Source organism: Mustela putorius, unplaced genomic scaffold (assembly GCF_011764305.1).
Source record: "Mustela putorius furo isolate JIRA1106 unplaced genomic scaffold, ASM1176430v1.1 tig00003923_pilon_pilon_pilon, whole genome shotgun sequence".
NCBI lineage: Eukaryota > Metazoa > Chordata > Mammalia > Carnivora > Mustelidae > Mustela > Mustela putorius.
In genome coordinates this window covers 11,450,212-11,589,953 of record NW_025422068.1, presented here as the reverse complement: position 1 = coordinate 11,589,953, position 139,742 = coordinate 11,450,212, and the positions used below count along the sequence as shown (strand labels likewise).

The window sequence follows — 139,742 nt, the reverse complement described above, 5'->3', positions numbered from 1 at the left end:
GAGCCTGCTTCCTCCTCTCTCTGCCCGCCTCTCTGCCTACTTGTGATCTCTGTCAGATAAATAAAGAAAAAAAATCTTTAAAATAAATAAATAAAATTTCAGGGAAATTAAAATGTAAATACAACTGTTCAAAAACCGTTGGGATGCAGCACACATGGTCCTATGATGGATGTATATAGGAATACAAGCCTTTCTCAAGAAACAAGAAAGGTCTCAAATACACAAGTTAAACTTACACCAAATGAAGCTGGAGAAATAACAGCAATAAAGCTTAAACCCAGCAGGAGAAGAGAATTAATAAAAATTAGAGCAGAAATCAATGAAATAGAAACCAAAATAACAGTAGAACAGATCAATGAAGTGAGAAGTTGGTTCTTGGAAAGAATTAATAAGATTGACAAAGTTCTGGCCAGACTTATCAAAAATGAAAGAGAAAGGACCCAAATTAATAAAATCATGAATGAAAGGGGAGATATCATGACCAACACCAAGGAAATACAAACAATCTTCAGAACATATTATGAGCCAACAAATTAGGCAATCTGGAAGAAGTGGATGCATTCCTAGAAACATATAAACTACCAAAACTGAAATAGGAAGAAAGAGAAAACCTGAACAGACCCAATGCCAGCAAGGAAATTGAAGCAATAATCAAAACCCTGCCAACAAAGAGTCCAGGGCTGAGTAGCTTCCCAGGGGAGTTTTAACAAACATTTAAAGAAGAACTTAAAACTATTCTCCTGAAACTGTTCAAAAAAAATAGAAATGTAGGAAAAATTCCAAACTTGTTCTATGAAGCCAGAATTAACTTGATACCAAAACCAAAGATCCCACCAAAAAGGAGAATTATGGAACAATATCCCTCATGAACATGGATGCCAAAATTCTCACCAAGATCCTAGCCAAGAGGATCCAACAATACATTAAAAGGATTATTCACCAGGACCAAGTTGGATTTATTCCTGGGATGCAAGGGTGGTTCAACATATGCAAATCAATCAATGTGATGTACCACATTGAAAAAAGAAAGGATGAGAACTATTTGATCCTCCCAATTGCTACAGAAAAAGCATTTGACAAAATACAGCATCAATTTTATGAAAACTCTACAAAGTGTAGGGATAGAGGGAACATACATCAATCTTATAAAAGCTGTATATGAAAAGCCCACAGTAAATATTATTATCAGTGGGATAAACCTGAGAGCTTTTCCCTTAAGGTCAGGAATGTGACGGGGATGTCCACTCTCCCCACTGTTGTTCAACATTATATTAGAAGTCTTAGCCTCAGCAATCAGAAAACAAAAAGAAATAAAAGACATTGGAATCAGCAAAGAAGTCAAACTCTCACTCTTCCCAGATGCCTTGATACTCTATGTGGAAAACCCAAAAGACTTCACCCCAAAATTGCTAAAACTCATACAGGAACTCAGCAAAGTAGCGGGATATAAAATCAATGCACAGAAACCAGTTGCATTTCTATACATTATCAATGAGACAGAAGAAAGAGAATTAAGGAGTCAATCCTTAGGAGGAAACTAACCAAAGAGGCAAAGGATCTGTATTTATAAAAACATAGAACACTTACTAAAGAAGTTGAGGAAAACACAAGGAAATGGATAAACATTCCATAGTTTATGGATTGGAAGAACAAATATTGTTAAAATATCTATGCTATCCTGAGCACTCTTTACATTCAATGCAATCCCTATCAAAATACCATCAATATTTTTCAGAGATGGAACAAATAATCTTATTTTTTTCAATTCTAAGTTTTATTTTCATTATCATCATCATCATCATCAGTTTTTGATTAGTGTTCAATTATTCATTAGTTGCTTGTAACATTAGTGTTCAATGATTCATTAGTTGCTTGTAACACCTGATGCTCATCAGGACACATGTCCTCCTTAATACCCATCACCCAGTTACCCCAACCTCTGACCCCCTTCCCTTCTGTAACTCTCAGTTTTGTTCCCAGAGTCCAGAGTCTCTCGTGGTTTTTCTCCCTCTCTGATGACTTCCCATTCAGTCTTCCCTCCCTTCCTCTACGGTTCTCAGTGCTATTCTTTATACTCCACATATGAGTGAAACATATGATAGTTGTCTTTCTTGCTTTACTTATTTCGCTTAGCATAATCCCTTCCAGTTCTATCCATGTTGATGCAAATGGTAGGTATTCATCTTTTCTGGTGGCTGAGTAATATTACATTGTAAAAATGAACCACATCTTCTTTATGAGAGGAAGGACCTCTCAGCTCCTTCCACAGTTTGGCTATCATGAACATTGCTACTACAAACACTGAGGTGCATCTGCCCCTTCTTTTCACTACATCTGTGCCTTTGTGGTAAATACCCAGTAGTTCAATTACTGAGTTGTAGAGTAGCTCTATTTTTAATGTCTTTTGGAACCTCCATCCTGTTTTCCAGAGTGACTCTACCAGCTTATATTCCCACCCACAGTGTAAGAGGGTTCCCCTTTCTCCACACCCTCACCAACATTTGTTGTTTTCTGTCTTGTTAATTTTAGCCATTCTAGCTGGTGTAAGGGGGTATCTTGTTGTGGTTTTGATTTGTATTTCCCTGATTACTAGTGATATTGAACATTTTTTCATGTGTTTGTTGGTCATTTGTATGTCTTCTTAGGAGAAGTGTCTGTTTCTGCCCATTTTTTTACTTGATTCTTTGTTTTTTGGAGGTTGAGTTTGAGTTCTTTATAGATCATGGATATCAGCCCTTTATTGATATGTCCTTTGCAAATATCTTCTTCCATTCCATAGGTTGCCTTTTAGTTTTGTTCACTATTTCCTTTTCTGTGCAGAAGTTTGTTTGTTTGTTTTTAATCGTGATGAAGTCCCAAAAGTTCATTTTTGCTTTGGTTTCCCTTGCCTTTTGAGATGTGTTTTACAAGAAGTTGCTGCAGCTGAGGTCACAGAAATTGCTTCTTGTGTTTTGCTCTAGGCTTTTGATGGGTTCCTGTCTCACATTGAGGTTTTACATCTATTTTGAGTTTATCTTTGTGTATGTTGTAAGAGAATGGTCCAGCTTCATTCTTCTGCATGTGGCTGTCCAATTTTCTCAGCACCATTTATGGAAGAGACTGTCCTTTTTCCATTGGATATTTTTTCCTGCTTTGTCAAAGATTGATTGACCACAGAGTTGAGGGTTCATTTCTGGCTTTTCTATTCTGTTCCATTGATCTATGTGTCTGTTTTTGTGCCAATACCATGCTGTCTTTTTGATCACAGCTTTGTAATATAACTTGAAGTCCGGCATTGTGATGCCCCAGTTTTGGTTTGCTTTTCAAAATTTCCCTGACAATTTGGGTCTTTTCTGGTTCTATGAAAATTTTAAGATTGTTTGTTCCTGCTCTGTGAAAAATGTCATTGGTATTTTGATAAGGGTTGCATTGGAAGTGTAGATTGCTCTGGGAAGTATAGTAATCCTAAAATCAGGAATAAACTCCCCAAAACAAAAGTCCAGGGGGCACCTGGGTGGCTCAGTTGATTAAGCTCCCAACTCTTGATCTCAGGGTCATGAATTGAAGCTCTGAATTAGGCTTCACACTGGCCATGAAACCTACTTTTAAAAAAAAAAATCCAAGAATAAAATGGCTTCAGTGGTAAATTCTACCAAAATTTAAAGAAGAGTTAATGCCTATTATTCTCAAACTATTCAAGAAATAGAAGAGGAGGAAAAGCTTCTAAATTCATTCTATGAGACCAACATTATCCCAATTCCAGAACCAGATACTCAACAAAAGAGAGAGAGAGAGAACTTTAGGCCAATATCTTTAATGAACATAGATGCAAAAAAATCTTCAAGAAAATATTAGCAAACCAAATTCAACAATAAAGAAATCATTCATTGGGTGGGTGCCTGGGTGGCTCAGTTAAGAGTCTGCCTCTCATTCAGGTCATGATCCTATGGTCCTGGGATCAAGTCCCACATTGGGCTCCCTGATCGGAGGAGATTCTGGTTCTCCCTTTACCCCTCCCCTCTGCTTGTGCGCTCTCTCTCTCTCTGGCATGGTCTCTCTCTCTCTGTCTCTCTCAAACAAATAAAGTATTCTTAAAAAATGAAAAAAAAATCATTCACTGGGTATTGTATGGAAGTCGTGAATCACTATATTGTATCATGAAATTAATATAACATTGTACATTAACTATAGTGGAATTAAATAAAATTAAATAAAAACAAAAGCATGTTTTGGTAAGATTTTAAGGTATAAAAGTGTTTAATGTCCTACCAGACAATAAAACCATGGTCTGCAATTGTGTTTTTTACTGGATATAAATCCACAAATTAACAATGAACTTCCCAGTATTTGGGCTCAAACCAGGTAGTAAATTGCAAACTCAATTTTAAAAAGACTACCTTTTTTTTCCTCATCATCTATCTGACAGATATCATCATCCAACAGACCCTGAAACCAGTTTCTCAATAATAATTCTCAATTTTCCACCGAAATGGAATAAATGTCTGCTATGTCTGCACAGAGGCTGAACCAAACTTGACCAATAACCAGAAATAAAAACAAGGGCACAAACGAAAAACACTGAAAAAGAAAAAGAGAGACTCAACAAAATAAAGTTCTGGGTGTCCACAAAATACATACTTGGGTTTAGGCAGTCCATGAGGTGTACTTCTGCAGCAAAGTCTATTTGTTCTCAAGCAGGAAAAAATGTCCAGTGGGAAAAAGACAGTCTCTTCAATAAACGGTGCTGGGGAAATTAGACAGCTATGTGTAGAAGAAAGAAATTTGACCATTCTTTTATACAATACACAAAGGTAAACTCAAAATGGATGAAAGACCTCAACATGAGGCAGGAATCTATCAAAATCCTAGAGAAGAACATAAGCAGTAACCTCTTCGACATTGACCACAGCAAATTCTTTCAAAACATGTCTCCAAAAGCAAAGGAAACAAAAGCAAAAATGAACTTTTGGGACTTCATCAAGATTCAAACTTCTGCATAGCAAAGGAAACAGTCAACAAAACAAAGAGGCAACCCACGGAATGGGAGAAGATATTCACAAATGACAGTACAGACAAAGGGTTGATATCCAAGATCTATAAAGAACACCTGAAACTCAACATACTCAAATCAGATAATCATGTCAAAAAATAGGCAGAAGACATGAACAGACACTTCTCCAAAGAAGACATACAAATGGCTAACAGCCACATGAAAAAATGTTCATCATCACCAGCCATCAGGGATATTCAAATAAAAAATACATTGAGATACCATCTTACACCAGTTAGAATGGCCAAAATTAACAAGGCAGGAAACAACAAATGCTGACAAGGATGTGGAGAAAAGGGAACCCCCTTACACTGTAGGTGGGAATGCAAGTTGGTGCAACCACTTTGGAAAACAGTGTGGAGATTCCTCAAGAAATTAAAAATAGAGCTTCCCTATGACCCTGCTATTGCACTACTGGGTATTTACCCCAAAGATACAGATGTAGTGAAAAGAAGGGCCATCTGTACCCCAATGTTCATAACAGCAATGTCCACAATAACCAAACTGTGGAAAGAGCTGAGACGCCCTTCAAGAGACAAAAGAATAAAGAAGATGTGGTCCAATGAAATATTACTCAGACAACAGAAAGGATGAATACCCAACTTTTCTATCAACATGGATGGGACTGAAGGAGATTATGCTGAGTGAACTAAGTCAAGCAGAGAAAGTCAATTATCTTTGGTTTCACTTACTTGTGGAGCATAAGGAATAGCATGGAGGACATTAGGAAAAGGAATTGAAAAGTGAATTGGTGAAAATCAGAGGGGGAGACGAACCATGAGAGACTGTGAACTCTGAGAAACAAACTGAGTGTTTTAGAAGGGAGGGGGATGGGGGGATGGATGACCTTAGTTGTTGGTATTAAGGAGAGCATGTATTGCATGGAGCACTGGGTATGTATATAAACAATGAATCTTGGAACACTGCATCAAAAACTAATGATGTATTTTATGGTGACTAACACAACATGATAAAAAATAAATAAAAAATAAACAGTTTAAAAGGCTCATAGGCCACTGGGTTCTACCTTACCAATGCGTTTCCAGTTCAGTTCACTGGGGGACTTTTGTGAGCATGTATAATAAATAATCAGCTAGGTCAAGAAAAAAGCAAAAACAACAACAAAAAAAAATCCACAGATCAGCACCCATCCTTTATTGTCTGAACTGGCTGGGTTCTTTAATGAACTTGCTTTACACATGCAGTTGCAAAGACTGTGTTTATTTTAGTTTTTTCAATTAGTTTATTAGAAAACATGGATTGTATCTATCATATTCACACTCCATCCAGTAGCCTGACCCTTCAAAACCCACATCTGCCCTTGTGCATTATAGTTGGGATAGACTGCCCCTCCCAACCCAGGAAAGCAAGTAGCCAACAGAGCGCAGCAGAGAGCAGAGAACCCAACGGAGGCCAGGCAGTAAAGAGTGGTTGCTTGTTTGTGGATTTTGTTGTTTTTTTCTTGAAGAAATTCAAGTCCTGAGCCATTTCATCAAAAAGTAAAGGTGAACATAGATCCCAGAAATAGGGTTTGGGGTTTTCCTTAAAAGAGTTATTATTAAAATGCAACATTATGTTCTCACACTGGTCTGAACCAGCAAGGAAAGATTTCATAGTGATTTGAGCTGGGCCTAGAAAAATAAATCTACTGGGGAGTCTAGACTATTCCATCTTTCCTGTCTTCTGACCTTAACAAGCTTCCTAGCATGTCTATGAATCAGTAATATGATCTGTAAAATGGGGATAGTAGCACCTATTTCTGAAGGTTGCTGTAGCAGTAAACTGAGTGAAGTCTATGAAAGTAAGCACAGGGCCCAGTATGTAGCAAGAACAGATGCTAGTTCTTGCCTGTTATTATTCATCTTAGCAAAGGCATGCTGATGAAGATGGGTGTGATGGGACTTGGTGGAATGGGCCCTTTGGAGGGTAGTAGGAAACATGCAGGCAGAGAGGATGAGTCATGATTGTTGGAATTTCAAAAGCCAAACCAAGGAGCATGGACAGGGTAAGTTGGAGAGGAAGCAGGGGATGGAGAAACTGCCAAATGCTGCTGAGAGTTCCTGATGGAATGAGCTTCTCCTCTCTCCACTCAACAGCCACCACTATTTCTGAGTTTCCTGGAACTGGCGTATGTCCATGTACTTTCTAAAGGCCTACTGTGGTCACTGTCAAAAGGTCCACAGGACTGGAGACCTACAATTGCAATCTGGTGGGACAATTCTGGGCCCCTTTATGGAGCAGGCACAGATCCTCCCAACAGTCCCCACATCCAGGGCCATCCAGAAAAGTCCAGTTTATTTGGTTCTTTTTGTGTGGCTGAGCTGAAAGACACAGACCAGGAAAAGGGAAGAAATGGAAAAAGATGGAAGGCACATGCCATTTGCACATGTTACAAATCCAGGCATCCCGGACTAGCATACAAACCTCCTAACACTTCAGAAATGTCATGGTAGGGAAGTGAGTAGGCCAAGGGTAAAACAGAGAATAAACAATTGAATTTGATGAAATGAATAAATTTTAAAGCTGGAGGAGGGAGTCACACAGACCAATCATGAACAGAAATGAACTATGAAGTCTGATCAGCTCTAGGCATGAAATCCCAAACTGATATTTTTTTTAAAGATTTTATTTGTTTACTTGACAGACAGAGATCACAAGTAGGCAGGAGAGGCAGGCAGAGAGAGGAGGAAGCAGGCTCCCCGCTGAGCAGAGAGCCCGAAGTAGGGCTCAATCCCAGGCCCCTGGGATCATGACCTGAGCCGAAGGCAGAGGCTTAACCCACTGAGCCACCCAGGTGCCCCTATTTTTATTTTTTAAAAAATATTTTATTTATTTATCTGACAGAGAGAGGCACAGTGAGGGAAGGAACACAAGCACGGGCAATGGGAGAGGTAGAAACAGGCATGAAGGCAGGTTATCAGGAAGGAAATAAGTCAGTTATGACAAGATAAGGAACATTCCCACCACTTTGTCCTCACAGAGGCTGGAAGAGAGAAATGGTCTGTGGTCAGCCTAGCATTCATTCTACTCCTGGTCTCTTCACTATTGAAAACTGGAAGCAGGACACTTGAATAAATAACCTCTACAGTACCTCCCTGTTAACCATCCTACTTTATACCATTCATTTTGCTTCCTTGAATTCTTGTCTTTGAGGACTGGCTGATGAGGACTTTTTGGGCAAACTCACCCCGACTCTATCATAATGGGAGTAGGCACAGACTGCTAGAGGGAATCTCCTCATGTTCTCCCCATCTTTAAAGATGCCCCATGGGTCCTTCTGAGACAATGGCCAGCTTAGTCCCAACCCAGGGCAAGGGTGCCAATAGAGAGCTCTGATGACAAACAGCTCCATCTCTGAACTCTGGCTATGTCCCAGGCCCAGACCAAGGGCTTCAGAGATCAACTAGGTAGGAAGAACAATGTCAGGAAGGGGTACATGGGAAGCATTTGGGGGTGGGTGCCTCTTCACATGTCACATGGGCCACCTTCTCCAACTGTACTAAAAGCAGTCCAGAAAATACACTCTATCTTGACCTTAACTCTCCCTGATGATGGGCAGGATATTCAATAAAGACGTTAGAAACAAACAAATCTGAATGTCATGAAAGCAGCTTATATCAAAGTCAGAAGAGACCACTTGAGATCACCCCATTCTACCTTCTCATCTTAGGATGTAAAAAACCGTCTCAGATGGGTGTGACTAGCTCAAGTCACAGAGCAGGTCCCCACTCTGCTCAGGGCTTTGCCTGTGGTCTCTTAGAACCATGCAGCCCTAGAACTGAATCCTCATGAATTTCCTAATGCTCAGTGACCAATCTTATCTGGCTTCCCTTAGGATGCTTGACTTATGATGGGCCTCTCCAAGTTTGGGCTCTGCCTCTGTGCTGAGCTAGAGCACTGGTGAACCAAAGTCACTTTCTCAAGAGACCGTGGCACTCCCAGGTCCATTCTTAGAGTAGCCCAAGGTCAAGAGAAACCTTGTGGGATCTGAACCCAGCACCAACCTCCAGGTCAGATGAAGTGGGGAGCTGGTCTGAGACCTTCGCCAGAAAGCTGCCTGGAGTCCCCAGGTGGAAGACGCCATTCCCCCCCCACACACACATACACACTCCTTCAATATCTTCTCTGTCCCTCTTTTGGCATCTGCTTCATTCTATCCTTTCTGGGACAGAGTGCTTAAACATTCATTGGGAACCAACGAACACACCAAGCTCTCTTCCATTCCTAGACCAACCCTGGGATTGGAAGGCCAAGGTCATGTCCCCATCAAACTACCCATCCAGGAGAGAAGTAGGGCTGTGGGGTATGGGCCATTGAAGGAATGCTGGAGGATCTTTCGGGCCCGCAGAGGAAGGGTCCAGCGGAAAAGGGAAGTTCCTGCTCCTGCAATGGGAACAACAATGCTGTGCTTGCCCTAGAGCCCTGGTAGGTCTCCCTGCAGCTGTTGCCAAGAACATCTGGCTTCAGGCCAGCTGGAGGCTCGGGGACCTCACCCACTGGGAGCACCCAACAAGCTCATCTTACAGCTGCTCCTTCCAGCAGACTTGCAGGCTCAGTAAGCTTCTTGGTGCGACCAAGGGCCTTGTTATGGTTCCTGAGGGATGTTTGCTTCCCTGGCAGGGCACTTGTTAGAAACTTTGGCATTAATGAGCCCTGGAGGGAGGCAGGGTACAGAATGGGCTGGGGCCAGAGGAGGGGGTATACGGGGTCTGAGGCCTGAAGAACAGGTTTCAGAGGGAACGTAGGGTAACTTAAAACTTCCCTGGGCATCACATCCCACCTGGGAAGCTCCTAAAAGAGCTTCAAGAGTGCCAGGCTCTGGTCCACTGGCTTAACATCGCTCTATCAGTTAAGAGAAAAATAGAAGTTTAGGCTGCAAGAAACGGGCCAACTCCTAACACTTTTTGTTTTCTTAGTATCTTTATTGTTGTTGATAATCACACGGACTTCAACCCAGCATCTCCAGCCTCTTCACCTTTTGTCTTCTACTACCCTTCTGATAGGGTCAGACCCCAGATGTCTGCTCCCACCCCTGCTCCATCACTGAGCACTCATTATTGTTTTGGGGCTGCATATTTTGCCTTCTAATGTTCCTCCTCCCACCCTATAAGTGCGGGAGAGCAGGGTCCTTCTGTCTCCTTTGTTCCCTGCTGTATCCCCTGAGCCTAAAATAGAGCCTCCTTCCCTGACACTCCTGCTGATTCAGTAAGCAGTTCTCAGTCCTGACTGGAGCTTTGCCCATACTGTTCCTTTAACGCTCCCCACCACCCTATAAGGAAGACACTACTACTATCATCTTTTCTTTGGATAAGGAGCCCAGAACCTCCAGAAGAAGCCTTACTTGCGCTGGACCACCTTGACAATGACAGGCCACACACTCTCAGCACCATAGCTCTTCTGCAACTCTGAGCACTCACAAAGAAAAGTTTTTTTCTCTCTGATTTAAAAAGACAGATACAGGAAGTAAAAGGTGATATCATGCCCTCCCCACTCTACCCTCCCAACCCGCACCTCATGCAGACACACCATGGGGTGGACATACTTATCTTCACCATAAATTCGATCATTTTATGCCTCTATATTTCATTTCCGTGACATGCACCTTTCACTTCTGAAATTTATCCCATGGCAAGTTTTCTATTTGGGCAACTTTGGACTGGATGGCTTCCATCCCCACATCCAACTTCTCCAATCTTGCAATTGCCACGTGATTTCTCTAAATTTACTCAGATCTTTATTTCCTATACAACTAATACAACCAAGAAGTTCAATTTTCAAATGCAGGGTACGTGTGTCCAAAGCTCCATTAAAGCATTATGTAAACAGTAAAGATGTCTCTGGGTCGCTGAAATTATTTTGCATACCAGAGCTGACCCTGTACCATTCCCTAGGAAGCAACTGCTTCCTTGTATTTGGGTTTTTCTGTTTTGTTCTTTCTTAGTGCTTCATAACAGTTGTTTGTTTGTTTGTTTTAAGATTTTATTTATTTCTTTGACAGACAGAGATCATAAGTAGGCAGAGGCAGGCAGAGAGAGAGAAGCAGGCTCCCTGCTGAGCAGAGAGCCCAATGCGGGGCTCCAATTCCAGGACGTTGGGATCATGACCTGAGCCAAAGGCAGAGGCTTTAACCCACTGAGCCACCCAGGTGCCCCTCATAACAGTTTTATTGAGGTATAATTTATATACTGTAAATTTCACTCATTATTAAGCATACAGTTCAATGATTTTTTTAGTTAATGTTTAGAGTTAGGCAACCATTACTTGAATCCACTTTCAGAACAGTTCCATTACCGCAAATAAACATTCCCTGCATGCCCATTTGCAGTCAATCCTGGCTTTCTTCCTCAGGCCCAGACACTGCTTATCTACTGTCTTTACATATGTGACTTTTCTGGAAATTCCACATAAATAAATGGTAGGAGTGGAATTGCTAGGTGGTAAGTTTAACTTTGTTATACCAAATTGTCAAACATAGAGTTTATATTTTACTATACTATACTATACTATAACCAGCAATTCCCAGGTATATACCCCCCAAAATAGAAAACATATGTTCACCTAAAAACTTGTACACAAAGGTTTATAGTAATGTTATTCGTAATAGTAAAAAGTGAATGGGTGAACGAAATGTGCTATATCCTACAATGAACCATTATTGTTCAGCCATGAAAAGGACTGAACTGATATATAGTATAGTAAGAATAATCCTCAAAAACATTACACGAAGTGAAACAAGCCAGACACAAAGAATTATATGATTCTATTTATATGAAATATCCAAAATAGGCAAATACACACAAACAGAAATAGATCAGTGGTTGCCAGGGATTGGAGATGAAGGGAGTGGGGAATGACTGCTAATGGAGAAAGCAACTATCTTTTTGGAGTGATGAAAATGTCCTGGAATGTAATAGTGGTGACGGCTGCACAATTTTATGAATATACTAAAAAACATACTATACATCAAATATACTAAAAACAACTGAACTGTACACTTTTAAAAGGTGAATTTTATGATTCATTAATTTTATCTCAATTTTCAAAATGCAGCAAAGAAAACACACTCCTGCATGTGACAACATGAATAAATATAAAAAATATAATATTAAGGAAAGTAATTCAGACACCAAAGAATATATACTAGGTGATTCTATGTCAGTAAAGCTCAAAAACTATTCTAGCTGTTAGAAACCAGGATTGTGACATTTGAGGACCGTGGGTATTGACTGGGAGGGAACACAAGGGGGCGCCACTGGGCTGCTGGTAATGTTCTATTTGTTGATCTGGAAGGTGATTTCATGAATTAAAAAGTATATGAAAATATGAAGAGAAAAAAAGTCAATTAACCCTAATGTAAGATCTGTTTCTGCAGTATTATATGTCGGTCTTTATACCGCCCATCTTGATTCCTATTGCTTTATGAGAAGTATTGAGGGGCACCTGGGTTGCTTAGTGGGTTAAGCCTCTGCCTTTGGCTCAGCTCATGAGCCCAGGATCCTGGAATGGAGCCCTCCATCAGGCTCTCTGCTCAGTGGAGATCATGCTTCCCCTCTCTCTCTCTGCCTACTTATGATCTCTCTCTCTCTGTCAAATAATTAAATAAAGTCTTTTTCAAAAATGTTAAAATCAAGTAGTTCTTTAACTTTCTTCTTTTTCAAAATTGTTCTGGCTAATCTAGGTCTATTGCATTTCTATACCATTTTTCAGATGAGCTGATCAATTTCTACACAAAAAAAAAGTCTGCTGGAATATGATAGCAGTTGTGATGAATCTCTAGGACAATTTGGGCAGAACTGCCTTTATAAAAAATAGACTCTTCCACTCTATGAACATGGACTGTCTCTCTGTGTTATAGAACTTTATCTCAATAATGCTTTGCAGTTTTCAGAGCACAGGATTGCGCTTCTTTTATTGTATTTATTAAGTAATTTCTTCTTCTTGATGCTGTTATGAGCTGGATTGATCCCCCAACTTCATTCTTGAATTGTTTATTGTTAGTATAAAGAAATACAATTGATTTTGTGTTTTCATCTTATATTCTGCAATCTTGCCAAACTCATTTATTAGTTCTAATACAGGTTTGTGTGTGCATCTTTTTAAAAAGAGCATGTATTCAGTTAATAAAGACTGTTTTATAAACATCCAGTTGCATGCATCCCTTTGAATTAGTATTTTTGTATTCTTTGGGTAAATACCTACAATTGTTGATCATAGAGTAGTTGATAGCAACATTATCAACAGTAGCCAAGTTATGGAAACAGCCCAAGTGCCCATGACTGATGAATGGATAAAGAAGAAGGATATAAATGGAGAGAGAACTATATATATAGAGAGAAGAGTAAATATATATATATATATATATATATATATATATATTACTCAACTATAAAAAAAGAATGAAATCTTTCCATTTGCAAAGACAGATGGAGCTGGAGAGTATTATGTCAAGCAAAATAAGTCAGAGAAAGACAAAGTCATATGATTTCACTCACTGGAATTTAAGAAACAAAATAAATGAGCAAAGGGGGGGAAAGAGAGAGAGAGAGAGAGAGAGAGAGAGGCAAACCAAGAAAGAGACTCTTAACTATAGAGAACGAACTGATGGCTATCAGAAGGGAGGTTGGTCAGGGATGGGTTAGATAGGTGATAGGGATTAAAAAAGGGTCCTGGTGAAGAACACCAGGTGTTGTAGGAAAGTGTTAAATCACTAGATTTTACACCTGAAACTAATGTTATTCTCTATGTTAACTGAAATATAAATAAAGTCTTTAAAAAAAAAAAAAGACTGTTTTACTTCTTCCATTCCAGTCTGATGCCTTTAACCATTTTTCTCACTTCCAGTACTGTGTTGAAATGAAATGTTGAAGATACCATAGTCTTATTCCAAAACATTGAGTCTTTCACTGTATGCATGAAGTTTGCTGTAGTCTTTTGTACACTCATTTCATCAGCCTGAGGAATTTCCCTTCTATTTCTACTTTGTTGAGGGGCCTCTTTTTTTCTTTTCTTTTCTTTTCTTTTTTTTTTTTTTAATGTGAGCTGCACACCCCTCTTGCCCAGAATGGGGCTTGAACTCACAACACTGAAATGGAGATCAGGGCAGAGATGGAGCTGGGAACTCAGATCAAGAGCCGACACTTAACGGAATGAGCCTCCCAGGCACCCCCAGGGCTCATCTTTCATAGGTAGAGGTAGGCAGAACTAGATAGAACTGGGAATGAGGTAGGGGATGGGGAAGGATGAGTAGACGCAGTAGGACCGCTCGTCAGGGGATGCTTGTTCTGGGGAAGAGCAATTTCAAAGTTTGCTTAAGAGTGGTCAGGGTCTGGGGGGCCTGTGGGGAGGGGCAAAGCTGACTGAAGTTTAGTCATCTCATGTTAACAGGCATTTTGTCCAACTGGTCAGTTCATCTAGTCTTTCTGAGTGGGCCTAGTTCACAAATACATAAGAAAGTCATCTCAGGTCACATGGGAAAGGCTGGTTCCTTGTGATGAAGGATAGTTGGAAAGCAGGCAGGCAGGGACAAGCACACCCTCCACCAAGAGGAAGACACCCTTAAAAGGATTTTACCTACCCTGGAAAGAGCCCTCCACCATTTCCCATGTGACCAAACCTGACTGGATGACAGGCACAGGGAGGATTAATCAGATTAAAACAGCCAGCCAACAAACCCATAAAAACCCCTAGACTTAGAAGTTCCCATGGTGGGGCACCTGGGTGGCTCAGTTGGTTACACGCCTGGGTCATGATCCTGGGGTCCTGGGATCAGCCCTGCATCGGGCTCCCTGCAGGGCTAGAAGCCTGCTTCTCCCTCTCCCACTCCTCCTGCTTGTGTTCCCTCTCTTGCTGTGTCTCTCTCTGTCAAATAAATAAATAAATATCTTTTTCTTAAAAAAAGGGAGAAATTCCCGTGGCAACCCTCTCGGGTCCCCTCCCTCCTCAGGAACTTTTCTAACGCTCGATAAACCTCGCTTTGCTGCCCATCACTCTGTCTATTCTACCTCTTCATTCTCCAAAGTCGTGTGACCAAGAACTGCAGGCACCCTTGAAGAAAAAAATGCCTGTAACACTTGAAGCAAGCCACTTCCTAGAACAGGGGAGGGTAGGAGACTCCTGTTTTCCAGGACCACTCCATCAGGTAAAGTTCAGTGTCAGAGACACAGAACAAAAACAGAGACACACTCTTTTTGGGCCCCCTGCCACCAGCCAGGCCCGCAGTCCTATGGAGGTCTCCCTGCAACCCAAAACATATTCGAGGATGGTTTTTCTACCTCCCTGGGCCACCACCTGTCCTGCTTTCCCCTACTTTCTCTTCAGAAATGCTTCCTACTATCCTGCCCTCCTTGGTCCCACCTCAGGGGATGGTTCAGTCCCTCTGGGAACTGAGATCACCAGCTTTAATCTCTTCCTTCCATAAGAGAAACGATAAATCCAAAGGGATTCAGAACCCTGCAGTGACAAGGTGCAAACCCAGCCTTTTCCACAGGAAGGGGTCTCTTCACCCTCCCACCTCTTGCACTTGAGTCTCTCAGATGACATGAGCTTCCCCCAGTCATGGCCAAACGCACTTCTTCTCACCCTCTCCCAGAGGACGGTTGCACAGAACAGCTCTCTCTCTCCCAGTTCTGCGACGCAAGGTCAAGGCCTGACTATCAGTGCGCTTAGCATGGTGGATTAGGTCATTTGTCTTTTTCGTCTGTTGTTTGCAAACTTGTTTACTGAAACCTAACACAAAGGAAAGTACACAAATCCTAAGAATACAGCTCAATGGATTTTCACAAAGGGAACATATCATGTAACCAAAACCCTGGAGAAGTAACATATTACCAACAGCACAGAAGATCCCTCTTGCTTGCCCAGTCCCCCGGGGCTACACCCAAATATAACCCCAGCCTGAATTTCCAAATTTCCTTGCCATTGTTGAGTTTTGCCTGTCTTAGCGCTAGGTGAACGGACTCCTGTAGTATGTGGCATTTTCATGGCACTGAGGTCTTTCAACATGGTGCCTGTGAGATCCGTCCATGTCACTGTGTGCAGTTTGTACGAGTTTTTCACTGTTGGCGCTGTGTCATACGACTCTGTACAAACTCTGCCGAATAAAAAAGCATCTTGATTTAGGTAAGGAGAGGCTTTCTTCCAAAGGACCATTGCAACAAGGGGAGGAGCTATTGCAGAAGAGGGAAGGCTCAGACCTGTGAGATCTTAGAGTACCTCAAAGATTAGGTGGAAGTGATTAGGAAAGCTCAAACGAGCTCCCTGTGGGAGGGTGGGGTGAGAGGCTGGAGTGATCAAGCCACAGAACACAACATGTTTTTGTTTGTTTTTATTGTGTTATGTCAGTCACCATGCAGTCCATCATTAGTTTTTTGTTTGTTTGTTTGTTTGTTTTTAGATTTTATTTATTTATTTGACAAAGTGAGAGATCACAAGTAGGTAGAGAGGCAGGCAGAGAGAGTGGGGGAGGGGGGAGGTAGGCTCCCTCCTGAGATCATGACCTGAGCCGAAGGCAGAGGATTAACCCACTGAGCCACCCAGGTGCCCCCATCATTAGTTTTTGATGCGGTGTTCCATGATTCCTTGTTTGCGTAGAATACCAGTGCTCCATGCAATACATGCCCTCCTTAATACCCACTACCGGGCTACCCCCATCCCCTCACTCACCTCCCCTCTACAACCTTCAGTTTGTATCCCAGATTCCATACTCTCTCATGGTTTGTCTCCCCCTCCAAGTACCTCCCCATCAGTTCCCGCTTCCTTCTCCTAATGTCCTCTGTGTTATTCCTTATGCTCCACAAATAAGTGAAACCATATGATAATTGACTCTCTCTGCTTGACTTATTTCACTCAACATAATCTCCTCCAGTTCCATCCACGTTGATGCAAAAGTTGGGCATTCATCCTTTCTGATGACTGAATAATATTCCATTGTCTATATGGGCCACATTTTTTTATCCATTTGTCCGTTGAAGGGTATCTTGGTTCTTTCCACAGTTTGACTATTGGGGTCATTGCTGCTATGAACATTGAGGTCCATGTGGCTCTTCTTTTCATACATCTGTATCTTTGGGGTAAATACCCAGTAGTGCAATTGCAGGGTTATAGGGAAGCTCTATTTTTAATTTTTTGAGGAACCTCCACTCTGTTTTCCAAAGTGGCTGCACCAACTTGCATTCCCACCAAGAGTGGAAGAAGGTTCCCCTTTCTCCACATCCTTTCCATTTGTTGTTTCTTGCCTTGTCAATTCTTTGTTGGTCAGCCATTGCCCGCAGTGGAGGCCCTTGGCAGGACTTGCCTGAGGGAAAGGGAGCTGCCTCGCCCACAAAGAGTGACTGATGCCTGGCCCACCCACCTCAGCGGCCCCTCAAATGGGACTTTTCTGCACGCTCCTTCCAGTTCCACAGCTTCGCTTGGAACAGCTGAGGCCTCAGTCATGACTGCCTTGCAGCTCAGGTTCTCCCGCTGCCCATTTCTGCCAGCTGTCTTTCCAGGTCTTGATCCCAGGAGCACTTGCCAACAAATCTCCTGCATGCAAATCTTTGCCTTGTGACCTGTGTGCTTGGGATGCAACCTATGAGCCAAGTGAGCTTCCATGGGCGTACGCTAGGTGTGACATTCAGGTGTCAGCCTGACATCAGGAGCAGCCTGAGCAGAATCACACACCTGCTCTGAACCTGGGCATCTTCCCGGTAAAACAGAGGAGAACCTCCCGCGTCATGACTGATGATTGCACTACTGACACCTGAGAAGTCCTACTGTGGACGGTGTTGTTAAAACAGTTAACACAGCTGTCCAGAGTGCGTGCTGGTGAGGGGCTCTGGGGCCTGGCATCTGCTGGTCGGATCATCTGACCACTTGCTATGTGACCCTAACCTCTTGCTGGCACAGTTTCCTTATCTATAAATTTACTTTCTAGGGCTGTGACAATATTTAAGTGGGTTTGATGCCTGCAGGCCAGGTTCAGGGACCAAGAGAGAGGAAGTCCCACAGGACTAGCCAAGCGGGTCCTTGGTTTCCCGTAGGATGAAAATTGAACATGAGCCAGGAGGAGGTGAAAACAGTTTACTGATGATACATATATAGAGAGAGAGTTATGGATAGAGCATCCAGGAGACTCAGAAAGGAAAAGAGCATGGGTCTCATTTGCTTCGGGGCTGGGGTTTTTATTGGCAATTATGTTCTGGTGCACATGTCCTTTTAGGCATCTGGGAACTGGTCAGAAAAGGACAGCGTCCAGGTGTCTTCAAAAACCACTCATTTCCTGAAGCTGGGGGTCTCGGCGTCAAGGCATTTGGAGTCAGGGGTCTCGGAGAACCTTCATTTATGGTGACCCCGCCCCCTCACTGCTTGGATGTTATCTGTTGTGCTGGAAGACTCTGAAGACAACATAAACTCTTCCTCCCTTACCAGGAGGATACCATACATTTGCTCCTTACAAGGCATGTGTAGAGCGTGGTGGGGATACAGGTCCTGGCAAGAAGAAAAGCAGGGAAAAGAGCAAAGGGAGAAAACGGCTTTTTCTTTTTCATGGGGTCCCTTCAGTTTCCTTGTCTCAGGTTGATCCAAGTCAATGGGTGAGAAGAAAACAGATGAGCTATCTAGTGCTTAGTAAAGGGTGGCCTTTATCAAGGGTGATTAAAAAAAAAAAAAGACAAAACAGAATTCAACTGAATAAATCTTAAAAATTTCACTGGCTTTATTCAAAAATTCATGAATTAGGTAGCATTCAACCTAGTGGATAGCAGGAGCTCTGAGGTGCCCTATAAAATGGAAAACATTTGTAAGCAAAGGAGCGGAAGCAAGGGAGTTCCACTAAGCAAAAAAGTGAATTGGTTATGGCAAGGTCATGTTTCTTTAGAAGGCCAGGGGTCTATCAGGCAGATTACCTAACGAGAGCTAATCAGGCTATTCCTGGCTGGCTGGTTTAAGATTCCATTTCTGGGGGGCGCCTGGGTGGCTCAGTCCTTAATCATTGCCTTCGGTTCAGGTCATGATCCCAGGGTCCTGGGATCAAGCCCCACATCAGGCCCCCTGCTCAGCGGGAAGCCTGCTTCTCCCTCTCCCACTCCTACTTTTGCTCCCTCTCTCACTGTCTCTCTCAGTGTCCAATAAATAAATTCTTTAAAAAAAAAAAAAAAAGGAAAAGATCCCATTTCTGGGAGAGCCAAAGCTATAATTCTCAGACCAGTGATGTGTGGCTTAGCATAAGTGACTCTTTTTGGGGCCCCTTATCTTGGCAACAAGGGCAAGGGTGTCTCCCAGGATTGGGAGGGCCTCAGAAGGGCAGGCCACTCACTTAAATCAGGCTGACTCTGGAGATTCATATTCACCCTAGATCTACAAGGACACAGGTGACAGGGGTTGGTAGGACCCCATCTGGCAGTTGAGAAAAATTTCTGGTATATCAGGGTAAACTAGGTCTTTGGGTCTCAGATTCTCAGAAGAGCTAATGGTGAAAACTTGTTTAGTTTTGCAGTCAGAATGATGTAGTTTTTGGAATGTTGGTGTGGTCCAGAGCTGATGGCCAAGAAAGAATTCTTGAGATATCTGAGATACAAAAAGGTGGTTTTGGGGGCACCTGGGTGGCTCAGTATATTAAGTGTCTGTCTTCAGCTCAGGTCCTGCTCCCAGGGTCCTGGTGTTGAGCCCCACATGGGGCTCTCTGCTCAGTGGAGAGCCTACTTCTCCCTCTCCCACTCCCCCTGCTTGTGCTTGCTCTATCTCTCTCTGTCAAATAAATAAAAATCATTTTAAAAAAAGGAATCAGGGGCGCCTGGGTGGCTCAGTGGGTTAAGCCTCTGCCTTCAGCTCAGGTCATGATCTCAGGGTCCTGGGATCAAGACCCGCATCTGGCTTTCTGCTCAGCAGGGAGCCTGCTTTCCCCCTCTCTCTGCCTGCCTCTCTGCCCTCTTGTGATCTCTGTCTGTCAAATAAGTAAATAAAACCTTAAAAAAAAAAAAGTGATCAATTTGCAATATAGAGGGGCGCCTGGGTGGCTCAGTCAATTAAGCATCTGTCTTTGCTCAGGTCATGATCCCAGGGTCCTGGGACTTAGCCCTGCCTCCTCAGGTCTCACTCGTGGGGCTCCCTGCTCAGCTCAGCGGGGAGTCCGCTTCTCCATCTCTCTTTGCCCCTCCACCTCTGCGCATGCTCTGTCTCTCACTTTCTCTCTCTCAAATAAGTAAATGAAATCTTTTTTTAAAATCTATAATATAGAAATAAATGTGCTGCAGGATGCATGGGTGGCTTAGTCATTTGAGCATCCAATCCTTGGTTTGGCTTAGGTCCTAATCCCGGGGTGCTGGGTTGGAGCCCCCATGTTAGGCTCTGTGCTCAAGGCAGAGTCTGCTTGTCCCTCTCCCTCCACCTATGCTCCTCCCCTGGTGCATGCCCACTGGCACACACTCTCTCTCTCCCCCTCAAATAAACAAAACCTTTTTAAAAAGAAAGAAAGAAATGTGCTGTTTTATTGACCTAAAAATAAGATATAGAAGCTTATCTAATAATTACAGTAATTTTCTAAATCCCAAAGAGCATAAATGGTAACTCAAGGTATCTGTCTCAACTACGATGTAATATGAAAACATCTGAGGTTTCTACTGGCAATGAAGTTACAAACCCTATTAATCTTGGGGTGCCTGGGTGGTTCAGTTGGTTAAGCATCTGCCTTGGGCTCAGGTCATGATCCTGGGGGTTCCTGGGATCGAGCCCCATCTCAGGGCTCTCTGCTCAGCGGGGAGCCTGCTTCTCTCTTTGCCTGCTGCTCCACCTGCTTGTACTCTCTCTCTCTGTGTCAAATAAATAAATAAAATCTTAGAAAACAAAAAACAAAAAAGTCTCGTTAATCTTACTGGGATCCAGGGACACCTGGGTGGCTTGATGGGTTAAGTGTCTGTCTTCAGCTCAGGTCATGATCTTAGGGTCGCAGTCCCACGATCAAGTCCCACATCAGGATCAAGTCCCACATCAGGCTCCCTACTCAGCAGGCAGTCTGCTTCTCCCTCTGCCCCGCCTTCCCCCCTGGCCCCCAGTTTGTGCTCACTCTCTGTTTCTCTCTCTCTCTCTCTGACAAATAAATGGATAAAATCTTTTTTAAAAATCTTACTGGTGTCTGTAGTCTGCATTCATAATAAAAGGAAAGACTTGATTTCAGTTAGTGATTAAGAAAAATATGAGCACTGATGTGAGAAACAAAGGTAGAAGAAAAACTATTAAACGTCCTTACTACCTACAGCCAGCCCACAAACAAGCCCTTAAAATAGGCAGAGTGACATTCCTCTAGGGACCCAACAGACTCAATGCTAATATTTTGCTAAGGGCAAAAGGCAACCTTAATCCAATCCCCAGGATCCTGTAAGCCTACTTTAACATATAAAAGTTCTTTTGGAAACTCCCTTTATCTCCACTCCTCAAGATACATGTTGGCAATCATCCCCCAAGCATAGGACCCACCGTTGTAGGGTCTCATGACTCCGGTTTTACGAGACAGTAATAAATGGCCTTTTCCAAGACCCCTCCAGGTCCTGGAAACCTTGCTTCCAAATTCCTTGGAGACCTATACTATCCCTCCTCCCAGCCTGACCGTGTATAATGGACCATTTCTCGGGACCAGGGGGCAGCTCTTTCTGTCCACCGGTCCTATCCCTTTTTAAAACCACACTTTTCACTGAAGACGTCTCAAGAATTCTCTTTTCGCTGTCAGCTTTGAGCCCTAACGTCTTTCCTACATCAGATGTGTTCCCATCCAGGTTCACAGGCCCTTACTGTTAGTGGCTACCCCCAGAGTCAGCAAACCTCTTTTCTGTGACTTAGGTTGAGTCCCTCACTTCCAAAGTTCCAACTACCGCCTGTCCACAGTAAAGGGCGCCCACAGCAAGGCACTCTGGCCCCGTGTGGGGCTAGAGTCCAAAAGACCTGCAAAATGAGAGGCTGCAAACTGTGTTTGAGCAGCTTGTGTGATTGGGAATGTCATTATGAGCATAACAAAGAAGGTTTTCTCTGGAAGACTGGTTGTGTTTCACGAAATATGTGCCTTGAGGTAGGAAATGATTCACAAGTTTGGTAGGAATTAAGTCTGTCCACACACCTGCCCCCTGCTCTGTCCAGGCAAGAGGGTGAGCAGTGCCTGGTCTTTGCTCTCTCATTACTAGAGGTAGTAAGTCTGGTCTCCCCCTCATCACGAGTGTCTCTTCTGTTTTGTTTCTCACTGCAAATTCTGGGCTTTGTTCATGCATCCCTTTGAGCTTGGTTAATGCAGTGAACACAGAAGAAATGATCCTTTTCTGATGCTCTGGTGGTAAAGGCGTGTGAGAGTCCTAACTCGAGGGTGTGCCCATGATTCTGGAGAGAGAGGATGGCAGCAATGGAGTTGCTTGGTGGGCATATGAGTTGGACAGCGAGAAGCATTTCCAGAGAGGATGGGGGTGGGAAGGAAGAGGTGATTGGACCATAGAGAGGGCATACATTTGTTCTGGTGTGGAGCTAGAGCTTCTGGCCTGCAGAGACTTGGAGTAGAAATGAAAGAGGAAGCCAGGTGACAGAGCCGGGCTGGAGGTACAAAATCAGGAGGACTTTATCCTGCTGGCAACCGTGGCAGTGGGCATGAGAAGAGCAGAGGCCCAGGCCCGTGTCCTGCAGAATCCCAACACTGAGGGCAGATGGAGGAGGAGAGTCAGACCCTGAGTCCCAGGAGCTGGGATGAAATATGTATATTTCATGTAATATGATGTGGTATCATATTACAAGCTCAGTGTGTTGATGTTCCAGAAAACTGAAAACGATGGTGACTGTAGAGTGCTGGTGACTTTTACATGCTTGGAGGTCACCCACCACCATTGTGAAAACTGCGTTGGGTCATTCGCTCACCATCCAGCACGGATACTACTGCTTCCACCCTGCCTGAACTTGGGTTTACAAGATGATCCAGAGATCCCACTCCTAGATATGTATCCAAAGGAAATATAATCAGTATTTTGGGAGATGTCTGCACACCCAAGTTCATTGTAGCATTATTCACAATACCTAATGTGTAAACGACCTAAGTGTCCACTGATAGACCAATGAATAAAGAAAATGTGATCTATTTATAATGGAATATTATTTAGCCTTAAAATATAAGGAAATCCTGCCATTTGTGACAACATGGGTGAACCAGGAGGACATTGTACTAAGGAAAATAAGCCGGACACCAAAACACAAGGACCGCATGAGCTCACATATATGTGGAATCTAAAAATGTCAAACTCAAAGAAACAGACAGTAGAATGGTGATCATCAGGGACTGAGAAGCAGGGAAATGGGAAATGTTGTTGAAGGGTACAAACTTTCAGTTATAAGATGAATAAGTTCTTGAGACCTAATGTACAGCATAATGACTATAATTAATAATAATATATTGTACACTTAAAACTTGCTGAGAGTAGATCTTATGTATTCTTACCGCACACATAAAAAATTAATTATGTGAGATGGTGGAGGTGTTAATTAGCTTAATTAAGTTAATTAGTTAATTATGATGATTATTTCACAATGTATATGTACATCAAACAACACATTGTACACCTTAAATATGTACAATTTTTAATTGTCAATCCTACCTTGATAAAGCTGGGTGAAAATCTAGAATATGGAACAGCACTCTTGTCTGGGGATACAGGAGCTTACACACAGGCGAGAGCCAGACAATAAAAAAGAAAACCAGCAAGTGACACATGATTTTAGCTCTTGATCGAGGCCTGGGTCAATGTTTGAAAACTCGATCAATGTAATTCAACATATTAACAAACTAAAAAAAAAAAAAAATCTGATTACCCCAGTAAATGTAGAAGAAGCATTTGATAAAATCCAATATCCTTTTTTTAGGAACATTTAGTAACAGGCTTTACTTACTCTCCAATAGAAACTTACATAATGTTTATAGTTATACAGTGAGATATAAAGATAACACAAAACATTTTCTGGATTCGTAACTTTTTTATTGAGGCATAATTGACATATAACATATTTCAGGTGCATGACATAATGATTTGTTATTTGTATAGTTGATAATTAATACCTGTTTACACTAACTGAAAGAAATTCAAATATTTTGCTTTTAAGGAAAAAGCCATGACCATGAAAATGCAGGTCTTTGTTTATGTTTTGTTTCTTAAATTCCACATACGAGAGATGCCTGGGTGGCTCAGTCAGCTGGGCGCCTGTCTTTGGCCTGTCCTGGGTTAGGGTCCCACTTTGGGTTACTTTTGTGCGCTCGCTCTCTCTCTCTCTCTCTCTCTCTCTGACAAATAAATAAATAAATAAAATCTTTAAAGAAAGAATTCCACATATGAGTGAAGTCATATGGTATCCATCTCTCTGTCTTACCAAAAAATCATATTTAAATGGGTTTCTTTGGTTTAGTTCTTTTTAAGAACTTATTTATTTGTTTGAGAAAGAGAGAGAGCACATCCAGTAGGGAAAGGGCAGAGGGAGAGGGAAAAACAGTCTTGAGCAGACTCAGTGCTAAGCATGGAGCCCAGCAGGGAGCTCGATACTAACACCCGGAGAGATCAGGACCTGAGCTGAAACCAAGAGTCCATTAAGGTCTGCTCCTGCCCCACCCCCCTGGCCTATTGCTCTTTGTTTAAATTTTCATAAAAGTAGGGGAAAATGATGTAGAAGGAATTTATAGCATGAAAGTACAATAATTATACTTTGTAAGTATCTTTGCAAAGCAAGTTATAAAACAGTGAGAAGCATTTTTGTTTTTAAAAAGTGCATATGTTAAAATATGTATGAAAAGAATCCAAAAAGCTCTAAGGCAAAATATGAAGAATTGGATGGCATGGTGATTTTCATTTTCTTCATGCTTCTTTATGCTAATTACTTCTTCTCATACCTGTCTATTTTTTCTACAGTGTGCATATATTAATGGAATAATTTTTAAGTGTCTAAAAATACAAATGGGAAGTCCTAAGGAACTAGAGTAAGTTGACCACCCACATAATACATGCAGCAGGGAGAGCCCCAAGACGCACCCCAGCACCCAAGGGTGCCTCTGTTTCTGCCCACTCTGTTGTAATCTAACAGTGAGCCCACTTAGTCTCATGTGACCAAGGGAAAACAGAAAGTTAGAGTCTCATGTAGCCAAGGGAAAACACGGGAAGGAGGGAAAGCCAGAACTCACTCATGTTTTCAACAAATACTAAAACAAAAAGACTGAAGGAACTTGGAAAGGCTCTTCTGACAGGAGATGGTCCCATATCTGGTTCTTGTGTCTGTAACTGTAGCAGGCAGAATTCAAAGATGGGCCCCAAGTGTCCCATCCTGGTGTCCACGCCAGTATACTCCTCTTCCCTTGAGTGAGTATGAAGAGATATCATGCCTGTGGTCATGATACATTTTATGGAAGAAGCGATTTTGCAGATGTAATTAAGGCCACTGGTCAGTTGGCTTTGAATGAATCAAAAGTCATATTATGCTGAGTAGACATGAATTAATAAGGTGAATTCTCAGACAAAGGTGAAGTGCTGGAGAGAGGCTGCCTTGTTGGTCTCAAGGGAGAAGTAAAATGCCTATCGTGCAAGGGCCAATGAACCAGCAAGGGGGCTCTGAGAGCAGCATGCAACCAGCAAACAGCAAACCAATGGGGATTTCAGTCCTACAACTACAAGGAACTTGATTCTGCCAACAGCTAATAAGGTTGGGAGAGAATCCTAAGCCTCAGAGAATATGGAAGCAATGGTTAACACCATCATTTTACCTGGTGAAACATGTTAACCTGTTCCCAGACTCCTGACCCACAAATCTGTATGATAATAAATTTGTGTTGTTAGTACATTAAAAGGATTATTCGCCTCGACCAAGTGGGATTTATTCCTGGGATGCAAGAGTGTTTCAACATTTGCAAATCAATCAACATAATACATCACAAGAAAAGACAAGAACCACATGGTCCTCTCAATTAATGCAGAAAAAGCATTTGGCAAAATACAACATCCCTTCTCGATTAACTCTTCAAAATATAGAGTAGCGGGAACATACCTCAATATCATAAAAGCCATTTATGAAAAGTCCACAGAGAGTATCAAACGCAATTGGGAAAAACTGAGAGCTTTTCCCCTAAGGTCAGGAACAAGACAAGGTTGTCCACTCTCACCACTGTTGTTCAACATAGTATTAGAAATCCTAGCAACAGCAATCAGACAACAAAAAGAAATAAAAAGTATTGGAATCAACAAAGAAGAAGTCAAACCCTCACTCTTTGCAGATAACATGATACTTCATGTGGAGAACCCAAAATATCCCACCCTCAAATTGCTAGACCTCATGCAGCAATTCAACAACGTGGCAGGATACAAAATCAATGCACAGAAATCAGTTCTATTTCTATACACTAACAGTGTGTGCGAAGAAAGAGAAACTAAGGACTCAATTCCATTTATAATTGCACCAAAAACAGTAAGATAACTAGGAATAAACCTAACCACATAGGTAAAGGATCTGTATTCTAAAAGCTACGGAACACTTATGAAAGAAGTGGAGGAAGACACAAAGAGATGGAAAAATATTCCATGCTCATGGATTGGAAGAACAAACATTTTAAGATTTCCGTGCTTCTCAGGGCAATCTACACTTTCAGTGCAATCCCTACTATTTACATTTTTTACAGAGCTGGAACAAACAGTCCTAAAATTTGTATGGAACCAGAAAAGTCCCCAAATAGCGAGAGAAATGTTAAAAAAGGAAACCAAAGCTGGGGGCATCATCATTGCAGACTTCAGGCTCTTTTATAAAGCTGTCATCATCAAGATAGTATGGTACTGGCACAAAAACAGACACATAGATCAATGGAACAGAATAGAAGAGATAAAATTAAAAAATAGAAAAGAAATAAAAATAGAAAACAAAATAGAAAAGAAAAAAATGGTCAACCAATCTTTGACAGAGCAGGAAAGAATATACAGTGGAAAAAGGACAGTCTCTTCCATAAATGGTGCTGAGAAAACTGGACAGCCACATGCAGATGAATGAAGCTGGACCATTCTTTTACACTATACACAAAGATAAACTCAAAATAGATAAAAGACCTCAATGTGAGACAGGAAAATCCTAGAGCAAAACACAAGAAGCAACTCCTGTGACCTCAGCTGCAGCAACCTCTTTCAAGACACATCTGAAAAGGCAAAGGAAACAAAAACAAAAATGATCTTTTGGGACTTTATAGAGATAAAAAAAAAAAAACTTCTGCATAACAAAAGAAATAGTGAACAAAACTAAAAGACAACCTATGGAACAGGAGAAGATATTTGCAAAGGACATATCAATAAAGGGCTGATATCCAAGATCTATAAAGAGGTTCTTGAACTTGATGAAGTCCAGAACCTAAGTCAGGTTCGGTGGGGTGAGGAGGTTCGGAGCCGACGACTAAAGAAAGAATTCTTAAGACGTCATTGGTGCAAAATGGTGGTTTATTAAAGCACGGGGACAGGACCCGTGGGCAGGAAGAGCTGCTGCCCCGGGTTGTGAGGGTGGGCATGTTATATACCCCACAGTTGGGGGGAGGTGGTGAAGGAATGGGAGATTTCAACAGAGTTCTCACATGTTAGGGAGGGCCTACAAGGTGCCAGGGGGGAGTCTTTGCCCTTATGGCCTGATCAATGTCGTCTTTAGGTCAGGCATTAACATCAAGATAATTGGGAGATTCTTGGTGGGGCATTATGATCCAGCTATCATTTACATTCCCTTCTACCCCAGTCTCCTCCAGTTTATGGTGGGAGGGGGACATTACGGCTTCAGGAACCAAGAGTTATTTGCCTCTGGAAATTTGTGCTATTGATAAGGTAACCTCCCTGTTTAGGTCTCTAGGACATCTTGTAGGGCAAGGGAGATTCCTGTTCTGCAGGATTGCGATCCCTGCAAGTTAACTATTTATCATTTTATGGCAGTCAGGGGTGCCTGAGGAATGCTACACATATGGAGGGGAGCGGGTGAAGAGGGGGTGCAAGGCGCCAGCTTTTGCTCTGTCCTCAGCCAGCCTCCTGCTCCCTCATCAAACTCAACACCCAAAACACAAAGAGTCAAGTCAAAAAATGGACAGAAGACACAAACAGACACTTCTCCTAAGAAGACATACAAATGAACAACAAACACATGAAAAATGTTCAACATCACTAGTCATTAGGGAAATACAAATCAAAACTACAATGAGATACCACCTTACACCAGCTAGAATGGCTAAAATTAACAAGACAGAGGACAACAAATGTTGGCGAGGATTTGGAGAAAGGGGAATCCCCTTACACTGTAGGTGGGAATGCAAGCTTGTAGAGCCACTCTGGAAAACAGAATGGAGGTCCCTAAAGTCATTAAAAATAGAGCTACCCTATGACCCAGCATTGCACTACCAGGCATTTAACCCGAAGATACAGATGTAGTGAAAAGAGAAGGAACCTGCACCACAGTGTTCATAACAGCAATGGCCATAATAGCCAAACTGTAGATGGAACCAAGGTGTCCTTTAACAGATAAATGGACAAAGAAGATATGGTTCCTATATTAAATGGAATATTACTCAGCCATCATAAAGGGTGAATACCTACCATTTACATTGATGTGGTTGGAACTGAAGGGTATTTTGCTACGTGAAAGAAGTCAATCAGAGAAAGACAATTATCATAGGGTTTCACTCATGTGTGAAATATAAGAAATACTGCAGAGGATCATGGTGAAGGGAGGGAAACCTGAATGGAAGAAATCAGAGAGGGAGACAAACCATGAGAGACTATGGACTCTGGGAAACCAACTGAGGGTTACAAAAGGGAGGAAGTAAGGGGATGGGGTAACTGAGCGATGGGTATTAAGGAGGGCACATTATGCGATGAGCACTCGGTATTATATGAAACTGATAAATCATTGGACACAACATCTGAAACTATTGATGTACTATACGTTGGCTAACTGAATTTAAATTAAAAAAAACACTAAAACAATTTGTGTTGTTTTAAGCCACTAAATTTGTGTTAATTTGTTATTCAGCAATAAGCAACGAATAATTGCTTTCCATTTAAGGAATTGGAATGGTCTTTCCAATTAAGGAATTCATATTTTTTTTAGAAAAATAAAACTGTTGTGCAAAGATATCTTTGTTATATAAATAGTTTTATATGTACAAAGATCTTAAGAAAGAGAGAGAGAGAGAGCATGAAGGGGGGGAGCGGCAGAAGCAGGCTCCCTGATGAGCAGGGAGCCTGATGTTGGGCTCGATCCCATGACCTGACAGGAAGGGAGACACTTAACCAACCAAGCCACCCAGGAACCTCCCATGTTGTTGTTTCTAACAGTAAGCTAGTTTGAGTGTGCTTGAGCTGCTGTAACAAAATTCCACAGACTGAGAGGCTTATAAACTACAGAAATTTATTTCTCACAGTTCTGGAGGCTGGAAGTTCGAGATCAATGTGATGGAGTTCTGATGAGGGCTCTCTTTCAAGCTGCAGACTGTCGCCTCCTCACTGTGTCTTTATATGGCAGAAGGGACCAGGGAGCTGGGCGCTAGGATTGCAATGTTTGTGGGGGGACACAAACATTCAGACTACTTTGTTATTGTTGTTGTAATTATTCCACATACAACTCTGTAAGATTTTATTGATTCAGTGTAAATATGGTGGATCTTTGGACTTTCTCCAGGTCTGAGTTATAAGCAAAACTGCCGGGAACATTTTTGCACATAATTCTCGTTATCTCTGCACTCATGTCTGTGGAATTGCTCTGTCATCGTGCGGGATATACTTGCAGTAATTCTAAGATTTGTCACACACAACCTTTGTCTTGACCTTATATAAACACAAGTGTGCGGGGCACCTGGGTGGCTTAGTCGGCTACATGTTGGACTCTTGATTCAGGCTCAGGTTGTGATCTCAACTCAGCAAGTAGTCTGCGTGAGATTCTCTCTCTTCCTCTCCCGTTGCCCTTCCCCCTCTGCGTGTACTCATTCTCTCTCTCTCTAAAATAAATAGTCTTTTTAAAAACCATGAGCGTGGAAGGTGGAAATTAGTCGGGAGGATAGAGGCATTTTGAGGTATTTAGTAGATTCTAACTTCTGACTCATAAATAGAGAGGTGGTTCTGGAAGAAATCTGGACAGGTTGAAGATTGCTGTTTTTGCAAAACGACCCATGATTATGTAGGCCTTTTGTTTTTACTTTAAAACCTTTTTATCCTCTTAACACAGTTTTTCACAGAGGGAAGGTTTTTAATTTATATGAGGTCCAAATTATACATTTTTCCTCTTCGGTATCAAATTTATGAACTCTTCACCTAGCTCTAAGTCCTGAAGATTTCTATTTTTATTCTAAAAAATTTATAGTTTTACATTTTACATTTAAGACTGTGATCTCAGATGAGATCGGGCGCGTTCAGGGTGGTATGGCCGTAGACAAGAAGAAGTCAAATTATCACTCTTCGCAGATGATATGATAGTATATGTGGAAAACCCAAAAGACTCCACTCCAAAACTGCTAGAACTTATACAGGAATTCAGTAAAGTGTCAGGATATAAAATCAATGCACAAAAATCAGTTGCATTTCTCTACACCAACAGCAAGAACAGAAGAAAGAGATATTAAGGAGTCAATCCCATTTACAATTGCATCCAAAACCATAAGATACCTAGGAATAAACCTAACCAAAGAGACACAGAATCTATAATCAGAAAACTAAAGTACTCATGAAAGAAATTGAGGAAGACACAAAGAAATGGAAAAATGTTCCATGCTCCTGGATTGGAAGAATAAATATTGTGAAAATGTCTATGCTACCTAAAGCAATCTACACATTTAATGCAATTCCTATCAAAGTACCATCCATCTTTTTCAAAGAAATGGAACAAATAATTCTAAAATTTATATGGAACCAGAAAAGACCTCGAATAGCCAAAGGGATATTGAAAAAGAAAGCCAACGTTGGTGGCATCACAATTCCGGACTTCAAGCTCTATTACAAAGCTGTCATCATCAAGACAGCATGGTACTGGCACAAAAACAGACACATAGATCAATGGAACAGAATAGAGAGCCCAGAAATAGACCCTCAAATCTATGGTCAACTAATCTTTGACAAAGCAGGAAAGAATGTCCAATGGAAAAAAGACAGCCTTTTCAATAAATGGTGCTGGGAAAATTGGACAGCCACATGCAGAAAAATGAAATTGGACCATTTCCTTACACCACACACAAAAATAGACTCAAAGTGGATGAAGGACCTCAATGTACAAAAGGAATCCATCAAAATCCTTGAGGAGAACACGGGCAGCAACCTCTTCGACCTCTGCCGCAGCAACATCTTCCTAGGAACAACGCAAAAGGCAAGGGAAGCAAGGGAAAAAATGAACTACTGGGATTTCATCAAGATCAAAAGCTTTTGCACAGCAAAGGAAACAGTTAACAAAATCAAAAGACAACTGACAGAATGGGAGAAGATATTTGCAAACGACATATCAGATAAAGGACTAGTGTCCAGAATCTATAAAGAACTTAGCAAACTCAACACCCAAAGAACAAATAATCCAATCAAGAAATGGGCAGAAGACATGAACAGACATTTCTGCAAAGAAGACATCCAGATGGCGAACAGACACATGAAAAAGTGCTCCATATCACTCGGCATCAGGGAAATACAAATCAAAACCACAATGAGATATCACCTCACACCAGTCAGAATGGCTAAAATCAACAAGTCAGGAAATGACAGATGCTGGCGAGGATGCGGAGAAAGGGGAACCCTCCTACACTGTTGGTGGGAATGCAAGCTGGTGCAGCCACTCTGGAAAACAGCATGGAGGTTCCTCAAAATGTTGAAAATAGAACTGCCCTATGACCCAGCAATTGCACTATTGGGTATTTACCCTAAAGATACAAATGTAGTGATCCAAAGGGACACATGCACCCGAATGTTTATAGCAGCAATGTCCACAATAGCCAAACTATGGAAAGAACCTAGATGTCCATCAACAGATGAATGGATCAAGAAGATGTGGTATATATACACAATGGAATACTATGCAGCCATCAAAAGAAATGAAATCTTGCCATTTGCAACAACATGGATGGAACTAGAGCGTATCATGCTTAGCGAAATAAGTCAAGCAGAGAAAGACAACTATCATATGATCTCCCTGATATGAGGAAGTGGTGATGCAACATGGAGGCTTAAGTGGGTAGAAGAAGAATAAATGAAACAAGATGGGATTGGGAGGGAGACAAACCATAAGTGACTCTTAATCTCACAAAACAAACTGAGGGTTGCCGGGGGGAGGGGGTTTGGGAGAAGGGGGTGGGATTATGGACATTGGGGAGGGTATGTGATTTGGTGAGTGCTGTGAAGTGTGTAAACCTGGTGATTCACAGACCTGTACCCCTGGGGATAAAAATATATGTTTATTAAAAAAAAATAAAAAAGACTGTGATCTCTTTTGAATTAATTTTTTAATTTTTAAATTTTTTTTAAATTTATTTATTTTCAGAAAAACAGTATTCATTATTTTCTCACCACACCCAGTGCTCCATGCAATCCATGCCCTCTATAATACCCACCACCTGGTACCCCAACCTCCCACACCCCCGCCACTTCAACCCCTCAGATTGTTTTTCAGAGTCCATAGTCTCTCATGATTCACTGTTCCTTCCAATTTACCCCAACTCCCTTCTCCTCTCTAACACCCCTTGTCCTCCATGATATTTGTTATGCTCCACAAATAAGTGAAACCATATGATAATTGACTCTCTCTGCTTGACTTATTTCACTCAGCATAATCTCTTCCACTCCCGTCCATGTTGCTACAAAAGTTGGGTATTCATCCTTTCTTTTGAATTAATTTTTGTGTAAACTGGGAGGTTTGGGTTGAAATCCATCCTTTTGCTTAGGGACATATATTCTCTTGCCTATGGATCTGAATTGCTTTTACATCTTTGTCAAAAATTAATTGGCGATAAAATATTTGCAAACCACCTAAATATGAGAAAGGACTTGCAGCTGAAGTATATAAAGAACTATCAAAACTCAACATTGAAAAAGTCTTCAATATTAACAGAATAAAGGGATTAAAAAAAACCCACATGAGTACCTCAATTGATGCAGAAAAGTTGTTTGACAAAACTCAATACCCTTTCATGATAAAAAAAAAACCCCTGACTAACTAGGAATAAAGGGAAACAATTGAATGGTTAAACAAGGTTTGGTACATCTATACCAGGGAGCATTACTGAACAGTAAAAAGAAATGAACTGTTGACACCTGGAATGAATCCCAAAGGAATGACGCTGAGTAAAGAAACCAATCTCTAGAGACTACTATTCATTCCATTCACATGGAATTCTTGGCATAACAAAATTACAGAGATGGAGAATAGATTAGTGCTTACCAGATGCTAGGGATGGGGAGCAAGGGAGATTAGAAGGGGTTGTGTGTGGTTATGAAATGGGTAGCCCAAAGGAGCCTTTTAGTGATGGAACTGTTCCGTATTTTGATTGTGGTGACAGTCAGAGGAAGCTACACATGTGATAAAACTACTATATAGAGAAATCTGAATAAACCCTGTGACCTGTACCAAAGCCAATGTCCAGTTTTGTGACCATACTGTAGTAATGCAAGATGTCAGCTTTGGGAAGGGCAGGTGAAGAGGGCATGAGATCTCCCTGCATTTCTTTGCAATTCTATGTGAAATCTATATTTCAAAATTTTGGCCAGGGGGAGGGTTGCTTTTTGTTTTGAAGATCTCAGATTCCGAACTGGTTGGCACTCTCTTATAAGAACTTGATACTCTAACTTGGGGAAATGTGTAGACCATGAGAGCCCTGCTAATGGCAGAGGCTGTGGTCAATTCACAGTTCCTTGTGGTTGCGCCGACACATTTTCTAATCTGCGCTGAGAATCTCAGTGTGGGACAGAGATGGTTCTCACTGAGTAGAAGGTCCTGTTATTAAAACAGGAGATACTCAGCTGAGACCGCCTCTGAATGCCCATAAGCCCGAAAGATGCACACTTTGGCTTGAAAACACACAGCTGCATACAGTTCTAAGAATCTCATGACAATCTTTACATTAAGAAACTAAGCAAGAGAAAAATAAATCTACTAGGATGGTACAGTAACCATAGTGTACTCCACTCCAGCACTGGCTACCCACCCCTCCTCAATCTCTCATTAAAAGTCAAAACCCTAGGGACAGAATTCAAGCTTCTCTCATCAGCAAGAATTTAGACCCAGCTTTTCAAATGAGGTTTGGGAAGATTTAGCGACATAATCTAAGTCTAAAAAGCATGTTTCAAATCTGTTTCTACAGCAGATAGACATGGTGCAGGGGGTAATTAACGGAATAAGAAACTGGAGGTTAATTCACCAAATACTGATAGTTCTAAGTTGTGGGTTTTCCGGTTAATATTTTTCTATGTTTTTTTCCCTGAATGTGCTGTTTCTTTCTTTTTTTTTTTTTCTTTTCCTTCCTTTCTTTTTCTTCTTTTCTTTTTTAATGGATCTTTATAACGGGGAGGGTAGGGAGGATTCCTCGTAGGGTATCCATCCAGCGTGAAGGTTCGATATCTCCAGCTGGAACACCTGTTTAAAAGGGTGGATACCTCAGGCAGCAGAACTGTGACCTCTGAGATCATGGCCACTTCTAAAAGCGCTGGTTCTATTGCCAGAAAAAAAAAAGGTTATGGGTTAAAAAAAATTAAGGAGGTGCATGCAGGGTTCCCCTCTCCTTTATTTAATTTCTAAAAATAATGCACACTCACGGATCAATTTGGAAAAACAAAACAAAAAACAAAAAACTCTGCAGGTGATACAGGCTTCCCTTCCGCGGGGTTCCCACCCATTCTCCAAAGTGAACGCGTTAGAGCCCTTCCCCAAACCAGGGCCGAGGGCGTGCTCTCCGCGAGTCCCTCTCCTCTGCGCGCGGGTGGAGCCCGGGGGTTCTGGTCAGATTAACCCCCGCGGTCGGGATGGGGTCTGCCCTAACCCTAAATTCTTCCCAGCGCTTTCTTTCCCTGAAGACCCTTGCAAAGTTATCAGCAGGGAAAGGTGACACCCCAAGCCCGACTCCGGCGGGGTAGTGTGGCGGAGCAGTCTAAAGCGCTGGATTAAAACTCCAGTCTCTTCGGGGACGTGTGTTCGAATTCCACCGCTGCCAGCCGGGTCTGCTATCGATCGCAGACTGGGACGAAGCGGAATCGGGCACTGTCCGCTTTCAGTGTCACCCACCCAGCGGGCGGCCATACGCCGCGCTCTGCGCCTTCTGTGCGCGCGTGTTCCGGACAGCAGGTTGGGCTGGGGCAGGTGGTTACAGGCGCGCGGGGCGGGCACCCTTGCCTCCGTCCTGAAGGAGCGCACAAAAGGCGCCGACGTCTCCAACTAGGGGGAGAGGATGGTGGACATCCTGAACCGAAGCCAGGTTTGTCCGGTACAGTCTCCAAATACACCCCAGGGAAATAAATCCCGAATAGTAGTTGACGGTGGATGTTCTAAGCCGGGGCCGAGTTTGGCTCGTGGTCTCCCCAGATTTTAACCAGCAGGAAGAAAAAAAAAAAAGAATCGTACAAATTGTTTCCGCCCGGTTTCGAACCGGGGACCTTTCGCGTGTTAGGCGAATGTGATAACCACTACACTACGGAAACCTATTGGTAGTGCTTTCTCTGTAATGTCCTTAATCGTCTCGAAAGCCTTCCGTGGTGGCGACCACAGTGTTCTGTGGCTGAAGAGAGAAGGCACCGCTTCCCCAATCGGCGGAAAACAACCGCGAGCCGCTGTGCGAGCAACCGTCGGTTCCGGAGCGACGCACTCGCTCTTCCACCTGCCCTTCTGTCCGACCCCCCAGCCCCTCGGAACTTTCGGGTCCGCCATCTGCCTGCCTAAGACCCCAACCGTCCGCCCGAGAAGAAATGGAGTTTAAAACCACGTAAAATGAAAAAGCGGGCTCGTCCGGGATTTGAACCCGGGACCTCTCGCACCCAAAGCGAGAATCATACCCCTAGACCAACGAGCCATCCCGCTCCCAAGTCTTTGGTTCAGTCCATAATCTGGATCTAATTGGACTAGGTTTTGGTCACCAATGGCAACTTTTATTTTTAACGTTTTGGAATTATCTCCTAGACCTCGGGGTCGCAGCCCCCGCATGCGCCGTTAACATCACCTGCGGGCAGCTCGCCCCGCGAAAGTACCCAGATCCCTCGAACCCTCTCCGTGCGCTGGGAGAGCCTCCCGGCGAGCGCGCCTAGGACAGCAGGCAGGGGCACTCCTCCGCTTTGGGGACCGAGAGCCCCCCGCCCAAGGGAGCCCAAGCGAGGCCCAAGTCTGGAGGCCGCGGGCCTGGGCGCCGAGTCGGGGACCAGCCGGAGTGCTCCGGGAGAGGAAAAGGAGCGGGGTTTGGAGGGGAGGCGGGACAGACGGGGTCTTGCGCCGCGACGGGCGAAATGAAGCCCGAGTGGTCCCTTCAGGTGGGGCGCCTGGTAAAAGGACGAGGGCGTTCGTGTTTGTTTGTCTGTTTATTTGTTTGTTTTAATGCAAATGTGAAAAGCAACGTAACGCTTTGCAAATGTAGAGAAGTGTAGGGCAGAAACCAGATAACCGGTGGCGGTGCCTGGGTGCCCAGCTCGGGAGGCTTGCACCAGAGCGCGCACGCACTCGTCGCGCAGGCTGGGCGCCGCCCCGCCTCTCCGCGTGGAAGCGGTTGCACGGGAGTAGCCCTCGCTCGCGGCGAACCAGAGTCCAAGGCTGTGAGAGCGCTCTCCTCCTTCGTCTTGGACCTGCTTTCCCCAAAAGGCTTTAACTGCACTGGGCTATTCGGAAGTAAAAAAATAATAATAATAAATAATAATAAACAAATTAAAAAACAAAAAACAAACCCATTTTTTAAAAAAACTGATTTTGGTTCCCTTATGTAAAATTCACGAAACTCCACTCAGAGCTGGCCAAAAAATTCCCAGAAAAATTCCCTACGAAGATTGTTGCAAAACAGTGGGAGATGAATGGGGCTAACCCTCTTCCAGGAAACACAGTGCTCCTGTCCCCACTGCCACTCCAGGATCTTGCCAGCCTCTGCGTTGACCGCTCCATTGGATGCTCCCCTCGGCCTCTTCCTCGGAGCACAAGATGCTAACAGGCCTCTTCCTTAACTGGCACCGTCCTCGCCTCCTTTCGTGCGCGCAAAGTGTTGGATGGGCTCTGTCCTGGGCCACCGTGTGTCCTCGCGCTCTTGGTCACGACCGCCTCCGAGTTGCAAGCATTGGCTTCCCTTCTCTATGGGATTATATCAGAAAAGTGCGAGCAGACGTCCTAAACTGGGAACACCTGCCCTAAAGTTTTTCAGTGCGACATTTGCTTTTTTTTTTTTTTAACCATTTTTAAAAACCATTTCGGTTTCCTTTTAAACGCAGAATTAATATATACTAAACTGACTTTCATTCATTTATGTTGTTCAAGGAAGTCAAGCGTACGAAATGCAATTATATCCCCAGAGAGCATTGGGGGCGCTGCCACATAGGCAGGGAGCCAGGCTCGCGGGAGTGCTGGGGACCGCCTGTCACGGCCTTTGCCTGCACACGACCAGGCGGCGACCCTGACCCGCCGCGCCATCCCAGCCCGCAGGAGCCCTCTGTCCGGTCAAATGGGACCTTCAAAAAGGTCACCGCGGTAACTCCAAGCCGCACTCCAGCGCCGTGTGGGTTTCGGAAACAACCCGACCCGGTGCCCCAAAGTGGAGAAAACCACTCGCGGAACCCTGGGGAGACGCGGGAGAAGGGATGAGTGGACTGTTGAATGGGCGCGCAGGCCTTGCCATCAGCCCGCTCGCATCCAAAGAGCCAAGACTGCATCAAGGTCCGGACAGATGCGCCCGGCATGGGCCGGGAGCGCACCTGCACCTGCCGGCACCTGCGCGTACCCGACTCCCAGGATTCATCCACCCCAATGAGCCCACCCTCAGGAGCAGGGCACCTCGGGAGCGACCTGGCCTCGGGAGCGACTACCTCACTACAGAGCCTAGATTGTGGGGACCCACGGGCAAGCCAAGCGAGGGCTTAAACCTAGCCCCCCTCCCGACTGAAACAGGTTCCCAGGGTGTGTTGTGGGAAGGTGGGCGTAGACAGCTCGTCTCCACTAAACCAAGATAGAGGAGACGAGGACTCTGCCCTGGGCTGAGTAGGGTGAGAGGAAAACGGAAGGATCCACCGCGGACTTCCCGAGAGCGAGCGAAACGCGCGAGGGACCGCTTCGGAGAGGTTGCGCGGAGCCCGCGGAGCCTGTGGCCGCAACGCCACGGGTGCAGGGGGTCTGGCTTCTCGGGAAATGCGGCCACTTCTCGTCACCCCGCATCCGAGGAGCCAAGACTAGTCAGTTCCACCTAGGGCCTGGCTCCCAGGAGGACGGAAATTCGTGTTGGTTCACAACTCTTCCGCTCTTCCAAAGGAGTGAAAAAAAAGCGGTGTAAAGGCCCCAGCGAGATTTGAACTCGCGACCCCTGGTTTACAAGACCAGTGCTCTAACCCCTGAGCTATGGAGCCAGCTGCAAGTAAGCTTTCTGCGCAAGGGCAGTTGACCGCCACCATCCACCGCGCAGCCTCAAAGTGCCACAGGGAGGAGCCAAGTGCTGAGAGGCGAGCCGCCGCCTTTCAACCGAAGAGAGCCTAATGTCGCCGCCGTCGTCTCAGCAGCGATGTCTGCCAGTGTCAAAGGAGGCAGGTCAAGCCGCAGACCCTGAGAGAACTACCCGCAGAAAGAGGGCAGACGGAGCGCCCCGCCGGGCTGTGAGTAGGAAGACAAGACGCTACGCGGGCAGGGGTGGGACCTCCAGCGGGCGGGGCTTAGGAGGGCCCGAGGTCTTCCGGGGTTTTAGGGGTCAGGGGAAAAGACCCGTTGGTTGGAGAGGGCCTAGACTGGCTGTGTATGAGCTTGAGGGCACGAGGTCAGGGCTGCGAGGGAGGTGTTAGGGGGAGAGTGTGAACAGGCCTGTCCTGAAGGAATCCAGGTGCGGGCTTGGAGGGTGGGATTCAGTTGGGCAGCGAGAGATCTGGAGGGAGAGCCCGAGAGGTGTCGGAGAAATCAGAAGGTCCGGGCGTGAAGGATTAGGAAAATTAGACAAATTAGGAAAAGGCAACCCATTGGGACCGCCTTAACTCTTGCGGAACCAGTTTCCTAAGAGCCCCTAAAGGCCCAAGGGATACGGGGCATGGAGAGTATGAGAGCCCAAGTGAGGGACAGGAGATGAGAAAGTGGCGGGTGTCCGAGATATGGAAGCAGCCCAGTGTCCATCACTGATGAATGGATAAAGAAGGGGTATATTTACACAATGCAATGCTATTCAGCTGTACAAAAAAACCAAACAACAACAACAACAAAAAACCTGAAATCTTGCCATTTGCGAGGACATGGATGGAGCTAGAGAGCCTAATGCTAAAGGATGTAAGTGAGAAAGATAAATATGATTTCACTCGTGTGTGTAATTTAGGAAACAAATGAGCAAAGGGGGGAAAATGAAAGAGAGACAAATCAAGGAATAGACTCTTAACTGTAGAGAACAAACTGATGGTTATTCAAGGGGATGGGGTGGGAAGAGGGGTTAAATAGGGGATGGGGATTAAGGAGTACACCTGTCATGAGGAGCACGGGGTGATGTAGGGACGTGTTGAATCACTATAATGTACACCTGAAGCTAATAAAACACTGTATGCTAACTCACTGGAATTAAAGACTTGAGATAAAACTTAAAAGAACAAAAAATAAATAAACAAATAAAATAAAAGAACAGCATGATGGCTACAAGTGGTAGACCTTAACCTGGTGGCCCAACCTGCCCCATGATCCCTGCAAGGCCAGGTGACTTGGGTCTGTGGGTGCCCTACAGTCTGCAGGCTGAGCCATGTAATGGTCTGCTGTTGTTGTTGGGTTTTTTTGTTTGTTTGTTTTGTTTTTGTGTTTTTGTGTTTTTGTTTTCAGGGAAATGGCTCATGCAACTCAAGGATCTGGGATTCATAGGTGGGATCTGAATGAACCAAGTTAAGCCAGTCATTGCTTTCAGAGACCCAAACATCTCCCAGATCTTGGGATGCCCAAAGGATGGGAGAGAAAAATGCACACAATCACACAAACCCTCACACCCGCAGAGTGATATCCGAAGTCACTACACTGCCCTGGTGACCAAAAGAGAGCGTCTCTTATCCCCAATCTGTGATTGTTATTGTAACTGTTGTTATATTTCTTCAGATATATAGATGTCTGTGTAGTTACTCTGCAAATACACATATTCCAGTAGGCACACAATCCCATTTGCAAACACAAAAGCTGGAAATACACACACAGCCAGCCAGCCCTGCAGTCCCCAGACCTGGCCCTATAGGCATCTCTCCAGATAACCCCCTTCTGTGACCTGTAATATATCCTGCAGCACAGTTGTTATGTGACTTTAACTGTGCTACTCAATGCAAAACCCATACAAGCCCAGATACCATTAGGGCTTGATGATAACATCAGCCAATTTAATTAGCAAGTGAATGTTAAAAATGGGTTTTGCTTGTAGATACTAATGGTATTCAAATACATGCATTGGCTATAGTGTTCTAAAGCTACTCTCCACATAGGACTCACCCTCTGGAATGAGACAATAATACTGTAGCCTGGACTCTCTTTTTTTTTTAAGATTTATTTATTTATTGGAGAGAGAGAGCATGAGCTGGTGTGGGGGCGGGGGGAGTTGTGCAGATGGAGCGGGAAAGAGTAATCTTAAGCAGGCTCCACGCCCAGCACAGAGACCCACAAGGGGCTCTATCTCACCATTGGAGATCATGACCTGAGCGGAAGTCAGGAGCCAGGCACTTAGCTGACTCAGCCACCCCTGTAGGCTGGACTCTTATATGATCCTGTTCCCAGCCCATAAATCACTAGATTCTGATTACCTGGTGCTTTGTCCACTGGGTCTGCCTCTAGAACAGTATCATGCCTGCCCTGTAAGACCGTTGTATGCAAAGTGTGCTTGAAACCTCTCAGGAACTCCATGACACTTGCAGACCAGACTATCCAGTTGTCACTGTCCCTACGTGCCCACACACCTGTCTAAACCTGTGCGGGACAGAATAGGCTGAAATTGGCTTTCATCTAGCCAGGTAACCAGGTAGTGGGGGATGAGATGTAGGCCCCTGACCTAAATATGGGGTGGCTAATATTTAACAACAAATGAAAAATAGGGTCTTATCAAACTGACATAGGTCTGTTTGCAATACCTAAACCTTATTCACGTGCTGATAAATGCCCTCTTTGTAATCCACACACATACACCCCTGCCCCCTCCATCCAAGATATTAACACATGTGCACACATTGCTCACACACTTAAACACACCTGCTCACCCAGTCTAGCAGAAACCTTTGCTCCTGCCGTGCTCTTGCACTCAGACTGGGGGAGTCAAGAATGAGCTCAGCTACCCTAGAAATGAGCTCAGTCTATATTTCCATCTCCTCTTCCCTTTTCCCTGGGGAGCAATAAGTGGGGAACAGCCCAACACCCCCTCCCCAAAGCCCACCCAAACAGAAGCTAGGCAACAATCAGCCAAGGGATTAATACCCCACCAGGGCACAGGCTGAATAGACCTTGGCACTAGACTGCTGCTGGCATACATTTGCCAAGTTCTAGAAAGGGTATGTCAGAGGCATGTCTGTGCTATGTGCAGTCCCCTCCTGATGGCAGCTGTGTCTGTAAAATCGTAAGTGCTGTTCTGTGTTTCAAAATTCCATAACCTGTGGTCTCCTTACTCAAGGGAGACTATACCTTTGCATCTGAAAGGGGTTCAGGCATCTGTGAGAACACAGGGCTGTCATTGTGGCTGAGAATGTACATATCACTCTTTCTGTATCATCAGCTTGAGGAGTACTGGTAGGTAGCCAGGTCCTGGGCTTTCCTCTCGTGTACAGGTCAAGAATCTCCTTCCAGTTCTGGCCCAGGCTGTTCTCTGAGCTGGGAGGGAGTACAGCACTCCTTTCTGAGTAGAGACCCCAGGCCGGCTGGATCCAGGTGTCTGGAGGCAGAGCTGACTGCAGACAAGAAGGGAAACCAGAAGGGATGGTGAACTGGGCTGTCTGGGCCTGATCCTGCGCACTGACAGCACTGGGTTTGGTGCTGCTGGACAGAACCAGAGGCCATGCCAAGCCCAGGCAGGAAGCCCCAGAGATGGGAAGTACCTCTGTCAGCACGTGGGCTCCCTCCTCATCCCCCTCCACTTCCCCATAACTCAGGCCAGATCCACTTGCTGCCAGCAGGCAGAGGACAGGCCCTAGGGGCCAAGGACTCTCTTCCCCCGCTCAGGTGCCGGCGGAACCCTTTTCCACATCGCCTGTTCCGCTGGCTCCAGTGTTGTGGGTCTGCAGGAGCCCCTCCAAGGCCGCCCAGGCCAAGTGCGAGGAGCGGCGAGTGGGGCAGGCCCGAGGTTACCAGGAGGCTCCGACACTGGTAACTTTAACTGCCTCCCCTGGGCAGCCGGGACAAGGAGGAAGGCACCCTTGCCTGACTCACCCTCTGGGGCAGGCGGACGAAGCCCTCTCAAGGCCAGATTCGCAGGTAGGTGCCGGTGGAGCAGACGGAGAAAAGGGGGAACACGCGCTCGTGGAAATTGACGCGGAAAGTGTACAGGTGGCGCATGTCCTCCGCGGCGTAGAAGGACACGGCCCCCACCTCCAGATCCAGGGCCACCCGCACGCGGGACAGCTGGCCACAGCTGAGGGGCGTCCGCTCGGGGCTAGTCACCGCCCAGTACTTGCCACTGTTGAGCTGCAGCGCCCAGACGCCCTCCTCTGGGGTGAAGGGCGTGAGGCCCTTGCGACGCACGCTCTCCCGCGCCACACCGAAGGCCCAGCCATCCTTGGAGCCCACTTCCACCTCCCAGTGGTGCCGGCCAGAGGAGAATCCACAGGACGCCAGCACTCGCGTGTTGGTGTCAAAGCGGCATGGGTGGCAGGGCACGTCCTGCGCCCGCTGTCCGAGGCGCACGCTCTTCAGATCCAGAGAGAGAATGAGGCGCGGGTTGGCCGTGTCCGGGTCCAGGGTCAGCTCCACTGAAGGCAGACACAGGGAGGGACGTCCCGTGCAAGCCCCTCACTCAGCCCTCCCCGGCTACCTCTCCACCGCCATCCCCCCATAAGCACTCGGGGAAGTCAGACAGGTGGAGGGTAGGAACCTGACTGGGATGCCAGTTCAAAGAGATCCACAAATCCCATTTAAAAGACAATGGGGGGCGGGGATTTTGAACACTAGATACTGGAAGGAACTGTTCCCTTTTCTAATGGTGACTATGGTTTCATGGTTTTCTAATTTTTTAAAGTATATCTTTAGAGATAACATTTATGGAAATATTTATGGAAGGAACTTATTTGTGATTTGCTTCTAGTGGGAAGAAGTGGGTAAGGGTGTTTAAGAAAAATATTAGTTGAAGTTGTGTGATGAGAATGTAATATTCATTGAGATCTCCTACTTTTGTGTATGTTTAAAATTTTCATAATAAAAACTTAAAATGTGCACACTTGTCCTAATTACTATCTTCCAGGACTGCTGTTGCCCAGGGGAATCCCACAGTTCAGTATCCCTGCCCTCCTGCAGCTTCCTTTCTGGGGGGAGGGGAGAAGAGACAATAAAACATAAATATGGATGATAAGAAGAATCAGGAGAGAAAGATGTAATTTCAGAGTGGCGAGGGAAAGCGAAAAAGCCTCACTGCAATTCAGCCTCATTGCAATTCAGCAATGACATAAAGGAAGTGAGGAAGCCACTTATACTGAGGTCTAGAGGAAGCATACACCAGGCTGAGCCCCAGCCAATGCAGTGCAAATGCCCTGAGGTGGGTGTGTGCTTGGTGTACTTCAAGAGCAGGTAGGAGGGCTTGTCATGTCTACACAGAGGAAACCAGGGGAAGAGTGTGCACTGAGGCCTGATCCCTCAGCCTAGAAGACCACAGTGAGGACTGTGGTGAGGGAGACGGGCTGTCCCAGGGTTCCGCACAAAGGAGGGGCATGGTCTGACTCAGCTGGTTTAGATTGTTCCAAGGTAAATTCTGACTTAGCTTGTTCAGTCATCAGCATCAGGAGTACGTGCCCTCCCCTCGCCTGCCCTCCTGTGGGTTTGGCTCCCATTCACCCCAGAGTTCTGCAGTAATCAGAGGGAGTAAACTCCCTTCCTCTCTTCAGTCTCCTCCTGCTTTCCCTGACCACCCCCAATGCGCCACCCCCCAACACACATACAACCTGTGTCCCCAGGAGAGGTCTCTGTCTGTATGGGAGAGGGGAGAGCGCCTGGTCCAAGGGAGTGACCCACAATTTATAGGCCTACAAGTCCCACTGCAGCCTGAGGGAGCCAGAATTGGGAGGCAAGGATGAGGAAGCAGACAGCAGAAAGCAGAGGCAGGCAGGCAGAAGGAACAAACATGCACAAAGCCCAGAGAAACTTCATGTGCAAGGACTGGATTCTCTGCATGGCCAGATAATGGGAACTCCCTTTCACAACAACCATCATACCTTTCTCCTCTTTCTCCAGCTCTCCCCGAAGATCCTCTGAGGAGGAAAAACAAAGCAGTGTATGTGTAACTGACTGGGGAGATTGTCTATTTGGCAATGATAGCAATACCACCTCCTCTGACATTTATAGCCCTACCGGCTCACCCACTCCCCAGATACCCCAAAGGCTGAGAGTTGATGTGCAGGCACTGGGTCAAGTGTCAGGGATGGGGAAGGGCAGTATCCTAGCTCTACCTCTCCAGCTTCCCCCTCTTTTGCCTGAGCTGGTCTGAGCTGAGCTCTTCTTCCTCATCCCTCTTTTTGCACCTATATCCCCCTCTACCCTGACTGTCCCTGGGGGAATCTTTGTGCTAGGGAGATGGGGGGCTGCTGCTGAATGGATTTGCTACCACCATTTCCCTGCACCAGTCTGGCCTCGACACACCCTAGCTCCTATTTTCTCACATAGCTTTTGGAAAGGCACATCCTTGGTGCCTAAACTACCAAAACACAACATGGCCACCAGCACTGCATGGCCCAGGCCCAAGCACAGGCCTCTTACCTTTGAACTTCTTGAGCAACCCCTTTAAGACAAAGGTCTTGAGGGAAACATTCCAGACTTTATTCTTCATCTCAGAAGAGACCGTGGTTGGCTTGGGGCCAGGCACATTGTTGCATCTGCAGGACAAAGACCCTGAGGAAGGCCCCCAAACACTGTCCTATTCCCACTGGGCTAAGACAATTAGGATGGCAAGGTCCTCCTGCTGGGGAGAGTTGAAGAAAGGAGAGGCTGATCTTACACCAAAATATCTACAGCCAGGCAGGTGGACATTTGCCTTGGGGAGGTACACAGATAAGACAGTGTAGGAGCTGGGAGGTGAGAGGTCAGGGGTGAGGGAGTGAAGAGAGACAGCTCAGTGGAAAAAGAGAAGAGCCAGCTTGGAGAGGCCTAAGTAACTCTTAGGTCCACTCACCTCCTTAGTGTGTTTCGGAATTCCTGGAAAGAAGGATAAAAGAAAACCAACTCAGCATCAGGTAACCTCCAGTCACCCTTGATAAAATAAACTGGTCTCTTGTCCTGCTTCTAGAGGAATAAGCAGTACCGTGTACCAGCCCCCACCATCTGCATGGGTCTAGATGGCAATGGCTTTCTGCTGGTGGCTGATGACTGGGTGTCTCATCACCTCCCTTCCCACAGCCTTGCAAAGGCTCCCTTCATTACAGATTCATCACTGGAGCCATGTGCTGGGATCTAGTGTTTCCTGCGCTCTCGACACCACCCCAGATAAGAACAGTCCTTTGGCAATGACTGGTCACTCAGATCAGCATCTTTTAAATGACCATGCTTGACCCATTTGTGACCTGTGATGTTTATTTGTGGATCGTGACTATTTACTTTCAAAGAAAGTAGAGTAGAAAATGTCAAAATATCAAATGCATGTATTAAAGAGAAGCATTCTTTTCTGAGACTTTTGTCACAAGGCTTCTCTATGCCTTGTATATAGCTCTTTGGATCTCCTTTCTGTCTGTTATGATTCATGAATCGCTGAGTAAAACCAGAAAGATCTTTATTGTGGCTCAAGGTCAAGAAAGTTTTGAATCTTTTTATACCTTTAACCCTGGGAGAATCGGGGCAGTCTTCTCCAGTCCTCTTCTGCTCAAGTATGTGATTCTACTAAACTCACAGAATCTGACTCTGTTCTCACTTGCCATTTGTGATGCCTTAGGATAAATGATTCATACCTCTGGCCAATCCAGACTCACCTGGAGAAAGTCAAGGTCAGGCTTTCGAGATGTCTCCTGGATCTGGCTGCTGAGCTTGGAGAGATGGGTGATCTCACCCCCAAGCTGAGCTATGTTCTCATTCTGCTTCTGTGTCACCTCCCGGGACAGCTCCTCCAGACGGCCCAAGAGCCTGCCCTCCTGCTCCACCAGGAAGGCCCGCAGTGCCTGGAACTCTGCGCTCACCTTCTCTCTCTCAGCTGCCATCTGCTTCTGTGTCAGGAAAGTAGAAGTTGGACAGGCAATGGCACATCAAGACGTAGCATTTGGAGAGTAGCCTCAGTCATCCCACTGGACAGAATTCCACCCACCTCACTGTTCAGCGGTCAGAGGCTCACCTATACATACCCACCACCCACATCTTCTAGTTTAAATATCCCAACTCTGAGCACACAGCGGCTTCAACACATGCTCCCATATCCCCTGTCACAAATGTGCTTTCTCACCAACCTAGAGCAGCAGCAAACTTGCCACAGAACCACCCTGGGCTATAGCTGTCTCATTTGGAAAGGAGGAAGAATAAAATAGGGTCTCTCAGAGCCACTGTATGGATTAAACTGAGGTCACTTCCTCCTCATGCCCAAACACATGTATTTTGAGTTAAAAACAAGACTGGGGGCCCAAAATGGAGTCACCCATGCTAAGTCCCATACCAGGAAACAGAGATGTAATTACAGATTCAATTTTCCCAGAAATAGAATTTTAAAAAAGACAAGCAAGAATCCCCTGATCAGCATTAGTTAAGTAACTACCTGATAAACCCCTACTCTCCCCAAGAGGGACAGTAACTTTGTAATAACCAATCTGCTTTTTGGCGTAGTATAAATTCCTTGTTCCTGCTTCCTTCTGCCTATAAAATCTTTTGCCTTGTATAGCTTTTCAGAGTTTGGGGTTTTTTGTTTGTTTGTTTGCTTGCTTGTTTTTGTTGTTCTTGTTTTTTGTGTGAGAGAGAGAGAAAGAGCACAAAAAAGGGGAGCAGCAGGCAGAGAGGCAGGCTGCCCGACATGGGCTCAATCCCAGGACCTGGGATCACAACCTGAGCCAAAGGTAGACGCTTAGCCAACCAAGCCACCCAGGCGCCCTTTCAGAGTTCTTTCCTATCTGCTAGATGGGCTGCTGCCCCATTCATGAATTGCTGAATAAAGACAATAATATCGAAAAAATTTTACTCAGCTAAATGTTCTCCTTTAACATTTGTCATCCCTCCAATTTTCACTCTTGACTTTACTTCTTTTTAAAGAATGCCCCCACAGGGCCAGGATGGTGGGCGGTCCTCTGTTGTCACTGAAAGAGGGCCCACCTGGGGGAGCACTAGGGGGGTGTTCAGCTCACCAGAAGCTCCTTGCTCTCCTTCTCTTCCGTGGAACGGAACACCTCATAGTCCTCCAGATCCTTCTTCAAGACCTTCAGCCTGGACTCTAGGAGTTCCTGTGGGGGGGGGGGGGTGTGAGAAAGGAGACATTATGGGGGAGGACTCTGGAAACCCCAACTTGTGCCTTTCTGGAGCTATCCAGGAGAAAGAGAACCTCTTCATTGAATAGAGGAGGCAGGGTTGAAGCCATATCTGGACATAGGGATGGCTACCACCTGCACAGGCTCACATAAGGGAAGAGGGCAACTGAAGGGTAACTCCTAAGCCCCAAGGTCTTATTTCCTAAAGACCATCTGTACACAATACAAGCTGAAATGCAGGCTATGTACAAGCCCAGCCTACCTAGTCTTCCCCGCTGCTTTCCTCCTCACCATCAGAAAGCCTCCTGGATGGGAGGGCTGGAGTGGGGTAAGGACTAAAGAAAGACTGGGGCTGTGTGCCCATAGCCTCTGTGGACACCCCAGAAAGGAGGCAGGGAAGAGACTGCCCCAGATCCGTATCTTTGACACAGCCCAAGACTGCCTTTGGTTCTCTACTCAACCCAGGAGTCCCCCACTGCCTGGCCCCAACCCCTCAGAAGGCCTCCCACTCGGGCCCAGGACGCGAGGGTGCAGCACACCGCCACGCCCAGGGAAAGGGCTGAGAGAGGGGGCAGGGAAGTGTGGGTGTGGCTGAGACACTGCTGGAAGCCGTGGAGAGAATCGCCAAGTCTGTGGAGGTATCGCGAAGGTGGGCCAGTAGGGAGCCCAGAGGGAAACTCGAGGATGGGTGGGAGGGTGGTGTTGGCGGAGCAGCGGCGACACAGCGAGAGCCGCACTCAGCACCCAGCGCTGGGTAGGTAGATCGGCAAAGGAGCAAAGAGGCAGGGTCTCCCCCGGGCCCCCCGCCTGCCCGCCGGCCGTCTGCGCCGCGCGCGCTGGAACGCCGCGAGAGCTGGGTCTTGGCTGTCTGCGCGGGGGTGGGGGCAGGGCGCGGCGCTCACCTTCGCTTCCTGCACAGCCTCGTCCAGCGGCAGCACTGCGTGCGCGCGGTGTTCACGGGCGCGGTCACACACCACGCATATGGCGCGCCCGTCGTCCTGGCAGTAGAGCTTGAGCGGTTCGCCGTGCTGGACGCACCCGGCCGCTGCCGCCTGCGCGGGCCCGCGCTCCCCCGGCGCGGCCGCCGGCAGACTGAAGCGCCGCAGCAGCGTGGTCACCGAGGCCAGCTGCCGGTTGGGCCGCAGCTGGCCGGGTCGCACGGGCTCTCGGCACTGCGGGCAGGGCAGCGGGCCGGGCAGCGGGCGGGACGCCGCGGGGGCTCCCACGGCGGGGCGCTCCCAGCAGCGCGCAATGCAGGAGCGGCAGAAACTGTGACCGCACTCGACGGACACCGGCTCGCGGAACATCTCCAGGCATATGGAGCAGGTGGTCTCCCCCTGCAGCTCCGCGGCCAGTGCCAGCGCCTCGGCACCGGCGCCGGGGTCCGTCCGCGGCCCCACCGCTGCCATGCGCTCCCTCGGCGTGCCTGAGCCGGGCGGTGCTGGGGAAGTAGAGGGGCCTGACAGTACGCGGTTCCGAGTGGGTTGGCCAGGTCCGGCCTCCGAGCACCCACTGGGAGAGGAAGGGCGGGGCTGGAGCCGGACTGGTGGAGACCGGAGCTGAGAGCTTGCCCGGCCGGGAAGCGAGACCGAAGCGAGCGCGCGGTGGGCGGGCCAGACCATATTTATGGATCGGATCCAAGTGCGGGCGGGCGCCGTGGGCCCCACTCGGGGCCCCTCAAACACTGGCTTTGATCTGTAGCCTCTTCCGTCCCCTGGCGTCCCCTCTCCGTCGCCCCCCCCCCCCCCTCGCCCAGACCCTCCGCTAGCCTCTCTAGGCACCCCCGGCCTGACCCAGGCAGCCTTGGGAAACGGGCCTGGACTGGTGGGCGCACAGCTGGGCGCCACTCCCGAGCCCCACCTAGCACGGCCGGGCCAAGGGCCTAGCGCCCGGGCCTTAGTGTCAGGTTCCCGGAGTGCAGGTTTGTCCTGGACCGGGGCTGAGCTAAATTTAGGGTCTGGAACGTGGCTCTTGCCCCCACCTCCAAGCGTGCCTTGTATCCACTTCTGTGGCTTCTTCTCCCACCGTTGTTCTCCCCCTTGTTTATTCTTTCTTTAATTCTTGGCTTTGAACAAATAATACATTTACAATACATTTTCCCATTTGAATCTCCACCAAATGAACCCAGTCCTCTACTGTCCCTCCAGAACTGCCAGGAATATTTGGTTCCACCACCATTCCTCATTCCCAAAGGGCACTCGGGGCGGGCATTAGACACCACCCTCCTCAGAAACCACTCTTGTCAAAGTTACCAGTGACCTCAGTAACCTAAAGGCAAAGGCTCCTCCTCGGGCCTACCTCACCTGCCCTTTCCTCTGATGCTTCCTCCTTGCTGACACTCTTCCCAGGCATCTTTGTGGATGCTGTAGTCCCTGGCTCTCCTACTTTTTTCTTGGCCTCCCTCGTGGGTTCTTCCTCCTCTTCCTGCACTTGCTCAGTTCTTGGACCTCTGTCTATACTCACTCCTGATCTCTTCCACTTCCTCGGCTTGAAAGACCCTCTTGCGGATGCCACAGTACACATCCCCACCCAGCATCCCCTGCTGTTCCTGGTTCTCACATCCCACTCCCAGTAGCATGTTCTAAGGGGTATCACACACTCACCATATCCACAACTGTACTTCTCATCTGCCCCTCCACCTGTTCCTTCCAGAGCCTTCCCCACACCACCCCATGTAACATCAACTCCATCCCTCCAGGTGCGCAGGCCAAACTGGGAGTCCTCCCTGTGACTCCCAAGAGGAAAAAATGCACATGCTCCACCCTCAGTCCCCTGTGTGTCCTCACTCACACCCTCCACTGCACCATCTCCAATGACCTCATGATCACAACAGTTCTCTCCCCTTTGGTCACACTGCCCTACCCCAGCTTCTCCACCCAGCTCTGAGAACAGTCCTGTTGAAATGTTAAGTCAGATCAATTTTAAGTTCTCCTCTGCTCAGACCCTCCATTGGCTCCCACTGCTCAAAGTAAAAGTTGAAGTCTTTTATAATCCTCCAAACGCCCTACCTGTTCTTTGACCCCACCCCCTGCACCCAGCCTCTCTACCTGCATCTCCTATCACTCTTCCCTGTTGACTCCTCTCTTCTCACAGGGACTGCCTTGCTATTCCTGCAAAATGCCAGCAAGATCCTATTTCAGCACCTTTGAACTGGCTTTTACCTTTACTGGGACCTCTCTTTTCCCATACTTGCATGGCTTTCCCATACTTCCCACCTCCTTCCAGTTCTTGTTCCGAATGTCATCTCTCAGCAAAGCCAGCCGGGACAACACTGTTTAAAATCACCTCTTACCACACTCTTGTCCTTCAACCTGGCTCTGTTTTCTCTCTAACACTCTGGAATTTGAGCTGTTAGAGGAGATGACGGTGTCAGTTTTGTTCGTGGCTGGACCCCCAGGGTTCTAGAGCAATTCTTGTTGCACAGTAAGAAAAGTAAACTTGTCTTGGGTTGAACTGATTAAAACGTGGTTCCAAATTCAGATTTACAGATGTGGTTCACAGCGAAAAATGTGCCCAGGGTCTATGCTCCAGTCTCCTTCCATCCCAAAGGATCAACTTTCCGATTGTGAATTATTTTTACACAAATATTATGTCGTTTACTACACTCCCATTCTTCCTGGTTAATAAACGTAGCAGCCTGTACACAGACTTCCTTACTTTCCCTTTTTGGCTCAGAGTTCATTTGGGGCATCGTGCCTGATGGTTTCCCCTGTTTTCCACTGCTGCCTTCGGGTGTTTATTCCGGCCCTGTTCTCCCCGCCAGTGTCCCTCAATGGATACCCGCTGCCCTGGAGTCAGTGAAGGGCTAGAACGCACCTCCGGCCCTGCCCGACCGGCTTTGCAAGCATCTGGACTGTCTTACCAGGCTCGTCGCACACCCACTGTCCATACTAATAAGCAGCCAAGGGAAGGTACAGAGAAGGTTCGAGGAAAGTGGGGATGTAGCTCAGTGGTAGAGCGCATGCTTTGCATGTATGAGGCCCCGGGTTCGATCCCCGGCATCTCCAATGCGGTGTTGCGGTTTCCGTTTTTTTCCTTCCGTGCCAAGTTTCCAAACGGCGAATGTTCGCAGAGCCCTAAGGGGAAATCCCGCATCTTGGAGTTCGCCCAGAATAGAAACCTCGGCGGCGGCCGCAGTGGCGGGACCCACCCACTCCAATCCCCAGACCCTACCTCTAACCTCCTGATTAAAATATCACAAGGTGAGCGTGCGAGTGACATTAGGAGGCCCACGTTTCCCCCTCCTTTGCGCCCTGCGCTTTCCGGGAGAGGGAAAAGGCTGGGTGGCTGGCAGAGCAGAGCAAGCAAAAAACAGACCCAGGTGGGAGGGGCGGTCGGGCAGGATCTGCGGAGGTTGAGTTTTCAGGTTTTCCTAGCGGCTGGAGTTTTCAAATAAACCCCTTTTTATGTCTGAAGCGGCTTAGAACCCGAATCCTACCTTGAATTAAGAATTGTTGAAATGTAAGTTCTCGGGCGCCCGGCTAGCTCAGTCGGTAGAGCATGAGACTCTTAATCTCAGGGTCGTGGGTTCGAGCCCCACGTTGGGCGCTATGTATTCTTTTTTGTTCACTTGACTCCCTCCGGGACGAACGGAGAAATTCTATTCTGGAAATTTCTTGTGTGCGATCCTGTGGATATAGGTTTTTTTTGTGGATATAGCTTTGTTCACTAATTTATGATTTACTGCTAACAAAATGAATTTTATAGAAGTGTATGTGAATTATTAGTTTTTAAAATTGTTCAAATATGCGTAATAAAACTTCCTGTTTCACTAATTGTTACATGTACAGTTCTGTAGCTTTACACACATTCACACAGTTGTGCAGCCATTACCACCATCCATTTCCACAACTTTTTCATCAGGCAATACTAACTCCCAGTTCTGTCCTTCCTCCAGCCTCTGGCAACCACCATTCTACTATCACTATGACTACTCTTCATTTTATATATATCCACATGCTACACTTTTTTTTAACCCTTCATCTGTCTATAAACACTTGGTTGGGTTCCTTCTGCCCTTTTGGCTTTTGTGAAAAATGTGGCTATTAGCATGGTGTGCAAATATCTGTTCAAGTTCCTGTTTTCACTTCTGTTGAGGATATACCTAGAAGTGGAATTGCAGAACATACGTATTTCTTTTTTTTTTCCTATTTTTCTTTCTAATTTTTATTCCAGTGTGACATATGGTAGTTCTGTGTTTAATTTTTTGAAGAATCAACCATAGCATTTAACACAGAGTTCCACAAAATGAATTTTTAAAACATTTTTTTGAGTAGCTTGTACACTGTACTGTTAAAAAATTGAACCATACATAAAAATATTCAGCAAAAAGGGTCTATCATCTTCCCTCATTAGGTAACAATTTTTGTACTTGTGTATATAGTCTTGCACAGTCATATATCTTTTGATGCAAATATATTTCTATTTTCCTCTATTTTATACAAAAAGATAATTATAACTCATATTTGAAGATCTTTCCATCTCAAGATGTAGAAAATTTTCTAAATCTTTTTTTTGCAGATGCATAATGTTCACCTGTAGATGACTCATAGTTTATTTAACAGATCACCTACCGAAGGACATTTGTATTGTTTCCAATCTCTTGTTATTATAATAAATTCTGCAGTAAATAAGTATGTAGTGTTGTTATTTTGCACTTTTGCACTCATATCTGTGGGCCAAATTCCTGGGAGTGAGATTGCTGGGTCAAGGTTTATATGTGATTGTAACTTTATGGAAATAAATCACTGGACTGTAGATCCTACGGGGTGATTGATAATCCTTCCTGTCAGCCATGAACCATGTTGCCTATTTCTCCACTGCTTTGGTGACAACGGGCAGCTTTAACAAATCTGACATGACTCTATCCCCCCAAAATCCCCTCACTGCTTGTCCTACAAGGTAAGATGATATCCATTGCAGGGCACTGTCTGACGGGAAGAGGGGCCTTCCTTTTGCAGCTCACAGGAACATACTCAGGCAAAAGATTCTGAAGATCAGCGTCACTCTTATTTATGGCTTCTATAGGACAACATCATTTTTCTTTTTTCAGGCTTGTTTCTGTGAAGGCTATCATGTTTTCTTCAAAACCATGACATCACTGCAAAGCCACGACACCACTGGAAAGGCCTCAATTATTTCTTATTCTGAGAATTTTCTCCCTTGGACAGAAAGAATCCAAGTAAATACAAGAAATTAAATTTGTATGTGATTTTCCACTTGGTCTTGGTGTCATATGGGGCATATTTAAATTATTAGGTCATGCATGTGACTTGTAGTTTATGATAATTATATATAATTTATAATTTACTTATATAATTATAAAAATATATGATCTACATATAAATAAATAAATCAACCATCCTCTTGAATATTTTCATTTAAAACCTCATTTGAGACCGATAATTATCTCCTCGTTTAAGCTATTTACGGCTATTTTCTAGCTAGTCTAAAAATACTCCAATATCAGCTATTTAACAGTCAGTGGTTTCCCTTTACTAGAGTTGGCAAAGCCTTTCTCTTAGGGTCTGTGTAGCATCAGGAGAAATGGTTCAACTACCATCAAATGCTGCCCTGTTTATAGTATATCACATTTGTTTGTGGGTGCAAAATCCCCTAAATAAAAGGCAGGTTTCGGTCACATGGTGTTGTCCTGGGGAATGTAAATTTGGGGCAAATAGGAAGACAAAATGTCAGCCAGAGCAACCTAATTCTGGAGGACTGCATGCTAAAGGAAGAGTGGCCAAATAGATGACCCAGAATGACCTGCTCTTCCATTATGTGTCAGGACCAACTGGATTAAAATCACTGGATATTTTGGGAAACTCTCTCTGCTGTCATTTGAGATGTTTAATGTCCAAGGACTAAGGAAGGTATTTTAATATAGAAAAAAACACTAACTTGTTGTGTGATTAATATTCAATTTATCTAGTTGTAAATGTTAAAGCCTAGTTTTTCTCAAGGTTTGAAGTTCAATTTACTAATACTGTTGTTGTTTTTTAAATCAAACCAGCAGTTTCTGGAACAGGAAAAGTTACTAGTTCCTTTAACTAGTTCCTTCCCTAGTTCCTTCATGAATTGTGATTATCAAAAGGCGTCATTCTGAACAACTGAGCCACTGGTGATATTTTCTTTTAGACATTCCAGGTGACAATTATGGACTGAACCCCCACTGAGTATGGAGGAGAAGGGGGCACTGATTAGGTCACAGCTAGAGTGCAGAGCCAGGACCTGAACCTCAGTTGCTGCTGTTGTCTCCCTAACCACCAACTCATAGCAGTTAGAAACACCATGTGTATTGTCTACTTGCAATCTTCTGAATGAGCCTATGTGTTCATTATCTGTCCTTAAAAACTCCATATTGAAGTCCTACTGTATTTCTCATTAGCCTGGAAGTCCTCTTAAGAGTATAGATCCGGTGTCCTTCACACATTTTTCTAACCACTTGTAAACAAAATCAGCAGCTGGTGTGGAACGATTCACCAGAAGTCAGAGCCAGGGAGGTATGGCTGTGAATCCTTATCCTCCAAGTTCCTGGTCTTTCTTTTCGTCTTGAATCCACCAAGCACACTCCTACTTTGGAGCCTTCCAACACTCAGCTCCCTCTCCCAAAGGCCTCTTCCCAAGATCTTTGAAAGGCTGGCTCCTTTTTTCCTGACTAAGCTCAGTCACCTCTTCTGATACATCTTTTTTAGCCCTTCTCTAATGCTGTCCTCTGTTTGCTTGCCACTCTGTCAGATCTCCCTCATTAATTTTCTAACAGTTCTTTTCACCCTCTGAGATAGAGCCAGTGGGGTGGGAAGAGATAAAATTGGAATTGTAGAAGAGAGAAAACTGAAGCTGGATGATGGGCACTTGGCATTTCATAATACCATTGTCTCTACTTTAAATTTCCTAATAAAAATATTTTTAAAATAAAGCAAAAGTTTATATACTTATGAGTGAGAGATTTAAAAAATTAGGTAAGTAATTTTGTACAGTAATGATATTGGGCTTGGGGGGCTCCCCCAAAAGTCGCTGGGCTGCTTCCCTGAAGCCTTCACTTTCTTTCCCCTCTTGAACTCTAGAGCCTGCTTCTACACACCTGCAGCATCCCACAGGCTCCAGACCAATGAGCTGCCAGTGAGGCTGAGTGAAGAGGGCGACTGGGTGAGACACCTCTGGAGGGACTGATGGTCCTTTTGACGGTTCACCACCACTGAGGAGGACACAGTGGGAGGAATGCAGGATAGACGCCAGGTGGGTTTGCCTTAGGGGGCAGGCGGGAGCGGCAGTAGGGTACCACTTGGAGGAGCAGGGGTGGGCCCCCTGAGGACAGGTGGATGGAGGCCCCTAGCTGAGAGTGAAACCAGGGGGGTAGAAGAATTTAAACTTGCACGTGGGAGTGGCAGTGGTGTGGACTGGCCGCCATCGCCGTTGGCCTCACCCAGCCAATCACTGACAGTCCACGGGCAGAACCAAAGCTGCTTTCCCCGCGGGGCTTGCTTGAATTTCCCTCGGTGCCCTGCGGCTTTTCCTCTCCTCCATCCTTTAGCTCCCACTTCTGTTTCCTGTACCCCCAGGTTCCCTCACCCTCTGTGAAGTGTCTGTGCGTCAGTGGCGTCACCTGGAAACCGGGGATAACAATGTTACCTACCTCCCGGGGTGGTTAGGCTCCTTTGAGGCTGACCCCTAAAACAGGACCGGACACCATCAGCACAGAGCGTGTGCCTGGTGCGGTAATTACCACTGCTAGGTCTTCCCTGAGAGTACTTTTCCCTGGCCTGCCTGACTTCCACTATATATTTCCAGCTCATGCCTGCTTGCACTTTTTAATATTTCATGTGTGGTTGCGTGGCCTTCTTGCCTTTTGTTGCCTTTTAACCCGTCATGCTCGTAAGTTCTTTGAAGGAGTGCTCCAAAGACATCCACCACCTTCTAATACCACAGACCTTGAGGCCTGGACTATATTGGTTGAAGTGAACGGGTCAAGAATGAGAAAAGACAAGAGTACGTGTAAAAATATAAAAAGTATTCAAACATATATGCACGTAGGTTCCAAAGACAGATGACTGAAGTAAACAAATTCACTGAAACTGTTCTAGATAAAGAGAAAAACACTAATGACTTCTTATTGTTTCCATCCAGTTTTGAACCAGGGACTTTCCACATGTTAAGTGAACGGGATAACCACTACACCACAGAAACAGATAATTGTGTGGTTGTTTCATGAGTCTAATAAGACTTATAGTCATGGACCCTGCCAGGGTCTCTACCCAACCAGGGAGGCAGAGCTCTTAGAACCATTCCTCGTGGCCCCGGGTAATATTGTCTAACTGCCCAGCTCCACCAATTAGTAGATCCGGAAGCCGGTCACATTCAGCAACTCAAAACAAAACAGGGAATGAAAGAAAGCAGGCATTGCAGCAAGGAAGGTAAATGCGGCTTTGGAGGTTTGAGACTAGATAATTCTCTCCATTTTGTCTCTTTCCTCTAGCAAAACAGCTCGAGGGTTTAAGTTTTCACCCATTTTGAGCTGGATTGACACTAACAATCTAAAGGATTAAGGAAATGGTAAACATATTAAAAGAATATGAGCTTTGAATATATTTCATCAAAATGTAGATATAAATTAGCCAAAAATAAAATTAGTTTTACATATGCTTCAGAAATGATTGTTTCTTCTAAATTAGGTGGAATTATCTATTAAAAATAAAAAGGATATTGAAATACCAAATTCTAAGTCAATGTTATTTAAATAAAGCTGAAAATTTAAAATTTGGAAATGTAATTAAATCTTTTAAGTATTTTCTAAAAATAAAACTAATCAATTCTAGCATTGAATGTCCATATTTGGGATGAGGCTTAACACATGGTATATGTAGATCTCTATATCTGCAAATGTAAGATTATTATTGATGGTTTAATATTGCAAAATGGGTTTTTTTGGTCACCTATGCTGATTCTGTGGAGACAGGAATTGGAATAGAGGTGGAGTTCTGCTGAGTCGGGATCCTTGAGCGTTTTCAATTTGTAAGCCCCTATCCACCAAACCACTGGGCAGGAGGTCCTCTTTTATGAGTCTAGTTCTCTCATCAAGATCACCAGGGGCCTGCAGGTGGCCCAATCCATAGAGGCCTTATCACATTCCTTTACTAGACCATGTATGGAATTTGACTCTATAGATCTGTTCCTCTTTTTTTTTGTACATCTTGACTCCCTTGGCCTCAGTGGAAGCTTCATTGCTAGCTTTACTCCTATTCTGACTCCTCCATCTGTCTACTCAGGACTATCTCCCTGGAGAATCACACTGCGATTGACAGCTTGACCCAACCTCTACCCCACCCATCTGTGGCTCCAGCAAAGACAGCTCTCCCCAAGTTTCAGATACATGTGTCTTGGACGTTTCGACATGTCCAACCTGTTCAAGACTGAACTCCTTACTTCTCTCTCACCCCCCACCCTCCACTCCTTAGTGTTAGAAGGTGGAGAGCCAGTAATGTATCCTCTAGAGTGAGAAGGCACATTAAGAGAGGAAAAATAAAGCAAGCCACTCCATATCGCTTATGGTGAGTTTCATTCAGGATAACTTACTGAGGGACTATGGGTGGGGACAGACCATCCAGGCGGTGCTGGGCCATTCTCCACAGCTATTCTTTGTGCAGTCCAGACCTTAATCCCTAGATTTTATGGAATGAGGAATACGGTGGTGAGGTCAGAGGGTAGTTATCTAAAGTGGCGCCATCTGTACATCAAAGGATCTCTACTAGTTACCTAGAGTGGTGCCTCCTGTGTGCCACTTTAGGGAAGATCAGAACAAGCCTTCCCAAATTCTGTGTCATAACATTAATTAACCTCCACGGGCCTGGAACATGTAGTGGGAAGGAGGTCATTGCCCTGGCTTGAAGAGGATGGAGGGCCAAAAGTGGAGTCAGTGTTGGCCGTACTCCTGCCCTCAGACTTTGATTTCTGTTACTAAACCATCTAAAGCAGAACCCAAGGAGCCCCCTCTCCTGCCCAGGTATAAACCATGCACCTAGTTCCTTCACCCACTTCTCCCATCTGACTACTGCCTCCCACTGCTGTGCTAACTGTTTCCTGTCTAGAACAGGACTGTGTATCTCCAGTTCCTCTCTCTGACTCAGTCTCACTCCCATCACACCTTCTGGTCACCGTTCCTGAAGGATTTACCTTCTGAAAGGTAAATCAGAGAGAGTCTTTCTGCCTCCATATGGCCACTTTCGCCAAGGAGGATAAAGACCCAAACTCCTCCTTTCCTTGTGTTTGCTGAATGTCTGAACTGATCAGCGCTTGCCTCTTTTGTGCTAAGAGCAGCGATCACTTACCATGTGGAGGCCAAGAAAAACAAGGCTGTACCCACCTCGAGTCTAGCCCTGACATAAGCACAGCCATCTTGACAAAGCAAAAGCTGGCACCTTGTGCCTCCTCTCCACCCACTCCCCTCCCCCTCTGTAGTATGTGTGACATTCCTCAGGCACCCCTGGCTGCCCTAAAAGAAAAACAAATAGTTAACTTGCAGAGATCACAATCCTGCAAGACAGGAGTCTCCCTTGGTTTACAAATGTCCTAGAGATTTACAACAAAGAAGCTATCTTAACAATAATGTTGCCCTCCCCACCATAAAACTAAAGGAGGCTGATGCAGAAGGAAATGTAAATAAAGTTAAATTTCTTCTAAACCTAAATCTCACTAACAAGGACACTTGATAGGAGAAATGTGAAACTTTATCTCTAAACCTCCAAAATAGTGTCAGCAATCATTCCCAAACATATGACCCAGTGATATACATCTAAAGGGTCTCATGAGGAGATTTTTATTACTGATAATGAATAACCTTTTCCCCAGACAAAAGCTGGCCCCTCAAGGTCCTGGAGACCTCGCTTCCAAAATTCCTTAGAGACTTACATCATCATAACCCCCTTTTTCCTCACCCACCGCCGAGTCCACCCCTACTCTGCTTTTTAAAAACTCTGACTGTAATCTGGCTCAGGATCCAAGTCCCTACTCTGCTGTGTCAGGTATACTTGGGCCCAAGCTTAAACTTGTCAAATAAACCCTCGTGTGATTGCATCGGTGCTTGGCTCCTTGGTGGTCTCTCGGAAGCGAAAACTCGGGCATAACAACCAGATGGATTCCCATTTGGGCCTCGCTGGAGGGGCAACCGTGGAAGCAGTGGAGGGGAAAGAGACGCAGGAATTGTAGCAAAAGGATGCCCCTAGCTTGCTGGGAGATGGCAATGGGATGCCTGTCCCCTCTGGCTTCCCCTTAATGAAAGCCAGGATCTTTTAGGATGTTTTCCATTTCCAAGGAAGAAGGTTAAAAAAAAAAAAATTAAAATCCTGAAACTACAATTTGCAAATGAATCCACAAATATTTGTCCAAGAAAAAATGTCAAAGTTGAAAGTCCTGGGACACAAGCTTATTTAGACCCATTAATTCCAAGCTAAGACCATACAGTAACAGTAAGTTTCCCATGAGCCAGGTAGGACTGTACAAATAGGCAAATCCGCCTATTTTACAAACTTTGAGCAATTCCTGTCCAGACTGCCCTTATAAGGTGTCAGGCTAAACTTCCCCCAATTCCCGTATTGGACACAGGATTCTCAAGACTGAGGGCGATTCAGCCCTCTGCTTAGCAAGTCCAGCAAACCAGCTTTGCGTGCCTGATAGACTTCTCCTGCGGTCTGACGGGTATCCACGGAGACTCGTCCATACAGAAACCAGAAAACGGACTGAATTTGAAGGACTGAAAAAGCAGCTCAACTGAAGTTAACGAAGAATTTTCCGAAGAGACCAGTAAACTGACGATGTTCATGCTAGGGTTTCCAAAATAAAGGATATTTTTACATGCCTCTCTGCGTAGTGGCAACATTTCCCAACAGATGGACCCTTAAAAAGCGGAATGTACTGAAGAGGAGGGCCTCCCATCGGTAAGAGCACTCTTGTGTCCCCGGAACAAGACCCGGGGCGCGGCGAGAGCGGGAGAATGCTCAGCCTTTCAGTCACCCAGTAAAGTGGTCGCGAATCGGGCGGCCGTTGGGTCCCCCGCGGCTTCCAGGAGCCCCACCACACCCTGTGCTCCTGCGCGCCGCAGACACCGGACTGCCAGTCCGGTCCACAGAAGTGGCCCCATCCGCGTTGATCGTAGGCGGGCGGATTTCAGTGAGCGGAATGGTGGCCCAAGGAGCAGGCCCTCGGGCGTTAACTTATCCGCGGGCAGCACCGACCCCGTCCTTGCGGCCTCAGCCAGCGGGCCGTGCGCTGGGAGCAGTCTATTGTTGGGCCACGGGGAGCCACCTGCCTAGCTCCCGCGCGCCCGGCCAGGGAGGCCGAGTTCCACTCGCTGCCGCTCTGGACTCTCATTTCTAGACTTTGCTTCAAAAGTTCTATTTTCCCTTTTCAAAAGAATCTGCGCCCAACGTGGGGCTCGAACCCACGACCCTGAGATTAAGAGTCTCATGCTCTACCGACTGAGCTAGCCGGGCACACGCAAGGGTCTCCTGCTCTATCCCAGAAGACTGAAATGCTCACCAGGGAGGAGGCAAATATGGAGCACTTACTGTGTGCCCGACCGTCCTCGTGACTAGGACTAGAGAAGCCGACGATAAGGCTGCCCCAACCCCGGAGAGGAGGCTCTGCGCACGCTTGCGGGGGAAGAGCGAGATCAGCTGAGGAGGGAGCCTCAGTTTACATGGGAGCATTTATGGAGGACGCGCTCCGCACTGTCCCGTTTTACTGCCTGTCTCCCAACAAGAAAAAGAGGGAGACGTACACACGTCCTCTCCTCTGCGTGATCCCAGCCCTCCCCTCCTTGGGGTGCATGAGGGGCGCGAAGTGACTGCAGACTAAAAGTTGTTTCCGCCCGGTTTCGAACCGGGGACCTTTCGCGTGTGAGGCGAACGTGATAACCACTACACTACGGAAACCGACAGCAGGGCGTTCTAGCAAACACCACCCTGAAGCTACACAGGGTCGGGAGAGACCCGATTGAGCGAAGCCTGGATTTCCCAGCAGCAGGGGTTCCCTGCGCCGGCGGCCGAGCTGTGTTCGGGGCTCGCGGCCACACTTCTCCTGGTACGGCCTCGTCTGATTGCTCACCCACGAGCACTGCTGGTTCGGGCGTGTTCGGCCACCCTTCTGAGGAAGCGGACGTCCTCCGGGCGCATCAACACGGGCGGCAAAGCGCCTCCAGGACCCGGTGAGTAGCGCGCACGCCCAGTCCGGGCATCCCGCGGCGGCGGCCGGCGCTCCCCGGGAAGTCGGCCCGCGAAGGACGCTCCTGTCACTGCCCCTGCAGGCTTCCCTGTCTTGTTTCATTAAAGGAGAAATTCTTCAGAAGCCTCGGGCATTGTTTCGGTCGCCCCAAAGAGACGCCCTGAGTCCCAAAGCGGCACTTTTAGTCACACAGTCCCGCAGCCTGGACGGGAGCCTCTCGGATAAACTGAGCACCGCAAACCCGGTTTGACGTCCTGCCCTCAGGCTGGGCCGCGCGCACGCACACCTCGAGGCGGTGTGGGCACCGGGCGTGCGTGGCGCCCAGCGCCGAGCTTCATCGAATGAACCGACGGCCCCGAACTCACCCACCGTGCGCTTAGCAACCTGCTAACCACTTTGAAATGACGGTGACTCTAATTTCACAAAACCCTGTAACAGGAAAGCGTGCCCTTTACATGAGCAAACGCAGGACGACAAAGTTACCAGATACACCCTACACCCTGTCCCGTGTTGCACACGGCAGCATGACACTTCTCAGCACCTCGCTTTCCTCACCTCACGACATATCCTGAAGAGGATTCCCTTTCTACAGCTAAAGAGTGTTCCACTGTGTGAATGTTCAGGTCATGATTTCGCTCCTCCTTTACGGAGGAGCAGTTGGACGACTCGTCTGAACGATACGGCAGCGAGCGCAAGGCAGTTCCTCAACCGCGTGTGGAAACGCCCACTGGCTGAGGGAAGATGGGCAAGGACTCCGATCCCCGCCCCAAGCCGTCTCCGAGGAACTGAGTTCCTAAACATCAAAGTCCGCGGCCTAGAAGGGCCGGAAGTACTTGAGGATGCTCAACGGGACCCGCCCCTCCGCTTCCGGAATCGGTTGTGGGGAGTCCCTGGTGCAGTCCTCCGTGTTCGGTTAGTAGAATGGCGCCCGGCCGACGCGGTCACGGCACCGAGAGCGAACGGCCGCTAAGCGCTTCCGCCGTTCCCCGAAGTTTGCCTCCAGTGGCGGGGGATGGGGGAGGCCGGTTCTTCCAGGTCGTCCGCGTTCCCTGCTCCTTCATATTACAGAGACGTGGGCCTCCATCGTTCTAGCCCTCCCGCCCTGTTCCCGTGTGCCTGCTAGAGCGTCTCCTCGCCGTTTCCTGTCGCCCGGGGGCCCGGGAGGAAAGAAGGGGGCGTAGCGCTACCGCGGAGGGAACTCGCGAGCTTAGGAGACTCGCAGACACCGGAAGTGTTGGAAGGAGGACCGGAAGTGAGGGGGCGGAGCCAGGAAGTGAGGAGGGGCGGGGGTTTATGAGGAGGCCAAGGGAACGTTGGGACAGATTTGCACTCAGGGCCACCTGAGGGACTTGGCTTTAACGCTGAGCTCTGTCCCCTCTACTCGCAGAGACACGGTTGTCGTCTAGGAGTAGGGAACTCTGTGTGGAGGGGTGGGTTGTCGGGAGGACCTTCCTCTGTCCGCGCTTGAGGCAAGGTGTGGAGAGGCGGGGTGGGGGTGGGGCCGGGTCGTCAGGGCGTCTGAGAGGGAAGACCCCCGCCCCCCGCCCCCCCCACCGCCCATCTACACTGGCTGACTGGACACTAAGATGGCTGCCGTTGCCATGGCACCCAACCCTGTGCAGACCCTTCAGGAGGAGGCGGTGTGCGCCATCTGCCTCGATTACTTCACGGACCCCGTGTCCATCGGCTGCGGGCACAACTTCTGCCGAGTGTGTGTAACCCAGTTGTGGGGAGGGGAGGATGAGGAGGACAGAGAGGAGTTGGACCGGGAGGAGGAAGAGGAGGACGGAGAGGAGGAGGAAGTGGAGGCTGTGGGGGCCGGTGGGGGGTGGGACACCCCCATGCGGGATGAAGACTATGAGGGCGACATGGAGGAGGAGGTCGAGGAGGAAGAGGAGGGTGTGTTCTGGACCAGTGGCATGGGAGGGTCCAACTGGGACAACATGGACTACGTGTGGGAGGAGGAGGACGAGGAGGAAGATTTGGACTACTACTTGGGGGACATGGAGGAGGATCTGAGAGGGGAGGATGAGGAGGACGAGGAGGAAGTGCTGGAGGAGGACGAGGAAGAAGAGCTAGACCCCGTCACCCCACTGCCCCCACCTCCAGCCCCTCGGAGGTGCTTCACCTGCCCCCAGTGCCGAAAGAGCTTTCCCAGGCGGAGTTTCCGCCCCAACCTGCAGCTGGCCAACATGGTCCAGGTGATTCGGCAGATGCACCCAACTCCTGGTCGAGGGAGCCGTGGGAGCGAGCAGGGCATTTGTCCCAAACACCAGGAAGCCCTGAAGCTCTTCTGCGAGGTGGATGAAGAGGCCATCTGTGTGGTGTGCCGAGAATCCAGGAGCCACAAACAGCACAGCGTGGTGCCGTTGGAGGAGGTGGTGCAGGAGTATAAGGTGAGAGAAGTAGAGGATGGGAGCTGAGTGGGGGTGGAGAGGAAGAAAGAGGAGCTGGGAAAAGGAAACATGTCCCCTCCTAACCCCAGAACTTCAAGCCCTGGTGCTCTGATTCTCCTTTTCTTAGCACTTCACTGGCCTCAAGGTGGGTTAGACTGAGAAGGATCCTGCTCACAGACAGCAGAACAGTGAAGACCAGGAAGATTGGCTTCCTCAAAAGAAATTGGGCAAAGCCCAGGTGATAACATATCATTGGGTTGCATCTCTTAGGGAAAGCACTCCTGTTTCCCATTTCCAGTGTCTCTTAAGTATAGGAGTGCAGGTGACAGGCTCCTCAGGCTTTACCACCAGTCTGATTTTCCTCTGGATGAGTCTTCACTCTGTCCTTGACTCAGACCCCTAGAGTTGGGAAGGACTTGGGACCTCAAGGAAAAAGAAAGTGCCTTAAGGAGCAGGAATGTAGAAATGATTACTAGTGTCATACCCCAGATACTCTGCACTTGCCGTTTGATGGGCTTCTCACCTAACCCCTGATAGGGCTTGTTTCTCCTCACGGACTTTTGCTGGATCTGCATCAGTCTAATGTACTGACTAGAACTTACCTTTCCTGAGAACGCAGGGAAAAGGGAGATGCTTCTTAAGTCAGAAGACTGGGCTCTGCACTTGCGAATATTCACTCAGGCATCTCTGAAAGTTTTGGAACTCTAATTTCTCCAGGATTAAAAGTTAATTTTTACTGAACAGTTAACTTATGATGTACACCAGGAACTGTACTAAGCACTTTTCATGGACTGTCTCATTTAAAACTCAAAACAATCGTGTAAGTTGATATAGTTTCTATCCCTGTTTTACAGATTAGGAAACAGATTTAAGTAATATACACAGGGCCACACAGTTATTAGTAAGTGATGGACTTGGTTATGATCCCCCTCCCCTGTGCCTGTGCCCCTGCATACTGTTAACAGTGTCACCACCATTTAGATGTCTTGTTTGACTTTCCTGACATGTGACTTCTTAGAGTCTGATTCTAGTTTGGTTAATACTTTGCACCATACTTCTGGCCTTCAGTCTTTGGGGATATAAGTGAAGATCTACCTATAAGACAGCCAGCACAAACAGTAATACTTAGTGAAAGCTGGGATGGGTTTGAAATAGTGAGTCCAGGAGAAAGAGAGCGTAGCTCCCATGTGCAGAACGTTTTTGGGTTATGACCCATGTTTTTGTATCATCTCACACAGTAACCTCATTTAGGTAATCTTATCATTACCCTCATTTTAGAGTAACCAGTCTAGAACTTCTCAGCTATGAGTAGTACAGCTAAGACAAAAACCTAAAATCCTTTCATGACAAGTAACTGTTTCTTCCACGCAGTGATTGTCCCAGTTACTGGGGGAGTTTTCAAAAGTACAGTGGGCCCTACCCCTCGAGATTCTGAGACAGAGACAGGGAGAATATCAGAATATCTTTAAGAAAGCCCAGTGTAGCATGGGAATCACTGCATTGGTAACATCACCTGTTTTTTAAACCCTGCATTATTGGGGAAGGTTGTGATCTCCTTTTGTCCTTTTTTACCTCTTTTTTTTTTTTTGGCTCCTAGTTAACCATACACATCAATGGACCGTCAGTTTGTTAACTGAATCTTGGGGTGGACTATTCATGGGTGTTCCACCCCTTCTCCACCCTCCTCCTACAGGACTCTTCTGAAGAGCTTCTGAAACTGGATTTTAATTTGTGTTAGCCACATCTGTTGTATGCCAGCCCAGTAGGGCTCTGCAGTTTGAGGAGGCCATAGAGATGCAAATAATCTGCCATTAACTGATCAGCAAATGTAAATACATAAGTTTTACTATATAGAACTAAATCGAGTGATTCCTTTTCTAATTTACAGGCTATGTTATGGGCAGATAGTTAATCCTTTTCAAATATGTACATTAACTAGCACTAGCTTGAAACAGTGTTGTTTTGTAGAAGTATTTCTTTATTGAATAGGTAATAATACAAATGATGTTTAAATAAAGCTCCTAAAAAGTTGAAAGCCCATGATAATTTTTCTTAAATAGTACTCTGTTTGGATTTGTGCTTATCAATTTTTTGTCAATTTTCCAGTATTTAGGAAAAATATTAAATGAGAAATTTAAGCATCATAAATTCTGAGTAGATTTGGAGAAAAGTAGAAAGTAGTATTGATGAAGTCCCAGAACCTAAGTCAGGTTCGGTGGGGTGAGGTTCGGAGCTGATGACTAAAGAAAGAATTCTTAAGACATCTTTGGTGCAAAATGGTGGTTTATTAAAGCACGGGGACAGGACCCGTGGGCAGGAAGAGCTGCTGCCCCGGGTTGTGAGGAGTGGCTGGTTATATACACAGGAGTTGGGTAGGTGAGGACAAAGGGGTGTTCAGAAGGGCTATTGGGGCAAAGAATACTATCAGGATATTGAAGGCCTGGTCACTATCAAGTAAAGACAATTGGAAGTCTGGTGGAATGTTACATTCCTGCTATCAAGCATCCTTGTTAATGAGATTTAGGTTTAGAAGAAATTTAACTTTATTTACTTTTCCTTCTACCTCCACCTCCTTCCGTTTTTCATGGAGGGGAGGGTGACATTAGGGCTTGAGGAACTGAGTTCTGTGTCCCTGGAAATTGGGCTATTGATAAGGTAACTTCTTTGTTGTAATCTCAAGGACATTTGCAAACCAAGGGAGACTCCTGTCTTGCAGGATTGTGATCTCAGCAAGTTAACTATTTATCATTTTATGGCAGTCAGGGGTGCCTGAGGAATGCCACACATATGGAGGGGAGCGGATGAAGGGGGGGGGTGCAAGGCGCCAGCTCTTACTTTGTCCTCAGCCAGCCTCCTGCTCCCTCATCAGTATGAAAAGACATTTTTTTGTAGTTCATGCTACTTTCATGTTAGTGATTGCTTGTAATATATATTTTTTAAGATTTTTATTTATTTATTTGACAGACAGAGATCACAAGTAGGCTGAGAGGCAGGCAGAGAGAGAGAGAGAGGAGGAAGCAGGCTCCCTGCTGAGCAGAGAGTCCGATGTGGGGCTTGATCCCAGGACCCTAGGATCATGACCTGAGCCGAAGGCAGAGGCTTTAATCCACTGAGCCACCCAGGTGCCCCTGCTTGTAATATTTTTAATGTAGTTTTTTCTACAACCACTTATCCTGTGCAACAACTGCCTGTTGTACTGTGGGTCAGTAACCCCTTTAGTTCAAGGGTCATTATCAGGTTGTCATTGGCAGCTTAGACATAGGTAGAGAATACTAGATAACAGTTACTGATCTTTGGTACATGCCAGACTGTGTGAAGCATACTGTCCATTAGGTAGATTCTGTTATTACCAATTCCCGTGTAAGGTGAGGAAACTTGAAGTGTAGCTTGCATCAGGTCACTTGGATACATTCAGGTTTAGATTGGAGTCTAGACTTAAGCTCTTCTGCCCTGTACTGCCTCTCAAGGAAAGGAGAGAGAAAGGCAGAAGTAGTAGGAGACATTGAAAAGGGAAGAAAACAGGTTGGGCCCATCTCTGGTCTCTAACAGTCTTTTAAAGAAAAAAGATTCTGTTACAAATGATTGGAACATAGAGCTCAATGCATATTGGCTGTGAAGATTAAAACCAGAGGAAGAGAGGGTTTTTGTTTTTCATTTAGTAAGTGAGTGGGAGAGAAATGGACAGAGAGGCATAGAAATCATGTGGGTCCCCTGCCCCCAGGAATCCCTGTGTCTTGGGGGAAGCATACTTAAAAATCATTACAGTGCCTCAGAAGTATTAAAAAGGTTATATTCATGTTCCTTGGGGTGACAGGAAGTGGGGGCAGGGAGGATCTGGACCATGGCCGGGTAGCTAGGTTTTAAAGGAAGAATGCCTTGGGCCAAATGGAGAAAGGCAATCCCAGGTAGAGGGAGCAGCATGGATAAAGATACAGAATTACATCAGGAAAAGACAGTTTTATGTGGCTAAAACTAAGAGTCTGTATTAGAAAGGGTGAAGTGTAGGAGAGGAGGCTAGAAACGTAGAGGCAATGAGTGCCTCATATTTTGCAGATGGTGGAGAACCATGGAAGGATCTTTAGGACAAGAACAAAATTGTCAGAGAAGTTTTTTAGAGATGAAAGTTATAAGGAAGATTGCTAATGAGGGGGAAGGGACCATAGGCAGGAACATCATACAGGAGGACTTCATGTGATGAGGGCTTCAAGCCAGGTCCATCCCAACTCTGAGTATGGAGCTCTGTAGTCCTCAGGATCTTACTTTTAGAGAATCTGGGGTTCTGTACATGGCTTCTCTACAGGGTACAGGCAGAGTATTGGAGGCATTTGTCATCAAGAGAAGAAAGGGGAGGAAGAGAGGATGATGCTTATTTGGTACCTGTGTTGGGGATCAGGCGTTGGGCCCCAGTGCACTGCAGGGAGGATGGGGCAGATGGGCACTGAAAGCAGGTGCCTCTCCTATCCCAGGCCTCTAACCTTCCTTTCCCATTCCCTCAGGCCAAACTGCAGGGGCATGTGGAACCACTGAGGAAGCACCTAGAGGCTGTGCAGAAGATGAAGGCCAAGGAGGAGAGGCGGGTGACAGAGCTGAAGGTGGGTGAATGTCCTTGATAGGGCTGACTGGCTCTGTAATCAGGGCAGGGAATGCCTATAGGCTGCCTATGCTCAAGAGTGGTGGCTAGATTCCCTGAAGAGGGGCAGCCGAGGCCTGGGAGAGAAGTAGACATATTCTTAGGATCTGGAAGAGATAGGGGCTTTGCATAGTAGAGTGTTTGTTCGTAGGTTCCAAAATAGAGTGGTAGCAGGCCTGGTGAGGAGAGGTTGGGTCCCTGGCCCAGGGCTGCAAAAAAGCAGGCTTACCAACCAGACACCTTGCTCCAGGCCCAGTCCCCACCACACCAGATAGCACAGAGGGCAGAAGTGAGCAAGGAAAATCCATGTAACAGCCATCAGAGAAGTTCTGAGCAAGAGAGGGGGGACCAGGGTGTTTAATGGAGGATAGGAATTTGTGACTGTTAGCATGGCAGAGACTGTCTTTTCTAGTTCAGTGTTTCTCAGCTGTTTCTCTTGAGCACCTCTCCCCAAAGAGTATTTTTTGATATTTTTCCCCCTAATATCAACCCCTCACCCCCAACTCTGTACCCGTTTTTGTAAGGTCAGCAAGCACTGAGAATGCCTTGGCACTGAGCTTTGGAGACCAGGCCTCTTCCCTCATCTCTCCCGTGCCTACTGCCCTGGCCAGTGAGGGGTCTTGCCGCTTTCTAGGGCTTTTGCTTATTTTTTGCACCTACATATTAGGAACTGTGCTGCTGGTGACTGCCAGGGACCAAGTGGTGGAATCAGTCTGGGAGTCCTCTTTCCTCTAGTCAGATACTCAGATTGTGATTTCTGGGGTCCTGGGTTACAGAGAGATGATGTCAGGATTTGAGTGTCTCTGGGACAGAGGGTGAAACTGACTTCCTTCACTCCCTTGGTCAGTCAGAACTTCCTTTCCCCTCTCTGGCTTGCTATACTATGTCCCAAGAATGTCTCTAGCTGATGGGTGGAAAGCATGCCTTTATCTAAGAGTCGCCAGCCCAGGCAAATGGGATGAGAGTGAGCAGTTTTCTGTCATTACATTTAGAAGTACCTACACCATGATGCCCATGATTTTGCCTCTTGGCTGTTAAAATGTAAAATATTATTTGGCCGTTTATAGGAAAAGTTCACTAGATTCCTGATTTAGAAGGATTAAGTGACTTTTCTCAGGTCATTAGTGGTATAGTCAAGATCTTAACTTGACATCTTGATTCCTGAATTTTTTTTTTTTAAAGATTTTATTTATTTATTTGACAGAGAGAAATCACAAGTAGATGGAGAGGCAGGCAGAGAGAGAGAGAGGGAAGCAGGCTCCCTGCTGAGCAGAGAGCCCGATGCGGGACTCGATCCCAGGACCCTGAGATCATGACCTGAGCCGAAGGCAGCGGCTTAACCCACTGAGCCACCCAGGCGCCCTGATTCCTGAATTTTTTATTCATTCATTTCAAAAAGTTCTTACTAAGTACCTACTTTGTGGTTGGTGCTCTTCCAGGGTCTGAGGACCTTGTGGTAAACAGAGATTATGCAGTGGTGGTAAAGGATGTTAAAAGATACTTCAATGTAAACATAACATTTTAAATTAAGATTAATGCCATCATATACAAGGATACTTATGGGGGTGGTCCTGATTTAGATCTGGAGGGGAGGGAAGGCTTCTCTCTAGGAATATCTTTAAACTTAGACGAGAAAGATGAATGAAGTTAGTTAGCCAGGGTGGAGATAAGTTGCAGACGGAAATTGTTGAGTTTGAGTTTGAGTTTGAGTTGAGTTTGAGACCAGTGTGCTGGGGGTGTGGGAGTGGTGCCTGGTAAGGCTGGGAGGTGGGGAAGGGGACAGGGGCCTCTTTCCATTTGGGATGTAGGGCTCCGTTACCTTGGTTGAGGGGCAGCAGTTGCAAAATTGGAAGTTTATGTTTCTGTGTGTTGAGGTGGTATCCACCATCCCCTTTGCATCATCCCAGAGCCAGATGAAGTCAGAGCTGGCAGCTGTGGCCTCGGAGTTCGGGCGGCTGACACGGTTTCTGGCTGAAGAGCAGGCAGGGTTGGAGCGGCGCCTCCGAGAGATGCATGAAGCCCAGCTAGGGCGTGCAGGAGCAGCAGCCAGCCGCCTGGCAGAGCAGGCTGCCCAGCTGAGCCGCCTGCTGGCTGAGGCCCAGGAGCGGAGCCAGCAGGGGGGCCTGCGGCTGCTCCAGGTGAGCAGTGTCCCCTTCTTTATCACCCCTTCTCCCCAAAACCCCTATTTGCTCTGTCAGGCAGTGCTTACCAAACATCTGTTCAGAGCTGCCTCTCTCCTCGTTGAGAGGACCCCACAATGATTTAACCTAAGACCAAAAGGTTTTTTGAGGCTGGGGACAGAGTTAATGCCAAATGTGGTGTGCATGTGATTATACCCAGTGAAAAGAAAGAAGATTCAATTGTAGAATGAGGGTTTTAAAGGAGAGTTGAGGAAAGAATTTTTGACGAGATATCCTGAAAAAGATTCACAAGTCATGTTGTGAAAATTCTTTTACTGGGGTTGAAAATTCTGTTACTGGTCTCGTAACAAATTGAGATGAATTAGGTGTGCTGAGGCATAGGGATGATTGAGATAGACATACGCTTATTGAGGGCCTTGAGGATGCTTTTTCTTACTCCCTGTTCAAGTTCAGTCCTTTCTCTGGCTGGAATCAGATTGGGAGAAAGGAGCTGTCTCTGTGCAGCTGACTCTCTCTTTGTCTCTTTTTCCCTCTCCCTCTTTTTGTTTCTGTTATTCCCAGGACATCAAGGAGACTTTCAATAGGTGTGTTGCCACCCTTTTCCTCTGTGACCCAGTGGCATCTGGTTCCCCATCCCTACCTTTCTTGGATATCCCGCTCCTTTCCTTCCTTCCCCAGGACCTGAGTTTCTGCCTCCTGGACCCTCCTCTCCTTCCCCTCAGCTTTTGCTCTTCCCTCTGGGAATATCATGGTCCCACCCCCTGCCCGGTCCCCTTCCTCTAGGTGTGAAGAGGTACAGCTGCAGCCCCCAGAGGTCTGGTCCCCTGACCCGTGTCAACCCCATAGCCATGACTTCTTGACAGATGCCATCGTGAGGAAAATGAGCCGGATGTTCTGTCAGGCTGCCCGAGGTAGGGAGGTCACTTCTATGACCTTCCTTTGCCTTTCCCTTTACAAACCTGAGATTGAGTTCTGATTGGGTTCTGAGCGGGGTGGGGGGGGGGGTTGGGGCTGAAGTGGAGCTGCATACAGGTAGGGGCCTCAAGCCAAGAGTAGCTTTTATCTAGACCAGGTAGGGGGTGGGGGTGGGGGGGAGGGGTGGGTAGCAAGAAGAGCCAGGGCCAGAGGTTAGACCTGTCCAGTGTCCTGGAAACAAGAAGTGGAGGCCATAGAAACTCAAGTCTGGCTTTTAGGATGGGGTGGGGTGAGGACACCTGGAAGCCTGGGAGGGAGGGAGGCAAGGGGTAGACAGCAGGAGAGGCTGAATCTTAAGAGTTGGCTACTGATGGGGAAAAAGTTGTTCTTTTGTTCAGTTGTTCTGGCGTATTTGTCCCCCCCCCCCCCCCACCGCCCCAAGTGGACCTGACGCTGGACCCTGACACGGCTCACCCAGCTCTGATGCTGTCCCCTGACCGCCGGGGGGTCCGCCTGGCAGAGCGGCGGCAGGAGGTTGCTGACCATTCCAAGCGCTTCTCAGCCGACTGCTGCGTTTTGGGGGCCCAAGGCTTCCGCTCTGGCCGGCACTACTGGGAGGTAGAGGTGGGCGGGCGGCGGGGCTGGGCGGTGGGCGCTGCCCGTGAATCGACCCATCATAAGGAGAAGGTGGGCTCTGGGGGGTCCTCTGTGGGCAGCGGGGATGCCAGCTCCTCACGCCATCACCATCGCCGCCGCCGGCTCCACCTACCCCAACAGCCCCTGCTCCAGAGGGAAGTGTGGTGTGTGGGCACCAACGGGAAACGCTACCAGGCACAGAGCTCAACGGAGCAGACACTGCTGAGCCCAAGTGAGAAACCACGGCGCTTTGGCGTGTACCTGGACTATGAGGCTGGGCGCCTGGGCTTCTACAATGCGGAGACTCTAGCCCACGTGCATACCTTCTCAGCTGCTTTCCTGGGCGAGCGTGTCTTCCCTTTCTTTCGGGTGCTCTCCAAGGGCACCCGTATCAAGCTCTGCCCTTGATTAGCCTGCCACCCGCAGGGGCCCCTCTGGTTAGCACTTGGGGGGCGGGTGGTGGTGGAGGGTGGCCCATAAGTTTGGGGGCTCAAAGGCTCCTTCCACTGTTTGTTGCTTCCTGCTCCCCTTTGACCCAGGCCCGCTTCTCCCTCTAGGAGCCTAAAGAACCCTCCTGGCCTGCAGCTCAGCCTTCTCTCACCTGCAATGTCTGTCCAACAGGTCTGCATGGGTCCCTGATGAGAACAGCTGCCTGGTTTTCCTTCCCTCTATCCACCTAGGGGTCTGCATTTGAGTAGGGGATGAGGGGAGATTTAACTCCATTACTTAACTTCCCTTTCCCTGCTCTTCTACCTTGTCAGTTCTCAGGCTGGGGGTACTTGGGCAAGACACAGGTCTGCTCCCATTCCATTTTCTGATGCACATTTTAGCTAAGGGATTTGGAAGCTTTTTTGGGGGAGGCAGGTTGGGTGAAAGGGTAGAGCTGGGTAATAAATGTCTACTCTCCAGGGGAAGTAGGAGGGATTCTGAACTCCTTCCATCCCCAATTTCTACCTCCATAGACTGGCCAGAATTTAGCTTGAGAGCTCTGGAATGGTTGACATGATTGAAACTATATACCATTTTATCACCCAATAAATTATTTTCTCCTCCTTCCTTTTTTCCAGCACTCAAACTAGGAGTAAAGCTCACCCCACCCAAACCCTCCAGGTCTTTTCACTGCCAGGCTCCTTTCCCCTTTGCTCAATGGAGTTCCTTGTGTCAGTTTCCAGCCTCTTCATGTCTTTAGTTCTCTCCATTTGGTGAGCCCTGACCAGGAGCCTGGGGACAGGGGTTTGGATCCCCAGAAGAGCCTTGGGTATAATCTATTTTTCTAGTAACCCCTTGCCTTCTGTCACTTGTCAGCTTTTGTCCTCTACTTTGACAGAGGTCAATTTATGTTCCTGGGGAAAAGGGAAGATGGGTTGTGTTGTGGAAATAAAAAGTTTATTTGCTTCTTTGGTGGAGTCCTTTCCTTTAGGTGAGCAAAACAGGGATGAAACAATCTCCATAGTAAGCCAGTTCTTCTGTAATGCCAAACAACTGAGGACTGATTATACCTTCCCCTGATAACTTGCCTTTTGCACTGGTCACCCCTTTCCCAGGTTTGATCTTATTCCCAGATGGTGGTACTCATCCCCCAGCCCCATTTGAATGACCTATAGGTTTTTTTAAATTGAAACTCTTTTTAGAATATACTTGAGATTGTTTCCTGCTTTATGCAGATCACTGCTTTGAGGCTTTAAGACTACGGTTTTTCCAAGAATCTTCACATTTTCATAATCTCTGTGTCATTTTATCTAGTTGAAATACCATAAAAGCGGGAGAGGTCTCATTACCATTATGAGTTGATAGAAAAGGAAATGGAAAATCTGTACAGGTTACATCAACATGTTCCATGTTACTCCTCCACCATTTGAGAAAAAAGCCTTCTGTGACTCTTATTTACAAATACCTGCAGACCACTCTACAATTTTTAATGTCCAACAATGGAAGGAGTAAAAAGTAATGATTAAGCAGCAGTTCTTCTCGTGAGTGGTTTCATCACAGATGAAGGATTAAAAAATCTCCAACAAAAAGACTCAACCTCACTGCCTACCCTAAAACCTGGGGCATTTCAGAATATCTTCCTTTATAATACTGCTTTGAGCAATGACAATACCTATTTGTTCAATTATTTCTTATGTGTTAGAAGCTAGAACTGAGGTTTTACTAATCCTGAAGAACATTTTCTCCAGACTTAAGGGAGGCCTAGAGGATATATAGCTAAGACACAGGATATTGTGATACAGCATAGCATTACAAAGTAGCTTTTTTTGCTTATCAGAGAAAGACAATTTCTACAAGTCAGAAAACCAATGTTTTATTCCTAAAGCTCTGCCATATTTCTAACGGGTGCCGATGGTCACCTGCCACACACGCACCAGGTTGTCTGTGTAGCCAGCAAACAGAGTCTGCAAGGGAGAAAGGATAGCAACAGGTCATGTCAGAGCCACAGAACTCTACATTTCTAATAAGGATGGCCTTTCTTTTAAGATTCCTAGTCTTCTAACCACCAAGTTGTAGGTGGTATGTATTCCAGAGAAGACAATGGCTGGTATATTAAGGAGTCATACTTTTGTAAAATGGTTAAGTCATCTAAGGTGTCAACTGAAGGCAGGTAATCACTGACTGCTATATCAATTTACCTTCTGATGTGGGAACATGTACTCTATTCACTGACACAGCTAATCTGGTCCTCCCAAATCACCCTGGCAAATTTCGTCATTTTAACTTCATGTCAAAGATACACCAAGGACATAAAGGGGGAGAGAAAGGGTAGAAGCCAGGTCACTTAGGGAGAGACCTACTTACCTGGCCATCAGCAGACCAGGCCAGAGAGGTACACTGAGGTGGCTCTGCCTTGCTGCTCGTACTGATAACTTCTTGCTTTAGTTCATCTACAATGATCTTGCCTTCCAAGTCCTGAGGAAGAGGAAAATAATCCAGATAAGGATAGACCCTACTACAGGCATCTCTGGGTGCAGGGCACGGGGAAAGAGGCTGAGGATGTTGCTGAGCAGCCTAAAAATGCACAGGACTGCCTCTCTTCCTCCCCTCCAGAACAACCTAGACCAACATGTCATTTATGCTGAGACTGAGTACGCTGTAATTTGCCATCCCCTTTAGCAGGTAAGTATCTGCCACCACGGTAAATTCCAATCATGGGAAGCTGTTAACTTGCTCTTCCTGGATCTCCACTGATAGCCCCACGGTTCAAGAAGCTTGAATCCCATCCGTGACAAATCAGGAACTCACAACATTGCTAGGGCTCAGAGAATACAGCCAGGTGCCTCAGCCTGAACTATAGCCCACACTCACCCAGATCTTGATGCTGGGGCCTGTGGCAGCACAGAGCCAGTATCGGTTAGGACTGAAGCACAGAGCATTGATGATGTCCCCACCATCGAGTGTATAGAGGTGTTTGCCTTCGTTGAGATCCCACAGCATGGCCTGGCCATCCTGGGAAGAGAAGGGAGTGACCAAAGCAGTATGCAACCTATTCAGATGTTAATGGTTTCAAAATTCCGTCCCTCCCCCGCCAACAAATGTCCCCAAAGCTAATGATTCAAATACCAGTATTTACTTGAGTGCCTTTCCTTTAATCCAGGAAACCTCACCAACCCTGCAACATCCTGACAACTTCTAAGTAAATCGCTACAATTAGTTCTGAAAACTGAAACCTCCTAATCAATAGCTTCAAGAAATCAGCTTTACTGAAAACAATCTTTTTGTTTCAAAGAGTATGCCTTATTTATGTCATTTCTAGAAAGCAATCTTAAGAAATACTTATTCGTGGATAACTATCTCATTATTCTAAGTATTCTTTCTAAAACACTGTCCCCCACAGAGTAGGAACTCCCAGTTCCTGAATACCTTCCCTCCAGAAGCGCAGAGGGATCCATCTGGAGAGACAGTTACAGTGTTCAGGTAGCCCGTGTGGCCGATGTGATTGGTTTTCAGCTTGCAGTTTGCCAAGTTCCATACCTAGGTTTGGGACATTGGGGAGTAACAGGTGAAAATACTGGCTCTGAATCCACTGGCGTCAGGAGGGCTCAAGGCAGACAAAAAGGCACGGCACCTTATTTAAAAGCGCTCAAAGGACAGGTGGCCATTTTTTATTCATCAGTAACAAAAAGGTTCAAAGAATCTGGGACACCCAAGGACAATTAAGATTAAAAAGGATTAACAAATGTTCTGTGTTGCTTTATGAGGGACACTGGGCTTAATTAGCTACCTCAGCAAGTTCTCAAAAACTAATGACCTGTACTTAGAAGACAGCAATAGGAAAAGCCAACTGAAGGACAAAGCTTTCAAAGTTAGAACCACCTGGGAGGCAGTGGGAGCACCCTGTGGCTGGTAAAGGCCCTACACCTGGTTCCACGCTCACCTTGACCAGCTTGTCCCAGCCACAGGAGACAATAATGGGATTGCTGCTATTGGGTGAGAATCGGACACAAGATACCCACTCCGAATGGCTTTCATCCTGCAAAGGACAGAAAAGCAATCAGGAGAAACTATCCTGTCCCTATGAAACCAGAACCCCACCACACCCCCTTCCCTCACTTACATGGAAAATATTCATACCCCCAGAACCCAAACCTTAATATTAACAAAACCCCTTTAGAGTCCAGGCCAGGCCTGAAATCACCACATACTGCCAAGGTTAAGAAGAGGAGAGAATCTTGAACATGTGCCTTCACAGTTACCTGGACAGTATATTTGCATACACCCAGAGTATTCCACAGCTTGATAGTTTTATCTCGGGAGCCAGAAACAATCTGCCGGTTGTCAGAGGAGAAGGCCACACTCAGCACGTCCTTGGTATGTCCTACAAATCTGCGTGTGGTGGTACCCCTGAGAAGGAAGACTTGGTCAGTCTCTAAATGCCACAAACCACCTTCCACGTCACACTGTTTCCCTGGCCTTGCTCCTGTCTCACTGCGGCTGCCATTAATCACATGATCCTGGAAATGGGTCTGATCACAACAGGCATCCCTTCAGAATTGCAGGACATGTCCTCACTCCCACGTGGGGATTGGCTGACAATGTCGTTCTGTCATCACTGGGATCCTCCATTATGCCTGAGGATCCAAAGCCTGAGCTCCCAAGCTAACCAGCTTCAAACACTCGCCTACTCCCAACCACAGTGTGTGGCAAAACTGCTCAACCAGCCCACTCCTAACAATTCTGCTTAACTAATTAAAAGTAGCAAGGATGGAAATCTAACAACCCCAACCAGCTGCTCTACGTACTCTCAGTTCCCACAGTGAACCTCACTGTCCCTTGGAAACCACGTCCCAACAGCATCTACCTCATTTCTGCTCAGCTTTTCCCCATTGCCCCGGAGTTAAATGAGCAGCTACTTGCGTTGTGAGATCCCAGAGACGAAGGGTTCCATCCCAGGAGCCGGAGAGGGCAAACTGGCCATCTGAGGAGATGACCACATCACTGACAAAGTGGGAATGACCCCGAAGAGCACGCTGAGGGATGCCATAGTTAGTCTCATCCCTTGTCAGCTTCCACATGATGATGGTCTTATCTAGGGGAAGTTAAGAGAGAAACCCAGTGAGGAATCCCATAGCCACTTGCTGATAATCCAGGATCCCTCAAGGTCATTGCTGGATTCAAGAAAACAAATTAAAGACACTCAAGGGCAGAGGAGAACCACAGGCTGAGAGCTGTTATTAGTCAAGGGAAGCGATTGGCTATTTAGAAAGGAGTCAAGTAGAACTAAGTAATGCCACAAAAATTAAACTCAGGGGTGCAGAATTTGATTAGACTACGCATGTCCTCTTCTAATATTCGGATCAACTCACCATCTCTTTTATGTCTACTCTGAGGTCTAAACCATGAACACTGCCGCTTGGGTATGGGATTCCTACAACTGCTGCTGGAAAGCTGCCTTACACGCTATGGGACTGGTTGCTTTCACGGAAACGTGTTAGGCTCAGCAAGCTTTCCAATTAAGCGCCAAACATTATCCTGGCCCCAGACTACTTTTAATAGTGGGCGGCGGGGGGGGGGGGGCGGTGGGAGACACGAGAAGCCTCCAAATGCTGCCAAATTTGGAGAATGAAAAAACCGAGAGCGCGGGGTGGGGGGGATGGAAGGCACGGGCCAGCAAGGAGATTGGAGTCACAACGTTCCCTTGGAGTCCATGCACTACCCACTACGAACAGGGCCGGGCGGAAGCTCAGAAACAGCCTCTGGATCTCAGCACAGGCACTCAGATGGCATGTTGGGGTCATCACAGCCCCGCCCGACCCCGTAGGCTCCTGGGCACGCTCAGCCACACCTGCGAGAAGATGGGCAAGAAATAAAACCCAACCCTGCAATCCTCCTGCCAGCCACGAGCTGACAGATCTCCATCTCCGCCAAGTGGGATGTCTCACGGGCTTGTCCTGGCTGAGGCCTAGGGCCGGGGCCGCATACCGCAACCCACACCCGGACCGAGTTTTCCAAGCAGCCAACTCGCGCTCCACTGACAACGCCAGGCGACCCCCCTATTCCTCAATCCTCTGCCCCGCACCTTAGCTCGTACCTCGAGAGGCGGACAGTATCATGTCCGGGAACTGGGGAGTCGTGGCGATCTGAGTCACCCAGCCGTTGTGGCCCTTGAGGGTGCCACGAAGTGTCATCTGCTCAGTCATGTTGGCGGCGAGTGCGGGTGTCACCGAGGCGACAAGGATGGAGCTGGATAGTTCAGAGAGACTAGCAGCACAGCCGCTCCCGCCGCGGCCCTGCAGAGGAAAAGAGAGAAAAGGCCCCCGCCGGAACCGGAAATACCCGCCCGTTGGAACAAAAATGGCGGCCCCCGTCGTTCACTTCTGCTTAAGATGGCGGTGCCACGTAGGTTAAAGGGCGAGTTGAAATGACAAAACTTCATGGTCCTCTCTCCGACGCAACATAGTTTGGCTGAAACCAACTCCCCCAAGTGTTTGAAAAGGTCCTAAAACGTCCACTGGGGTATGGTGTGTAAGAAGCGGAAGAGCAAAAGTGCACGGCACGTTTCCGGAAGGATCGCCCGGCGCCTTCACTGCCCCCATGTGGCGCAGCGCGAGCGCCGCCCTTTCCGCTTGCTGCTCGGCTTCGTTTCGAGGTGAGAACTGCGAGCAAGGGTAAGCAATATGAAAAATGTGGTGCTTGGTTTTAAAGTGTACTGCTCAGGTGAACTGTTAAACCCTGACGGGTTTCCATCGCAGAGGGCGGCTGCTCCCTCAGGAGGTTTTTGCTCCGAGGAAATTGGCTAAGCCACTCTCTGTACGGAAGGAGTTAGTGCAGGCGGAGGTTCAAGCATGAATGAGTTACGGAGCTGAAAACCGGGGAGGAACGAAAAACTGGCCTGTGGGCTCCTTGTCGGCCACCCAGCTCTCGCCGGGGCAGGAGTGCGGAGGGCCGTCGCAAAAACAAAAAGGCCTCCGGGCTCTAACTTCTGGGGACTCGGGTGGAAAGCCGGCTTTGAGCCTCACCACCTCACAGAAAGGTCGGCGGGTCTGGGGGGCTAGGCGTATCCCCTCAGACTGGGAAGCAGTGGAACATGGCTCCCAGGCTGCTTAACGGCCTCCCGTATAACCGCATGGTACGTGAATATGTGATGCCTCCCACTACCGCACATCCTTGCTGTTAAGAGACGATGCTGGCAGACGGTGCCGTTGTCACAAATTTTCTTTGCGGGGAAGATGCATAACCAGAATGATAGCAGTCGCTGTCATCTATGCAAAATAAGGGGGGGATTATACGTAAGTGTTTATTTTCTGTTTGTAACACGTGTTAAGTTTCACATTTGTGAAAGAGGTTGGAAATAATATTACCCACCAAAAATGGTGTTGAGGAGAGTAAATGAGTTCAGATAGGTAAAGTGCCCAGAACAATGCCTGGCAGAATGAATGCAGGCAAACTTAAACTCCCTAACACCTTTTGGATACCAGGTTTTGTTTTAAGTCTTGTGGGATACAGCTGTGATAAAGATGGTGAAGAGCTGGTTTTCTTGGAGTTTACATTTGCTGGGGTGATCGGATAGGAGACTGAGAGAAAGGAGAAGTAGGAGACAGCCCTGTGGATATTGGGAAGATAAGATTTCATAAGAGAACTCGTATGGCAGGGGCGGGGGAGGGGAGAAGGATTCAGTGCCAAAAGTCCTGAGCTGGAGTGTGGGGGCTTCGGAAAACCAAACAGTGAGATGGAGGTGAGGAGCAGTTGACAGAGGGGGCCAGCAGGCTTGGCAAAGGGCCATGGCTTCTCAGGGTGGGGTCCTATGTTTCAGGGGTCCCTGTTACCTGTCTCCATAACACCCCCAGTTAGCTACCTTTTCTCTTTTCCAACACTGAACTCGAACTGGACCCCAACTCATACCCATGATTTGTTTGTCCTGTGGTCATGGGAGACCCACACCGATATCCAGCTTGCTGTTCATAGCTCAGGTCATGCCAAGTACTCTGGACGGTTGGGACAAATGGAGGGGTGAGAGATTTCATGCATCTTCCAGTGCAGATGCACAGTGCAAACACTCCCCTGGCTGTTGGCCTATATATGCAGAGGATTGGCTCTCAGTTCAAGAACACATACATGTTCATCTCCTACCCACACTCTAAAGAGATCATTGCTTAGTCATATCATATCCCCCCCACCCCCCCGGAGAAATCTTTTTGGCTCTCTGTTTTCTTGAATTTTGCGAGGGAGCCCCTGTGGAGTCAACGTCCCTGAGGTAGGGTCACTAGTACAGGTTTATTTTGTTTTTGTATGTCTGTCTGTCTACCTATCACAGAGAGAGCACAAGCAGGGGGGATGGCAGGCAGAGAGAGAAGCAGGCTCTGTGCTGAGAAAGAGCTCATGTGGGATCATGCCCTGAGCCGAAGGCCAATGCTTAACCAACTGAGCCACCCAGGCATCCGCTGGAGTACAGGTTTAACATGAGCTTCCAGGTTTCTCAGGCTTGCTTAAAAACACCACATCTCGGCACTGGTCGGTTCCCAGGCTAGCCCTGCCCTCTCCAGGCCCCTTCTGCGGGTGTGGGGGGTCGGGGAGGCCCTTCCCCAAGTCCTCCCTCAGGCTACCAACACCAGACCAAGATTTCTGTAGCTGTCTTTGGCTTCCAGCAATTCCGCGGGCCCCTCCCTACACTGGCCCCTTACTCTTTGAGACAGTTCTGGCAGCTCCCTCTCCTGCTGGGCCAAGGGAGGAATTAGGGTTTTGCCTTGGAGCCCACCAGCACCGATCTGGCAATGCCAGCGGAGGAGAGGGAGAAATGGAATGTAGTAGACTCCCTGAACAACCAGGCCACAGGATTGGGCTTTCTACCTCGAAGTTTCTCTCCAGTCACTGCCTGGCTTCTTTTCTCTTGGAGAGGATGTTGGCAAGCCATAAAACCACTGAGGGGCACTCCTGAATGGAGGGAGGCCTGGCCCTGACTCTCAGGACACTTCGGTGTAGCTAGGTGTAGAGATGGGGTGCAGTGGCAGCCTTCCCCTCTCAGCCCAAGTTGGAGTTGAGCCCCACACATGCCTGCTTCCCTCTCAGCCCGCTGACTTCCTGCTAGGCATATGGGCCCACCTGGACTACTCTCTCCTCAAGCCTGGTCCCTTCCAGAGGGAGGACTAATCTCAGCTGCTGGATGCATTTTAGGAATAAGCTTCACACTTCCCACAACAGTCTGCTGCCTCTGTAGGCATCGGTGGGGGCCTCAGGGCCTTTTCTTTCCGGGTGTCTTTGATCTGGCCTCTCAAAGGTAGAAACCTGCTGGAGGGCCCCACCTGACCTTGGGAGAAATTGGGGAAAGTTACTCTGCCTAGTTCTGCTTCTGAGGCCACCCCTCTGGTAAGTTCCCCAAGCACTTCTGGTTCCGTCTCCTGGGCTGCCTGTTTTCTCCCATGCCCCGATTGGCACCACCTTCATTCGCCAGACAAGGTAAACAAAGGAGAAATTTGTAAGGATGTCTGTCTCACTATTTCTTTTCTGGTGGCAATCCCTAAGATCACACAGCTGGAAGAAGTCCCTCTGGTTTCTCTGCTAGAGGCCTATGACCTCTCTTCTAGGAACAGAAGCCTCTATTCCCTCCTGCCAGCGTTCAGGAGGTGAAACAGGTCTTCCCTTCAATGAGGTGGTGAGGACTATTGTGGGAGATAGTTGAGGGGCTTGGGAAAGGGGTGTGGCCAAGACCAGAGGGCTTCTTTCAGCTAAAGCAAGTGGCTTCCCTTCATTTTGCTGTTCCTCCACAGATTGTGTGGTTGGCATTGGCTTGCACCATATTCCTTTTGTGGGTACACTGGCCCTCCACTTCTGCATCTGTCAGTTCTCTCAGAACGCACACATTGTTCTGCCTGGAAGCCCACCATATCCTACCTACCCTCACTTTTCTTCGTTAATCTAAGCTTCCTTGAAATCGCTGCCTTAAGGAAACCCTCTGTGACCTTCAAGTCTAGGTTAGGCTCCTTGTTTCCTGCCCTCATAGTGATGGTGTTTGGGGCCTTCCTAGCTCTTAGCTCAGTTTGCCCTTAATTGAATTCCTCAGGGCTTTTCCTCGGTGCCCTGAGGTCAGGGACTGATGGTCTGTTTGGGCTGTTACATCCTCTTGGTTGTGGAAGATTCTAATCTTGGTGACTAGCCTCATAGGCTATGTAGTTAAGGGTAGATAGTTAAAAGGTGTTCCAGGCAGAGGGATCACCATGGGGAAGAGGTGTTAGAGTGGTTTGCATGCAGAGGTTTGGGAGATGGTTTCAAATGGAAAGGTAGGAGAGAGTGAAACCCAAGGTGGTCGGGGAGCCCCTATCAGGAAGGAGTTGACTAGAAAGGAATTTTGTCCTGAAGCCTCTAATTGTCTCTTTAGGATTGTCTAATCCCTCTCCTGCCTAGACTTGATTTTGCTGCCAGTTATTTGTTGTCAGAATGGAGGGTAGGTTGGAAGAGTGAGACAAGAAACAAGAATTTAGAAGCTGGACAGGAGGGTCTGTAAGGAGGGTCATGAGAGTCCTATAAAAGGAGGCACTGAGGACTTTCCATTGGCCATATGAGTGATCAAGTCAACATCTCTAATCCATCTCTCTCCTCCCTCTCCTACCTTTTTCACTCCAATATTTAGAATTGGGCTGTGATTATAGAAACTGTTTCATGATTGAGGCCTAAAGAATTAAGCTCAAAAAGGTTGGAAGGCAACATGGGAGGTTCTGTTCTTATTGTAGGTTCTATTCCATACCTGGTGAGAGGTAGGGATGTGACAATAAATCACTGCCAGGAACGGATATTACAAAAAATCACATATAATTTCTTTATGTGTCTTGATAAATATTTAGTGTCCACTTTAGGCAGGAATCTGAGGTCTAACAGTCCCCTAGAAAGCATCTAAGGCATTCTGTTGGTATTTTCCCTGGGAGATGGGACTGTGGCATTCCCCAGGCCCTAGGTGCTTCAGCAGATATGCAGAATTATAAACAAGCTAGGAGAAGGCAGGCCTCTGGCTTGTTAAAGGATTTAAAACACCATTAGGTGGTAGGGAGAAATAGAAGGTGACCCAAAGTGTCTTTTTTCAGATTTTTACCTGGAAGAGAATTTGGTAAGAAGTAGGGTTGGGAGAATATGTTGAAATGGAACTTTGAGGCTGGCTAGCTTACCACAAAAGGGCTGAAGAGAAAATAGTCCTTCATGCTCATACTTGGGTTAAAACGCCAGAGCTTGCTGAGAAATTCCATCCTTTGCGGGTGGGGCGGGTAGAGAGAAATCTTTGTGCTTAGGGAATGGCAGACAAAAAGGGGGTGTGACCTCCAGGGATCCTCTTGTAGGTGGCCTTGGTCTTTCATTTTTGTGGAGCCCTGCTTTGGTACCAAGTGGAATTGTCAATCAAGTCTCTGATGAACTCTGCATCTGAGTCCTTTAGGATGGGGTAAAATATTAGGAAGGTCTAAGCTATGGAAGAATAAGAAAAAGCCCCTCCCTGTTTTTTTAAGGCTGTTTTTAACTCAAATCTACTTAAGGCCATTTTCCTCCTTTTGGAGGGATAGAGGTGAGGAGAAGAGTAGTAACTTAGAGGGCCATTTCCTTCCTTCTTTGCTGGTCTGCTGTCACATCTTCAACTTCTCACGTGCCAAGATAAGCTATTTCCCCCTGCCCAGGATACTCACACTGTGCTAAGGACTCTGGTTTGTAGGCAAAGACTATGATTAAAAGTTAAATTTGTCACCACTTTTGGCTCTCACAGTCTCCTCCTTTTCAGCCCTGTTATTCCTAAAACCTCTCACTTCCTTTTTTCTCATTATCACTGCCAGTACACTACTTTTCCTTCTAGGACTCCTTGATCTCTTTACCACCCTCTGTCAGGATCTGGGTGTGAGAGGAGAAAGGGAAGAACCCACTTACCTCCTTTAATGCTAGGTTTTGCCCCACATCCCATTGTCAGAAAGTCAGGCACCAAATAAAACCTTATTTATTCTCATATTCCTCCTATTTTGAGGCCCCAGTCCTGGCTTTTTTTTTGGGAAGAGGGTAATGCAGTTTGTATTTTACCTACTTCCTATTAGAGTTCTCCCCTATCACATTTCTCACATGTGATCCACATGAATCACAAGTGGAACTGTTCAAGAGTGTTTTAGTTAGGGGCGCCTGGGTGGCTCAGTGGGTTAAGTGTCTGCTTTTGGCTCAGGTCATGATCCCAGGGACCTGGGATCGAGACCCTCCTCAAGCTGTCTGCTCAGCTGGAAGCCTGTTTCTCCCTACCTCTCTCCCTCTTTGCCTGCTTGTGATCTCTCTCTGTCAGAGATCTTACTTGACAGAGATTAAATAAAATCTTAAAAAAAAAAAACTGTTTTAGTCAGATTTTTAGAAAATACAAGAAGGCCTTTTAAATATTTTCTTCCATGCCCCAAAATACCTTTGAGCCTACATCTCTTGATTGGGAAAAGAGTTGTCTCACTTCTTTTTCATCATCCCTTTGGACTTGCTTCTACTCCTGAGAGTCCTAAAAGGATCAGAATTCAACCTGCCTTCTTTCTGTGGAACTATACAATTCATTGTGATTTGACAGCTGCTAGCCATGTATGGCTATTTCAAATTAATTAAAACTAAATGGAATTAAAAATTCAGTTCCTTAGGGAGCGCCTGGGTGGCTCAGTGGGTTAAGCTGCTGCCTTCGGTTCAGGTCATGATCTCGGGGTCCTGGGATCGAGTCCCGCATCGGGCTCTCTGTTTGGCAGGGAGCCTGCTTCCTCCTCTCCTCTCTCTCTCTGCCTGCCTCTCTGCCTACTTGTGATCTCTCTCTGTCAAATAAATAAATAAAATTAAAAAAAAAAAATTCAGGGGCACCTGGGTGGCTCAGTGGGTTAAGCCGCTGCCTTCGGCTCAGGTCATGATCTCAGGGTCCTGGGATCGAGTCCCGCATCGGGCTCTCTGCTCAGCAGGGAGCCTGCTTCCCTATCTCTCTCTCTCTGGCTGCCTCTCCATCTACTTGTGATTTCTCTCTGTCAAATAAATAAATAAAAAAAAAATCTTTAAAAAAAAAATTCAGTTCCTTAGTTGGACTAGACACATTTCAAGAGCGTAAGCTCAAGGTAGCTGTCGATACCTACTAGGTCAAACAGCACAGATTCAGAACACTTCCACTGTTGCAAAGTCCTTTTAGACCTGATATAGTAGGCGGTCTCGTGTCCCCCTTTTTGTTACCCTGTTTTATCAGTTGATAAATATTTGTAATAACTTCATTGTTACAGGATAATTTTCTGGGTTGGGGGGTCAGGGATTGAGGTTGGGGAATAGCATAGAATCTTCAGGTCCTATAAAGATTTCTGGAGGCATGGCATAGGGGCCAGAGGTTGATGGCCAGTGGCAGAGAAGAGACTAGGTTTTAAGGAAGTGCTTTAGGAGCTGATGTTATATTGTATTACTCCAGGGCCACACACAGCCAATAGGAGCAGACAGGTTCTGGTTTTATAAGTTCTGCATAGTACTTAAAAACCAAAGCAAAAATGGGGCGCCTGGGTTGCTCAGTGGGTTAAGTCTCTGCCTTGTGCTCAGGTCATCTCAGAGTCCTGGGATCGAGCCCCACATCGGGCTCTCTACTCAGTGGGGAGCCTGCTTTCCCCTCTCTTTTTCTACCTGCCTCCCTGCCTACTTGTGATCTCTGTCAAATAAATTAAAAAAAAAAAAAAAGGCAAAAACCCCCCAAACCAACAATCTGTCCTATGGCCATGCTGCAACTGATGTTTGCTGAAGTGACTGCCTTATTAATCATTTCTAGATCTTCATTTCATATACTGCTTTATCTGTCATAGCCCTTGTTCTCCCAAATGGCAGTGACAGAGGCAGCTCTGGTTTAAAAAAAGGTTTGCTGACTCTGCCATCTGCTTGCCAAGAGCTGGAAGAAGTAGGAGTCATAGCAGTTAATCTGCTAAGACTATGTTTAGTAATGTTCTAGCTAGGTGGAGCTGTTCTTCCACTGAACACTTAAACACCTGGGTCAGTCACAGGCTATAGGGCATAAGTAAATCTGGTAATGGCACATCTGTGATTTGACCACTTTCCCTGAGTAGAGACTATTAGTTCTCAACCACGGATGATTCTGCTTCTCTCCCCTCTCCGTAAGACATTTGGAAATGTTGGGAGACATTTGTGGTTTTCACAACTGGTGGAGGGGTGCTACTTACATCTGGTGGATAGAGTCCAGGGATGCTGCCAGCCATCCTGCAGTGCCCAGGACAGCCTCTCTCCCCCCAAAATAATTATCTTACTCAAAATGTTAGTAGTGCTGAAGTTGAGAAACACTGGTCTAGACTATAGTGTGGATCAGTTCTTAAAGTCATGACTATTCATGAGGTCCAGACTCAGTGGGTAATAATTAAGGCTGGCAAGTGTCTATTAAATTGGGAAGGAAAAAAATAAGGAGTCAGTGGAACTGTGGTCTCCATGAAACTGAAGGGCAGGTATAACTGGAGTGTGTTTGACTGCACTAGAAGGCTAAGAGCTAAGGTCATAGTGCAACTGGAGATGAGGATTTCAGATGTGTAGCAAGTCTGTATAAAGATGAGGTCCCAGGTACAGCCACAGGAGTAGCGAGGAGCAAGTTTAAACAGTCTGACTTGTGATACAGCAGTCAACAGCTAACATAGTAGGGAAAACATTCAATAAACAGATGGGTATTTGGTAAATATGGATATACCCGTTTTTCTCAACGTTTTTGTAACCCATAGCTCTACTTTTCATATACCTAAAAATCTCATACTCCCCCTCTTTCCGTGTTGTTTAAAATTTCACAATTAAGTATCGTGACTAAAAATCAAAGCAACGGTAATTTTGGAAGCCAGGATTTATTCAGATGATGAGATAACGTTGTCATTGTTAAGCCTTAACTTTTCTTTCCTGGGTGGTGTAGAAGATGTAACAAAACACAGGCTGTTTTAACAGTACTCTGGTGCTGTTTTTTCTCCAGAGCTAGATATACCCCCTCCCCCCAGAAAGCTTTTAAGATGTAAAGAGAAAATGGAATAAATTCTTTTAATCTGTTTAGACATTTTACATCTCAGTTTCTCTAGAGTATTTATCTGGAAGTTTCTAGTCAAAGCAATCAGTCTTTGAGTTCCACATAATCCTCTTGCAGTGCTGTCAGTGAGGACCAAATATCAGTGAAAACATTCTTTCCAAAAGTCCAACAGGTAGGTTTTAAGAAAAACGTCAAGAACAATCACCCAAAATAGTTCTGGACATTTCATGCTTTTTTCTTGAAATAACATGAATCTAGTCCTTCAAATGGCCAAGCAAATTAGACATTTTTAGTACGAGTTTGCTATGTGTAGCTGAGTTTTTGGTAAGTTTTGCTTCAGGTATTTCAAAACAAGCAGGGATTGTTGGTGCTCGCCTTCGACATTTCACAGTCAGTGTATTTTAGGCTTCAGTGCATTAAATTCTGCTGAAAGTTTTAATTTTTGAAATTTTAAAAGTACAGATTCTCTTAAGGTGGTATTCCAAAATCAGAGGTGGTGTTTTGCATTGGTGTTCCAAAATCATTCTGTCCAAAAATTCAGCTGAATACAGTTCTTTGACAACCAAGGAACCTCAGTGTGTAACAGAAAATACTCTTCAACAGGATTCTCAACAGATCTTCAAAAATCAAGGCAAACTGGGACCAAATCTACTATTTTTCACAAAGGTTACACTGACAGCAAGGTGAAGATTTCCAGTAGATTATGTGCCAGCTGATGGAAGTTGATGCTTGGTGGTGATTGCTATAATACATCCTAAACACGGTTTTCTTCAGTTTTGCCAAAAACCCAGATCTAAAACACTACTGTAATATATACCCTTATAATATTAAGATTTTCTTCCAACTCAGTTCATTTTGTACAGCTTCAAAAATACTGTCTTCAGTGGTCAAGTATTAGGCTTGTGAAACCAGCACACTCACAGTTTTTAAAGCCTATTTTAAACATAAGCAAAGCACATTTTTATCAGTAGATTCTTCTCAACTAAGCGAAGAAGGATGAGCTGAAGTTTTTAAAACTTGAAGTTTGATATATTCAGTCATCAATCCAGAGTTAAGCCTGCAGGAGATAGATGAAGAAAGTCTGGAATTCCTCAATTTCCTCTTAAAGTTGCGGCAGCACTTGGAATGCAAGGCTTCAAAAGTTTCTCCATTTTTTTCTCCTTTGCAATTAAAAGGGCTATTTAATATTATGCTTTCATAGCCTTTGAAGATTGATGTTAATATTCCAATACTGTCCAATCTTAAAGCTGCAGAGAATTGTGCTTTGCAGAATACTCCAGTGTTTTTATAGCATAAATTTAACAGTGTTTGGCATGGTGTCACTGGCCAACATTTTCAGGTAACTCAACTGAAGAAGTTGACCCTATCTTCTGTGTCATAATGTGAATATATACTTCATAAAAGCCTCAAAAAAGGGGCGCCTGGGTGGCTCAGTGGGTTAAAGCCTCTGCCTTCAGCTCAGGTCATGATCCCAGGGTCTTGAGATCAAGCCCCGAATCGGGCTCTCTGCTTGGCAGGGGGCCTGCTTCTCTTCCTCTCTCTCTGCCTGCCTCTCTGCCTACTTGTGATCTCTCTGTCGAATAAATAAATAAAATATTAAAAAAAAAAAAGCCTCAAAAACATTTTTGGCTGCCATCTTTAGCTACCTCAAAGGAGAAAACAGAAAAAGGAGTACTGATGATGAAAGCATCTGGTCCCTCTTGGAGAAACATGAGTGATTTTATTGGCGGCAGCTGGGTGGCAGAGCAATATAGGCATCCAGTTATGCCTGAACCCCAAAAAGTGAAATCTTTGTTCATTTCCTTTTTATACACCCATCTGCCGCCTAAAACCTGACACCATTTAATGGTGCCCTTGGTCAAATCTAAATGATCTTACTTTTCATAATCCTCTGATTCTAGCTTGAAGAGTCAAGATGAACTCTAACTTAAGGGATGGACAAAATGGAAGATGTAAATAAGTAAGCGTTCAGAGCTAAAAAGCCTCTTTTTATACAAATTAAACTTTAAAAGAACACTGACCTCAAAACAATATAACTGTCTTTTTATGTTATAAAAATAGCAGTATACATAGCACCATCCCCACAGTGGACATATGTAGTTACCCAATCTGTCCAACTTCATTAATTATAGGCCTTACTCTGAACGCTTCTTGTTCTGTCTTTGTACTCCCACCAGCCAAGGAGTTCTTTCCAATTTTATTTCTTAAGAAATATTTTTTCTTTTTAACATTACAACACTAATATTATAAACTATACAATTTTATAAACTGTATCTGCAGTGCTAATAAAATTTGTGGAGGGAGAGAATGCCTTTCTCTCCTATTCCTAAAAGTCACGGACTAGGCCTTGAGTCTATGAGTGACAACACCCTACTCAGTTCCTAAAACTAAAAAGCTCGCTTACCTCCAAAGTAGATAAAAAATGTGTTGAATTGGTAGCTGTCAAGAATACACTCTAACCAGAACTTTGAACAGGGTAATGCATAATATTAAATAAACCATATACAAAAAGAGTTTATTATGTTAAGTATTATTATGAGAGTTTATTCGGTAAAATTCTAAGTTATGCTCCTGTAATGTATATGTTGACCAATGAAAGGCAGTAACAAAACAATGTCATCAGTTACTAAAAGTTTATACATACATAAAAAAATTTTTACCTCTGGTGTAATTCTATGTGTGGCAATACCACCTACCTAAATTCTGGTATGTGTTTGAAAATAAAAGTTAAATTTCCTTTTAAATACTCTGTATTTTTGAACGGGATTATCTCCAATTTGTTTTACTTGGTTTTGGTGTTTATATTTACTGGTATGCTTTATAAGTAACTCCTCAAGTTTCAAATGAGTATTCTCTGGCTTCCCAGGTTGAAAAGACCATCTCTCCTGTTTAAATTGGCTTTCAGTTAAAATTTTGGTTTCAGAATCCTTACAGAAAATTCTAACAGAGGACTGAAAGGTTACCTCCTTACATAAGTGGCAGTGTGCTAAAACCCAGAAGTATAGGACATAGTTTCTCCTGGCGGCAACTTCTGTTACCCTGGGGAAATTATCCGTAAAGTCAAGTTCGTATGAGGAAATTAGCAGTGATTTGTAGTTAAGATTTCTGTCTTATGTGTCCATTTACCAGTAACTGTAAGTTGAAGGGTAATGATAATAGCAAATATATGATGTCTTAGGACAGTGTTCTGATTATGTTTTGACTGCAATCCAGAGTAAGCAATACATTTTACTCTCAGACTAAGTATACACATGTGTACATATAAAAGTTTCAAAAGACAGTGTTTTCCTTAGTGTGTTCCATGCACTCTGATATTCTCTGTTTAATATTAAAGTAATGCTGGTCATGACCCATTTACTTTAAGACCCACTAATTGGTCAGTCCCCATATTTTGAAAACCACTACTCTAGGATAACATGAGGAGATATTTTATAAACTATAAAGCACACCAAGATGTGAGCAGCTGCTAATATTCAGGACAAAACTTTTATGGGCCTGAGACATCCTCTCCTTCCTTCGGTACTGCTACGAGTCACATTCACCTAGGCTTTTGGTAAGAAAGACAATATTCCAGCTGTCATTGAGACAACCCTGTAATACTCAGATCAGGAAAGCAATGTATTAATCAAATCAGAACCCGAAGAAAAGAAGACAAGCTAGAGGAAAATAAAAAAAAAAAAAAGCAGACATTTGTTCAGTGCTTTATGGTTTATAAAATACTTTCACATACATGCTCTCTTAATCTTAAGCCTAGGGAAAAATAAACTAAGAGGTAGAGACCTGCCCAAGATTAGACAGTAAGTGGCAGAGCCAGGTCATCTAATTCTAAATCCCTCACTCCTTTTACTGTGATAAAATACCAGGAAAGGAGAGTGATCAGGGCATGAAGCTTCTTCTGATCCATTAAAAAGATGTAAAAACATTTTTATATCCTCTGCCTTCCTCTGTAGGGAAACTGTTTTCCCTATATCCATTGTTACAGAGGATGAGGAAGCAACCTCAGACTTTGGGAAGGGGTATGGCCAGTTCCACTTAATTAGACCAGGACTCAAACCTGGCATTTCAGTCTACCAATACCAGTTATGTTTTTTCTGTATGTGTGTTTCTTCTCCAGTCATCTGTTTTGACATTGTGCTCTGAGGTCCCAAATGTCTATCTACAAGCTTTCTGTTCCTATGTGTTAAGGGTCCTGTAGTCTTAGGTACAGACTCAAGACTCAACAGAGGGAAATCAAGAACTAGGGATATGTGGCCTATACTGAGATTGAAAGGGAATAACAGTAGTAAGTTTCTGGTGACTGTTGTCTTTGCTCAGCTTCCTCAGGGGAAGCCAATCAGCCTCAACCAATTTGCCTACCTATGCCAATCTTCACTACTGTGCCCTCATCTCTCACAGAAAGGTTCAACTAGCAAGTACCCATCTCTCCCAGTTCCCCTTGTTTTCTCCACTCCCTTCAAGCCCTCACTCCTTTTCCCTCCTTGTGCCTCTCACCTCCTCCAGTGGCACCACGCTGTGCTGTTTGTGGCTCCTGGATTCTCCGCACACCACACAGATGGCCTCTTTGCCCACCTCGCGAAAGAGCTTCAGGGCTTCCTGGTGTTTGGAGCAGATACCCTGATCATTCCCCCAGCTTCCTCAATAAGGAGTGGGGCACATCTGTTGAATTATCTGGACCATGTTGGCTAGCTGCAGGTTGGGATGAAAGCTGCGACGGGTAAAGCTCTTTCGGCACTGGGGGCAGGTGAACTGACGTGGAGAGGCCAGAGGATGCAGGTGGGTGTCAGGATGCAGCTCTTGGTCGTTCTTGTCGTATTCTTCCAGTATCTCCTCTTCTGGGTAGACATCAATTCTCAGGTCATGTCTCATGCCTCCCAGGTAATAGTTCTGGTCCTCCTCCTCTTCCTCCTGGTCCCACACATAGTCCATGTTGTCCCTGACGCCGCCGTCACCAACCCAGAGTTCATCATCATCTTGGTCTTGGAACAACTCCTCATCGGCATTGCCCTGGTACAAAACCTCTTGAATGGAGGTCTCCCATCCACCGATGGCCCCCTCCACGTCGTCGTCCTCGTCCTCCTCCTTCTACCTTCACTTCCCTGTCTTCCTCATCATCCTTGCCCCACAGCTGGGTCACACACCCGCGGCAGAAGTTGTGCCCGCAGCCTATGGATACAGGATCCTTGAAGTAATCCAGGCAGATGGCACACACCGCTTCCTCCTGAAGATCCTGCACGGGGTTAGGAGTAGTGGCATAGCCAGCCATTTTAGTGTGCAGCCTGTGGGTGTGGATGCCTCCGCTCGGAGCTGAGGAGCTGGCGGACTGCTTGCGGGCCTGCCCCCAAGCTATGCTTGTGACCCAGGCTGTTAACCAACTCCGCTTTTCCTCCTCAGGCCCGAAAAGATGCCTGGCTCCCCTCCCGCAGGCTTTTCCCAGCTCAAGGGACGAAAACCCTCGGTCCAGGATGCAGCCTCCACTTCTCTGAGGCTCAGAATGTACACCCAAATCCTGACGTTTCTCGCTTCCCTCCGGGTTTGCCCGACCCAGCGGCGTCCTCCTCAAGTGTCGACACTCCTCACCCAGCCCGAGGCGACAGAGAATGACGTAGGCGCTCTAACCCCCACTTGGAAAGGGGTAGACTGAGCCTACGGAGGGAGGACCACATTCTCTATGATGCCACAGGGGACGCCACAGCTGGGAGCGCGGCCGGCCATGTAGCTGGACCGAAGAAGAAAAGACTGGCGAGAATAGGCACAGGTGAGAAGAGAATCTGTTTACGCCCCCGAGTCGCGTTAGCGCCGCTATGATTGGTAGGATTGGGAAGGCCTGACTCTTTCAGCGGAGCCAGTACCCGGGAACCGACCAAAGGAGAGTGCGGCGGCCAAGCTCGTGCTCTTGTGCACTTCCCGCCCTTCTAGCCAGAGATCGTGGTGGTAGTGAGAACGCCCTCCTCTCGGAGGTCGTGCTCGGGGGCGTGGCCTGTGGAATCGCCGCTGCCGCCTGCGGTTACTCTGAGGTCAGGTGGACTCGTGTGGGGGCTCGAGTGCCTCCCTTTTCTCAAAACTAGTTAACCCTTTTACTGCTGCCTGAGGAGCCTCGGCCTCCTAGCCGGTTTTCTCCCGCGACTTTTACTCTGACCACTCAGTTACCTCAGACTCCGCATGCCCTGCAGTGACTCTGTAGACGGTTTCACCTTCATCGATAATGCTTCTCTTCCCCGTCCACTCGCCATCTACCCACGCTTGCGTGAATCCATTCATCCATCCGCTTGGCTGCCCATTTATTTCATTTTTTAAAAAGATTCTACTTATTTATTTGACAGAGAGAGATCACAAGAAGGCAGAGAGGCAGGCAGAGGGAGAGGGGAAAGCAGGCTCCCTGCTGAGCAGAGAGTCTAATGTGGGGAATGGATCCCAGGACCCTGAGATCAAGACCGGAGAACAGGCTTAACCCACTGAGCCACCCAAGCGCCCCTGCCCATTCATTTTAATTCTGTTCATCATACACACGCATAACCCATCCATTTACCATATACTTTATAGGAACAAAAATGTGAGCAGGGCATGATCAATCCCTTCAAGGAGTTCAGGTATAAGCATGTGGTTATCTGTAACTCAAGGTTTCACAAGGTCTGTTTTTTCTGTTTTTACTTGACCCTCACTAAGAAATGCACTGCACACGTTAATCCAATACAGACTTGCACATGTATAACAGAAACAGAATTTCTGGATATTGTCCTTTCCCTTACGGCATTTAATGCACCCTGATATGTTCTATTTTGCTTAAGTAAAATGTTGTTCAAGACCACTGGTATGATTGGACCCCTCATTAATTCATCACTGTTTGGTTTGAGGAGCACCACCTGCACTACTGGAATCCCTCCTCTCCCTCTGGGCCCAGACTTGAACAGTAGGTTCTAGAGAGCAAGGATGGTAAATGGGCTGTTAACATTGTACATGCAGCTCCTCGATCATTGTGCCAAACATACAGCAAGTACTTACATAGCTGCTGGGTAAATAATGAACCAATCCAACAAATTGCAACCATCAAGCCCTGCTGATTTTTATCTCCTCAAACCTAGGCAGCCTTCTCTCTCTCTCTGTTCCTGCCATCCTAGACCTGACCGCATCAGCTTCTGGCTGGATGGATGGAATTTCTTAACATTTCAGTCCATCCTGCAGCCAGCAGAACCATCTGCCTGAAATGGAAATCCGACACACTCATCCCAGGCTGTTGCCTCTGTCTTTGGGCATATTCTCCCACCTAGAAGGCTTTTGTCTCACTGCTCCCCCCAGATATAGCTCCCTAATTATCCTTCAGGTCTCTGTCCAGGCACAATGTGAAGATTCTTCCACAAGGCTCCTCCCAGGCTGTGTTAACACTCCACCTGTCACTTTGTGTGATCTTGGGTTTTCTTAATAACTGTGCTGCCATATCCCCATATGGAAGTAAAGAGCGTTGTTGTGAAGTTGGTATTCCAATTATTATTGACATCTGTAATTAGATCAGCGCCCACTGGTGTTCTCTTTGTATCCCCATTACCTACAGTTATATTCCTTTCCTATAGTAGATGAGCCATAGAAGAAACTCACCCCATTTCCTGTCCTCTTCCTCTTTGAATAGGATCAAGAGATTGGGACCTTGTGATGAAAAGTAGCCCATCTCTCATTTAGTGGTTCTCAGAACTGTATGTTTGGAGAGGGAGGGATTTGAAACCTAGGCCTGACCTGCCTACAGTGGGGCATCTATTGGGAGTGTTTGTTATGAAACTAACAAATTCCCGGTGTGTAGTCTGGGAGACTTTCCAGAGGTCTTAAATGAGCCTGAGGAGCCATGAGGGAGAATCTTGAGCAACAAGAACTGGAACTGTGTTTCAGGGTTGGAATATTTACCCATCTCTGAATGCAGGTTTTACCTTACACATGAAATGGCAGAAACAGCTGGGGAGAACAAGGTAAGAGGGGGCTTCTCAAAAGCAAATTCTTGCCTGCCCTGGAGGGGGGTGGGGTGCACTGAACCCAGGCAGGAAGGAGGGCTGAAGGAAAAGAGCAAGGGGTAACATGTATAGGGAAAAGATGGTGGGAGGCTAGAGGGAGCATCTTGGAGGAACTGGTAAAACTTAAAAGGCATATAGCAGATACCCATTCTAAAGAATACCTAGATGTATAAGAATCTTTAATACGGGGGGAGGGGGCGTAGGGAGAGGGTGGTTGGGTTATGGACATTGGGGAAGGTATGTGTGTCAGTGCTGTGAAATGTAAACCTGGCGATTCACAGACCTGTACCCCTGGGGCTAATAATACATTATATGTTAGTAAAAAATTTAAAAAAAATTGTATATGCCGTTGTCACCTGCCCTCCCCATCTTTAATACCTATTTCTTTTATCTTCTCTAAATTACCCTTCCTGAAGTTCAAGTGCCAGCTGGAAGGGGCTTCTTTCATATTCCCTCAGATTGTTGTAAAGCTTATCTGATCTTTACCAGAAGAGAAGTGAGGCTTGGTTTTAAGCCCCTTTGCAACCCTGGCATCCTTGCAACAAGGCATACTTCTATCTGCAGGAGGACTGCTTGCCATCTCCTGAACCCAACCTGGAGCTGTGGGTTATCAGAGCAGGTGACCTGGCACACCCATGGCATCAGGCCATTTTCTCAGGGCATTGGCAAAATGGCAGCAGTGGGGGTACTCGGGGGCTGGAGCTTAGCAATGGTGGTAGCTGCCGGTGTATTTTTCACAGGATGTTCAGAAAATGTATCATGGAAACTCACCTCAGCTTCTTTGGTTTTTTAAGATTTTATTTTATTTTTAAAAATTTTATTTATTTGACAGAGAGAGAGAGAGATCACAAGCAGGCAGAGAGGCAGGCAGAGAGAGAGAGGGGGAAGCAGGCTCCCTACTGAGCAGAGAGCCTGATGCGGGACTCGATCCCAGGACCCTGGCATCATGACCTGAACCGAAGGCAGCGGCTTAACCCACTGAGCCACCCAGGCACCCCTAAGATTTTATTTTTAAGCAATCTCTGTACTCAAGGTGGGGCTTGAATTCATAACCCCAAGATCAAGAGTTGCATGTTCTTCCCACCAAGCCAGCCAGGTGCCACTCACATCAGCTTTATTAGGCTGGAGAAGCCCACTTAAGAGTTCAGTGGCAGATAATTTTTTTTCACTTTTTTACATTATATTCGGTTAGCCACTGTATAGTAGTACATCATTAGTTTTTGATGTAGTGTACAATGATTCACCAGTTGCATGTAACACCCAGTGTTCATCACAAAATGTGCCCTCCTTAGTGCCTGTCACCCAGTGACCTTATCCCCGCACCCACCTCCCCTCTGAAACCTTCAGTTTGTTTCCCAGAGTCCATAGTCTCTCATGGTTCATCTCTCTCCCCAATTTCTCCTCCTTCAGTTTTCCATCCCTTCCCCTATGGTTCTTTGCACTATTCCTTCTAGTCCACATGAGTGAAACCATATAATTGTTTCTCTGCTTGACTTAGCATAATCCTCTCCAGTTCCAACCATGTTGATTTAAATGGTAGATATTCATTCTTTCTAATGGCTGAGTAATATTCCATTGTATGCATGAATCACATCTTTTTTAATCCATTCATCTGTTGAAGGGCCTCTCAGCTCCTTCCGCAGTTTGGCTATTGTGGACACTGCTGCTATGAACACGGCATGTGCCCCTTCTCCCTACACCTGTATCTTTGGGGTAAATACCTAGTGCTGCAATTGCTGGGTCATAAGGTAGCTCTCTTTTTAATGTCTTGAGGAACCTCCGTCCTGTTTTCCAGAGTGGCTGTACCAGCTTGCATTCCCACCAACAGTGTAAGAGGGCTCCCCTTTCTCCACATCCTTGCCAACACTTGTTTCCTGTCTTGTTAATTTTTGCTATTTTAATTGGTGTAAGGTGATATCTCATTGTGGTTTTGATTTGTATCCTGCCGGTCCAGCTGGAGAAAGACACCTGAAAGTAGGGCTGGGAGATTTAAGGAAAAGAGAGAGAGAGAGACAGCGGGCTCAGGAGGACTACTCCATCTCAGGCAAGTAGCAACTTTATTTCTTCATGTAATCACTTTCATACAGCTTCAGCACAATGCTGGTATCAATACTCAATCATATATGTCAGTGAAAAATGAGTCAGGCAGGATGTTAACAGGCTATTAACCTCCAGACTTTTGTAATAATCTTAAGGTTCCAAGAATGTGTTTTTTCTTAAGATAAGTCATAAGTGAATCACATAAAACTATGCAGATGTTATTTTCACCCTGAATAGCCTTTCAGAGTCAAGCCATGCGAGCGTCCCCGCTGGACTTGCTCCAGGTTCCCTTGGCACACAAGGGCGTCCCGAAGTGTGTCTAAGTTCACTTCTTATCCAGGCTTCCAGAGTCATAACAATGCAAACAGTTCCCAACAGTATCCTGCCACATTGTTGAAAGGATAGCCTCTGCAGTATCCCATAGGTTCTGGACTGATGTGTTTTCATTCTCATTAGTTTCCATGACTTGTTTAAGTTCTTCCTTAATTTCCTGGTTGACCAGTCATTCTTTAGTAGGATGTTCTTTAACTTCCACATTTCAATTCCTTCCAAATTTTTTCTTGAGTTCCAGTTCCAAGGCACTGTGGTCGATAACATGCAGGGAATAATCTCAATCTTTAGGTATTGGTTGAAACCTGATTTGTGACCAATATGTTATCTATTCTGGAGGAAGTTCCATGTGCATTCAAGAATGAGTATTATGTTATTTTAGGGTGGAATGTTCTGTATGTATCTACACAGTCCATCTAGTGCACTGTGCCATTCAAAGCTCTTGTTTCTTTGTTAATCTCCTGCTTAGATGACCTGTTTATTGCTGAGAGGTCTACTACTATTAATATATTATTATCAGTATGATTCTTTATTTTGGTTAACAGTTGCCTGCTCTCATCTTGGGGACAGAGATACTTAAAATTGTTGGATTTTTCTGTGGGATAGACCCTTTAGGTATGATAATAGTATTCCTTTATATCTCTTACTACAGTCTTTGGTTTAAAACTCCAATTTGTCTTGTATGAGAGTAGCTACCCAGCTTTCTTTTGAGGTCCATTTGCATGATAAATGGTTCTCCATCCCCTTAATTTCAATCTGGAGGTGTCGTTAGGTTCAGAATGAGTCTCTTGTAGGCAGCATATGGATGAGTCCCATCTTTTTATCCAATCTGAAACCCTGTGCCATTTCATTTTTCAGGCTGTTTGAGAGTAACTATTGAAAGATATGAATTTAGTACCATCATATGGCACTGAACTCCCTGTTCCTGTAGGTTATCTTTGTTACTTTCTGGTCTGTATTACTCTTGGGGTCTTTTTTCTTTTATAGAACACCCCCCCCCTCTGCCCCGGCTGCCTTGGTGGTCACACATCCTTTCACTTTCTGCCTGTCCTGGAAGCTCTTTGTCTCTCCATCCATTCTGAATGACAGCCTTACTCGATGAAGTATTCTTGGTTGCATGTTCATCTCATTTAGTACCCTGATTATGTCTTGTCAGGTCTCTGTGGACAGGTCTAATGTTATTCTGATGTTCCTCCCTCTACAGGTAAGATATCTCTTCCCCCTAGCTGCCTTGGCTCTAAGATTAGCAAGTTTTACTAGTCTATAGCGGGGCATTGGTCTGTTTTTATTGATCATGGGAGGGGTCCTCTCTGCCTCTCGGACACAGATCCTTCTTTTCTTCCCCAGATTAGGTAAGTTTTCAGCTATGGTTTGCTCAAGTATACATGCTTGTCCTCTCTCTCTCTCTCTCCACCCCCTCAGGGATCCCAGTAATTCAGACTTTGGAATGTTTCATGGTGTCACTGGTCTCTCTACTTCTGATCTCATGAGCTTGTAGTTATTTTTCTCTATCATTCTTGACTTCCTTCCTTTCTAACAGAGATCTTTTAGATCAGTAATTCAATCTTCTTTCTTATTTACCCTGGCATTCAGAGCATCCAGTTGAGATGGCATCTCCTTCATAGCATTTTTAATGTCAGCAACAAGAGCTCTACATTCTGCCATTATAGATTCTAAACCGTTGCTAACAATTTTCTCAAGACTAAATAGCGACTTTATAAGTGTTACTCTGAAGTCTTTTTCTGACATCTGCCTTAGATCTGTATTTATTAAGTCTGTGGCAGAGGCCATTGCCTCTGGTTCTTTCCTTCGTTGGGAGTTCCTCCTCCTAGTCATTCTCTTGAGGGATGGTTGAGGGAATGTAGAGGGTCCAAAATATCAACTACGACTCAGGCAAGATGAATCTGAGGAAAATCTGTAGTGTCAGAAGCTGCCACTGAAAAAAAAAAAAAATTAAATAATTTTTATTAAAAGGGGGTGGTAAAGGAAGAACTCAAACAGTTCATGGAAACCAGTGAGAATGAAAACACCCTGGTCAAAAACCTATGGGATACGGCAAAGGCAGTCCTAAGGGGGAAATACACAGCCATCCAAGCCTCAGTCAAAAAAATAGAAAAACCACGAATTCACTAACTTCACCCCTTAAAGAACTGGGAAAACAAACAAACAAACAAAACCAACAAATGAAGCCTAAGCCATGTACAAGAAGAAAAATAAGATCAGAGCAGAGATCAATGAGTTAGAAACCAGAGATACAGTAGAGCAGGTCAATGAGATTAGAAGCTGGTTCTTTGAAAGAAAAGATTAATAAACCACTCGCCAGACTTATCCAAAAGAAAAGAGAAAGGACCCAAATTAATAAAATTATGAATAAAAGTGGAGAGATCATTACTAACACCAAGAAAATAGACACAATTATCAGAAATTATATATGCCAATAAATTATGCAACATGAAAGAAATGGATGCCTTCCTAGAAACTTATAAACTACCAAGACTGAAACAGGAAGAAACTGTCAACCTGAATAGACTGATAACCAGTATCAAAACTGAAGCAGTCAATCAAAACCTCCCAAAAAACAAGAGTCCAGGACCTGATGGATTCCTGGGGAATTCTACCAAACATTCAAAGAAGAAATAATACCTATCCTCCTGAAGATGTTTTTAAAAAAATAGAAACAGAAGGAAAACCTCCAGACTCATTCTGAGGCCAGCATTACCCAGATCCCCAAACTAGGCAAAGATCCCATCAAAAAGAATTTCAAACCAATATCCCTGATGAATATGGATGCCAAAATTTTCAACAACATCCTAGTTAATAGGACCCAACAGGACATTAAAAGGATTTTCATCATAACCAGATGGGATTTTACCCTTGGATACAAGGGTGGTTCAACATTCTCAATTCAATCAGTGTGATAAAACACATTAAAAGAGGGGAGAAGAACCACATGGTCCTCTCAATTGATGCAGAAAAAGCATTCAAACTCTTCAGAATATAGGGATAGAGGGAACAGTCCTCAATTTCATAAAAACCATCTATGAAAAGCCCACAACGAATGTCATCCTCAATGGGGAAAAGTTGAGAGCATTTCCTTCAGATCAGGAACATGACAAGGATGCCCACTCTCGCCATTATTGGTCAACGTAGTATAGCAACATCAGACAACAAAAAGAAATAAAAGGTATTCAAATTGGCAAAGAAGAAGTCAAACTCACTCTCTTCGCAGATAACATGATGCTTTATGTGGAAAACCCAAAAGACTCCACCCTCAAACTACTGGAACTCACACAACAGTTCAGTAATGTGGCAGGATACAAAATCAATGTACAGAAATCAGTTGCTTTCCTATACACTAACAATGTAACTGTAGAAAGAGAAATTAGGGAATCAATTCCATTTTCAGTAGCACCAAAATCAGGCGATATCTCGGAATAAACCCACACAACAGGTGAAGGACTTATATTCTAGAAACTACAGAACACTTATGAAAGAAATTTAAGACCCAAAAAGATGGAAAAACATTCCATGCTCATGAATCAGAAAAATAAACATTGTTAAAATGTCTATACTGCCCAGAGCAGTCTATAGTTTCATGCCATCCCGATCCAAATTTCATGGGCATTTTTCAAAATGCTGGAACAAACAATCCTAAAATTTGTATGGAACCAGGAAAGACCCTGAATTGCCAAAGGAAATGTTGTAAAAGAAAAAGCTGGGGGCATCATGTTGCCGGACTTCGAGCTACATTACAAAGCTGTGATCACCAAGACAGCATGGTATCAGCACAAAAACAGACACACAGATCAATGGAACAGAACTGAAAGCCCACATATGGGCCCTCAACTCTATGGTCAAATAATCTTTGACAAAGCAGGAAAAAAATATCAATGGAAAAAGGACAGTCTCTTCAATAAATAGCACTGGGATAATTGGACAGTTATATACAGAAGAATGAAACTCAACCGTTCGCTTACACCATACACAAAGATAAACTCAAAATGGATGAAAGACCTCAGTGTGATAGTATAGAATAGGAATCCACCAAAGTCCTAGAGGAGAACATAGGCAGTAACATGGGCCACAGCAGCTTCTTTCAAGACCAATCTCCAAAGGGAAGGGAAACAAAAGTGAAAAGGAACTTTTGGGACTTCATCAAGATAAAAATCTGCACAGCAAAGGAAAGAGTCAACAAAACAAAGAGGCAACCCATGGAATGAGAAAAGATACTTGCAAGTCACACTACAGATAAAGGGCTGATATTCAAGATCTATAAAGAACTCAAACTCAACACCCAAAAAATAATCAAGTCAAAAACTGGGCAGAAGACATGAATAGACACTTCTCCAAAGAAGATGTACAAATGGCTAGCAGACATGAAAAAATGATCTATATCATTAGTCATCAGGGAAATTAAAATCAAAACCACACTGAGATACTACCTTACACCAGTTAGAATGGCAAATATTGACAAGGCAAGACACATGTGTTGGAGAGGATGTGGAGAAAGGGGAGCCCTTTTACACTGTTGGTGGGAATGCAAGCTGGTGCAGCCACTTTGGAAAACAGTGTGGAGATTCCTTAAGAAATTAAAAATAGAGCTACCCCATGACGTAGCAGTTGCACTACTGGGTATTTACCCCAAAGATACAGATGTAGTGAAAAGGGCCATATGCACTCCAATGTTAATAGCAGCAATGTCCACAATAGGCAAATTGTGGAAGGAGCTGAGAGGCCCTTCAACAGACGAATGAATAAAGAAGATGTGGTCCATATATACCATGGAGTATTACTCAGCTATCATGAAGGACGAATACCCAACTTTTGCATTGACATGGATGGAACTGGAGGCGATTATGCTAAGTGAAGTAAGTCAAGCACAGAAAGTCAACTATCATGTATTTCACTTATTTTTGGAATATAAGGAACAGCATGGAGGGCATTAGGACAAGGAATGGAAAAATGAAGGGGGAGAATCAGAAGGGTAGATGAAACATCAGAGACTCTGTACTCTGAGAGACAAACTGAGGGTTTTAGAGGGGATGGGAGAGCCCAGTGATGGGTATTAAGGAGGGCACGGACTGCAAGGAGCACTGGGTAATATTCACAATAAATCATGAAAGACTACAGCAAAAACTAATGATGTCCTGTATGGTGGCTAACATAATAAAAAGTTTAAAAAAAAATTTTTAATTTAAAATTTAAAAAAGGGGGGGATGAAGGGAAGGGGGCTATAATCTCTCAGTGTGGGCAAAGTGTAGGGTGTTTCGGTTCTTCCTGGGGGTATTTTGTTGTGTTTGTTAGAGGATACTACTTCCCAGAAATACCGGTAAAGTAAAACTGGTGTATATGCAAAGGTAATACTGAATGGGTAAAGAAGGACTACACTAAAGCATATATTTGCAAAAAAAAAAAAAAAAAAGTATGCAAAAGTCCAAGTTAAAAAGCTACTATGAAATATAAGTTGATATACTGAACATCTAGTTGAAATGAGAAAAAGGTTAAAAAAAAAGAGAGAGAGAGGAAGCATAAGAGAAAGAAAAGAGAACCGTATCTGAAAAAGACACAAGCCGTTCAGTCAACTCCTGGAGTTCAATACAGTATTTAGCCCCTGTGTGGGGGTGTTACAGTTTTATGGGGACCCTAGGGTTGCCCCCTCTGGTTCTTCCAGCCCGTCTTGGGGGGCAGGGGCCAGCATCGCCCCTGCTCAGGCCACCCTGCTGAGGTGGGGGGATGGTCTCCTTCGAAACCCGTGTTTGGAGTTTTGGCGCTTTTGTTCTCCGGCGGCTCTCAGGGCGCCTTCCCGCCTGTACGGAGGGGCCAAGCAAACATGGCCACCCCCAAACCCCAGTCCCAGAGCGGAGAGACCACAGTCCGCTCCTCTCTGAACCATCCAGAACACAGTCTCCGTTTCCGCAGGTGCCGCTGAACACCGCCACCGCCCCGAGCGCGCGCCCCCGGCGACCTCCACCCCGGTCGGTCCAGGGGCTCCGGGTCTGTCCCTGCCCTCGCGCCTCAGAAGGGGCAGGGGCCCCGGGTCTGCGCGCCCCCGCGCTCCCTCCCCGCCGCAGCTCTCGGACCCCGGTGGGGCCCCCGGCCCTGCAGTGCTTCCCGCGGCTACGGTGCTGGGTGCTTCTGCGCCGTCCCCACAGGACGCTTCCGCGCCCCAGAATCTTCCACCTACCTTTCCCGGGGCGCGCGTACCGCGGCTCCCCCGCATCAGCTTACCTTCAGACTCTGCCCGCAGACCCGCGACGCCGCCCCTCCTGCCGCACCCGCGTGGTTTCTCCTGCATGTAGAGATCCAGACACGTATCCCTAGATCTCACGCGGACTTCGGGGTGTTCCTGACGGCCTGGAGAGCTCCAGCTCAACTCTCCGTCCCGTGACGGCCACGAGGGTCCCTGCTCCGCCGCCATCTTACGTCTCTCCTCCCGGTCGCCGGTATCTCCGCTCCAGTTCTCGGTGAGGAGGCGAGCCCTCCTCACACACACCCCCTGGGGACCGCCTGTGGGAGACGCTCCAGAGAGGCTTGGGCATCTGTGGGAGGCGCTAGAGAGGGGCTCGGGCATCTGGGGGAGGCGCTCCAGAGGAGCTCGCGCTTTGGCCGGGTTGCACGGGGCTTGACAAACTGGCCCCCGGTTTCTTTTTTTGAGTCCCAATTTTAAATGTTAAAGGAGTTGTATGCATGTATAAGCCAATCAATCAATCACTCTATGTATGTAAATAAATAAAATAATAAGACTATGTATGTGGTTGGAGACTGGCCAGAAAAATCTAAAATATTTACTATATAATACTTCAGAGAGAAAGCTGATGCCTGGGCTAGGATGCATACAAGAGGGGACCTCCAGAGTGCCTTTTGATGTCGGAATTCTGGCGTTTCTCTCTCCTGGGTTCAAGAGTCAGGCCCTTGCCCACTCCTAGCACTTCAGAGTCAGATTCCAGAAGTCCTCGCCGGACAGGGCGAGTGTAGCCAGCCAGTCTGCCTTGAGGCTGGTTGTGGGTTTGTGGATGGTTTCACCATTATCGACTCCAGAAATGCTGTTGGTTCTCGCTCGGCCCCACTTGAAATGTGACCACCATACAGAAATGCACAAATCATAAAGGCATAGCTCCAAAAGAAATTTCAAACTGTACACCCAGGACAAGAAATGGAGCACCCCCAGAAATCGCAGATCCACTTCTGTGCAGGCAAGTGCTGTCCTCACTCCGTTAGCCATGGATTAGTTTTGTCTTTTTGTGAACGCCACAGAAAAGGAACAATATGGCGTGAGCTTTTATGCTCGGCTTCTTTCATTTTACTCAACGTCCAGGAGATTCATCCATGCTATTGTTTGTAGTAATACATTCTTCATTCCAGTTTGGTATAAACATTCCAGTGTGTGAGTAGGGCAGATGTGTTTATCTGTTCTTCTCTTGATGGGCATTTGGGTTGTTTCCGCTGTGGGTCTATTAATGAACAGTGCTTTGAACACCTGAATCTGTCCATCACTGGGTGAACGAAAGTATGCATTTTCTTCTCTGGGCACAAGATTTCGGAGTGCAGTTGCTGAACCAGAGGGATACATATCTTTACTTTTTGGTACATCACTTAGCTATTCTTTAAACCTTGGAATTAAGAGCCCCCTGTACATTGGTCATTTCATGCGGGTGGGTTGGGCTGGACCAGAGCGGGACACTGATGCTGATTGAGAGGCTGTAACCAGGCCCCTGGAGGGCTACCCCAGGCCTGTCCTTGCTGGGCATCTCCCCAGAGTAGGCCGGGCCAGCTGGCATGAGATACCAGTCCTCAGGTAGCACATGAATTTAGGGATTTCAAGAACAGCATGTTCTCATCATCAGAGATTTTAGGGGAGACCTTAAGCTCAGCCTGTCCCCAAGCTCATTTCTCTCAAGGGGACTTCTCCTTCCCTTCTGTCCAGCTAGCCTTTAGAACTGAAGGTGATGAGTGCTGGGCCCCTCATCTCCTGGTGGGTACAGAGGCTGGATGCCAGACAGGGGACCCACGACGGTTCCCCCGTGTCTTCTCACCTGGTGCTCAGGCAGGGAAGAGCAGGGGGGCTGTGTGCTTCAGAATCCACTAGAGAGCTCCTGAGAAGGACCTGCCGCTCCCGCCAGCCACGCCCATCTGATTCCTGGTCAGGCAAGGGCCTAACCTGGGTGAAAGACCCACCCTGGAACTGGCAGGGTTCTTCTCCCTCCCAACCTTCCCAGACCCACCCCAGCTCCCTCCCACTGGCTGCTGTGTTACTTCCAGGCAAATGCCTGGAAGGAGGTGGTTGCAAAGACCTACCCTGCCTTCCCTCTGAGTTGATGCCCTGAGTGGGAAGTGGATTACTGTACAGCCTTCCTTTTCTTAACTCAGGCGCAACTTCTCTCCATCCTTGCTGCAATGCTTTGGCTCTCTGTGTCTCTCCCTGTCCTGGACTTGCTCTAGCAGGTGGTTCCATCAGCACAGCCAGCAAGCAGGCCTGGAGAAGCCTGGGCTGAGGGTCAGCCCCTTGATGTGGGGAGCTGGCAGGCTGACTCCCTTCTCTCCTGCTGTTTGCCTTGAGGTGTTGCTGTGTGACTCCATACTGGAACTTACTCTTCAGTTATGTGGCAGCGGTAGAGGGATGAGGCTAAAAAGACACCAATGAGACAGCCTGTGTCTTCAGTACTCTCCTGTGTCTATTGGTCTGTGAGCTTCTTCAGGAAGTTAGAGGGGGAAAAAACAAAAACAAAACCAAAAAACTAGTCAGGGCCTGGGCCTTCCTGCTGGGCTCTGTTGCCAGCCAGACCCTGACTGCCTGGACATGCCCTGGGGATAGCCCAGAGACATGTGCTGTGGGCATCGTGGAACCTCAAAGCAGGGGTGGTTAGGAGGGCTTCCAGGAGGTGGCTTGAGCATGTCTCAGAGAACTCCTGGAGGCTGTGGGGAGCACAGGTGTGGCATTCTAGGATTGGAGCAGTGCAGTTACTTGGGGGGACTGAGACTACATTGGAGATGGCTTGTAAGAAAGCCTTGTATTTGGGGATACCTGGGTAGCACAGTTCTGACTCTTGGTTTTAGCAGAGGTTGTGTTGGGCTCCATGCTCAGTGTGGTCTGCTTTGAATACTTTCTTCCTCTGGCCCTCCTGCTCATTCTCTCAATAAAATAATCTTTGGGGAAAAAAAAGCCTTGTATTTGGGGGGCATAGAATCTAATATTCTTCACTGAATGTTAATTACTTATTAATCAGTGCTTTCCTTCATTTGATACATCATCACAGCTAAGTTCTTGCCAGGCCACACTGAACTCTATCCTAGATCTGGTGACCTAAAAAAGGTTGTGGTCTGGGACCAGACTCCAGAGGGTTAGCAGGTAAGGTTTGTGTAGAGTGTAGGGGTACATTGGGGTGGCCTAAGGACTAGAAGGCTAGTAGCATTCCTCCCACAGGGGAGATGTCCTGGCCTCTGTGAGCAAGGGCATGGTCTGTAGCTGGAGATCCCATGTCATGAGCCAAGATCAGCGTAGTGTGGGCTGAGAGAGGGAAGCAGTTCCCAGGAGCAGCAAGTGGAGGTAATGTTCTGATGGATGGAAAGGCTGCTTTTCCTGCAGATCTGCATTTATGTATGTATGTATGTATTGATTGGTTGGTTGGTTGATTGCAAAGCTGCTGTCCTGCCCCTGCCAGGTTTATAGGCCCCTTTAGTGCTTCCAAGGGCACTCAGAGCCCTCCTACCTTGCTCTTCTGCCTCTGTCCACTGCTAAGACTGTGGTCACTATTGAGGGGGCACCTAGGGAGACACTTAAGGCTAAGATGAAGTTCCTCTGTGCCTGCCTTCTGCCCTCTCACAAGCTTCTCTCCTTGGAGTGTTGAGGAAAGAACCAGGGAGGCAGGCAGGCACCTGGGCTGATCCAGCTGGGTCCAGGGCCCCCGTCTTTGGTTGAGATCACTGACCAGCCATTGCTAAGCAGAGAAGCAAAAATGGGGGTGGGAGCAAGGCCTGGGTTATGGCAGACTGCCATACTTCCTGGGCCTGTTCATCCCTCTTTGAAATTAGACTCAGGATGCCCAGGTTTACCTCCTACCTGGCCAGAGGGTGCTGGCTGAATCGTGTTCCTTTGCCTCAATTTTTGCAGGTGCACCAAACTGAAACCAGTATATATGCTTGGGGTATGGGTAGAAGGTAGGAGAGAGAGGGGGAGAGAGATGCGCGCTAGAGAGAGCAGACATCCTGAACCAGAGGAACTCTAACATGAGAGGCCGAGGGAGGGGGCATGATGGTGTGCGGCATGTGGGAGGGAGAGTGTCAAATTATCAGGGGCTTGTAGAGATGTGTAAGGGTCCCTTTAGGTCTAGAATGTATTTTTTTTTTAAGATTTTTATTTATTTATTTGACAGAGAGAGAGAGAGAGATCACAAGTAGGCAGAGAAGCAGAGCAGAGAGCCCAACGAGGGGCTTGATCCCAGAACCCTGGGATCATGACCTGAGCCGAAGGCAGAGGCTTTAACCCACTGAGCCACCCAGGCACCCCTCTAGAATATATTTTATGGTTCCATGGGCAAAACACTGAACTAGGCTGTAAGGGAATTAGGGAACAAAGTAAAGCCAAAGCGAAGCTCAGTTTCCAAGATCTCATAATCCAGTTTCAGAGCAGTTACTGCCTGAAGGTCAGGATAGCGGTGCCCTTGGCAGCAGGAATACCAGATTCTATCCGGGATGTGAACTACTCTAGCAGAGGAAGGGTTAGTTGGACTCAGGAAAAGGGGGGGGAACAGCCCCTCCATCATCTGCTTCTCCACTAATACCCTGGGCCCTTATCCTGCTTCAGGAAAGACCATGTGTGCCCTTCCACAGGTGGGGGCCACTTTGTACCCCAATTTTTTTTCCATACAGTCAGACACCTGTAAAAATAAAACCTTTATTATCACAAAACCTTATTAATACAGATCCACAAGCCCTTATCTGAAACCCCTCGGGCCAGATATATTTAAGAATTCAGAATTCCTTGGGTTTTAGAAAGTGCCAAGGCACAGATGCTGAGCCTCACATAACATCTCCAGAGGTTGTCTGGCGTGACACGCAGTAATCAGACATCAGTACATCCGTAGAAAACTATGAAAAGGCCACACTGGCCCACAGATTGCCTCATTTCACTGCATGTTGGGTCTGGATGCCGAGGAAGAAACTTCTTTGGGTTTTGGATTTCAGAACTGCAGATAAGGGATTGCAGAGCTGGACTTAAACATGCCCATTTCCAGAATGGCACTGTGGTGGTGCCATGGTGAGGTGCCCAGACTTGCCAGAGTTCCTAGGCTTCCCTCCTGGCTCTGGCACGAACCAGCCATAGGACCCTGAGCTTCCCTTTCCTCTCCTGTAGCATGGATTTATTAATTCTCCCTCACAGGCGTGCCATGAGGATTGCACAGCTTAGCACTTGTGAAGTGCTCAGAACCCTGCTTTGTACACATGGATGGCATCATGGAGACAGGCAGGCAGACAGACATGTAAGACAACAATTTCTGTACATTCAGGTGGTTCAGAGTTCCCTGCTGAGGCCCTTCAGGCCACCAGGGCAGATGGATCTTTTCTGAGTATCACAGATCTTCAATATCCTTGGGCCTGGGGCCTCCCAGGGCAGCAGACATGAAGGTTTCAGAAGTCCCAGAGGAGTTTCTGTCATACCTTGGGGTCCTCCAGAGAGGTGGAGGGGGCCCAACCTTGTGTCCTTTATGACAGTGCAGTGGTCCCAGTGCTGTGGCTCTAGAATCCCCTCCCCATGCACATCAGGTGGCCCAGACCAGAACTGCTTCCCGAATAGAATAAACAAGAATGTGTGCTCCCCAGGAGATTCTTGTTCACAAAGAAGACATGGGGTTTCTGCTCCACCGAACATTAGAGGTGGAGCTGGACCTTCCCCAGCCACACCCTTAGCAAGAATCTCAACAAGCATTTCCATGGGACAAGGTGGAGCTCCTCTGTCCCTTATTGTAAAACTTCAAACCATTCAAAAGGACAGGATGGAAAATACTAACCATATTGTTTCTGATCCTCCAGCTGCCCTCGGCTAACAGGCCCCTGGGCTGTCTGTCCCTCTGCACTTGTCCTCAGCTACACAAAGACCCCCCGCAACACACCCTCACCCCTACACACCTGCACGTACATCATGGACCCCCTCCCCCTCACACTCCCAGAACCACACATCCTTACAGACCCTAACACTTTAATCACCTTTACAAAAGAAAATACACATTCACACAAGAACACACTTCACAGAGAGGCAGGCATTTGGCCATTGCATCCAGATGCCCGCAGGTGGGGTCAAGATGCTGCTCCCTTAACTCCTGGACCAGTGTTCTGCTTCTTCCCTAACTGCCCAGAGCCTCAGTTTTCATGCTGGGGAGTGACGGTGAGAATCACATTGCCCAACTCAGAGAGAGCCAGAGAGACTCAAGCGGGATTTACACTTAACAGGAAAGCATTCTAGGGCACCTGGGTGGCTCAGTGGGTTGAGCCTCTGCCTTGGGCTCGGGTCGTGATCTCGGGGTCCTGAGATCAAGCCCCGCATCAGGCTCTCTGCTCCGCGGGGAGCCTGCTTCCCCGTCTCCCTGCCTGCCTCTCTGCCTACTTGTGATGTCTGTCTGTCAAATAAATAAAATCTTTAAAAACAAAACAATACAAAAAAATAAAGGAAAGCATTCTGCTTGCTAACCGTCCAGTGAGAGCCCATCCAAGGAATTACTCCTGCCCTCCTCAGACAGGAGACAGACTTGGAAAAGGACTTCAGGAAGATGAAGAAAGTGATCTTAGTGGCACAAACTGCTTGGAGTGAGGCTGACGGAGCCATGGAGGGCTCCATTTTGGGGTGGGGTGGGCCCTTCACAGTGGGGTCACTGCGGCCAGCCAGCTAGTGCCCTAGAGGCCCCCACACACCCCACAAAACACCTCCTTGACCTGACGGTAAACATGTGTCAACAGAGTAGCTGAGCAGCCTCCATTCTCACTGGGCTCACTGGAGGGTCCTCTCCACCTGCAGGGGAGGAAGTGGGGAGGTGACCTGGCTTGCTCCCCAGCCCTCCCCCAAAGCCAGCGGTGGTTCCCTGTCCCCTCCACCTGGCTCCTGGACAGCGGGAGGGAGCAAGGGATGAGGCCATGCTGGAGACAGAAAGCTCTCACCCACCACCCTTCCTCCATCTTTGGTTCTCAGGCATTGTAGCCATGCTTGGGAGCACCTGGGACTTCCTCTCTCCCCCTCCCCAACCCACAATCACCTGGGGCTCATTTGCAAGATTCCTGATTCCTGGCTGTGGGGAGAAAAAGAACACAAAACCAGTGATCAGGTGTGTGGTAGGCAGAGGCGGTCTTCATTCCCTGCCTTCCATTCCTTCTCCCCCTCTAGGGCCCTTCCAAGGTCAGGCCTAGTGGTTTTCCCTGGCTGCAGGATCCGCAGGGTCCTCAAGGATGATGGATGGCAATGGGGTGGGAGTACTTGGGCTTTTCCACAGACGGGGGACAACAGCTCAATTGTAGTTGCTGCTCCCCAAGAGGGAATCGTTCTGCTGGAAGGATGGGTGAAGAGCCTTTCTCCCTACAGGGCTTGGCCAGCTGTGAGGGTACCTTTTTTTCTTCCCACCTACCTTGAGAGTACTGCTTGATGAAGATCAGCACTCCAGCCGTCAGCAAGAGAAAGATCAACATGGGGATAACCACAGCACTGGTTATCCACTGATGAGGGGGTGCTTCTGAGGAAGGCAGAGAAGAGGGGTCAACAGCCTCAGACCATGGGGCTATCTCTAGGGACCTTGGCACCCTTCCCTGCTCCTCCACATCCCCTCCACCAGGTCCAGCTCCTCACCCCAGGTCACAGTGAATGTGTGGTTCAGGCCAGAGTGTTGCACATGGCAAGTGTACCGGTCCTCCATCCTGGCTGGCACCTGCACAGCTGCCCACGTCTGGTAGGTGCCATCTCCACTGGGGCGTGTCTCCACATACTCAGTTTCTAGCACCAGCTCCTCCTCACCCAGCCACCAGCTCAATGAGATGTCCCGTGGGTAGAAGCCCCGGGCCCAGCATTTCAGCGTGATGCCGCCATCCTGAGCTGTGTGTCTTGTCACCTGCACCGTGGGCGGCTCTGCAGAGAGAGGTTGAGAGAGAAAGGCTGATGAGAGGCTGCTCTCTGCCCACTCCTCATGTTTGATCCTGGGCTCCTCTGGCATCATCCAGGGTGGAGGACAGGAAGGAGTTGGAGACCAGGTCTCTCCCCAGGGCAGGCATTCAACCAGTACTGGAGGAAGGGATGACCTACTGCCAGCCATCCCAAAGGGGCACAATTCTGGGAATTCCTTAGTGAGGACGTGACTTCCTGCCCCCAACCTCCGGGAAGGTTCTGGGTGGGGCTGTTGGGTCCTATGTTGATAACCCCCTTCTTCTCACAGAAAACCCTATGGTTTTCTCAGAGACTACATGCATCCCCATTACTCCTTCACATGGTAGGTGCCTAACAAGAGGCTGAATGAAGGCAAGGATGGTCCTTCCCTCACTTTGGAAGGAAGTGGTTGTGAGTATAGCTCCAGAGTCAGCCCAGAATTAAAGCCCAGCCTGACTCCTGTCCACACTCCCCCATGCTCTCAGGGCCTGAAGGGGATTCCTGAATTTTTGTTTTTTTCTCTCAGCGTTGTTCCAAACGACACTGTGCAGGTGTGATGGTTCATTTTATGTGTCAAATTTACTGGGCCACACAGTGCCTCAGCATTTGGTCAATCCTTATTCTGGGTGAGATGCCCATTTGAATTGGTAGATGCAGTAAAGCAGACTGTTCTCCCCAGTGTGAGTGAGGCCCCTTCCAATCACATGAGGATCCAAACAAGACAGAAAGTCTAACCTCCTGCCTGATCTCCTGCAGCTGGGACATCAGTCTTTTCCTGTCTATGGACTGAAACTGAAACACTGGCTCTCCTGGGTCTCTGGCTTGCCAGCTGCAGATCTCGGAACTCCCGGTCCTCCATGGTCACGTGAGCCGATTCCTTAACTCTCTCTCTCCACATCCTGTTTGGTTCTGTGTCTGTGGAGATTTCTGCCTGGTCCAACAGGTGACAGGTAGATGATATCCCCTGAGTGCTGGAAGAGCGCTCAACAGTCATGTAAGACACCAGTATGGTGCTTCCGGGAGACAAAGCTATTGTCACCATCCCTGTAATACTGACAAGGACACTGAGGCACAGAAAGGGCAAGTGACTCGCCCAGGGTCACAATGTGGCTCTGGATGCTAGGGTCCAATGCCTGAGCTGGGACCCACCACACTCTGCTCTCATAATCACATCTTCTCTTGATGTTATTTGCCCTGCCTTCCCTTCAAGGACCATCCTTCCTGTTGCCTCAGCTGATTCACATGGTGCTGCTCAGTCACCAGACATCCATGGTGTGCTGGATGCTCTGACCAGCCCCACCCACCAGCAGCCGATGAGGCCTCTGCCACAGCACCCCCAAGCACCCACCTTCCCTAGTGTTCATCCCAGTCCATCCCGCCAGCCCTGATGGATGGAGTCAGGAGAAGTACAGGACACACCTAGGATCTGAGGAGCATGTTTAGCATGAAGGGTGTGTGGGGGCAGAGGGGCAAAGGGCCTCAGCTTCCCTGGCAGTCTCCAGTAGTCCAGGGACTGGCCTAGTGAGGAATGCTATCCCCTGGGACCTGAGGTCCATTTCTGAAGGAGAACCGCAGGACGTTAAGCCCCTGGAGGGCTTTATGAATCGCCTAATTTAACATACTCACTCTATGGGTGATTAACATGAGGCCTAGAGTGAAGGCCTCACTTACCAAGACCACAGTATGGTTCACCTCGTCTGGAATGAGGGCCCGAGATCGAGTTCTGCTCTACATGAGGAAGCCCTCGGCTAGTCAGCCTTCTTTCTGGGGCTCAGTGGGGTTAGCTGAGACAGGGGAACACAATCTGCCTCCTCACCTCCACCCCCAGACTCTCAAGCACAGGAGTGTGGGCCCTGCAGCGACAGGCTGCACCTTACCTTTCCGGGTGAGGCTCTGGCCACCCAGCTCCAGGTACCTGCGCAGGGAAACAAGGCAGAGGCCTTCCAGGTAGGCCTTGTCGTACTCAGCGTAGCAGCGCTCTGTCTCCCACCAGCTCTTGGTCCGCATGGCTGCAGGTTTGGCCGACACCCAGTTCAGAGTCTCCAGGTCCAGTGACAGGTGGTCCTGCCCATCGAAGCCGAACTGCCAGAAGCTGTGGGTGTGGCCGTCCTCCCGGATCTCACAGCCGAACATCCGCTGGGTACTGTGCATGCCTGCATATGTGGGTGAGAAGGCTGCCATTTGCTTGCGATATGGGGTTGGATCCGTGAGAGCCAGAGAGAAGCCCAGCGCCTGAGGGTGCCTCTGAAGGGTGAGGGGCAGGGTGGCGGTGTTTAAAAAAGAAGGCTCCCCTGGGAACTGTCATGAGCAGCCAGGGCTGAGCGGCCTCTTGGGCCTCTTACAGGAGAATCCTTGGGTTCATAGCTAGAGCCATCAGAAGAACTCAGCTCTTTATGGTTGGAAGAGGTCCTCAAGAAATACTCATGGTAAGACTGGGTCACACCCCAAATTCAGATATGTGAAAGACATGTTCAGATGTGAGGCTAGCTGCTAGCAAAGTGGCTGGGGTGCTTATCCTTGGGCCCCTGGGCTACTGTGTAGCTGTTCCCAGTCTCTGGTTTTTATACCTAAGACTGGGTTTCCAGGCATGGGAGGAGGGCAGCACTGGCAGCAGCCAGCAGGGGATGGGAGCTTGTCCCTGCTGAGAGGAGGGGGTGGCCCGAGGGAACCGCTCCTAAATTCCTCCCGTGCACTGGGTAGAGCAGGGTCCTCAGTTAGGTTCTCTCTCCCACCCTGAGCTGTCTGCCTGCTTCAAGTTCATGTGGCTTCCCACCCTGCATGGCAGAGGTGGTGTCTGAGAGCCTGGCAGTGGGTGTGAGGGAGGGAAACCTCTGTCAGTCTGCAGGAGTCTGGAACCCCAGGTAGCTGAAGGGGAGGCATTGTGGGGCACAAGCTTGCTGTGCTGACCACATGGGCTGGCTGCTGGAGCCACAACAGATTCTGAAGCCCCGGGAGGCCCCGCTTCGCTGTGGGGATAGAGTTATGCATCAGGGCCATGCCTTGAATCCTCTTATGGGCTCAGGGGGGCGGCCTCTATCCACTAATGGAAAGGCATAGCTGCCCAGAGGGTCAGCTTGAAGAGTGTGCAGGAAAGGGGTGGGGCAGCGGGAGCCTCTGACGCACCAGTGCTCTGGTTGTGGTAGCCCATCACGGTCCATGTCTCCACCTGCTGCACCTTTGCCCAGGCCCTCTGCTTCTGAGTCTCTGTCTCCCAGTACTGGGCATCCACAGTTGCCATCCACGGGGCCTGGGGCTTGGCCCTGTCCACACGACTGTCATAATGGATGAAGGGCTGGTCGTCCACGTAGCCTACAGCCAGAAACTGGGGAAGGTCCGGGCCTGGCTCTGACAAGGCCAGGTAGTGGTAGTGGAGAGAGTGTGTCCCTGTGAAGACATAAGACAGTCAGACTCATGTGCTCTGCCATGAGTGTGCCACACTGCAGGCCTATGTGACTGGTGGGGGTGGCCATGCAAACCTAACCAGGGTATTTGCCATCAGTAAGAGCAAGAACTGGGGATTTCGGTTAAAAAGTAAGGGTAGCCAAATAGTTTAAATAAAGAATCAGTCATTCAGTCAAACATCGAGGCCAGCGTTCATGTGGTAAGTCTTGCGGACTTTAGGCTTGTGGAAGTTTTCTGCCCCTCCGCCTTCACTCAGGGTTTACTTACTCTTTACTTACTGACTTCACACTCTTCTCTGTAAGTGTGATTATCTGGTTTCCCATCTCACAGTTTCAAAGGTATGATAAAAAAAAAACCTGGTTGTCTGGCAGCTTAATTTCTGTGGATTTATTCATTCTCCAGAGCTACCTGATAAAGTGAGACCACTATTCCTAGCTTGAACCACTGCTGCCAAGTTGGTGGCATCTTGACTGCATTCCCCACTCCCTCCTGTTCCCACAGGAGACACTGCCAGTCATCTCTTTAAGTCCAAATGCAACCTCAAGGTTTGTTCTCCACCATCTCTAGAAGCACCAGCTTATCCATTCACCTTAGTGCTGGAGATGAGATTTAGCAGCTCACCCTGACTCAAGCTATAAAAACAAGTGCTGTATCTTTAAAAAACTTACCCCACCTTTCTCAGGGGCTCACTCCCAGAGACTCACCCATAGCTCACATCTTCTTTTTCTTTTTTTTTAAACTGTGCACCGCAATATATTGAGTTTGAACTCATGACCCTGAGATCAAGACCTGGACTGAGATCAAGAGTCTGATGCTTACCAACTGAGCCACCCAGGGGCCCCTCCCTTACTTCACTTTTTTTTTTTTTTAAGACTTTATTTATTTACTTATTTGACAGGGAGATAGCACAGGTAGAGCAGCAGGCAGAGAAGAGGGAGAAGCAGGTCCTCTGCTGAGCAGGGAGCTTGCCATGAGGCTCGATCCCAGGATCATGACCCAAGCCAAAGGCAGATGCTTAACCAACTGAGCCACCCAGGCGCCCCTCCCTTACTTCATTAAGGAAGGTTTTGCTCAGGACCCTTTGGTGGCTCAGTTGGTTAACTGTCTTAGCTTCAGTGCAGGTATTGATTCCAGAGTCCAGGAGTCTTGGGATTGAGCCCCATGTCCGGTTCCCTGCTCATTGGGGAGTGTGCTTCTGCCCCTCACTCTGCTTGTGCTCACTCACTCTCAAATAAATAAATAAAATAAAAAGGTTTTGCTCAAATGCTACTTTTCTCAGTGAAGCCTTCCTTGCCCACTCCACTTTCTGTGGAGCATTACCACCACATAGAGGATGTACACTTGACTTGGTTTTTCTCTCTCTTTTTTCCGATTTTATTTATTTATTTGCCAGAGAGAGAAACAGAGCACAAGCAGGAGGAGCGGCAGGCAGAGGGAGAAGCAGACTCCTCACTGAGCATGGAGCCCGATACAGGATTCAATCCCAGGACCCTGGGATCACGACCTGAGCCAAAGACAGACGCTGAACCACCCTAGCATCCCTACCTGTTTCTCTTGTTAATAGTCTCTTCCCTGTAATGTCAGTTGCCCAGGGGCAGAGATTCCTCTAAGGATCCTTCTTTCCCAGCCTAGAACAGCTTCTGGCACATAAAAGATGCTCCATATTTGAACATTCAAATGTGAAAGGAGGAGTCAAGCACATCTCCTCCCTCATAGCTCTCTTTAAGCTCCACTGAAGCCACAGCAAACTCGGCCCTGGCCCTTTGTACCTGCTGTTCCTTCTGTCCCAGCCATGCTCCTTCTCTTCTCTTGGCCAATGTCTCTCATTCCTCAGCTTGCAGTTCAGGTGCCCCTTCCTCCAGGAAGCCCTCCTGCTTCCACCTGCCAACCCTCAGTGCAGCCTCTGCATTCCCTGTGAAACTGTGGGTTCCAAGGGGGCAGGCAATACATCTAACTGTGTCACCACTATTTCCATGGGTCTTGGGGAGAACATCATGCTTGGCACACAGTGGATACTGCCTGCCTTTATTGAGAGGGAAAAAAACCCAAGAGCATGAAAGGCAAGGATGATGATGATCACAGCTGTCACTTTTGGAGAGTGACTGCTCTATGTCCTGCACCAGTCTGACTGCTTTTCTTTCATTCACTATCGCAGTTGATCCTTATTATGAACCTAAGACGTTGGTGTGATTGGCCCCATTTCATAGAGGAAGGAACTGAGACCCAGGGGAGGGTGAGTACAGTACCAAAGCCATGCACTAGATAAGAGAAGCCTGGATTCTCTCCCCAGAGCCCATTTTTTCCTAAGCTTAGGAAGAGGATGAGGAGCTCTCTTCTTGCACTGGTGAAACTTTTCATGTGAGGCAAGAGGGATCAACGTTGAAAGGGAGTGAAGGGCTGACATTAGGCCTGGGCTGGTGTAGGCCTCCTGGGAAATGACGGACTCTCAGGGTGCTGTTTCTTTACAAACCACCGAGTTAAGATTAGTGGGGTGGTTCCTGGGCTGGGAGCTATGAGCTATGACACAGGCTTTGCTAGGAACAGAGACTGGCTTCTCTATGCTAAGGTGACCCACCTGGTCCTTGGCTCCAATCTGCAGTAGCTGCCTGTCCTGAGTGTGGGGCAAAGAGACTGTGTCTTTGGGTAGTTGCCTTCTGGGTGATGGGGAAGCATGCACATTGTACTTTCTGTCCTCTCTCCTCCTTAGCTAAGGCCACACGGTGTGGTAGGCTGAATTCTGGACCCCTAAGACATCCCTGGAACCTATGAATGTTACCTTACAGGGTAACAGGGATTCTGTAGATGTGATTAAATTAAGGATCCTAAGATGCAGAGATTATCCTGGATTGTCTAGGCTGGCCCTGAATGTTTCCTTATGAAAGGGGACAGAAGGACACTCTGTGACTACCACAGAAGGGGATGTGAGAACGGAACAGAGAAAGAGGCAGGAAGGTGCAGTGAGCCAAGGAATGCAGCTCTAGAAGCTGGAAAAGGCAAAGAAATGGGTTCTTTCCTAGAGCCTCTGTAGGGAGCTGTCCCATGGCACCTTAGTCTCAGCCCAGAGAAGCCCATTTTGGACTTTTGATTTCCATAACTCTATGAAAATAAATGTGTGTCGTCCTTAAGCTACAAAGTTGTGGTACCCTTGTTATAGCAGCTATAGAAAACAAATACACATAATATGAGACCAATGTCTGATGTGTCTTTTGAGTTTGGTGGACAGTTCAAACCTAGGCACCCTGGAAGTCCTGCTACCCTGGAACAGAGAGAAGGATGCACAATCTGGGAAGAAGGACGTCCTCTGAGAGCTGTGCCAGTTTTCAAGCTGCCTCCAAGATGGGGACCTGGTGGATGCTGAGAGCGGGTGCAGGGACCCTGGGTCCCCACTACTGAAGCAAAGAGGCCACAGAGGTGCTGATATGCTCTTCCCTCAGTGTGAGGAGGTGGGAAAGGACAAGTGAGCCAAGTTCAGGCCTGCAGGGAAGGGAGCAACATACATCTGGTTGTTCTTCTGGGACAGATACACAATTTCCTTGCTAGATCATGTGACTATTTATGACTGTTAACTTGCTTTAACAGCCAGTGACTTCTGGTTAAAAATGAGAAGATGTCTACCCATGTATTATTTTGTAAAGTTACAAAATAGTTCTAAAGCACGTAGGTACTGGTCCCTGTCCCAAGCACTTTACAAAATTTTGGCTCCATTAACCCTCATAACGATTTTATCGGGCAGGTACTGCTGTGCCAATCTATGACTAATGGGGAAACTGAGCCCCAAAGATGCAAAGTCGCCTGCCAAGTAGCAAAAAGCAGGGCCAGACGGCATACCCAGGTTCTCACAGTGCCCCCTGGGCCGCATCTGCCCTTTAGTGAACCCACGAAGGGCTGACACTGTGTAGGGGCACACACAAGCAGCCCTCTCCCCACGACATCTCCCCACTCTTTGCCCTCCACAGACACCTCCCTGGACATGGTTTCAATGGGCTCAGCTCTGCCCAGCCTTGCCCATATGGCCAGGCAGGGCCCTCCCTTTTGCCCCACTCAGCAAGTACCTTCTGAGCACCTGCTGTTTATCTGGCCCTCTCAGAAGCCCTGGGGATGCTGGGAAAGCACAATGGCCCCAAGTGCATGCTCTTAGGAAGCTCCCATGAAAGCAGGATAAGCAAGATAAATGAATAAAATGTATGACAGACTGGCCAGCAGTAAGCTCTGAGGAGACCAAAAAGAAAAAAAATAAATAAATAAAGCAGAGACATACAGCGTGTTAGGGGTGGGTTTAAAATTTTAGATAGAATGGACAGGGAAGCCCCCCTCCACCCCCAAGGAGACTCCTGAATAAAGACCTGAAGGAGCCATGTAAAGGTCTAGAAGAGAGCTTTCTGGGTCTGCAGAAGGGAAAGCTACTGGAAAGGTCCTGGGGGCAGCAGTATTCTTCTGATATTCCGAGGCTTTTGCAGTAACATGGGAGAAAAATTAAATGGTGGTGTGACTCAGGAGCTATAGATGTTAGCAGCAGCAGGGAAAGAATGGGTTGACTCCCAAATCCTTCCTAGGCTTGTCCAGATTGTTCCTGGAATGGCCTGGATACAGCGTCTGGTCTACCTCTCCCTGCCAGGGAGGTTCTGGTTTCTGGCATCTGCTCTGCCTTGGACTACTTCACCCATGGTCCACACCCTGGCATCTGGGGCCCATACCAGGAGTCAGGGGACAATTCAAGGACAAGTTCATGATTGTGGCCCCCTCATTCAGCTGGCTTGCAGCTATTGCCTTCCACAGACCCTATCGGGGGCTACCCATTCCTTCTTCCCTGAAAATCCCACTGCTGTCTACTCTGCCTACTAGATGGTCCTGGGAGCCTGGCCTGGTCTCTGGGTGGGAGGTGCTCCCAGGCTGCCCATACCTATCTTTTTGACCCGGGAGGACAGTATGAGCTGGAACTAGGTTCCTCCTAGCTAACTGGATCCAAGACAGACCCTCATGCCTGGTGCTCCAGCCCTGAGTGCGGCAAAAGCAGTTGAGGAATCATTAGGCTACCTCTGTAGTTTTCGGGGGGAGCACCCCTACTAGCCTGGGGTTAGTGCCGGCCACAGTAAGACCACAGCAGGAGGAAGTGGGGGCCACATGGCAAGTGTCCAGAGGAATCTGCTTATGCTGTGACATGCTGTGACATGCCCGTCGCTGCCTCAGGCCCTATGTCATCAGCCCTCCCCCACTTCTTCCGTCACTGCTGAGTCCTGGTCACTGAGACAGTTCGCCAGCCCCACAAGAAAGGGGCAGTGCTGCCCTCTTTCACACAGCTTCCCTCTTTCTCTGACTGGTGGGGGAGGGAGGTGCCCCACTCCTTTCCTACAACCCACGTGGCATTGCCACTCTCTAGCTGTGTGGTTCTGTTCCACAGCTCCAGGCTTTGATTTCCTCATCTGTAGGTGAGGGCAATTACTTGACCTGTTCCACAGTGCTGGAGTGTTCAGTGAGCTAATAAATATAAAGAAGTACAGGCAGGGGGATGCCTGGGTGGCTCAGTTGGTTGAGCAGCTGCCTTCGGCTCAGGTCATGATCCTGGCATCCTGGGATTGAGTCCCACATCGGGCTCCTTGCTTGGCAGGGAGCCTGCTTCTCCCTCTGCCTCTGCCTGCCCTGCTATTCTGTCTGCCTGTGCTCACTCTCTCTCCCTCTCTCTCTCTGACAAATAAATAAAAATCTTTAAAAAAAAAAAAAAAAGAAGAAGAAGTACAGGCAGGGAGAAAGGGCTCTGCAGACATCATGTGCTTAGCCTTCATCCTTTCCTATCTGGAAAGGAGAGGTGGGGATGGGAAAAAGAGAGCTGGAGTGAAGAAGCCCCCTGGGGCACCCTCCAGAGGGTCTGGCCTCTCTGTCCCCCACCAGGGCAAAGACAGCCTACCAGATTCCCAGATGTGGAGGTGCCCTCCTGCATTGCTGGGGGCCCCTGGCCTCTGCCATCTTGCCCCCTTGTCAGCAGGTGGGCAGTCCCTTACCTCCAGGCCATGGTTTGTTTTCTAACTTCAGGTTGGCTAGTTCTGCCATCACCATCTTCGCTAAGGAAGCTGGGCCATCGGCCACCACAGGCAACCCCCAGGGGCTCTCTGCAAGGGGGAAATGGAAAAGGGAAGTATGATTCTCAAGGCATAAATATGTTACACATCCTTGTCGCTGCTTAGAGAGATGGTATGAAATGATGAAGAGAGGCACGCTGGAAGGGAAGAGGGACAGGGAAGCCTTGTCTCAGGATTGACTAGGAGCTTCTTCAGCATGCAGGTGTAAAACCAACAGGGCTGAGTTCTGGGTCTTGGTGCCAGAGCTTTAGAAATATTGATTTGTGGCATTTTTTTACTGTATTCCTGTGAGGTAGGCCCTGATGGCGTCTACCTGGAAGGCAGGGCTGAGTTGCCCCTACTCCTGCCAGAGGTTCCCCACCCAGCTATTCCTGCCCCTCCTGGACGTTCTGCTTGGTCCTGCCCAGCTCTGTCCACTTGCTCAGCTGTGTCCTAGCATTACCCATGTGGCAAACAGCTGGTGAGCACCTATTACAAGCCAGGCACTGAGCTAGGTGGAGGGTGGATGTGAGGACAGAGATAAACCAAGACCATCATGGGCCTGAAAAAGCTCAGGTCTGACAGGGAGGACACAACAAACAAGTAGGTCCAATAAGCTGAGCAGAGCTGATAAGTGCCATGGCACAGGAAGTCCCAGGCACCAGAATACCTTGGGGTGGGAAGGTGCTGGGGTCAGGGGCCTTCTAAGCTGAAACCTAGAGGGGACCTCAACAGCTGTGGGGCTGGGTAAGGAGGGAAGAACATTCTAGGCTAATCAATCTAGTGTGGTTACAGGACCACCTGCCTCAGTGCCACGTGGGAACTTGCTAGAAATGCAAATTTGCAGGACCCAACCTAGCCCTACTGAATCCGAAACTCTGGCTGGGGGTGAGGGGGGGGGTCCAGCTTTCTGTAGTTCAGTAAGCCCTCTGGGTGATTCTAAAGGTTGAGCCACTTCAAACTTCCCTGCTGGAGCACTCATGATACCTGCTCCATGAAAGCCACTTCCTCATCCCTAGCTTTGGAAGTGAAAGCCGGGCACCCAGGAATGTTGTGAGGGGGCCTTCTTCTGGCTACCTCCCCTCCATGTGCCATCTCTCTCCTAAGGTTTAGTACACCCTGGGGTTATCTCTTCCCTCCTTCCCTCCTCCTCCTCGGCTTGGGGTCCCGACTCCTTAGGTCAGCCCTGGTCAATCCCTCCATAAAATGACAGGGCCTATGTGCAAACACCCATGACCATCTCTGCCACACAATATTGGAATCACCTATATGCCCCTATATTACACCCAGGGAGAGTTGGGGGGACTGTGTGAACCTGAAAACCAACACAGTCTTGGCCCAGAGACACAGTGGCCCATGCCCCTGGGGTCCTGTTCCAAGGACTGAACTCTCCCTCAATCTTTCCAGACATCCAAGGTGATTCTCTTTCAAATGTTTTCCATGGGTCGCTGAGGGCTGAATCCTCCTGTGTGTCCGTCCTGTTGACTTCAGGAGCCTCAGCTTGGAAGGAATAAAGAACCTCTTGACTTTCACTAACCTCTGGCTGAAACTTAGCCTTTCTCCTATGGTGAAGGCAACAAAGCTGTGCGGGATTAGCAGGACCCGTGCTTTGGATTTGGACAAAAGCCACAGGTGCTTCTGAATCACATGACAGTTGTTGCAGACACCTGGACATATGCTCTGCTCTCACTGGTTCCCAGTTCTGGGAATTGTTGCTATTTGGGGCTATAACTTAAGGTGTTAACTTAGTAGCACACATACTACACCTCACACATTTCTATTTCTAGTTAAATTCTATTAACTACTATATTAAAATTTTTTAATAGCTTTATAGAAACATAATTAGATTCCTTTGTAAGCCTATATATTTCTATTTACTTATTCATGTTTGTTTATTTAGACAGCACGCTAGCAGGGAAGGGGCAGAGAGAGTCGGAGAGTGAGAATCGAAGCAGGCTGCACCTTACACTCTTGGGGAGTCTTATGGGGGCTCCATCTCAGGACCCTGAGATCATGACCTGAGCGGAAATCAAGAATGGACATCAAGATTCCCAAGCTTAAATGACTTAACAACTCAGGCACCCCCCCACCACCATGTATTTCATTTTATGCATTAAAAACATTCTGAGACCGGGTGAAAGCCATAAAAAAGGCTCAGAACTCCGACTTTAGATCCTGCCAGAAGCGTCCTCCCTGGGCCCTAGTTTAAACTTGTAAATATTAAATTAAGGACTGCTTTGTAAGTTGAAATGGCTTCTTGTATGTGAAGCACTTCAAAGAGTTGGGCCTGAGGGTGACCCCCTCTTGGTATTACTGTGATAGTGGACACTTCCCCTTCTGTGCTGATAAGCGTTCCAACATCTGTGTGGCAGGAGGGCGAGGCCCCAGGGCAGCGGTGGGGAAATCCAGGATGAGGTCAGGCTCGGGTAGCAATGTCAGAAGAATTAAAACTGGGAAAGAATGGAAATTCCGGGCCAGGTCAGAGAACCCCTCGTTGCACCTGTTCCCGCCCCCCTCCCCCCACCTCAGGGGACGCCCTGGTAACCCGAGACCGCCTCGTCAAGCCTCCAGGGACACCCACCGTGGAGGGCGGGGGGGCCTGCCCGAGCTAGCTGGCAAGGGGACGTGCCTGCTTCTCTGATTCCTGCCCCCATCCCCAGGGCCTCCCGGGAGGGCCCAGCCCCAGGAACCGAGCGGCGTCCAACGGGGGTTCCCACGGGGACCCCCAAGAAGCTACGACACCGGCCGAGTCCTGGCCGGCGTCACCGCCAGCCCTCCGCGTCCCGCCGGCTTCCCGCAGGGCTCTAAGCCAGACGCGGGGGCCACAGTGGGAAGCCCCAAACGGGGGCTCTAACCCAGGGCTCCACGCCACCTGCGGGCCTGGGTCGGTTCTCACCCGCCCCGCTCTCCAAGCCGGGAATGGCCTCCGATCGCCCCAACCACGCGCTGCCGGGCGTCCCCTGGGGTTCTGCCACAGGGCCCCCGCCTCTCCGCCCCATCACCTGCCGCGCTCTCCGGCATTAGACGCCACAGCTGCAGGAGCAGCAGCATCGTCCGCGGCGGCGTCCAGGCGCGCGCGCCCCCGAGGACCCGCGAGCCCGGGTCAGCCAGCCTAGCGAGCAGCCCCCGGGCGTCGATTTCCCCGGAGTCGGTCCTCAGCTGTGCTGGGTGGGGTGTGCTGGCGCTAAACCCGGAGAGCTAGCGCACGGGTCCGTAATGGGGCGCTGGCGCGACCTCAGCCGACCCGCTGGGTCCTCGCTCCGCTCTGCCCCGCCCCGCTCTGCTCGGCCCACGCTCAGCTCCGATGGCGATTGGGCTGCTCCGCCCCGCCCCTCTCAGCTCCGCCGGGCTCCGGTTCCGCTCTGCCCCGCCCCACTCGGCTTGGCTCAGGCTCCCCTCAGCTCTGGCCTGCTCTGTCACGAAGGCGTCTGCAACAAGCATCATGAGATTCGGAAACACCTGTGGTTTCCACTGGGGAGGGAAGCGCAGGTCTTGCTAATACTGCCGAGCTTTGCTACCCCCGTTCACGGTGGGAAGAACTGGCTCAATCTCTGCTAAAGGTTGGAGAAAATAAAGGTTATTTTTCCATCCAGGATTACAGACCCCTGAATTCTCACCAGGAACCCTCATGTTTTGGATAATAGTTTTCACCTGGGGGGTTTCTGTTACCGAAAGGGTCCGTAGACAAAAGGACAAGACTGATACAAAGCGAAGGTCAAGCAAAGCTTTATTTCACGCCAATACCAGTCGACTTGGGTGAATTCTTCTGAGGCTCTGCACCTACCAAGGAGTGGCATTCTTTACTCACCTGGTGAGGCTGCTGGGAACTCTGTAAGCAAGGTATCAGGCCAACAGTTACAAAGGGCTTTACAGCTCCAGGTTTCATAAAGTCAACCTTAGTTCCTTTAAACTGTCTGGTCATATCTGAGTCTTTTCAAATATGACATCCCAGTCAAAGCCTTGGTAAAATAACCCATGTTTCCAATGGTGTCCTGTTGCAAAAAGAACAGATTCTTATTGAACTTATGCAAATGACTGATTGCCATAGAAGAAAGAATACTTACTGAGCCCTTTTGGTTTCAGAGGGTTTAGATAGAGAGAAAAGTTGAATGCCTTGATTCGTTTGCAAATAAATATTTTTCCATTTCTGTAAGTCACAGATATCTTAAGGAAAAAAGTTTTCTTGGTCTGGAAGAACAAACATTAGAGAACCAGCAATGTTTAAAATAACCAATACAACACTATAATCTTTTAGTTGATTTAGTCCCATATTACTTTCCATGTTGCTAATTCTGGTTTAGTCCGAATGCAGCTTTTACTTCTGGAAATTCTTATCCGTTTCCATTCCAGGATTTTAATATATCAAAGACCTGTATTTGTCCTGAAAGTCTCCCATATGAATTTCCTTTAAGGCAGAATTCATCTTACAAGAGAATTAAAACAATTACAAATGACAACAACTCAGAATAGATATGGCTAAATTACCAGGTGATGACCTTATCAAAACATTAAAACTTCAGGAAATGCATAGAATCTCTAGAATAGTTACAGCATTTACCCAAATGTAACCCAAGGTTTATTATTGGTTTAAATCTTGTCAACAATTGCTAAAACCTTAGAAAGTTTTTAAAACGTATGCCTAAATATAATTAGGGATGTTAAACACCTGATAAAACAAAACATAGAAACTGGGTTTTCTGGGCAGGCAAAGAGAAAACCCTTTACATTTCAATTAACCGAAGAAAACTTTGCCCTTTTAAACAGAGAGAAAACCAGCTTTTCTATACCAGTGTCTTTTCCTTTTTTATTTTTAAGCATGCAGTCTTAAAATATGAGTTTTCTGGGTTTCCCTCCCATCGTGAATGATGTCGCAGACAAAGGAAGGAGGATCTTTCCAATGCTGTCCTGCTCACGTCCCTTGCAGGAACTTAGGAGCGTCTTAGCTAAGGTCTGTCCATATAAACCCCAGACCAGGCTACTCCCTGGAGTAGATGACCGTTATGCCATATGACACCCCGCGAGACTCAGGGTGCAGCCCACTCAGACTCCGTAGCCGAAGCGGTGGAGTCATATAGACACATTCACACAGTCAGGCACTCTTCAGATTCAAACAGGTTGGACACCCTCCCTTTTTGGGTATCCCTGGCTAATGGGAGGTGATCAGTCTCCCCTTTCACTCTTTACAGATTAGAGTGAGTTTCTATGGTTACAGGCAATGGAGGATGGTAACAGGGTGTTTTTGCAGTCCCTCAAGGTTGGGCTGCTTCCTTAATCTCTCAAGGCCAAATGGCCCTTTCACTTGGAAGTATAATCTATGTGGAGTCAGGTCAGGATAGTGCTAAATCTCCTTGGAGGCTGTTTTTCTTTCTTTCTTATTTAAACAGTATCAGGCATCTGTTTTTTTTTTTTTTTTTTAAGATTTTATTTATTTATTTGACGGAGAGAGATCACAAGCAGGCAGAGAGGCAGGCAGAGAGAGAGGAGGAAGCAGACTCCCTGCTGAGTAGAGAGCCCGATGTGGGCCTCGATCCCAGGACCCTGAGATCATGACCTGAACCGAAGGCAGCAGCTTAACCCACTGAGCCACCCAGGTGCCCAAGCATCTGGTCTTTTTCTCCCTTTTTTCTTAGTCTGTCCTGACCATACCTAAAATTCCTTTTCTGAAGATTTCCCTTCACAAATCTTTTACAACTTTCCTTTGCATTCAGGTTTTATCCCAAGCCATTTCCTTCCAAACAACCATCTCATTTAGGAAAAAATTACCTTCTTTTATCTTCAATAGAATGCATTTCCATTCCTTAAATATTTCTTACATATCCTCTACTTTTTCACAAAGTTGTTTCCCTTATTTCCATCAGTCTTAGTTACACTAAGCATTTTGTACTCTTAGAAACACCTTAAAAATGGGCAGAAGATATGAACAGACACTTCTCCAATGAAGACATACAAATGGCTTTCAGACACATGAAAAAATGTTCATCATCACTAGCCCTCAGGGAGAGTCAAATTAAAACCACATTGAGATATCACCTTACATCAGTTAGAATGGCCAAAATTAGCAAGACAGGAAACAACATGTGTTGGAGAGGATGTGGAGAAAGGGGAACCCTCTTACACTGTTGGTGGGAATGTAAGTTGGTGCAGCCACTTTGGAGAACAGTGTGGAGATTCCTCAAGAAATTAAAAATAGAGTTCCCTATGACCGACCCTGAAATTGCACTACTGGGTATTTACCCCAAAGATACAGATGTAGTGAAAAGAAGGGCCATCTGTATCCCAATGTTTATAGCAGCAATGGCCATGGTCACCAAACTGTGGAAGGAACCAAGATGTCCTTCAACAGACGAATGGATAAGGAAGATGTGGTCCATATACACTATGGAGTATTATGACTCCATCAGAAAGGATGAATACCCAACTTTTGTAGCAACATGGACGGGACTGGAAGAGATTATGCTGAGTGAAATAAGTCAAGCAGAGAGAGTCAATTATCATATGGTTTCACTTATTTGTGGAGCATAACAAATAGCATGGAGGACATGGGGAGTTAGAGAGGAGATGGGAGTTGGGGTAAATTGGAAGGGGAGGTGAATCATGAGAGACTATGGACTCTGAAAAACAATCTGAGGGGTTTGAAGTGGCGGGGGGGGTGGGAGGTTGGGGTACCAGAGGGCATGGATTGCATGGAGCACTGGGTGTGGTGAAAAAATAATGAATACTGTTATGCTGAAAATAAATAAATTTAATTTAAAAAAAAGAAACACCTTAACCTCTAGTCAGTTATTAACCAATTGTGAACTGTTACAACAGAATTCTTTAGATGGTAAATTTATGAATCAGTTAAGTGCAAAACATGTTTACCAACAGATTTCAAAAGCACAAACCTACATCCAGTAATTAATGACTTAGCATTTTATCCTGTTTGGTTAAGACCTAGATGTCCATAACTTAAAACCATTTGTCATCCAACCAAAACTTTAAAGTTTCAGGTTACCAACAACTTTGAAAGCTACTTTAGCAATTACCCACTAAACTTTGAGACAATTAACCATCAGTTTAGTCATTTCTTTGCTAATAGATTTCAACTGATTTTAACAGAAATAATGAGCTTATTTGATCTTAAGTAAACTCTGAAGTTTTACGTTTACTGCTGATAACTTAAAAGACATGTATATCTTAGTTAAACCAACAAACTTAACTTAGTTCAAATACTGATTTACGTTCCACCTGGGCCCACTCCACTTTGAATATTTACCCGAGACATGGGTGGGAGGATTTGGAGTGGGGGGTGTTAGGTCCAGGGGCTGCTCTTCTTGCTCCTTGACAGTGAAGAGAGAAGGAGCCGTGGTGCATGATCTAGAGGCTAGTCAGGCAGGCTGGACGCACGTTGGTGCAGAAACAGGAGAAGGGGGAAACAGAGGAAACAAAGTGCTGCCAGGAGGCAAAGAAAAGATTCCCAGTTTTATAGCTTATCAACTCCAACAGAGGAGCAGACATCATGCTTTCCCGCCAGCAAGGGGGAGGGGGCTAGGCAGTCCACATCGGGCCAGAGAGGGCAAGGAACTTCCCCGAAACAAAGGAAGTTTCAGCAGCTGCTTGGGAATATTCCTTAAAGTCTCTGTCTCTAGTTAGACCAACCCCAGTTGGCTCCAGTTATAGCCAGCCATTAACACAAGAAATGAGTAAGGGAGAAGCCCCACACCTATTAGGAGGAATGGAGAGATGAAAGAGTTCCCTCACTCTCTGCTTGTCCCATTTCTTTAAACACAACAAGCAACAAGAAGACAAGACAAAGACAGGCGCAGCAGCCCTTCTTCGACCAGATGTTAAACCCAAAGATGTGCAAGATGTAATCCCAGCTTAAAAACGTAACCCGCCGCTGTAGGGAATTTTCTTGGTTCCCTATGAGCATCCATTGACTCAGCGGGGAATTTTCTCAGTTCCCTATGTGCATCCGTAAACCCAACGGTTGTGGTCCCCTTGACACACTCGTTGGTGGGGATTTTCTTGGTCCCCTAGATGCACTCTCTGGTGGGGTTTTACCTGGTCCCCTAGATGCACCCAATGTTGAGGATTTTCTTGGTTCCTGGATTGCCTGGGAGGGTCCGTACCCACCTGGCAACCCCCCCCTGAGGGATGAGGCATCCCCGCACCCACTCCAGCCCTGGGAGCTATGCTGCGTCCAGCTTCTCCCCGGTGGCCTTTACTACCCTGGAGCTCCGCAGACAGACAGACAGACAAACAGACAGATAGGATCTCAAGGGGTCTTGAGATCTTACCTCCAGAGGCTCTCTGATGCTGGCTCAGTCCTCGCCGTTTCATCCCGGACAAGCCCCCACTGAAAGGGTCCGTAGACAAAAGGATGAGACTGATACAAAGCGAAGGTCAAGTAAAGCTTTATTTCACGCCAAGCATCGAGAATCAAACTGACTGGCCAGGGCCATCTCTTGCAAAGAGGTGACCACTCCCAGTCTCACAGACTAACTTTTATAGAGTAAAGGCCATGTGGTTGAGCCTGGCCACACACAGGTGTCCAACTGAATTACATTCTACCCCATGATAGTCATCTAATTCAGCCTATGACGTTTGCTAGAATTGGCGCCTTTGTTTGGTGCCCAAAAGGCGGGGCTCACACTCTTTGGCTGGTAATATGTGTGCTTTCCCTTGATTGGGCGTTTCCACCCAGCCAGACAGGTCCTTGTATGTGGGCTCCATTATCAGGGGCTGGTCAGTCATATTTCCCCAGTTCTGTTTCTAAGCGCTTTTCTCTTGGGGGAAGGGGCAGGTTCAATCTAAGTTTACTGCATAAACAACAAAATGACTTGCTCTGGCTAAGTAGGCCGTTACAATACTTGAAAATTCATGGGGAGGACTTGGGCGGCCCTTAGTGAGGTGGGTTGGGGAGCCCCTCGCCTGTCAGAGGGCACGGCCGAGAATGCCACGAGTCTAGTACTCCTGGGTCCTGGGGCCAAGCTGCCCATGGAGTCTTGTCAGGCCTTCGCCATGGAAGAAGCAAGACTGTGTGATCCGGGTCTAGAGCCCACGTCTCGCGTTTTAATGTCAAAGATCAGAGTTGCAGGGAAGGTGGGCATCAAAAAGTCTGGTTAATCAAATAAAAATATTTAAAGGAAAAAAACCTGTAAAATTAGTGTGATATGATTGTTATAGTCACAAAGGTTGTAACATATCTGCAGATAAGTATTGCAAACATCAAGGAGAAAGTTATTTTTCTAGGCAATCCAGGTTTATTTTGGGGGGCCAAACCAAACAGAACAATCCAGTTAGCGAGGTATAAAGCAGGATGACCTACTTGTTCCGGTTTTTGCACCGAATGTGGCATTTGTAGTTGTATTTCTAGACGTTTTGCATATTCAGGTGTCTGATTAATCATTATGTTTTCTATATAGTCAAGCCGAACATTTACATATTGAGACATATGTTATTGTAAGGACCTATTTAGCCAGAGCGCGTCCATCCGGTTAAACAATAACTTTGTTGTTTAAAACTTAAACTGTTCCTGCCCCCCTTCCCCCAGGGGACTTAAAAACATGTCCCGGAAACCAGTCCCAGGTAACAAAACCCAAATACAAGGGTGCGTCAGGCCAGGTGGAGACATCCGATCAGAGCGGGGGCATATACTGTCTCCCTGGTTACCAAGGAGTATGGACCCCACCCTTTGGGCACCAATTCTGACCAAGGTGATAGGCTGGTTCAAATGTCTACTACGGTAAATTGTAATTCAATTGGTCACTTACACGTGACCTAACATGACTGTGCAGTTTTCTCTGTGTGTTACAACTTCATTGGCCACCTGTGCGTGGCCAGGCCCAACCACATGGCCTTTGCCCTTAAAAGCTAGTCTGTGAAGCAGAGAGGGGTCAACCTCTCTGTAAGAGGCGCGGCTCCGAACGTTCAGTTTGATTCTTGATGCTTAGTGCGAAATAAAGCTTTGCTTGACCTTCGCTTTGTTATCAGTCTTGCTCCTTTAATCACCGACCCATTATTGGGGGACCTTACATTATGATTATATTATAATGCAATTGTGAATATTTTTTGTTACAATGAGGGCATTATGTTGATTTTAATTTTTAATTCTATGGATGTGTAGGTTAAATTATCTTTGGATTCCCCCCCCCTTTATTAAAGGTTTTATTTATTTGACAGAGAGAGACACAGCAGGAGAAGGAACACAAGCAGGGGGAGTGGGAGAGGGAGAAGCAGACTTCCTGCTGAGCAGGGAGACCAATGCAGGGCTCAATCCGAGGACACTGGGATCATGACCTGAGCTGAAGCCACCCAGGCACCCTTAAGGACAGAAAGGTTGTTACAAAACGTTTGTGATAAGGAGAGCTTTTCTGGTGGGGCTTGGACACACACCCACACCACAGGTAAAACTTGAACCCTGAGCAGGGGGAGGGGAAAGGTAGTGGAAAGTCTCTCAGAGGTGGTAACAGTTGACCCCAGTCTTGACAGAAAGGGTAAAGAAGATGAAGGTAGGATGAAAAGCAGTTTTGTGGGGGCACCCAGCTACTAGCTACCAGCTCTTGACTTCAGCTCAGGTCATGACATCAGGGTGCTGGGATCGAGCCCTGCATTGGGCTCTGTGCTCAGCGCAGAGTCTGCTTGAGGATTACTCTCTCCCTTTCCCTCCTGCTTCTCCCTCCTAACCCCCACCCACCCACTCATGTATTCTTTCTCTAAAATAAATAAATCTTAGAAAAGAAAAGTGGGGTGTATGCATGGCTCAGTCTGCCTTCAGCTCAGGTCATGGTCTCAGGGTCCTGGGATGGAGTCCCGCATCAGGCTCCCTGCTCAGCGAAGAGTTTGCTCCTCCCTCTGCCCCTGCCCCTTGCTCAGGCTTGCTTTCTCTCAAATAAATAAATAAAATCTTAAAAGAGAGAGAGAGAGAGAAGACAAGAAAAGTGGCTTGTGGGAGGGAGGTAAATACAGGTATACCAAGGCCGGTGGAGAGGTGTGAGTGGTGGGCTGGGGTAGCTGCTGGGGAAAGAGAAGGTCATGCATCTGGGCAGGTTGTCAAAGCCCACCCACAGAAGGCCTTATGTGTCTGGCTAAGGAATCTGGATGTCAGCTTCAGGGCTCTGTAGGATCCCTGAACACTTAAGTTGCCAGGCCTACCTATCCATTCAGCTGGCAGGGTCTATGCTCTGCACCAGACACCCCACCAGTCACTTGGGACAGGTGGAAATCAGGTGGGGTCCCTGACAGTGCAAAGTCCACAGTCTGGACAGAGGTAGATTGGCATAAATTACCCTAATCTCAACAGCCAGCACCAACACAGAGATAACCAAGGATGGGCTGCACAGGCCCTGTTCTCAAAACCCTTTCCTTACAGCTGTTGTTTAGTCTGTTCCATAACTCCCTGTGACAGGACCGTCATTAGCTCCATTTTACAGATGGGGAAACTGAGGCAGACTGCTGGTAAGAAGATGGGCTGGTATTTGAACCCAGGCCATCTGGCTCCCCACAACATGCTCTGAACCATTTCATTTGTGGACTGGGAAAGGATATATAGCACCCTGGGTGCTATGATGGAGGTTTAGAGGGGACACAGGGAGGGAGTGCCCAGCATCTAATGGGGGCTTACAAGGGGTGTCTTGGTTGCTCTTTTTCTTTCAGGGGATGATGGGAGACCAGCTTTCTGAGAGGGGAGGAGAAACACCCTAGGAGGCCAGCTTCACTCAGCATCTTCATGGATAGGGCTTTCTGAGCTCTGGGGACTCAGCCAGGCATCCTGGAAGCACTCACTGCTTCCTCTGGGGTAGACAGTGTCTCTGGGCTCCTCCTGCTTGCCTGTTTATGGCCTTGGCCAAGAGACACCATGGACCATTCTCCTGGGGTCTCTTTCCCAGGGACATCGTCCAAACTCTCCCCTATCCCTGCCTCCCCTCTCTCCACTGACCTCTTGCCCAAAGCTTCAGGGTGATTCTCCTTCTAGTTTTTCCCACAAGCAGCTGAGGGCTGAGTCCTCCTGTAGCTGTGCCTGAGACTCTCAGATCCCAGATCCCTCCCTGTGGCATAGCTCACCTTTCAGAACCAAGAGCCCAGGCCCTGGAGCAGCATCCTAGGCCCACTCCTAGCAGGGTAGGGAGGCTCGTCATAAAAGTCAAGTTGTTAACATCTTACCTTACAGCTCAAATAGTTAGCTAGAAACAAGTCAGTTAATAAGATAACCAGCAATTCTAAAGTTAGCAGTAAAGGCAGGGACAACATTATGTTTACAAGTGCACTGGGGCAGGACTTCCATGGGCAGGGACTTTCCAGGCTTCTGCAGCATCTGCCAGGCTCTGCTGAGAGACACGGATTGAGACCTCTTTTGATTGCTCAAATCCCTTATTGAAGGAGGACAGCACTGCTCAGAGGCTGAGATGGAAAGCTGAACCCATTTTGTGCTTAAGTCCTGGGGAGCTTGTAAGACACAGTCTCCTTGAGCAAAACAGAAGTGACCAGAAAACAGAAGTTGTAAGTTTTTGAGAAACACAGTGTCAGGGAATGGTGGGTCTTCAGAGTCGAGCATGTTTATATTCCGTTTGAGAGTGGTGGCTGATTGTGTGTCAGTTGCTGGTGAGCTGATTTTCAGAAGTGTGGTCATTGGGACAAGTCGTCACTCATGGATGATCACACAGCTTGAAAACAGGTTCTGGGGTCACACATTCTCATCCTTCACAATCTTTATCTGAGGTGTTATTGGTAGATGTACCAATAACAGACTCCATGAATGATGTCTTTACTTCTCTGGCCTGAGACCCTCGAGAGGAGGTAGAAACATGGAAGACTACAAACAGGACACATTTCTCTTCCCTGGCTTAGGGATGGAGGTGTCCTCTAGTGGGGGACTGCTGTCTATGTTTGCCCAAGAGCAGGAGGAAACCACAAAGTGCTTTGACCTCTCTCATGCTTCCTTCACCTCAGGGTCTGCTTAGATCACCTCTGGAAAGGATGAGGCAAGAGAAGAAATACTAAAGGTTGGCCAGGTCCACAGTCAGGAGGGATGCTGGAGGATGGGTGGGGTGGAAGGAAAGAAAGGAATGGAAACAGTTGAAGGCTTATGGTGGGTGAGAATGGAAAGCTAAAGTGACCTTGTGCTTTAGGTCAGAAAGCCATTCCAGGATAGCAAGGGAACATGACTGGGGCCTTGCAACCCTGATGGGACACACAGCCTTATAAAGCTCACACACCTCTCGGAAGGGCCAGTTCCACTCTGAAGGGCAAGTCTGAGTTAGCCCTCCTGTCCTCAGGATGGCCTGTCTGGAGAGGGGCCACCCTTTCCCCATCTCTACTACAGGGCTGCCCCTCAACACCTCTGTTTGGAGGAGGGCATTTCTCTCTGACCCTTAAGAGAGGATAGGGTATGGGATGAAAGGAGGGACAGGAGGACTCAGAAACTATGGGAAGCCCTGCCTAAATCATCCTGTGATCCTATGGTCCCAAACAGGGACTTTACCTGGCTGCTCCACGATGTAGCCTACACTGGTTTCCCACAATGTTGGGAGAGGATGGGGCAGTTGAGAGGGAGATGAGAATAAAGAGATAGGAGTGTTTCTAGCTCATATGGGGAGGCTCACAGGGCACTGAGCAAGAGGACTGTGGTCATTGACCATCTGTGGTAGGAGGTCACTCCTTGGCAAGAAGGACCCTGACCCTCCTCTTCTTTGGTAGAGCCCTCCTTCTCATACATTTCAGAGAACCCCAGCATAACAGGTAGAAAAGGAGGACAAATAGGACAGAAGGATAGGAGGACAGGGAGGATTAAGGGAACAGGAAGACAGGAGGGTGAAGTGGATAGAATGACAGGAGGACAGAAAGACAGGTGGATGAGATGGATAGGAGGACAAGAATGACAGGTGGACAAAGAAAACAGAAGAATGAAGAGGATGGGAAGATGAGGAGGATGAGGTGGACAGAATGACGGAAGAACAGAAGGACAGACGGCTGAGGACAGGAGGATGAGAAAGGAGAACTAAGAGGGCAAGAGGACAGAAGGACAGGTGGATGATGAGGACAGGCAGATGAGGAGGATGAGGATAGGAGGACAGGTGATGAAGGAGGGCAGGAGGAAGGGAAGTCAGAGGATGAGGAGGAAAGGAGAATGAGTGACCTGTTGCTGACCAGCAGCTAAAAGGAAGTGGTCCCACAGAGACTCATATAAGGGCCGGAGGGCAGGGAGATTTCTTCTTCAGAACCTAGTCCTACCACAGAAGGTATTATCAGGCAGATGATTGGCCATGTGGTCAGGCTCTGGGACAACCTAGAGTTCTTCTGAAGGGAAGGGTGCTTTCTGACCACCCCAGGGCCCCCCAAGAAGCCACTGCATGTGAGAAAGCAGACAGAACCAGAGGTCCTGGGGAGTGCGTTGTTCTCGGATTTGTCTGTTTTTCTGGGGGACCATTAAACTTGCTTTTCCACATCTTGTCTTTCCTTCATGTGAAAATTAGCTCTGGAGTTCACTTTGCTTTCGGTTTTCTAATAATTATTGTCACTGAAGGAGACTGCTTTTTGTTGTTGTTGTCATTATTTTACTCAGATGCTATTTGTAACATTCTTGTCCCTGGAAGAGCTGAGTGAGGCCAGAACCTGGGATGTTTCCCAAGAGAAAGAGAAAATTGATTCTAACCAGATCTCCTGGGTTCTGTGGCTCCAGGGGATTTAGGAACCCCCTGAAATTGTCAAATGTCCCACGTGTGTTTTTTGGAAGCGGGCAGGGGGAAGTTGTTGGTTAAAGATTTAACAATATTCTCAAAATGTATTTGACCAAAAAAAGATGACAAGTGGCTCAGAAAGATGCTTCCCCAAATCCTCTCAAATGAAGTAATTCTGGGATCCCACGGATTAAAGAGAGAAAACAGAGAATGGAAGTGAAGGAGGCAGGGAGAGACAGGGAGACAAAGACTGGGAGGAGAGAGACAGTTATAAGGAACTGTGAGTCAGCAGCATCCCTCAGCGCAGGCCGAGGTAAAACCCTAATTTTAATCTCAGGCTCCTTGGACCCTGCCCGCCTCTTAGGTCCAAACCCCGCCTCCCGGAGGGACGGCGGTGAGTTAAAAAAAAAAAAACAAAAAAACAAAACAAACAAAAAAAAAAAAACCAGCCCTGGGACCAAGGATTGGCCCAGTGAGAACCGCATTGTCCAATGAAAGGCAAAAGCCAAACTGATGTGCATCATCAGTTACCAGGCAGATACCAGGCAGATTAATCCTAGTAACTTCATTCGGGAACTGTAAACACATCACCAGTTCTCAGGTTGGATTGGCCCAGGGAGTTTAGGAAAAAAAAAAAAAAAAAAAAAGGGAATGTAATTCAAGTTTGTTAATTTACTCATTTGTGCGAATATTTATTTGGTCAGCTGCACTTAGTCTACCAAGTATGTGAGCAATAAGTGAACTTCTGCTTTTTCTGCTTATACAGTCATCTGAAAACGCCACTGTCCTAGAACTCCACTTCTTCCCCCCAACATCCGCTTGGGGCTGCAGTATTTGTTTTTGTCTCTTCTGTGAGAAAACAGTATCTGTAGATGCTAGAAAGGGAATGGCAATGCAGAAACGGGGTTTTAGGGGCACCATCGAAGCATTAATGAGGACCATTGGTTTCTGGGAAGAGGCCAAAAAAAGGGCTAGATTGTCCCAAGAGGGAGCTTTCAGAGTGGCAGGTGTGTGTGTGTGTGTGTGTGTGTGCGCGCGCGCACCTGTAGGAAATTCGGAGATGGATCAACTTCCTTCAGGTGGAGGAGTAGTCTCACAAGGGGCCTCAGTGTATTCTAAAGGGGAAAATTAGGCTCAGGTCAATGAGAATCATGCGGTTTCAAGGCATTTTAAAGGTCAGGGGAAGTTTGCCACTCCTGCTACATCCTGTGGCCATGCTAACCTGAAAGTGGAACTGGGAGTACAGCACCCCCAGCGTCAGGAGCCTGTGTCTCCTTGAGCGCGCAGAGAAGGACAGCTCTGATCGCTTCCAGCGGGAGGACGGCGGTACAGCACCAGGAACCGCCTGGACGGGAGAGGGCACTGGCGGTTCAGGATGGGGGTGGGGGTGGGAGTGGCAGGAGCCTCGCGACGTCATCCAAGCATAATATTTTGAGGGAAAGAGCCAAGAGCTCAGGCTTTAAAATGATTTCTTCTGCATCTTGGTGAGTGTGTGCACGTGTATGTGGTCACCAGGGCCGAGGGGGTTAAGGTGCACACAGACTGGAGGGGCTATACCCTGGAGCTCTACCCCTACTCTCATAAGCTGGAAAATAGCGAACTCGATGAAGAGAAACCTCTTCCAGAACCAGACTGTTTTCTAGTCCCTGGCCCCTATTCAAGCCGTGGCTCACGCTCCAGATTAAAGGAGGAGTGGGGAGTCAGAACAGGCCGCTGGAATAACCAACATCATTCATTGTAGCTCCAGTATAGTGGGAAACAAACCCAAAGTACACCTGCGGGGGCTACCTGCATATGTGATGATACATTATGGATATAGGTAGAATATTATTTGTCATGAAAAAAATGAGAGTGCTCTGTGTGTAGGAACATGGAAAGATCTCCATCTATTGGAAGAATGGGTGTCTGTTATGCTACTTCTTCTGGGGAAAAATAAGAATTCATATTTTTTTTCTAGTATATACATTAAGGACAATATAGAAAACACGGGGACCACCAATTAAAGCCATCCTATAAAGAAGACTTACACCATATTCACAGGTCAGAAGCTTCACTGTTGCAGCTGTCAGTTCTCCTCAATTATTCTTTAAAAAAACCTTTAAATTTTATTTTTTACTCTTTTAATTTTTTATTTATTAAATTTTTAAATTAAATTAAATTAAAAATTTTTTTCAGTGTTCCAAGATTCATTGTGCACCACACCCAGTGCTCCATGTAATACATGCCCTCCTTAATACCACCACCAGGCTCACTCATCCCCCCGCTCCCCTGCCCTCTGAAACTCTCAGTTGGTTTCTCAGAGTCCACAGTCTCTCATGGCTTGTCTCCCAGTCTGATTTCCCCCAACTCACTTCTCCTTTCCATCTCCCCATGTCCTCCGTGTTATTCCTTATGCTCCACAAGTAATTTTCACTGTTTTTAATTTGAGTGTAGTAGACAACGCTTTTTGGTTTTAGGTGTACAACTTAGTGATTTGATAAGTTTGTATATTATGCTGTTTCCCACAAGCTACCATCTGTTCCTACACATTGCTATTATGATATTACTGAGTATCTTCCTTATGCTGCGTCTTTTATTCCTGTGACTTTGTCATTTCATAACTAGAAGCCTGTATCTCTTACTCCCCTTCACCTATTTTGTTCGACCTGCTACTCCCTTCCCCTCTGGTACCATCGGTTTGTTTTATGTATTTATCGGTTTGATTCTTTTTATTTGTTTATTCTTTTTTTTTTTAAGATTCCAGTTATGAGTAAAATCCTACCCTATGTGTCTTTCTCAGTCTGACTTATTTCACTGAGCAAAATACCATCTAGGACCATCCATGTTGTCTCAAATAGTTAATTCCCCTCCATTACACTATGGATTCAATTCAATGCCAGTGGAAACCCCAGCACGATTAATTAATTAATTAATTGTGTTTATTTAATTTTAATTTCAAGTCTTTATTTAAATCCCAGTTAATTAACATACAGTGTAGTATGTAGTATCAGTTTCAGGAGTAGAATTTAGTGATTCATCACTTACATAC

General features: G+C 46.9%; 6 protein-coding genes, 1 long non-coding RNA gene and 9 other non-coding genes across 34 annotated transcripts; 5 read left to right on the top strand and 11 right to left on the bottom strand.

The window, feature by feature from the left end:
• Positions 1-35,594: 35,594 nt before the first annotated feature.
• TRNAV-AAC lies at positions 35,595-35,667 on the bottom strand. The gene has a single exon. It is a non-coding gene; the product is annotated as a tRNA-Val (tRNA).
• A 296-nt stretch (positions 35,668-35,963) lies between these two features.
• Positions 35,964-36,035, bottom strand: TRNAP-UGG. The gene has a single exon. It is a non-coding gene; the product is annotated as a tRNA-Pro (tRNA).
• A 2,442-nt stretch (positions 36,036-38,477) lies between these two features.
• Positions 38,478-38,550, bottom strand: TRNAT-UGU. Its single transcript has one exon. It is a non-coding gene; the product is annotated as a tRNA-Thr (tRNA).
• A 1,040-nt stretch (positions 38,551-39,590) lies between these two features.
• On the bottom strand, positions 39,591-49,451 carry TRIM7 (tripartite motif containing 7). Its single transcript, XM_004780211.3, has 8 exons — positions 48,654-49,451; positions 47,632-47,727; positions 46,282-46,512; positions 45,492-45,514; positions 45,080-45,195; positions 44,539-44,574; positions 42,548-43,086; positions 39,591-42,069 (listed from the first exon to the last, which is right to left on the bottom strand). The coding sequence occupies exons 1-7, from the start codon at positions 49,371-49,373 to the stop codon at positions 42,575-42,577; spliced, it is 1,734 nt and encodes a 577-aa protein (XP_004780268.1). The 5' UTR covers positions 49,374-49,451; the 3' UTR covers positions 39,591-42,069; positions 42,548-42,574.
• On the top strand, positions 48,302-57,509 carry LOC106004465. 2 transcript variants are annotated; one of them, XR_001177467.2, is made up of 4 exons: positions 48,302-48,400; positions 53,804-53,954; positions 55,818-55,989; positions 56,313-57,509. It is a non-coding gene; the product is annotated as an uncharacterized LOC106004465 (long non-coding RNA). The 2 variants fall into 2 exon arrangements; XR_006603428.1 differs by having other exon boundaries at positions 48,343-48,389.
• Positions 51,687-51,758, top strand: TRNAA-UGC. Its single transcript has one exon. It is a non-coding gene; the product is annotated as a tRNA-Ala (tRNA).
• TRNAK-CUU lies at positions 52,227-52,299 on the top strand. The gene has a single exon. It is a non-coding gene; the product is annotated as a tRNA-Lys (tRNA).
• A 3,653-nt stretch (positions 57,510-61,162) lies between the features above and the next one.
• Positions 61,163-61,235, bottom strand: TRNAK-CUU. Its single transcript has one exon. It is a non-coding gene; the product is annotated as a tRNA-Lys (tRNA).
• A 14-nt stretch (positions 61,236-61,249) lies between these two features.
• Positions 61,250-74,080, top strand: TRIM41 (tripartite motif containing 41). Of its 10 annotated transcripts, none has more exons than XR_006603425.1 (8): positions 61,255-64,361; positions 68,858-68,953; positions 70,866-71,129; positions 71,694-71,716; positions 71,916-72,043; positions 72,490-73,120; positions 73,241-73,304; positions 73,751-73,814. XR_006603425.1 is itself a non-coding variant. In XM_004780209.3 (8 exons), exons 1-8 carry the CDS (start codon positions 63,552-63,554, stop codon positions 73,870-73,872), a joined length of 1,683 nt encoding a protein of 560 aa, XP_004780266.1. In that variant the 5' UTR covers positions 61,258-63,551; the 3' UTR covers positions 73,873-74,080. The 10 variants fall into 10 exon arrangements, 8 of the variants coding, with proteins under 8 accessions (XP_044925268.1, XP_044925267.1, XP_012905255.1 ...); XM_004780209.3 differs by having other exon boundaries at positions 61,258-64,361; positions 72,490-72,665; positions 73,751-74,080; XM_004780208.3 differs by having other exon boundaries at positions 61,258-64,361; positions 72,490-72,671; positions 73,751-74,080.
• Positions 61,604-61,676, bottom strand: TRNAV-CAC. The gene has a single exon. It is a non-coding gene; the product is annotated as a tRNA-Val (tRNA).
• Positions 74,081-74,963: 883 nt separating the features above from the next.
• RACK1 (receptor for activated C kinase 1) lies at positions 74,964-79,437 on the bottom strand. The gene is made up of 8 exons (XM_004780199.3): positions 79,207-79,437; positions 78,033-78,204; positions 77,372-77,519; positions 77,053-77,148; positions 76,539-76,649; positions 75,984-76,124; positions 75,477-75,587; positions 74,964-75,076 (listed from the first exon to the last, which is right to left on the bottom strand). Exons 1-8 carry the CDS (start codon positions 79,313-79,315, stop codon positions 75,011-75,013), a joined length of 954 nt encoding a protein of 317 aa, XP_004780256.2. The 5' UTR covers positions 79,316-79,437; the 3' UTR covers positions 74,964-75,010.
• LOC123388915 lies at positions 77,657-77,734 on the bottom strand. Its single transcript, XR_006603436.1, has one exon. It is a non-coding gene; the product is annotated as a small nucleolar RNA SNORD96 family (small nucleolar RNA).
• On the bottom strand, positions 78,855-78,922 carry LOC123388916. Its single transcript, XR_006603437.1, has one exon. It is a non-coding gene; the product is annotated as a small nucleolar RNA SNORD95 (small nucleolar RNA).
• A 9-nt stretch (positions 79,438-79,446) lies between the features above and the next one.
• LOC101688770 (vegetative cell wall protein gp1) lies at positions 79,447-105,232 on the top strand. 4 transcript variants are annotated; one of them, XM_045069334.1, is made up of 5 exons: positions 79,447-79,783; positions 96,029-96,074; positions 96,681-96,735; positions 98,071-98,160; positions 104,406-105,232. In XM_045069334.1, the coding sequence occupies exons 1-5, from the start codon at positions 79,710-79,712 to the stop codon at positions 104,783-104,785; spliced, it is 645 nt and encodes a 214-aa protein (XP_044925269.1). In that variant the 5' UTR covers positions 79,447-79,709; the 3' UTR covers positions 104,786-105,232. The 4 variants fall into 4 exon arrangements, 1 of the variants encoding a protein (XP_044925269.1); XR_006603427.1 differs by lacking the exon at positions 104,406-105,232 and having other exon boundaries at positions 79,587-79,764; positions 93,514-96,735; positions 98,071-98,612; XR_006603426.1 differs by lacking the exon at positions 104,406-105,232 and having other exon boundaries at positions 79,587-79,783; positions 93,514-96,735; positions 98,071-98,612.
• Positions 91,075-93,518, bottom strand: TRIM52 (tripartite motif containing 52). Its single transcript, XM_004828405.3, is given in 2 exon segments — positions 91,075-93,202; positions 93,204-93,518. Coding segments are annotated over 2 exon segments (801 nt in total). The 5' UTR covers positions 93,386-93,518; the 3' UTR covers positions 91,075-92,583.
• Positions 105,233-109,363: 4,131 nt separating the features above from the next.
• Positions 109,364-125,347, bottom strand: LOC101689041 (class I histocompatibility antigen, Gogo-B*0201 alpha chain). 6 transcript variants are annotated; one of them, XM_004780202.3, is made up of 10 exons: positions 125,060-125,346; positions 124,391-124,507; positions 122,001-122,108; positions 115,726-115,986; positions 114,480-114,755; positions 113,338-113,529; positions 112,312-112,587; positions 112,094-112,198; positions 111,728-111,760; positions 109,364-111,486 (listed from the first exon to the last, which is right to left on the bottom strand). In XM_004780202.3, the coding sequence occupies exons 1-9, from the start codon at positions 125,106-125,108 to the stop codon at positions 111,735-111,737; spliced, it is 1,410 nt and encodes a 469-aa protein (XP_004780259.1). In that variant the 5' UTR covers positions 125,109-125,346; the 3' UTR covers positions 109,364-111,486; positions 111,728-111,734. The 6 variants fall into 6 exon arrangements, with proteins under 6 accessions (XP_004780259.1, XP_004780258.1, XP_012905256.1 ...); XM_004780201.3 differs by lacking the exon at positions 111,728-111,760 and having other exon boundaries at positions 125,060-125,347; XM_013049802.2 differs by lacking the exons at positions 111,728-111,760; positions 125,060-125,346 and adding an exon at positions 124,954-125,053.
• Positions 125,348-139,742: the final 14,395 nt, after the last annotated feature.

Excerpts from the sequence above, each read along its gene's own strand:
- TRIM7 (XM_004780211.3), bottom strand. The coding sequence starts at position 49,373 with ATGGTCTGGCCCGCCCACCGCGCGCTCGCTTCGGTCTCGCTTCCCGGC. Across the intron at positions 45,515-46,281 it reads CTGACCTTGACTTTCTCCAG|GAATTCCGAAACACACTAAG; the intron begins GTGAGTCTGGAT and ends CCTTCTTTCCAG. Across the intron at positions 43,087-44,538 it reads GCTGGAGAAAGAGGAGAAAG|TGGAGCTGACCCTGGACCCG; the intron begins GTATGATGGTTG and ends GTCTGCCTTCAG.
- LOC101688770 (XM_045069334.1), top strand. The coding sequence starts at position 79,710 with ATGTGGCGCAGCGCGAGCGCCGCCCTTTCCGCTTGCTGCTCGGCTTCG. Across the intron at positions 79,784-96,028 it reads GGTGAGAACTGCGAGCAAGG|GTTTTACCTTACACATGAAA; the intron begins GTAAGCAATATG and ends CTCTGAATGCAG. Across the intron at positions 98,161-104,405 it reads GGAGGACTACTCCATCTCAG|GTGCCGCTGAACACCGCCAC; the intron begins GCAAGTAGCAAC and ends CCGTTTCCGCAG.
- TRIM41 (XM_004780205.3), top strand. The coding sequence starts at position 63,552 with ATGGCTGCCGTTGCCATGGCACCCAACCCTGTGCAGACCCTTCAGGAG. Across the intron at positions 68,954-70,865 it reads GGCGGGTGACAGAGCTGAAG|GTGGTATCCACCATCCCCTT; the intron begins GTGGGTGAATGT and ends CTGTGTGTTGAG. Across the intron at positions 71,717-71,915 it reads ATCAAGGAGACTTTCAATAG|GTGTGAAGAGGTACAGCTGC; the intron begins GTGTGTTGCCAC and ends CCCTTCCTCTAG.
- LOC101689041 (XM_004780201.3), bottom strand. The coding sequence starts at position 125,108 with ATGCTGCTGCTCCTGCAGCTGTGGCGTCTAATGCCGGAGAGCGCGGCA. Across the intron at positions 122,109-124,390 it reads ACGCTTATCAGCACAGAAGG|AGAGCCCCTGGGGGTTGCCT; the intron begins GGAAGTGTCCAC and ends TCCCCCTTGCAG. Across the intron at positions 113,530-114,479 it reads CCAGAGCCTCACCCGGAAAG|AAATCTCCACAGACACAGAA; the intron begins GTAAGGTGCAGC and ends TGGACCAGGCAG.
- RACK1 (XM_004780199.3), bottom strand. The coding sequence starts at position 79,315 with ATGACTGAGCAGATGACACTTCGTGGCACCCTCAAGGGCCACAACGGC. Across the intron at positions 78,205-79,206 it reads GATACTGTCCGCCTCTCGAG|ATAAGACCATCATCATGTGG; the intron begins GTACGAGCTAAG and ends AACTTCCCCTAG. Across the intron at positions 77,520-78,032 it reads CGTCTCTGGGATCTCACAAC|GGGTACCACCACACGCAGAT; the intron begins GCAAGTAGCTGC and ends CTTCCTTCTCAG.